The sequence below is a fragment of the Gossypium arboreum genome, chromosome 3 (assembly GCF_025698485.1).
Source record: "Gossypium arboreum isolate Shixiya-1 chromosome 3, ASM2569848v2, whole genome shotgun sequence".
Taxonomy (NCBI): domain Eukaryota; kingdom Viridiplantae; phylum Streptophyta; class Magnoliopsida; order Malvales; family Malvaceae; genus Gossypium; species Gossypium arboreum.
In genome coordinates this window covers 137,833,426-137,977,604 of record NC_069072.1, presented here as the reverse complement: position 1 = coordinate 137,977,604, position 144,179 = coordinate 137,833,426, and the positions used below count along the sequence as shown (strand labels likewise).

Below are 144,179 nucleotides of genomic sequence, written 5' to 3'. Positions count from 1 at the left end.
ATAATACACTTAAGGCGTAGAAATATATAATCACAAATGAACTCATTCATCAATCGGGTTTTATGCTCATGTCTCATCAACTTGTATTTCCTTATGTCACATAATTCCATGTAATACTTACCAAACTTTTTCAAATTAGTGAACATCTTACGGAATTGGTCTGCACCGGTATGCACTGAATTTCACTAACAATCACCGATGCCACAGCATAGCTAATGGTCTTTTCACTAGAATGCCATAGCTCAGCTATGGTCTTACATTTTATATACATATCACACCGATGTCTTATCCAAGATATGGTCTTACACAGAAATCACTTGTCACTTGTAGGCGAAGCTATCACTATTCACTGATCAGGTAGTCGGAGCTACCATTTTTCACTAATCAAGTAGCCGATGATCAGGTAGCCGAAGCTACCACTTTTCATTGATCGTAGCCAAGCTACCACTTTTACTTGCCATTTGTCTTGATCGATAAGTGTAGTGAAGCTATCACTTATCACTTTCATTTGTCCTTGATCGATAAGTGTAGCCAAGCTATCACTTATCACTTTCACTTATCTTGATCAAATAAGTGTAGCCAAGCTATCACTTATCACTTTCATTTGTCTTGATCGATAAGTGTAGCCAAGCTATCACTTATCACTTTGACTTGTCATTGATCGATAAGTGTAGCTGAAGCTATCACTTATCACTTGTTGCCATGGTCCAACCATGGTCTTTTCCTTCAATTCATCTTGTCACTGAATTGTAATGCTCAATTTGATCATTTATTCAATTTTCATGTTTTTACATTATTCGCGATTTTATCATCAATACATATAAAATAACACATCATGAAATTCATAAAATTAACAAATGGTCACTAAAATATAGTTATACAAACTCACAAGTACGATTTTTGTATTATAACGATATTCATAATTTCATAATAAATATTCCAAATAAAACATTATATCATTTCTAATTCAACATTTATCGATTATAATCGGGCATGTGATCAAGTCATTCATATATATATATTTACTTTTCCTCCTCCTCCTCTCCATCCACATCCTTAGTATAAATAACACACTTGTAAGTAACATCATCCATAATTTTCATTATTTACTTATGTGAATATTCAAGCTGTCCATCCGTGTCATAGTCACTAAATCATTTTTATCTTGAGCTACAGAATTCGAAATCAAGATCCATAAATTTTACCAGAAACTAGACTCATATGTTTTCTTGCCATAAAAATTTCATAATTTTTGGTTGGGCCAATTAATACAGTTTATTCATTGAAGTCTCCCCTGTTCTGCTGTCTGACAGTTTCGACCCTTCTTCACTAAAAATTAATTATCTTCTCGTACAGAATTCAAATGATGTTCTCGTTTATTTCTCTTGAAAATAGACTCATTCAGGATTCTAAACATATAAATTTAAGCCCCTAATTGTTTTTATCCAATTTTTGATGATTTTTCAAATTCAGAACAGGGGAACCCGAAATCATTCTGACCTTGTCTCACAAAATTTATCATATCTCATGATTTACAATTCCATTGCTTACATAATTTCTTCTATAAGAAACTAGACTCAATAAGCTTTAATTTCATATTTTATTCATCCTCTAATTCCATTTCTAAAATTTTTGGTGATTTTTAAAAGTTAGACTACTGCTACTGTCCAAAACAGTTTTAGTGCAAAGTGTTGATTTTCATTTTTCCCCAAATTTCACAATTCATACAATTCAGTCCTTACTCAATTAACCCCTCAATTAAGATAATTTTCTCAATTAATACTTTTCCTAGACATTAGAAGTTATTTCATAACTATTGAAATTCAGAATTTCCACATGAAACTTTAACTTCAAACTCTTTTACAATTAGGTCCTAAACATTCACTTTCTATTCAATTCTTTCAATAAAATCAGCATATAAACAATTTAAAGCTATAATTCCATGCCAAATCATCATATAGTTCCAGCACATATTCATAGCAACTTTCAATTTCTTTCATAGAATTAAAAACTAATGAATTCAACAAGTGGACCTAGTTGTAAAAGTCACAAAAACACAAAATTTCAAGAAATAATAAAGAATTGAACTTACTTGAAGTAAAAATATGAAAACCAGCTTGAAGGAACTCTTCCATGGTGTTTTTGCTGATGAGAATGCAGAAAAATAAAGAGAAATCTAGATAATTCCACTTTAGTCCTAGCTTTATTAAGTAAATTTTGCAATTTTCCAATTTTGCCCTTAATTCTCCTTATTTTCTTGCTGATTTCATGCCTTGCCGTCCAGCCCAAAGAGACCTTGGGTCTATTTGCCTTTTAAACCCTCTTTCTTTTATCATTTAAGCTATTTAATCATTTCTCATAATTTTGCATTTGATACAATTTAGTCCTTTTTGTTCAATTAACTATCAGAACTTTAAAATTTCTTGACGACTTATTAACGCTCCATAAATATTTATAAAAATATTTATGGCCCGATTTAAAATTCCCGAGGTTTTAATACCTCATTTTTCGATTCTAATTATTTTAATATTTATTTTTAGTACGCTATTCACTATTTTAATTTTTTTTCCTAACTTCACATTTAACTTATACTCACTAAATTAATAATATTTCCTACTCATTTGTCGGATTTAGTGATCTCAAATCACTGTTCTGACACCATTGAAAATTAGGTCATTACACTTGCTCTTTTTGTACTTATTTTAATCAATTAACTCTTCAATATTACATTAATATATATTATTAGTACAATAATTTAGATGGATTGACAATTTGAGCTACATATTACAGTAATACATTAACATTAATATACTGTGCACATAATACATTAATATATATTATTAGTACAATAGTATAGAAGGATTCACAATTGATATACGGGCATATACATAATCGAGCTACAATATTATGAATATTAAATCGCTAATGCTAAAATTTTAGAATTGTTGTATAAATTTTAAAATTTAATAAGTGTAAAGGATAGGTGCAATAAATTATACATAATACAAGATTTGTGTTTTAAGATATTATTAGAATAAAAAATATATCTTATACAAAAATAATGACGGTACTAAAATATACAAAAATATTGCACATAATTCATTCCTTGTTTCACTGTAATAATCTTACAATGGTATTTCTATATATTCATTTTTTTTTGCACTTCAATTTGTTTTCCTCTATTGTTTCATGTTCACTTGAATGTGTACATTTGTCCACTTCTCAATTGTTTTGTACATGAAAGTTTATCTATTATCTCTTAAATAATTTAAACTATAATCATAAGTTTAATATATTCAAATTAAGATTATCTCTTTTACAATTATATAAGAAATCATTTAATATATAAATTAAAAATACTAATTAATCTAAACCCTAAACCTCTTAACCCATATCCCATAAACACTAAACTCTAAACCCTTAACCCTTAACCCCAAACCCTTACACCTTAAACTCTAACACTAACCCCTAAACCCTAAATCATAATCCCTAAACCCATAATTCATCATAAACCTTCAAATACTAGTTAACACCTAAACCTTAAACCCTAAACCATATATCTTAAACTATAGTTAACTCATAAACCTTAAACCCTAAACCATATACCTTAAACCAAAAACCATAAACTATAATGATAATTAATTCGATATTTTAAATTCAATACTATCTCTTTTACGATTATATAAGAAAATATTTAATATATTGTATAACCATAAATTTTAATAATTATTGTTTTAGGGTTATAATTAGTGTTTATGATTTTTTTGGGTTTAGGGGTTATATGACTTTTAGCGACGTTTTACCAAAAGCGCCGCTAATGTTCTGGTTTTTAGCGGTGTTTTACCAAAAGCGCCGCTAATGCTCTGGTTTTTAGGGGCGTTTTTCCAAAAGCGCCGCTAATGCTCTGGTTTTTAGCGGCGTTTTTGGAAAAACGCCGCTAATGCTATTTTTTTGCGGCTTTTTTTACTAAAACTCCGCTATTGCTCTGTTTTTAGTGGCATTTTTGGTAAAACGCCGCTATTGCTATGTGTTTTACAATTTTTGCGGTGTTTTTTAATAAAACGCCACTAAAAACGCCGCTAAAGCCCTATTTTCCTGTAGTGTACATGTGGTATCGCAACTACTTTTATTTTCAGTGCTTTCACTATACCTTCTTTCATTCCTCTTTCACTCTAAACTTATGTTATTCGAATTTGGACATGAATGATAAATACGAGTACGTGTTTAGCGTAAAAGCAAAGATTTAGGGTCAATGCTTGATTTTTTTAATGTTGCATGTTTTTTTAAATCTAGTGAAGGCTAAAAGCAAAGATTGTTTAGACAATTAAGAGAGCAAAGTTATGTTATTAACAGTCATGAGCATAGCTTCTTTGCCATGAAAGTATTATTGAAGGTACAAACTTTGCAACCCCAAACCTTTCCTTAACCTTGGCCCAAATTTAAAACGAAAAGTTTGGATTTGAAACAGTTGCTTAAGAGGTTTACTCATTGTTGCATATGTTCTCTAGCTTTGTTCACCAATTGGTGAGTTGATGGGCAAATTTGGTTAACATTGCTAAGGAATCTAAGTTACTTTATCTCATTTTCAAAATATGTTCAAATTAAAACTCTTGTCTCACACCTAGACGTGATTTAAACTCCGTCATCCTCTTCTCAATCCTCTAATATTGTATTGGTAAAAGAAATATTTTTGATAAAATACACTCACCCAAACAAAGTATCAAGCCTCATTGAATTATAAAAACATTTATAAGAAATCCACTCACTCAAGCAAAGTATTAAGGTAGTATAAAGAAACTCGTTAAAGGAAATATACTAAAGATAGATTTGGGGGTTTTTCTTTTTTTAGATATTCGTTATACTTTTGTTTTTAACTTTCGAGGGAATCTTAACATATATTTAAAATTCATAATAAATTTTATGAAATTATCAACAATGTATAAAGAGAATTAAATAAAATATTTTAATTTGTTGAATAAAATATTTTATTTATACTTTTATTTTATGAAACACATAAAATTACAAATCAATATTGAACAACCAACACAACTAAATTTGTGACATGTACTTTCTTAGCACAAAACAACAAAATCCATGTAATAAAAATATATAAACATCAAAATACTTGTAATATTATTAAGAAAAGAAAATTTATATAAAAAGTTAAGAAATATAAACAAATAAAAGAAACCAACTAAAGTAAAGTACGAAAGCAAAGACAGAATAAAAACAATATACTATGATAGTTTTGGGGTCTTTTTCTTTCAAATTAGTACTTCACTTGAAACATTGAGTTTCAGTTTTTTTCTTTCTTGCTACGTCGACGAAAAAAACCAAAGAGGAAGGAGAAATGGAGGAGCCACTGAATTATGGTCACCAACATACCTTGCTTCTTTTGAATGAAGATCAGCTGATTGAAGATGACTGCTCAAGGTGTGACGAGAAGGTGTCAACTCCATGTTTTAGCTGTGCCGAGGATTGTGGGTTTTACCTTCACAAGGTATGTGCTGAGGCACCTTTGGAGCTTAATCACCCTTTCCATCCTGATCATCCTCTTCTTCTTATGCATCATAGTCTTCTCATTAAGAATCCAGGTTATTCATCAGGGTACATATGCGATTTTTGCGATAAAGGCGGTAATGAGTTTGTTTATCACTGCTCTTGCGGATTGGACTTTCATATTAAATGTGCTTTGTTTACATTTAATATTGCTGAGAATAATTTGAAAGCGCTTGATCATGTTGCTCTCCATGATTCTTTGATTTCTACTGAAAATGATGATGACAAACTTGAAGATGTTGCTAAGTGCTTTGGATGTTGGGAACCATTAGCAAAGTATACACACTTTTCTCCTGACTGTGGATTTAATTTACACGAGAAATGCGCTAAGCTTCCTTTCAAACTAAATCGTGTGTGGCATCGTAAGCATCCTCTTGTTCTACAATTTAATTGGGAACGGCTCTCTTGCAAGATATGCCAAGTAACAAGGGGAAGAGGATTTGTTTATGGTTGCTGTCCTTGTAAGTTTGTTGTTCACATTGAATGTGTGTCACCATCTTTTGATTTTTTTGTTAAAGAAAAAGGCCATGAACATCCATTCAATTTGTTTCGAAGACCATCATCATTCATTTGTGATGCATGTGGTACCGAAGGAATCTATGCTGCCTACATATGTTGTACATGCAACATTATGGTCCATAAAAAGTGCACTTTATTGCCACGCATCATCAAAAGCAAGTGGCATGATTATCGCCTTTTTCACAAATATCTCCTTCCGGATGAATTTAAAAGGTCAGACTGCATCATTTGTCATGATGAAGTAGATCCAGAGTATGGTAGTTATTGTTGTTCACATTGCAATATTACATTCCATGTGCATTGTGTGACAGAGGACAAAAATTCATATTCAATAATTACACTAGAAAATGAAGATGAGATGCCCAATGAAAGTTCCATCAGTGTTATTGAGTGGAACGATGCTGGTGAAGCTAAAAAAGTAAAGCATTTCAAGCATATGCATAATCTAATGTTAGGTCCCTTTGTTGGAGGATATGAAAATAATTGCGATGGGTGTATGTTGGCACTCTCGGATCCATTTTATTATTGTTCAGAATGTGGTTTTTTTCTTCATAAAGCATGTGCCGAGTTGCTTAAGATGAAGAATGTTTGGCATCATCTTTGCCAAGAGCCTCTCACCCTTATTTCAGACAAGGTTTTTAAGTGTGAAGAATGTAGTGAAGTTTCTAATGCCTTTGCTTATGAATGTTGTGGATGTGAGAATAAAATATGTCTCCGATGTGTGGTTGCTCTTACTCCTGGTGCTCAAACATGTTTGAAACATGAACACCCCCTCTTTTACTACAGAGACCACGACGGGAAATGCAATGCTTGTGGTGTTGCTACACAGGGATATGGGGCATTTTGTTGTAAGGATTGCAATTTTGTGCTACATGCTGGATGTTTTTCACTTCCAATTACAGCTCGTCACAAATGCGATGAGCATCTTCTTTTACTCACTGATCATGATGATAATAGTTATTCAAAAAGTCATCATTGTGATATCTGTGAAAAAAGTCGAGATCCAAATCGTCGGTTTTATTATTGTGCAACATGCGATACTTCGGCTCATGCTAGTTGTGTTCTTGGAAATTATCCATTCCTCAAACTCGGGAGCATAATCTATGAAGAAACATGTCATCCACATCCACTCACCATTGTGAAAAAGAAGTATTACTACCCTGATTGTGATGAATGCAGTAACCCTTGTGAAGATGTGGCTCTTGAATGCTCTAAGTCGGAGTGTAAATATATTGTCCATTGGGATTGTGTAGCACCTGATTCTTTATGGTTTGACTGGTCCATGTAGCAATTTTAGATGTAATCATATTTGAAACCTACCACTTCATTTGCAGGAAAACTCAAGAGTGGAACACAGGGTTTGATCTTTACCTTGTTACTTGTGATGTTAGTTGTTGTTGTAATTATAATTTGGTTTATCCGACTTTTTAAGTTTTAAATAAATATCATGTAATAATCTAGAGTTGAAACTTGTATGGGTTGCATTGGTGTTTGGTTGTTGATTTTAAATTTTCTTGTAATTTGGGAGTGTGATTGTACTTACAATAATAAAGCTGTTGTCGAATGCTTCTTTTTGTTTCTTTATATAAGTTTACTTGAAAATACAACTTTTTTATGAAATTATTTCTCTTTTGCTACACATTCAAATTAGGTTTAACATTTGATAAACTAAAATTACTACAGTTCCAAATAAAATTGAAAGATTAGTTCATTTATGTAATACCCCATTCCCGTAACCCACACCAGGGCAGAGTACAAGGCATTACCAAAGTTGATCTCATGCACAATCGAATAAAAGACAGTAGTTATGCAATACATAATGAAATCCACCCATGAGACAACGAAGTTTGTAGGGACGTAAAAATTTTGCTTTGGTCGCTAGTTGAGGGGATCATTTGAAAATTTGAAAACCGACTTGCGATTTTATTAAAAAGGCGAGTCGCCACCGATCTTTTTCTAGGTGTGATCGGACACCTAATAAATCATCATTTTAGAAAAGAAAATTTATTCTTTAACAAAAATGAAGGACGAATTGAAGTCTACGTCAAAATCCAGAGAAAATAGAGTCCGGGAGTCAGTTACGCACGAGGAAGGTATTAGCACCCTCGTGACGCCCAAAATTTGGTATCTTATTAAACATGCACCGTCTTGCTTTTCAAAAATACGAGTTCAATGTAGCATTTAATAGTGATCCAATTGAAGAAAACGAAAAGTTTCATGTTTTTTTGGTTTTTTTTTTAGAAGGATGTCCCGTTTATTATAAGAGCCTACGTGATTCACCTAACATAGCGATGAAATCACGGACTTGATTTTGAAATCGGGACGTTGCCTTGTTTTTGCAGGGTATGGCCGGTAGAGCAGGTGGTGGCAGAGGCATGGGCGATAGGACATAGGCGGCGGCTAGGGGGGCTAGGGTTTTTTTTTCTGATTTGTTTTTTATTTGGGCTATTTGGGGTTAGTTTGGGCTTAGGTTAATATTGGGTTTAGGGGATGTCAGGTTTAATTGGGTATTGGGTTAGTGTTATGTATTTGGCTGATGGGTTGTTTTGTAAATGGGTCATGGGGCAAAATTGGGCTATAACAGCTGCCCCTCTTTACTTATTGTCGTATAACGAGAACAGAGTTGTTGTCGTGTAACGAGAATAGAGTAAAGACTTTTAGGAAAGACTAATTTTGCCCGGCCTCGTCGAGCTTTGACCTCTTTAGCGCTTCTCTTCTTCAGGTAGTCTCTTTCCAGTCCACCGCATCTTGTAACTTTGGTTCAATCCATTGCATCTTCTGACATATGCCTTGTAGCTTCAATCTACTCCAATGTAACTTCGAGGGTATGAAATTTGTGGCTTCAATCTGCTTCACTGTAACTTCAGAAAGATGAGATCTACAACTTCAATCTGCTCTTCTATCGCTTTAGTGAGATAAGGTTTGTGGTCTTTTCTTCTGCGACTTCAGAAAGGTAAGATCTGATATCTTTGATCAGTTCCACTGCAACTCCAGGAAAATAAGACTTGCAACTTCAATCTGTTCCACTGCAACTTCAGGGAGACAAAATCTAGTGTCTTCAATCAGCTCCAACCTTTATTCTTTACTCGGCATGTGATCCTGAGCTCAACTCATTTCTCGTAATATGAATTGACTCTTTAAAAACAGACATTAAAAATAGAAATTGAAAATAGCTTAGCACGTGAGCCAATGCTCAACTCACCTCTCGCAATATGAGTTGGTTTTTGAAACTTAATTTGGAAAGCAGATTTTGAAAATACCTTGACATGTGACCCAAGGCTCAACTCACCTCTCGCAATATGAGTTGATTTTTGAAAAATATAAATTGAAAAAACAGAAATTAAAAATACCTCAGCGTGTCCTAAGGCTCAACTCACCTCTCGCAATATGAGTTGATTTTTTTGAAAAGCAGAATTTGAAAAGCAGAAATTGAAAATACCTCAGCGTGCCTTGAGGCTCAACTCACCTTTCACAATATGAGTTGATTTTTTTTTTGAAAAGTAAAAATTGAAAAACAGAAATTGAAAATACCTCGGCGTGTGACTTGAGGCTCAACTCACCTCTAGCAATATGAATTGATTTTTGAAAAGCATAAATTGAATAACAGAAATTGAAAATACCTCAGCGTGTCCTGAGGCTCAACTCACCTATCGCAATATGAGTTGATTTTTTTGAAAAGCACAAATTAAAAAACAGAAATTGAAAATACCTCAGCATATCCTGAGGCTCAACTCACCTCTCGCAATATGAGTTGATTTTTTTGAAAAGCAGAAATTGGAAAGCATAAATTAAAAATACCTCAGCGTGCCCTGAGGCTCAACTCACCTCTCGCAACATGAGTTGATTTTTGACAAACAGAAATTGAAATTACCTCAGCGTGTCCTGAGGCTCAACTCACCTCTTGCAATATGAGTTGATTTTTTTGAAAGACAGAAATTGAAAATTACCTCAGCATGTCTTGAGGCTCAACTCACCTCTCGCAATATGAGTTGATTTTTTTGAAAACAGAAATAAAAACATCAAAATACCAAAAGATGTCATCTGGTGGAACTCAGGTGTCTTTTCTGTGACAGCCCTAAAGTGACCCTAGTCGGAAAGCGGTTTCGGGACCGCTAAACCGAGTCACCAAATTATTTGGATGTGATAATTATGGTCTAAAATATGTGAATATGAATGTGCGAAAATCTTAAGCTTCGATTTAGTAAATTGCATGTGAATTTAGTCAAAAGGACTTGTGTGACACTTTTGAAATGTGATAGGCTAATCTACAAGGATCTAATAGTGCATGTAAACAAAAAGGAGGACTTGCATGTCAAATTCCCCCTTTTTTAATTGCTAGTGGCTGGCCATGACAAAGGATGATGGGCAAAACATGTCATAGACATGTTTTGTTGGTGCATCATGGTGGAAAAATAAATTAAAGAGCATGGGCAAAGAAAGAAAAAAATGGTCTCATCCATGCTCCCCCTCCCTTGCCGTGAATGGAAGAAAGAAAACAAAGAAGAAAAAAAAAATGTTCATCCTTTGATTCATCTTTTGGCGAAAATTTGAAGGAAAAAGGAAGAAGGGAGTGAAGCATTGCTATCCTAGGTCACTATTAAGCTCAAGAGCCTAGAGGATCAAAGTCGGATAAGGGAAAAGAGGAAGTAAACAAATACCCGTGGATATCTAGTCGTCGACCACTTTCGAGGTAAGTTTTAAGCGATAAATCGTTGAGTAAATTCAATCATAATAGGGCATAATGAGTTGATTTGATAAGATATGATGTGGCCATGATATGTCTTAAACCCAAATGGTAAGTTCATAAGTGTTTGGACTTGGAAATTTAAGAGCAAATTGTAATAAATTGCTTGGACAGCAGCAGTAAGGTGATTTTAGAAAATCACTATAAATTGTTGGTGTGGAATTATAGGCTGAATAAAATATGTAATCAAAGCTTAGTTGGTCTAGTTTCTTATAAAAGAGACCGTGGAAGCAAAGAAATTTCCTATAAAGAGATATTTAATGTTGTGCGGGACCGTGTCGGAATGACTCCGAAATCCCCTGTTCTGTTTTTGGAAAATCATTATAATTCGTACAAAAATGATTATGAGATAAGATTTATATGCTTAGACTCCTTAATGAGTCTAGTTTCAAATGGAGTCAAATAGAACACATTATGAATTCTGTACAATGAAAAATTTGATTCGTAGTGAAGAGTGGTCAGATTAGTCAAACAGTAAAACAGGGGAAACTTTAAGAAAAATCTGGTATTGATTGGCCAAACCTAAAATTCTGAAAATTTTATGGGTGGAAGATACATGAGTCTACATTCGGGAAAATTAACGGCAATTGATTTTGAGTTTTGTAGCTCCAGTTATAAACAACTTAGTGACTGTTGGTCAGAAAAACTGCTTGTAGCGAATATGTGATTTTGTTGTAAACTTTGATGAAACTATTTGAGTTGCTTATAAGCTATTGCTGAAATTGATGTACAAGAAAATATGAAATATGTATGATATACATATATGTGTGATAAGGCCGAATGGCCAATGCGATGAATGTGAAAGTGGATGTATATGTGATGAGGCCTAATGGCCGATGTGGTGAATGTGAAAGTGTATGTATATGTGATGAGGCCTAATGGCCGATGTGGTGAATGTGAAAGTGTATGTATATGTGATGAGGCCTAATGGCCGATGTGATGAATGTGAAAGTGTATGTATATGTGATGAGGCCTAATGGCCGATGTGGTGAATGTGAAAGTGTATGTATATGTGATAAGGCCTAATGGCCGATGTGGTGAATGTGAAAGTGTATGTATATGTGATAAGGCCTAATGGCTAATGTAAAATATATGTGTGATATGCATATGTGGTAAAGCCGAATGGCTAATGTGAATGTTGTAACATGTAATTAAATGTACATGGAACTTGAATATGTTCCGGTGAGACCCGATGACTACGTGTGGAGATTATGACCGGTAAGACCCGATGACTACGTGTGGAGATTATGACCGGTAAGACCCGATGACTACGTGTGGAGATTATGTCCGGTAAGACTTCTTTTATAAGAATTGCTTATAAAATTACGCAATGCAAAAGGTTAAACAGTATGTACTCCAAGCTTATATGTGAGCTTGATTTAAACTAAACCATAAGGTAGTTATGTGATGTATACGAGAGCAATCTATGAGACTATTCCTATGATTATGATGAGATGTGCATATTTGGATAAAGGGTGGTATGCCCGAAGGAAGAGTGAAATAAAATACGAACAACTATGTTATAACTTGATTGTTATCTGTTGACTTTGCTTGAAACTTACTAAGCATTGTAATGCTTACTCCGTGTACTTTGTTTCCTCTGCTTTATAGATCTCATTTGGAAGCTACAGTGCTCGGGGATCGTCAAGAACTAGTCACACTATCACTATCCACCTGTTTGGTACTGCTATGTTTTGGAATATCTTATGGCATGTATAGAATAGACTAGTAGTGAGAGGATATCTTGGTTAATGTATAGGACTACCCTTTTGGTGTAGGTCATGTACCCTTCGGTTTTGTGTAAATTCGGATAGCCATGCGAAAATGGCTTAGATATACTTTGATCACAGCATTATAATCGTTGTATGTTGGTTGTCAAGAGGTATGGAAATGTTGGTAACGGTTAGCCATGGGAATGGTCATTCATGATCACTTTTGGTATATGTATGACAAACTCTAGTTGATCCATGGAGGATCATGAAATAGGTAAAGTTTACCTTAAAAATAGATGCTGGTAGCAGTAGTGACGTGATTGTGAAAAATCACTAAAAATAGTAGAAAGGGAATTAAATAGTGAATAAATTATGTAGTCGAACCTTGATGAATCTATTTTCGTAGGAAAGTAACAAAATGATCATATGAATAGTATGTTAAGAGATATTTAAGTTTTCGTGAGACAGGGCCAGAACGGTTTCTGGATTCCCTGTTCCGACTTTGGAAATTCATTGTAAATTAACCAGAGATAATTAGGAGTCATTCAATATATGTATAGATTCCTCTTTGAGTCTAGTTTCTATAGAAACAAACGGCATCAGTATTGAAGCCCTGTACAGGGAGATATCCAATTCGTAACGCTCGAAGGTCAGTGTAGTCGATCCCTGCAACAGGGGAGATTTTAACTAATAAACTGTACTAATTGGCCTGACCAATAATTCTAGAAAAAAAATTGTAGATGCATATATGAGTCTAGTTTCAGGGAAAAATTACGAAACTGGTTTTCGAGTTTTGGAACTCAAGATATGATTTTAAAGTGATAGTGACGCAGTTAGCTAACTGCCTGGAAAATTTTAAAATGGACCGTGAAAGTGAATGGTTTAAGCCGTTAACCCCTCGTGTCCGATTCCGCAGCGGACTCGCACGGGTGTTACAATTTTATTGGTATCGAGCTACGGTTTAGTCGATTCTAGGACTAACGAGCACGCGTGAGTCTATTTATACATGCCATGAAGTGATAAAATGATAGTGTGATGATTTTGACTATTAAAATGTGGTTGTTTGTATTGTAATGAATCTTGATCCCGATCGAGCTGTAGCAAGCTTCGACTATGAGAATTTGTGATGTAACTACACTTAGATACGCCTAAATTATTAAGTTGATCGTGCACGTATCCTGTACTCGTATTTGAATTTCGATTTGGATTGAACTAAGGGTATAAGCGATGCAATGTTGAAAGAGTGTTATGACTATAAATGTGATTTTTGTATGTGGCTATGGAACTGGAAGTTGAGTGGTCGATAAGCATGTTGTGTTTGTATTCAAGTAATGTAAATGATATACAAATGTGTATTGCTATATGTGTATATGTACATGAGAATTGAGAGTGATGTATCCGGACTAAGTTCCAAAGAGCATTCGAGCTAGTGATGTATCCGGGCTAGGCCCGAAGAGCAATCATACTAGTGACGTGTATTCGGGCCTTCGTGCCTAGTAGGCTTCGTGCCGGTAATTTGAGCAAAGTTTAAGTGTTCATTTCTATACGAATTCAAACTTAAATGAGATGATATGTTTAAAAGTGTACATATATGATGTTTTATAGACTTGGTTAAGTCCTTTCAATGGGTAATAACGAATGAATATGGGCACTATGTGTGCGAGATCAGTAATCGAGGCACTATGTGTTCGAGATCAGTAATCGAGGCACCACGCAAAGCGAGATCAAGAATCGAGGCACCACGTGCGAGATCAAGAATCGAGGCACCACGCAGCGAGATCAAGAATCGAGGCACTACGCAGCGAGATCGAATCGAGGCACCACGCGTGCGAGATCAAGAATCGAGGCACTACGTGTGCGAGATCAGTAATCGAGGCACTACGTGTGCGAGATCAGTAATCGAGGCACTACGTGTGCGAGATCAGTAATCGAGGCACTACGTGTGCGAGATCAGTAATCGAGGCACTACGTGTGCGAGATCGATGAATCGAGGCACCATGTGCGAGATCGAATCGAGGCACTATGTGTGCGAGATCGAATTGAGGCACTATGTGTGCGAGATCGAATTGAGGCATCGTGTGCGAGTTTTTCAACAGAGCACTAAGTGTGTGGAATGAGACTCATGTAAAACCTCGTCTGGGACGAAGGCATTGATTTGAGATAATGTAAGACCATTCACGGGACATGGCATCGGCTCGAGATGTGAGAATATGTAAGACCATATCTAGGATATGGCATTGTAAGAGCTATATGTGCTTGAATTAGTTGAGCCCTTACAAGTAAGTATTCGCCATTGATAAACGAGCTACCGCCTTTGGCTAAATTGATCTTTTGTGTATGAACATAAGGGTTGGTAATGTGAAGTAAGTTCTTGAGTGAATAGAGCTTAAATTATGATTTGATTAGATCATGTTTTAAGCAAATCGAAATCACGCTCTTGGTGTGTGGCTATTGAGCCGAAATTGTAAATATGATGAGTGTCTTGTGTTTGAGCTTTGGTAATGAGAATGTAATAAGAATGTGTATTGATTTGTTGATATATGTGCTTGGTTATTCGAATGGTATCCGGCTAAGTCCCAAGGCTTTTGTGCTAAGTTACTAAATCCGGCTAATTTCAAGGCAATTGTGCGAATAACTATAACCGGCTATGTCCCGAGGACAATCGAGCGAGTCGCTATATCCGGTTAAACTCAAGGTACGTGATTCGAAATGAGCAATCTTGCTGTAAAAATTTCAGTTAATGCGCTTGCAAAAATTCCAGCAATGAGGTATGTTCAGTATGTGCTGAATGAATTAAATGTTCGGTGTGTGGAAGTTGAATATTGAGATCTGACGGAGTTATAAAGGATAATTATTGGGATGTTTGAGTATATGTGTATTTTCGCCGAGTTACTGACTTATACATGGATGAAAATGTGGGTTACAAATATGTGGGTTGATGATGTGAATTATACACGTTAGTATGTGCTTGATATGTGTTTGAAATGCAATTGTGAATTAAATTAAGTGATTATTGCTTATGAAATCAAGGAAATGAGATATATGTGCATACTTGTAGAAATGTTTATGTATTTGTTTTGAGATAAGAAAATGATTTTATAGATCGATGTGAAATCAATAATGAATTACAATTGCTATCGATGAGCTAATGTTTATATGAATATAATTCAATAAGAGGACGTTATTCTAAACTATGATCGGTAGAAATTTTCGGGGACGAAAATTTCTTAAGTGGGGAGAGTTGTGACACCCTAAAGTGACCCTAGTCGGAAAGCGGTTTCGGGACCGCTAAACCGAAGTCACCAAATTATTTGGATGTGATAATTATGGTCTAAAATATGTGAATATGAATGTGCGAAAATCTTAAGCTTCGATTTAGTAAATTGCATGTGAATTTAGTCAAAAGGACTTGTGTGACATTTTTGAAATGTGATAGGCTAATCTACAAGGATCTAATAGTGCATGTAAACAAAAAGGAGGACTTGCATGTCAAATTCCCCCTTTTTTAATTGCTAGTGGCTGGCCATGACAAAGGATGATGGGCAAAACATGTCATAGACATGTTTTGTTGGTGCATCATGGGTGGAAAAATAAATTAAAGAGCATGGGCAAAGAAAGAAAAAAATGGTCTCATCCATGCCCCCTCCCTTGCCGTGAATGGAAGAAAGAAAACAAAGAAGAAAAAAAAAATGTTCATCCTTTGATTCATCTTTTGGCCGAAAATTTGAAGGAAAAAGGGAAGAAGGGAGTGAAGCATTCGGCTATCCTAGGTTACTATTAAGCTCAAGAGCCTAGAGGATCAAAGTCGGATAAGGGAAAAGAGGAAGTAAACGAATACCCGTGGATATCTAGTCGTCGACCACTTTCGAGGTAAGTTTTAAGCGATAAATCGTTGAGTAAATTCAATCATAATAGGGCATAATGAGTTGATTTGATAAGATATGATGTGGCCATGATATGTCTTAAACCCAAATGGTAAGTTCATAAGTGTTTGGACTTGGAAATTTAAGAGCAAATTGTAATAAATTGCTTGGACAGCAGCAGTAAGGTGATTTTAGAAAATCACTATAAATTGTTGGTGTGGAATTATAGGCTGAATAAAATATGTAATCAAAGCTTAGTTGGTCTAGTTTCTTATAAAAGAGACCGTGGAAGCAAAGAAATTTCCTATAAAGAGATATTTAATGTTGTGCGGGACCGTGTCGGAATGACTCCGAAATCCCCTGTTCTGTTTTTGGAAAATCATTATAATTCGTACAAAAATGGTTATGAGATAATATTTATATGCTTAGACTCCTTAATGAGTCTAGTTTCAAATGGAGTCAAATAGAACACATTATGAATTCTGTACAATGAAAAATTTGATTCGTAGTGAAGAGTGGTCAGATTAGTCAAACAGTAAAACAGGGGAAACTTTAAGAAAAATCTGGTATTGATTGGCCAAACCTAAAATTCTGAAAATTTTATGGGTGGAAGATACATGAGTCTACATTCGGGGAAAATTAACGGCAATTGATTTTGAGTTTTGTAGCTCCAGTTATAAACAACTTAGTGACTGTTGGTCAGAAAAACTGCTTGTAGCGAATATGTGATTTTGTTGTAAACTTTGATGAAACTATTTGAGTTGCTTATAAGCTATTGCTGAAATTGATGTACAAGAAAAATATGAAATATGTATGATATACATATATGTGTGATAAGGCCTAATGGCCGATGCGATGAATGTGAAAGTGTATGTATATGTGATGAGGCCTAATGGCCGATGTGATGAATGTGAAAGTGTATGTATATGTGATGAGGCCTAATGGCCGATGTGGTGAATGTGAAAGTGTATGTATATGTGATGAGGCCTAATGGCCGATGTGGTGAATGTGAAAGTGTATGTATATGTGATGAGGCCTAATGGCCGATGTGGTGAATGTGAAAGTGTATGTATATGTGATGAGGCCTAATGGCCGATGTGGTGAATGTGAAAGTGTATGTATATGTGATAAGGCCTAATGGCTAATGTAAAATATATGTGTGATATGCATATGTGGTAAAGCCGAATGGCTAATGTGAATGTTGTAACATGTAATTAAATGTACATGGAACTTGAATATGTTCCGGTGAGACCCGATGACTACGTGTGGAGATTATGACCGGTAAGACCCGATGACTACGTGTGGAGATTATGACCGGTAAGACCCGATGACTACGTGTGGAGATTATGTCCGGTAAGACTTCTTTTATAAGAATTGCTTATAAAATTACGCAATGCAAAAGGTTAAACAGGTATGTACTCCAAGCTTATATGTGAGCTTGATTTAAACTAAACCATAAGGTAGTTATGTGATGTATACGAGAGCAATCTATGAGACTATTCCTATGATTATGATGAGATGTGCATATTTGGATAAAGGGTGGTATGCCCGAAGGAAGAGTGAAATAAAATACGAACAACTATGTTATAACTTGATTGTTATCTGTTGACACTGCTTGAAACTTACTAAGCATTGTAATGCTTACTCCGTGTACTTTGTTTCCTCTGTTTTATAGATCTCATTTGGAAGCTACAGGCTCGGGGATCGTCAAGAACTAGTCACACTATCACTATCCACTGTTTGGTACTGCTATGTTTTGGAATATCTTATGGCATGTATAGAATAGACTAGTAGTGAGAGGATATCTTGGTTAATGTATAGGACTACCCTTTTGGTGTAGGTCATGTACCCTTCGGTTTTGTGTAAATTCGGATAGCCATGCGAAAATGGCTTAGATATACTTTGATCACAGCATTATAATCGTTGTATGTTGGTTGTCAAGAGGTATGGAAATGTTGGTAACGGTTAGCCATGGAATGGTCATTCATGATCACTTTTGGTATATGTATGACAAACTCTAGTTGATCCATGGAGGATCATGAAATAGGTAAAGTTTACCTTAAAAATAGATGCTGGTAGCAGTAGTGACGTGATTGTGAAAAATCACTAAAAATAGTAGAAAGGGAATTAAATAGTGAATAAATTATGTAGTCGAACCTTGATGAATCTATTTTCGTAGGAAAGTAACAAAATGATCATATGAACAGTATGTTAAGAGATATTTAAGTTTTTGTGAGACAGGGCCAGAACGGTTTCTGGATTCCCTGTTCCGACTTTGGAAATTCACTGTAAATTAACCAGAGATAATTAGGAGCCATTCAATATATGTATAGATTCCTCTTTGAGTCTAGTTTCTATAGAAACAAACGGCATCAGTATTGAAGCCCTGTACAGGGAGATATCCAATTCGTAACGCTCGAAGGTCAGTGTAGTCGATCCCTGCAACAGGGGAGAATTTAACTAATAAACTGTACTAATTGGCCAGACCAATAATTCTAGAAAAAAGTTTGTAGATGAATATATGAGTCTAGTTTCAGGGAAAAATTACGAAACTGGTTTTCGAGTTTTGGAACTCAAGATATGATTTTTAAAGTGATAGTGACGCAGTTAGCTAACTGCTTGGAAAATTTTTAAAATGGACTGTGAAAGTGAATGGTTTAAGCCGTTAACCCCCTCGTGTCCGATTCCGGCAGCGGACTCGGGTACGGGGTGTTACATTTTCCTTTGATTCAGTACAACTATCATCACATCCTCTTGCTCTACTAGAGTACCTGTGTATGTCATGCACGATGTTATCATGATATGCATATGTTTGTCTTAAATGCCTTTATGCCTACATGATTTTGCTATGCGCCTCAGGCATGTTTGTCGTATGTCCTTTTTCGTCACGATTTTTGTGATGATCCGTATTTATTACTTCGGCTCTTAACTTTCTCTTTAGGCCCTGTACCAGTCCTCAAGCTTCACAAGTAATCTATGTTTCTCAAATATCACTCTTTTGCCCCTGGTTGAACTTTTTCCTTGCTTTGAGGCTCTTGTACTTATCAAATTCTTATCCGGGTAATGCTTAACATTTTTTTTGTTTAGAGTATGTCATTTCACTATTTATCATGTAAATGAGCGACATAATGAGATGCATGAAAATGGTCAGGTAGGGACAAAAGGATACCTCACATTTATTCATTTCAAATGTAGCAAACAAAGAAAGTTAACCAATGATAGTGAAAAAGTGTCATAAAGAGAAAAGGGATCGTATTCAATGGATACAAATGCTCTAGATATTCAACGCATGAACTCTTCCACGTTTCTCAATCAAGAATCTTTTCGAGTATGGCTTTTTACGTAGAAGATTTCGAGCTTTCAGAAATGCTTCAAATACTGTAGTCTTGCTGTTTGACCTACCGTTCAAAACACCTTGCTTTTTAAGCCGAGTATTTGCCTCATTAGAACGCCTTTTTCGGGTTTTCACCTTGATTTTTTTTTAAGATGCCATTTTTCGGGTTTTCATCTTGATTTTCTTTTTTCAAGCATAATATTTCTTCACAGCATCTGAATTTACTAGATTCGATAACTCCTTCCCATCCATCTCGGTGAGAATCAAAGCTTCACCCGAAAATGTCTTCTTTACGATGTATTGTCCTTCCCAATTTGGTGTCCATTTTCCTCAGAAGTCCTTTTGTATGGGGAGAATCTTTCTCAGCACGAGTTTTCCTTCGTGGAATTCTCTTGGCCGTACTTTCTTGTCATGGGCTGCTATCATTCTCTTCTGATACATCTGTCCGTGACAAATTGCCTTTAGACGTTTTTCTTTGATGAGGTTTAACTGGTCATATCTAGCTCGAACCCATTCTACTTTCTCTAATTTCGACTCCATTAAGACTCGTAGAGAAGGGATCTCAACTTCGATAGGTAGCACAGCTTCCATTCCATAGACCAAAGAGAAAGGAGTTGCCCCCGTAGATGTTCGTATAGATGTGCGATTTGAATACAAAGCAAATGGTAGCTTCTCGTGCCAGTCTTTATATGTTTTGGTCATTTTCCCAATAATCTTCTTAATATTCTTGTTGGCCGCTTCAACAGCTCCGTTCATTTTCGGACGATAGGGCGATGAGTTATGATGCTTTATTTGAAATTGCTCACATACTTCTTTCATCATCTTGTTGTTCAAATTTAAGGCGTTATCTGAAATAATTCTTTCAGGCAAACCATATCGACAAATGATTTCCTTTTTCAAAAACCTGCAAACTGCAGTCTTCGTCACATTGGCAAACGAAGCGGCTTTTATCCATTTTGTGAAATAATCAATAACCACAAAAATGAATCGGTGTCCATTAAAAGCTTTTGGGGAAATTGGCACTATAACATCCATGCCCCACATCGAAAAAGGCCATCGAGAAGTCATGACATGAAGGGACGAAGGGGCTACATGAATCTTATCGCCATAAATTTGACATTTGTGGCATTTTCTTGCAAAATTAATGCAGTCGCTTTCCATCGTCAACCAATAGTAACCGAGTCTCATAATCTTCCTGGCCATAATGAAACCATTGGCATGTGTCCTACAGATTCCCTCATGGATATCTTCAAGTATTTTTCTAGCTTCAACAGCATCCACGCATCTCAAGAGCACCTGATCTTTTCCTCTTTTGTACAGAATGTCCCCATCAAGAATCCTGCTACCATTCTTCTGATTGTTTTTTTGTCATTCTCATTTGCTTGTTCGGGATACCTTTGATTCTTGATATATTCTAAGACATCATGGAACCATGGCCGTCCATCTGGCTCTTTCTCAATGCTGAAACAATGTGCAGGGACTTCATATATGCTCATTTACAGAGACATTATTTCTGTTTCTCTATTTCCTTTAAACATTGAAGCCAAAGTGGCGAGGGCATCAGCCAATTAGTTTTCTTTTCGTGGGAAGTAATTAAAAGTTATTTCTTTGCATTCTTTAATCAGTCCTGCCACTAGATCGTTGTATTTGACTAATTTTGGATCCCTCACTTCCCAATCTCCACGGATTTGGTAAATCACCAATGTTGAGTCTCCATATATCTCTAAAGTTTTGACGTTTCGTTCAATAGCTGCACGAAGTCCCATGATACAGGCCTCATATTCTACTATGTTATTGGTACAGAAAAAATTCAGCCTAGCAGTGAAGGATAATGGTTTCCCTCTGGCGATACTAAGACTGCTCTAATTCCATTCCCCAATGCGTTCGATGCACCATCAAAGCTTATATTCCATGACTTCTCTTTTGATGACTCGCCCTCTTTTACTGTAATGCATATCAAGTCTTCATTAGGGAAATCAAACCTCAATGGCTCATATTACTTTGTTGTTCGAGTTACTAAGAAGTCAGCTATTGCGCTTTCTTTTATCGACTTTTGGCTCACATAGACAATGTCGTATTCTGATAGTAGGATCTGCCATCGTGCCATTCTTCCTGAGAGTACAGGTGATTCCATCATGTACTTTATTGGATCCAGCTTTGAAATTAACCATGTCGTATGATACAACATATATTGGCTGAGTCTCCGAGCTACCCAAACCAGAGCGCAACAGTATTTTTCAATGGACGAATAATTTGCCTCATATTTAGTGAACTTTTTGATGAGGTAGTAAATCGCCTTTTCTTTCTTTCCTGACTCATCGTGTTGCCCCAGTACGCAACCCATTGAATTTTTGAACACAGTCAAATACAATATCAATGGTCTTCCCGGAGTTGGCGGTACTAGCACTGGAGGACTAGATAAATATTGTTTTATCTTATCAAAAGCCACCTAGCATTCCTCATTCCATTCTCCCGGGTTATGTTTTCGAAGAAGCTGAAAGATTGGGTCGCATTGGTTGGTAAGTTGAGCGATGAATCGGGCGATGTAGTTTAACCTCCCTAAAAATCCTCTGACTTCCTTTTGCGTGTGCGGAGGTGGTAACTCTTGAATGGCTTTTATTTTGTCTGGATCAACCTCGATACCTCTTTCACTGACAATGAAGCCTAACAACTTTTCCGAGGCAGCCCCAAACGTATATTTGGCTGGATTAAGCTTTAGCTGAAACTTTTTCAGCCTTCCGAACAACTTCTTGAGGTTCACTACATGCTCTTCTTCCCCTCAGGATTTAGCCATTATATCGTCGACATAGACCTCTATTTCTTTATGCATCATGTCATGGAATAACGTCACCATAGCCCTCTGATATCTTGCCCCAGCATTCTTTAACCCAAATGGCATCACCTTGTAGTAGAATGTTCCCCACATTGTTACGAAGGTAGTTTTCTCCATATCCTCAGGGGCCATCTTGATCTGATTATACCCCGAGAATCTATCCATTAAAGAAAACAATGAATGTTTTGCTGTGTTATCCACCAACGTATCAATGTGTGGTAAGGGAAAATTATCTTTAGGACTTGCTCGATTCAGGTCATAATAATCCACGCACATTCATACTTTGCTGTCTTTTTTTGGTACCAGAATTATGTTAGCTACCCATTCTAGATATTTAGAGGCTTGTAGGAAGCCAGCATCAAATTGCTTCTTGACTTCCTCTTTTATTTTTAATAACATCTTAGGTCTCATCCGTCTTAGCTTTTTTTGAATGGGTTTGCATTATGGCTTTAATGGGAGCTTATGGACCACTAAATCTTCATCCAATCCTGGCATGTCCTAATATGACCTTGCGAATACATCTTTGTACTCACGGAGCAAAGCAATTAAATTATGCCTGGTGCCCCCTGAAATAGAGGTCCCAATCTTCACTTCTTGCTTCCTTTCTTTAGTTCCCAAATTTATTGTTTCAACAGATTCTTGATGAGGCAAAATCTGTTTATCCTTTTGTTCCACCATTCTTAGCAAGTTAGGAGACGAGACATAGTCTTCAGCATTTTCTTTGACTTCTAATTCTCCTAAACAAACAGCCTTCTCAAAATCGATTTCAGGACTCGTGACGGGTTTGTTCATGCCGTTGATATCTGAACACCTGAAAGTTGAATGGAAAAGGAAACTATAGAGGGACATCAAAATATTAGAACCAACAAAAATGCTATGGCGTGGTATGAGGTAAATGTAAAGATAGGCTATGAAGTGAGAAAACAATTATGAAATTAGTGATAATGCAAAAGATCGTGACAAAATGCATCTTCTTTGATATTCATTTGAATGATAAAGAGCGAATGCAAGCTCTTACAAAAGAATTCTATTATATCTAAGGACACAACAGAGGGTTAACGTTGATCATTACTGTGGAGAAGACTTAGAAACTACAAGGAGATCCACAGCCGTCCAATTATTCAAAACGAATCCAGGAGGACAAGGGCGTATCATAGAAACATCTTTAATTGCATCATCTCCTTTGTCAATGACATTTATAACCGGGCTCACGTTCTTTTTAGTATGGTTAGGGAGCGGATTTCCAACCGTATTGCTAGCACCATCAAATCGTAGAATACCCGCATCAATAAGACCTTGAACTCTCCTTTTAAAAGCAAGACAGTTTTCTGTAGAATGCCCCTGGATTCCAGTGTGGTACATGCAACTAGCATTAGGATCGTACCATTTTAGGTATGCGGGCTTCAGGGGTGCCATATAATGGGGAGATAACAATTGTTTCTCCAAAATTTTTGGGTATAATTCCCCATACGACACAGGGATAGGAGTAAATTGTGGTCTATTGGGATTGGGCCTTGCTGGTCTTGGTTCGTTTCTGGGTTGGCTTTGATCGGGTACAGTGCTTTGTAGAAATCTGGTGATGGGTCTTTGGTTGTTCTTGGTGTATACGGGGTAGGGAGGAGGTGGTGCTTGGTAGTAAGGGTTTTAGGGAGGAAAATAGACGTTTGGGGATGAGTGATATCGCGGTCGTGGTTGGTTTGAGTATGGGTTTGGAGTATAACGGCTTGCAGCTCCCACCATATGGGTTTCTGGCTCTCTTTTCTTTACGGGTGCTGCCCTTCTTGAACTGTCAGAACCTTCCATCCTTCCACTCTTGATGGCATTCTCTATAAGCTCACCGAATATTACAATATCCGTAAAGTCCTTCGTGGCATTTCCTATTAGGTTGTCATAGAATGACGCTTTCAACGTGTTGATGAAAAGGACCGTTATCTCAGTCTTAGTCAGTGGAGGCTTCACTTGGGCTGATATATCTCTCCACCTTTGGGCGTATTGCCTGAAGGTCTCCGTTGGTTTCTTCTCCATCATTTGCAGAGTCATTCGATCAGGCACTATATCGGATACGTGTTTGTACTGTTCACAGAATGCTGACACTAAATCCTTCCATGATCGGATCCTTTCTCTATTAAGCTGATTATACCATCGAAGAGCTGATCCGACTAAGCTATCCTGAAAATAGTGTATGAGCAGTTTATCTTCATTCACATGGCCGGTCATCTTCCGGCAAAACATGATGAGATGCGCTTTTGGACATCTTGTCCCATCGTATTTTTCAAAATCTGGTACCTTAAACTTTGGAGGCAAAACTAAATCGGGTACCAAACTGAGCTCTTTAGCGCTTAGTGCAGAGAAGACTTCAGTGCCTTCTATCGCCTTGAGCCTTTCCTCTAGGCTCCTATATTTCTCCTTTGTATTGTGATCATCCAATTTCAACCTGGCTATCTCTGCTGGACCGTCCAAATTTGGAACGAGTGGATCAGCAAGACTAGCCCCCAGGTTTGATACGAACATTCCTTGCCCCAGATTAGCAGGTGGTATAGGTTGTTACTCCGAGCCTGTAGGTTCCCATTGAGCGTACCCTCTTTGTATTGTGTGGGAGTACGGTGAAATGAATCTTAGAGGATGGGGCGGATCCTGATCGAGGTTAACCTTTGACTGTGGTTCCACAACGTCAGGGTTCATAGGTCCCTTTCCTTTTACCAGAGCCGACATCATTTCCATCATCCTGGCCATTTGGTCCCTTTGTTCGAGTGATTCTTCTCGAGATCTCACCATCAGATCTCTGGTTTCTTGTTGTGACTTTGCCAACTGTTCCTGTAATTCCCTTTGTATTCTTTCCATCCTCTCAATCCTTTCGTTAAATTCATCCTCCATCACTCTAACTTGTCGACGCGTCCTATATGAGTGATGTGATTCCAAGCTTGTAGTGTCATAGCTGCGGATTATACGGTTTTAGCCTCAATGAATGATTAGGGTGATATGTACATGCAATGAATGAATAAATGAATAAATGTCAAGTGAATGTTAGTAATGAATGCATATGCAAGAATTTGGTGTTGATTTCAAGATAGCCCCTATTTAGGCATTTCATTAATCAAAAGAGTCTATTACAAAGCGTTTCGGTCACTTGTGTAATTGACTCCTCCATCAAAAACCCATTTTTGGCAACCAATCTCTAATCAACATCTTCCTAACAAGATGCCTATGATGCATGATGAAACATAAAAAAAATAAACAACCTTGGTTAGTAATCACATCAAATATAAGCAAGAAAAACATGGAAAATCTAACAAATTAAGTTACCCGGTCCAATAGACCCGATTCCTTTACCAAGTATAAATGAAAGGTAAGAGTCGTTTCTCCCGTGTACTTATTTTGGTGACTACTAACGGACGGAGGTTCGACATGGCTCTGTTAGGTGGCTCGTATGGTTTACTATATGCGGTTTCAGTTCTAGACAGGTACTTAAATTATTCGTACTATCGTCTACTAAGACTAGTACGGAACTTCGGTCATTGCCCATTACAGGCTTACGAGTTCAATTCGAGGGATTACATTTACTTATGCCTATGCGAAGGGACAAGTTAACTCACGAAAGCATAAGTCATATGTAACCCGAAAGTATTCACTAGCCTGTGCGGAGGGACGAGTTAACTCACGAAGGCATAGCGTTTACTTTCACATAAACGGACGGACCCCGGGTAGAGAGCTCATGTTATGCAAAAATGCAAGTGCACTGTGTGTGGGAAAAAACTCACAAACCTTTACGTTTTATTTTAAAACTAAACCAAAACTAAAACCATAAAAATTTAAAGCTGATAAACAACCAGATAAAACAAGTTAGAAGAATATATACAACACGATGCAAATGCATGATTTTTTGAAAACAGAATTTAAGGATCACGACTAAATATTAATTTGAACAAGGAATTTTTAAAATTTTGACAACAGCGTTTAATTTGACTCGACTCTCAAAAATAGCTCCCCAGTGGAGTCGCCAGCTGTAACGACATAAAAATTTTACTTTGGTCGCTAGTTAAGGCGATTATTTGAAAATTTGAAAACCGACTTGCGATTTTATTAAAAAGGGGAGTCGCCACTGATCTTTTTTTAGGTGTGATCAGACACCTAATAAATCATCTTTTTAGAAAAGGAAATTTATTCTTGAACAAAAATGAAGGACGAATTTAGGACTATGTCAAAATTTAGAGAAAATAGAGTCCGGGAGTCAGTTACGCACGAGGAAGGTATTAGCACCCTCGTGACGCCCAAAATTGGTATCTTATTAAACATGCGCCGTCTTGCTTTTCAAAAATACGAGTTCAATGTAGCATTTAATCGTGATCTGATTGAAGAAAACGAAAAGTTTCAAGTTTTTTTGGTTTTTTTTATTAGAAGGATGTCCCGTTTATTGTAAGAGCCTACGTGATTCACCCAACATAGCGATGAAATCACGGACTTGATTTTGAAATCGGGACATTGCCTTGTTTTTGCAGGGTATGGCCGGTAGAGCAGGTGGTGGCAGAGGCATGGGCGATGGGACGTAGGCGGCGGCTAAAGGGGCTAGGTTTTTTTTTTTTGATTTTTTTTATTTGGGCTGTTTGGGGTTAGTTTGGGCTTAGGTTAATATTGGGTTTAGGGGATGTTAGGTTTAATTGGGTATTGGGTTAGTGTTATGTATTTGGCTTATGGGTTGTTTTGTAAATGGGTCATGGGGCAAAATTGGGCTATAACAAAGTTCACCTTTAACACCATATTCCATAGAAAATTTAGCCCTGTCATAGGTTTTACTCATATTGAGTTTGAGTGTCAAAAAACGTTTTCTTCTAATTCTTCGTTGCTTGAATACTCGAAACAAAGGCACTCTATATTTCATCTATACAAACATAACTTTTTGTAATAAATTAACAATAGTTTTTGATATAATCTTATAATCTTATAAAATGAGACTCGTTAATTCGATTTAACTCAATACATTTTTATTCTGTTTGATAAAACGTAACCTTAAAATAGATTCAAGGCAATGAAAATGTGGGAGTTTATAATGCCGTAGAAAGTGCCTTGGAGTAAAATTGTTTGGGGGAGCCTCTCAATTCCTAGGCATTCCTTTTGTGCTTGGTTAGATGTGCAGAACACATTGCCTACCGAGACTGGGTTACTTGCATGGGGTGTCAAGTTGATTCATTATGTCTTCTTTGTGGAAATGAGAAAGAAACTAGGGATAATATATATACTGGTTGTGTTCACTCTAGACTACTATGGGTGAGTATTTAGAGTGCTTATAATCTATTGGCGGTGCATCATACTTGGCTGGAAATGATTGACTCGGTCTTTCAATATGGGAAGGGAAAGTCATTGATTTCTGCTATAATGAGATTGGTTTTGTATTAACCCACAATTTTCTTAGATGAGCATTATTTAAAATATCCAATTAGTTTGTGATCTAATAACCCTTTTTTTAAAGTCCAACTTTAATGTTGTTTTATAGTTTTATAAAAGAAAGCTTTAAATTTGTCTCTAGAATACAATAAGGTATAAAATAAAAAAAGTAGAATAGTTTACAAAAATTGTAAAAATATGTATGTATTAATTTCTGTGCTTGAGCTTGGCTCAATAATTAAGCTTAGGGTTATATATAGAGGGTAATAACATCATTTCATAATATAAAAATATAAAAAACTCAATAAGGCTCCTGAGTTGTTCAAATCAAGTATTATTAAGCTTGAATTCAACTCGATCAATTGAGCTTGGCTCAATAATTACCAAATTGAGTTTAAATTTTTTTTGAGTCAAGCTCAAGTAGCTTACGAGTACAAATATCTAAGTTACAACCCCACCTTAAACCAAAATAAAATCTAGACTAAAAATCTACACATGCATAAATATACCTAATCGAACTCAATCCTAGAAACTCAATGATCCAAAATTTTAAAGCATATTCTCTAGTTTTGACTACAATTATTATTGAATTATTCTTCTTTTCTTTCCTCTCATTTTCCCTTTCCTCTCTTTTCCCACCTTTTTCTTCTCTATTCCTTCACCTCACGTCCCAAACCCCCTAAAAACCAATAGAAAATAGGTGTAAGCGTAACAAATCTAAACCTAAACTCTACCGGTATGGAGTTTTTAGGTTTAGAGAGGAGATGAAGGGTTGAGATTTGTAATGACCTTTATTACTAGATTTTAATGGATTTTGGAGACAAAGTACTAGACATGTTCATGGGTCAAGCTACTCACTTAGGCCCAAAGGTTCGCCCGAAATTTGGAAGGATTTGGACAAAAATACTAGGCCTAATAAATAGGATTAAGCAAAAAAATTAGAACTATTTAAAATATGGGTTGGGCTTGGGTTTGAACATTCAAAGCCCGAGCTCGGCCCAATTTAAGTTTATAATACTTTATATTTTATTATTTTTATATAATATATAATTTAAAACACATTAAAAAAGTAAACCTATACTAAATATATAATACTACTCTAATATAAATATTAAAATAATGTTAAGATTACTATATAAAAAATTCAATAAGTAAAAAATGTGTATATAATTATTAAATATTAAAATAAAATAAAATAAAATAATGTCAATAAGTTTTGGTTTTTGTTCCGATCTACTGCTACTGGAGTTACTGAGATATCTTTTACAAAGATTGAGTGTAGGGTATAAAATTATGCTTGGGACGTCTTCTATTACATTTTTTTTAGTTATTTTCTTTTATTGTAATTGTTAGTGATTTTGTTGTATCTATATTTTTATGATTCAATGTTGTTGAGGTAAAATGTAAATGATGAAGGTGAGTGACATTCGATAGTGTTCACTGTAGGCTATCATTGAGGTAGTTTAATTATTTACCTTCTTTGGTTTGGCAATTTAATGAAAAAATTTTAGACTTTTAATGTGTTGTTATATTGAAGATAATATGGTTCATATATGAAAACTAATCTTTGGCATTTGACGATCAGTTTAGATACGAGTGAACCAATTTAGCCCTTAAAATGTGGAGATTCGATTGAGATTGTGTTGTTAATTTTATTAAGCATATATTTGATTGATTGTGCTTTAGATGTTTATGTTGAAATATTTTGTATTCACTTAGATTTTATGTTAATAAGCCAAAATTGATATATGCTTGTCTAGGTTTTAGATGAGAGCTTATTGAGAGCACTTTAATATATTCATTGAGGAATTGTTTTTGTAAGAGAGTGCAAACTATTTTTGTAAATGTTGTTGGGTGTTTACTTCCCAAGTTTTTAGTGAGATTTTGAAGATGAGTGTTCTAGTCTTTTGGTATAAAGGTGAGATCTCAATACTTGGGGAGTGATAGAGTATGAATTATTTGTTGTATTTGTGATTAAATATAGTGAAATTACCCATTGACCTAGACTCCACAGACATAAAGAAAATTGAACTACGTAAATAAACCTTAGTGTTGCTAAATGACTTTGAAAATAAAGAAAATTAAAAATATGGTTCGTAACTACTTTTATTTTCAGTGCTTTCACTATACCTTTTTTCATTCCTCTTTTCACTTTAAACTTATGTTATTCGAATGTAGATATGAACGATAAATATGAGTACGAGTTTAACATAATAACATATTCATACCCCTATATGCCAGATAAATATTTCATGTAAAATGAAAGAGTCGAAGCAATATGGCTCGAAACAGAAGATTTAGGGTCAATGCTTGATTTTCTTAATGTTGCATGTTTTTGAAATCTAGTGAAGGCTAAAAGCAAAGATTGTTTAGACAATTAAGAGAGCAAAGTTATGTTATTAACAGTCATGAGCACAGCTTCATTGCCATGAAAGTATTATTGAACGTACAAACTTTGCAACCCCAAGCCTTTCCTTAACCTTGGCCCAAATTTAAAAAGAAAAGTTTGGATTTAAAACAGTTGCTTAAGAGGTTTACTCATTGTTGCATATGTTCTCTAGCTTTGTTCACCAATTGGTGAGTTGATGGGCAAATTTGGTTAACATTGCTAAGGAATTTAAGTTACTTTATCTCATCTTCAATATATATGTTCAAATTAAAGCTCTTGTCTCACACCTAGACGTGATTTAAACTCCGTCATCCTCTTCTCAATCCTCTAATATTATATTGGTAAAAAAAATATTTTTGATAAAATACACTCACCCAAACAAAGTATCAAGCCTTATTGAATTATAAAAACATTTAAAAGAAATCCACTCACTCAAGCAAAGTATTAAGGTAGTATAAAGAAACTCGTTAAAGGAAATATTCTAAAGATAGATTTGGGGGTTTTTCTTTTTAGATATTCGCTATACTTTTGTTTTTAACTTTCTTAGGGAATCTTAACATATGTTTAAAATTCATAATAAATTTTATGAAATTATCAACAATGTATAAAGAGAATTAAATAAAATATTTTAATTTGTTGAATAAAATATTTTATTTATACTTTTATTTTTATGAAACACATAAAATTACAAATCAATATTGAGCAACCAACACAACTAAATTTGTGACATGTACTTTCTTAGCACAAAACAACAAAATCCATGTAATAAATAATATATAAACATCAAAATACTTGTAATATTATAGAAAATGCCCTCATAATTTTACAATAAAGGTTTGTCTTGTACTTTACTAATCTTTAACTTTATTATTAAGAAAAGAAAATTTATATGAAAAGTTAAGAAATATAAACAAATAAAAGAAACCAACTAAAGTAAGGTACGAAAGCAAAGACAGAATAAAAGCAATATACTAGGATAGTTTTGGAGTCTCTTTCTTTCAAATTAGTACTTCACTTCAAAAATTGAGTTTCAGTTTTTTTTCTTTCTTGCTACGTCGACGGAAAAAAACCAAAGGGGAAGGAGAAATGGAGGAGCCACTGAATTATGGTCACCAACATCCCTTGCTTCTTTTGAATGAAGATCACTGATTGTAGTATCGCTCAAGGTGTGGCGAGAAGGTGTCAACTCCATGTTTTCGCTGTGCCCAGGATTGTGGGTTTTACCTTCACAAAGCATGTGCTGAGGCACCTTTGGAGCTTAATCACCCTTTTCATCACGACCATCCTCTTGTTCTTATGGAAAACCCACCTTATAATTCACTTGGAATATGCTTTTGCGATTTCTGTGGTGAAACATGTGAGAAATTCATTTATCACTGTTCTTGCGGATTGGACTTTCATATTAAATGTGCTTTGTTTACATTTAATATTGTTGAGAATAATTTGAAAGCGCTTGATCATGTTACTCTCCGTGATCCATTGATTTCTACTGAAAATGGTGATGACAAACTTGAAGATGTTGCTAAGTGCTTTGGATGTTGGGAACCATTAGCAAAGTATACACACTTTTCTCCTGACTGTGGATTTAATTTACATGAGAAATGCGCAAAGCTTCCTTTCAAACTAAATCGTGTGTGGCATCGCAAGCATCCTCTTGTTCTACAATTTAATAGCGAACGGCTCTCTTGCAAGATATGCAAAGTAACAGAGCAAAGAGGATTTGTTTATGGTTGCTCTCTTTGTAAGTTTGTTGTTCACACTGAATGTGTGTCGGCATCTTTTGATTTTGCTGTTAAAGAAAAAAGCCATGAACATCCATTCAATTTGTTTCGAAGACCATCATCATTCATTTGTGATGCATGTGGTACTGAAGGAATCTATGTTGCCTACATATGTTGTACATGCAACATTATGGTCCATAAAAAGTGCACTTCATTGCCACGCATCATCAAAAGCAAGTGGCATGATTATCGCCTTTTTCACAAATATCTCCTTCCGGATGAATTTGGAAGTTCAGACTGCATCATTTGTCATGATGAAGTAGATCCAGAGCATGGTAGTTATTGTTGTTCACATTGCAATATTACATTCCATGTGCATTGTGTGACAGAGGACAAAAATTCATATTCAATAGTTACACTAGAAAATGAAGATGAGATGCCCAATGAAAGTTCCATCAGTGTTATTGAGTGGAACGATGCTGGAGAAGCTAAAAAAGTAAAGCATTTCAAGCATATGCATAATCTAATGTTAGGTCCCTTTGTTGGAGGATATGAAAATAATTGCGATGGGTGTATGTTGCCAATCTCGGATCCATTTTACTATTGTTCAGAATGTGGTTTTTTTCTTCACAAAGCATGTGCCGAGTTACTTAAGATGAAGAATGTTTGGCATCATCTTTGCCAAGAGCCTCTCACCCTTATTTCAGACAAGGTTTTTAAGTGTGGAGAATGTAGTGAAGTATCTAATGCCTTTGCTTATGAATGTTGTGGATGTGAGAATAAAATATGTCTCCGATGTGTGGTTGCTTTTACTCCTGGTGCTCAAACATGTTTGAAACATGAACACCCCCTCTTTTTCTACAGAGACCAGGAGCGGAAATGCAATGCTTGTGGTAAGGCTACATGGAATGCATTTTGTTGTAAGGATTGCAATTTTGTGCTACATGCTGGATGTTTTTCACTTCCAATTACAGCTCGTCACAAATGTGATGAGCATCTTCTTTTACTCACTGATCATGATGATAACAATTATTCAAAAAGTCATCATTGTGATATCTGTGAAGAAAGTCGAGATCCAAATCGTCGGTTTTATCATTGTGCAACATGCGATACTTCGGCTCATGCTAGTTGTGTTCTTGGAAACTATCCATTCCTCAAACTCGGGAGCATAATCTATGAAGAAACATGTCATCCACACCCACTCACCATTGTGAAGAAGAAGTATTACTACCCTGATTGTGATGAATGCAGTAACCCTTGTGAAGATGTGGCTCTTGAATGCTCTAAGTCGGAGTGCAAATATATTGTCCATTGGGATTGTGTAGCACCTGATTCTTTATGGTTTGAATGGTCCATATAGTAATTTTAGATGTAATCATATTTGAAACCTACCACTTCATTTGCAAGAAAACTCAAGAGTGGAACATAGGGTTTGATCTTTATCTTGTTACTTGTGATGTTAGTTGTTGTTGTCATTATAATTTGGTTTATCCGACTTTTTAAGTTTTAAATAAATATCATGTAATAATCTAGAGTTGAAACTTGTGTGGGTTGTTTTGGTGTTTGATTGTTGATTTTAAATTTTCTTGTAATTTGGGAGTGTGATTGTACTTACAATAATAAAGCTGTTGTCGAATGCTTCTCTTTGTTTCTTTATATAAGTTTACTTGAAAATACAACTTTTTTATGAAATTATTTCTCTTTTGCTGCACATTCAAATTAGGTTTAGCATTTGATAAACTAAAATTACTACAGTTCCAAATAAAATTGAAAGATTAGTTTATTTATGTAACACCCGATTCCCGTAACCTACACCAGGGCAGAGTACAAGGCATTACCAAACTTAATCTCATGCATACTAACTATCTCGAGTCACCAAGACTTTGTCCCAATTAAAAACTTTTTCAATTTCTATTTTAAACTTCTTATTATGGGCCTACGAGCCCCAAATCGACCATTAAAATTTATTTGGGACCATGCCGGGTCATTAAACCAACTATAAAAATTTTGCCTTTAAAACAGGGAACACGCTCGTGCTAGTAGCCTGTGTGGCTCACACGGCCTAAGTACCTAGGGACATGCCCGTGTCCTTTACCCGTGTGGAATTTATTTCTAATTTACACCTACAGGGGTTTTCACACAGCCTGGCACATTCCCGTGTGCCTGACCCTTGTCCATCACACGGCTATGACATGCCCGTGTCCTAGCCCGTGTGCAAAAACCTGGACATTTTGTTTCTGACGTCAGCAGCTCCAGAATGTCACACGGCCAAGGTACACGCCCGTGTGCTAGGCCGTGTCCTTCACACGGCTGAAACACATGGCCGTGTCTCTACTCGTGTGTTTACTACCATGCATACTGACTTGTAAATTTCACGTGCAGGGGACACACAGCTGAACAACACGCCCATGGGGTTGGTCGTGTGTCACACACGGCCTAGACACACGCCCGTGTGTCTACCCATGTGGACAATATAAGGCTATTTACCAAGCCTCATTGCCACCTTTACATACTTAGTTTCATACAAATACTAAACAATACCAAAATAAACACAATTCATATAGCCCATTCAACCATATTAGTACTTATTCAACCATGGAAATGTATCTTTTATAAACTGAAAATGAATGTTAGCCATTATTCAAAGCTTAGTACAAAATGAAAGATTTCCAACTCGAGTCATTACATTTGGCCAACTCTCAAAGACACAAAATAATAAAGTCTAATCCCTATACATGCCATATTCAAAAATATAAATCCAACTATACTGAATGCTTCGGTTGATAGTGTGATTGATATCTCTGACTTCCGGTGATCCTTGAGCTAGTTAGGCGGCACTGTAAGGAAATGGAAAGGAAAAGGGAGTAAGCATAAAAGCTTAGTAAGTTGCATATAAGTAATATACAACAACAATATATCAACAATCACCATGCTCATAATACCAAAGTAGGCATAAGTATAACTTACTCATTACCGTCCGTACAAATCACAAACCATATATATAGAGCTCATATCTCATACATACCAATTAGGTACCTGTATCGCTCACAACACGGTATTATACTTTCCTTATTAACTCAAAATCATAACTTTTACCGTTGAACCATTCGGAATATTACCGGATATTCCATAAGCCTCAACCATGGGATAAGTTGCCGAAGCCATGTCCCAGACATGGTCTTACTCTAGCTATCATCATCGAGGCTGATGCTATATCCTAGACATGGTTTTACACTAGCTTTCGCATATCCGTGCCGCTGCCATGTCCCAAACATGGTCTTACACTGACACATCTTGTAGCCGATGCATATCCCAGACATGTCTTACACTATCTTACGTCTCGAGGCCGATACATGTCCCAGATATATCTTACACTAGCACTCATCTTGATTCATGTCCCAGACATGTCTTACACTAGCACTCGTCTTAATGCCGATGCCATGTCCTAGACATGGTCTTACATTGGCTCTCATAATGTGGCCGATGAATGTCCCAGACATGTCTTACACTAGCTCACTTACATGATCTAAATGTTACGGCATGAATATCCGGTTTACTTCCTAAGGCCTCAACGGGAATTCTACTATCTCATTGATCATTACACATTCTCAAGTTCACAATCAAACAATTCATATCATATCTAATTCAATGACAATTCAAACATATATAGCAGCTATAACGACCCGAATTTTAATGTTATCAGAAAAATGTATTTTCGGGTCTCCGTTTCTGAAAAATGGATTAGAAAATATTTATTAAAAATAACTACGAATTTAATTGAGTAGTTAACTAGGCTTTAATTAAGTGAATTTAGCTTAATTAAGAGAAAGTACGAAAAATGACTAAATTGAATAAAGGATGAAAGTTGAATTGTAGATTAATAGAAAATAAAAAGGACCAAATAGGCAATTATGCCTATCTCATTAGATGAGGCGGCATAGCATGATAAAATCCTAGATTTTTTTTAGATTATATTATTATTTTACTGTAAATTATGTTAATTATATTATAATATTATTTTGACAATTGCATGGTAAATAAAATAAATAAAAGAAAGACAAGAGTATGAAAATGATTTGATATAAGTGTATAAATAAAAATATACGCATTTGTAATACAAGTATTTGGTAATAAATAGATATTTATTTATATATTAAATTATTGTTATAATTATTAATTATTATTAATATTATATTATATTATGAAATAAATTAAAATAGTGACAAATGTGTAGTAATTAAAAATACATGTGTAATAAATTGAATACATACATTTGTAATATGTATATTTAATTATTAGTAGATATTTATTGTAACAACGTAAAATTTCACGTTGGTCGCTAATTGAGGCGATTATTTGAAAATGAAATTTCGGTTTTAAAAAGAAAAGGAGTCGCCACTGATCTTTTTTCTTTGTGTGATCGGACACCTAATAAATCCTCTTTTTTTTTGAAAAAGAAAATTTATTTTTGAGCAAAAATGAAGGCCGAATTTGGGTCTATGCGAAGATTCAGAGAAAAATAGGTTACACGAGGAAGGTATTAGCACCCTCGCGACGCTCAAAATTGGTATCTTGTTAAACACACGTTGTCTTAATTCTCAAAAATACAAGTTCAATTTAATATTTAATCGCGATCCGATTGGAATCCGAGAATTTGAATTTTTTGGTTTTTTAGAAGGACGTATCGTTTTTAACACGAGCCGATGATATTCACCCAACATAGCGATGAAATCAGCGACTTAGTGTTGAAATCGATATGTTGCCTTATTTATTGAAATTAATTAAAACATGAAAAATAATAATATCATTTGCAATAGGAATTTGTAAATAATGCAAACGATGATACAATTAACTATTAAAATAAAAATAACAATAATATTCACGATAAAAGAAAAAATGTTCTAATATTATAATAAAAGAAATAATATATTTGTAATAATAGTAGAAAATACTAATATGAACATGAAAATACACATGTATATATATATTAATAATGATGATATTGATAATAGTACTAGTAATAATAATGAAATACAAAAAGCAAATATAATATAATAATAATATTAAAATAATGTAATTAAAATAATACTATATATAAATATATATATATACATACATAATAAAAACATACATTAATAATAATAATAATAATAATAATAATAATAGTAATAATATGTATTAAATGGTAAAACAATAATAGTAATAATATGTATTAAATGGTAAAACAATAATAGTAACAATAATAGTAATAGTAAAAGGAATAATAATAGTAACAATAAGAGCGTTAATAATAGTAATAATATAAATAATAATATATATGTATGAAAAATAATAATAATAGAAGTAGTAATAATAATGGTATTAGAATAAAATAAATATAAATACAAGTATAATAATAATAGTAATAATATAATAAAACAACAAAAGTAATGAAAAGGACGAAATTGAATCTAAAAACAAAGTTTTGGGGTAGATTTAAAAAGAAATAAAGGAGAATGTGACTGATTTAAACACGCGAACAACCAGGAGGGCCTAAAGGAGAAAATAACCCGGCCCTCCTAAATGACACCGTTCAAATAGGGCCCAAATTGAACTTCCAATAGATTTCGGGGTCAAAATTAAAAAGAATCAAAACTCAATTGCATAATTATAAAAAAAAAAAAGCGGAAGGGCTAAACGCGCAAATAGCCCTTCCGTAAAAAAACACACGGATCCTTGGCTAGGGCGGGTAGGTCGAATCGGGTCGGCCTCTCCAAAACGATGTCGTTTTGGCGTCTGGGGAGGCCAGTGAAAACGACGCCGTTTTATCACTGTATATAAGCCACTTTTCACCCCAAAAAATCACTTTTCAGGGTTTTTAGAAAAAAAAAAAGGTGGGCTCTCCTTCATGTTCTCTCTGGCCAATGCCAGAATCTGGCGAGGAGACACCGTGACATCGCCGTCGGCCGCCATCGTCGGCCACCGTGGAATTCCAAAAGGTACTTTTTCTTCCTTTTTATTTTTTTATATGTTTTTAATATATATATATATATGTGAGAAAATGGACTCGAATACAAAACGAAAATAAAGTTAAGATCACCTTAGGTTTTGGTACTTTCGGTTCTCCGATTTCGGATATTGGGTTTGATTTGATGCTATTCTCTTACTTTGATATTGTTGGAATTGCTATTTTTGCTCTTAAAAAAAATCGAATGCTTCTTTTTATTTATCCAAAAGTTGTCGAATGTTACAATGGTTTTAGATTTGGCTTTTTATAGCCATTTACAACTTGTTTCATATTTTTATTTACTGTCTCCTTCTTTTTGCAGGTGCAAGTGGTGACAGTGACCTAGGTGGTGGAGCAGGTGGCGGTGGGTGGTGTCAGAAGAGGGCAGCGGCTATGTAACGCCCCAAAAATTGGGCCTAGAAGAGTTGGGCTTTGAGTCTGGGATTCGGATAGAAGAAAACCTGAATATTGAGAAGTTTTAAATATTACTAGTGTTTAAAAATATATATATATATATATATTGATAAAATATTTATGTTATTACTAATATTTTAATTTTTATGAAAATTATTATCATTATAATTATTAGATACAAATATATTTATAAAATTATTATTGTTAGTGTTTAAATTAACATATTATTAGAAAATTTTACAAGATCTATTTTTATTGATTTATGGAAATTATAATTATTATTATTAGGAAAAATATATATATATTATCGTATTTGAAATTTTCATTATTATGGTTATTATTATTATTTTAGTTTTTAAATAAAATATGAATGGCTTATAGTATGGGAAAAAGTCTAGGCTCGGCCCATAGCTTTAGCGAAATTTTCAAATTTTGCCTCTTAAAAGAATCTAGGCAGTAGGCCTTATTAATAACTTGGGCTGAGTTTTAGCATAAAGAAGCACCTGGCCTAGTGGCTAAGCACGCTAGGAGGCCGTGGGAAGTGCCTGGGTTCAAGGCACGGCGTGCGCAATTTGTGTGTTTTTTTTTAATAGAGCTTATGGCACAGTGGCAGCAGCGCGTTAAAGGGACTGAGAAGGCACGAGTTCGAATCCAGTCTTGGCGTTATTTTGGTTTGTTTTAAGCGGACCAAGACTTCAGCAGTAAGGTTTATAATTAACTGTGACCGTATATAAGTAAAAAGAGAAGCATGGTGCAGTGGCCAGCAGCACGGGCGAAGGTACAAGGGCAGACGGAGGTCTGGGGTTTGAGCCTCACCTCGCGCACGGAAGGCTGCTCACGTGGGGGAGAGTGAGTTTGACCGAAACTCTCCTAGCCATGGTTTGAGTCGGTCAAGCGGTGGACTACAAGGATTTAAAATTGGTGGGGGCTGAAATTTAGGAGAAAAGTGTGGAATTTAAATTTGGGAAGGAATTTATGTCGAAATAAGATTTATGGCAAAGTACCAATTCGGCTATAGGCAATTAAATGCCGAAAAAACTCTTAAAATTTTGGTGTTAGTCTTAGGTATTTTTAAGTAACTAATAGATTTAGGTTAGGGCCATTCATATCTACGGTTATTTTTGAGATCGACCTTCATTGTTTCTCCTCTCTTCTCCCCTCTCTTGCATTCATATTTTCTTTTCTCCATAGCCGAACCCATACTCCTTTCTTTCTATCTTTTCCCTTATTTTCCTTTCTTCATTATTTCTCAAAAAGCTGAATCTTGCTATAGCCGAATCTCTATCCTTTTCCCTTTTTCTTTCAAAAGCCGAAAACCTTCATATCTGGGGTGTAGGAAGCCGAATCATTGGCTACTTGAACCTGTCTCTTCTGACTATGGTAGATCGGGATTAGAATCATAGATAAGAGCACTCTCTTGGGTAGAACAACGATTGGTAAGTATTCGAATCACTTGTGTTAGTTATTCATGGTTTAAGATAAAAGTCGAAACCCCTTAAGGGTGGCTAATGTTTGGACTAAGGGTGTTGGTGCTTTTTTTTCTTTTTCATTGTATAAGCATTAGCGTGGACAAGGAGGCGTGCAGTGAAGGGTGTGAAGACTGATTCGGATTGGATCTCTAGATCTAATCCATATTTCGGCAAAAAGGTAAGAACTCTAGGGTAAGGGATGTTGGCTGAATTTGGTAAGGGGGAAATAGTACGTAGTTTGTTTTCGGCATGTAGACTGACGTTTAGTAACTTGATTGTAGGCAACTCGTGAGTGGATCACGCCAGCGTACCGTTACAAATCAGGTGTGTAAACGACACCCACTCATAGACTAGATCGGTAAAAGTAAAAGCGAAAAAGCATTTATGAACTTCTGACGTCGCGTAGCTTGTGAGTGGTTTGGTTGTTAATTTTGATAATCGCAAGCAGTATGATTGCAGAGTGCGTAATTCGTGCACTTCGATATATTTGGGCTTAATGGGTAGAAAATAGGTTAGTGGGCCAACGGGCCCGATTCGTAAAAACTTCGGTAAGTGCTTACATTAATGTGTTAATGGTTAGAATATGTATGTAAACTCTAGAATAGTAAATTTTATTAAACTACCCTAAGTATGAAAATTACCGTTTTACCCTAGGTGCTAAATGACCGTTATACCCCTAGGGTTAATTTTGGTGAAATACATGATATTCGATTACATTTGTTATATGCCATGACATGTATATCATTGCATGGGGTTGGGTTTCATTATGGAGGAAGAACCTGCTCGTAGTGTGCCACATATTACGATATAAGCGACTTTGCTGCGGATTATAGTTAGTGCCGCAATCGGTGCTAACACTGTAAGTGTAGGGATGGCGTGGGTGATTTATTCCCCACAGGAAGTGTAGGGATGGATGGAGGCAAATGCAGGGTTGGATGGGGTTATCATCCATTAATCATATGAGACTATTTTATTATGGGCCAACTGTATTAAAATGGGCCCAACTGTGTTGATATGGGCAAGGCCCAATATATCTCGACTTGTAATAGGGCTACGGCCCAGATTAATACTGATATGGGCTAGGCCCAGTATACTCTGTTACTGTAAGGGGTTATGGCCCAGATTAATACTGATATGGGCTAAGGCCCAGTTAACACTGATTTCTAAATAGGGCTTAGGCCCAGTAAAGCTTGAACTGATTTGGGCTCTGGTTGGGATACTTTACACACTGAGTTTTCCAAACTCACCCCCCTTTTCCCCATCTTTGTAGGTGAGCCTTAGATCGATGGACTTGGAGCTGGGCGGGATTCAGAGTGGCCACGAATATTAAGTTTCTGTTTTCTTTAAAATAAGTTTCGCATTTATTATTTTGATTATTTTCTGGTTTAAGTTGTAATAAGGCCGCTCTTTTTATTATTTTTAATATTTTGGGTTATTAAATTGGTTAGCTCTAGGGCGCGTTTTATAAAAGTTACTTATTTTCAAAATATCACGATTACCGAGCAAAGCTTTCGCAACGTAAATGTTTTCAAAGGAAATAAATATTTTAAATAGACTTAAACTTAATTTGTTGTTTGTGGACAAGCAATATGCTTTAAGTGTGGCAATGGATGTGTGCATGTCTAGGATTGGATCCATGAAGAGCTTGGTACTTAAGCAGTCCAATAGACTCACCACCTCTTTTCTGGTTTCCTACCTGGTGCACAGCTTCCATTCACTTTAAGCCATAACAAAGAAGGTTTGATTTCTCGATACTTAACTGTTTTTAAAATAACATGTTTCTGCCACTACAAAGGTTTATAAGTTTTCAAAGTTTCCCATAAGATTTTACAAGGTTGTTAACAATGCTTTGATTATTACAATGAATCACATTTTGGAAAAAAAATAAGGCTAAGGTTTTATTCAAGTTTAAACGGTAAAAGTTTCTAAACATCAAGAAGGGTTTTCAATGAAAACATGGTTTTTGAAAAATACTTCAATGTGACACGCCGGATTCTGAGCCGGGTTTGGGGTGTTACAGGCTAGCTATGTTAATTTAAGGTTTTTTTTGTTTTGTTTTGTGTGTTAAGGTTTTGGGCTGGTTTAGTGGGCTTAGGGTTTTTAGTGGGTTTGTTGGGTAGGTTTAATTTTTTGTTTTGGGCTTGTTGGGTTTAGCCCGGGTCAAAATGGGCTTATACATTTATTATTTATAAAAGATATTTATTAATTAAATAATTATATTATAATATTTTTATGAAATAAATAAATAAAGGTATGACAAATGTATGGTAAAATTTGTGACATGTGTAATAATAAAATATATATAAATGTAAAATAAATATTGATTATTAAATAGATATTTATTAACTTATTATATTATATATATAAAACAATACAAAGTAAATGAAAGAAATAAAAAGGAAAGAAACAGAATAGGCAAACGTGAAACAGGGGAGAAAGAAGGAGAAAAAGAAAGGAAAGAAAGAAAAGGGAAAATTGAAGGTTTGAAGCTTTAAAGTTTAATTGCTAATGTTGTCTCGGGAAATCTCAGCTAAGCAAGGAAAAATGGCAAAGACAACGGGAGTTAGCTCGAGAAAACATGGTTTGTATTTCTATAATCCGAACTTAGTCATTATTTGTTATATTTATATACATATGGCAATTGTTAGTGTTAGAATTATGATGTTTTACAATTGAAATGGATTGATTATGGTATGCAATGAATTTATTGAATTTATATTGATTGGAAATATGAGGAAATTGATATGAATATATGAGATTTGTGATATTTGAATATTTGATATTGAAAAGTGAATTGAATTGTATTGAATTATAAATTAATATGAATAATTGAAATATATTTGTTGAATTGAATGAAAATGTATGAAATTATGAAAATGTGTAAATATATGTGATTATTAGAATGGTATATTGATGAAAGAATTATTGAATTGAGAAAGTGAATCAAATACCCTATTAACAGTATCGGGCTAGGTCGGTTATAGTTGGCATGCCATAGGATTGGAAGAGTTCAGGGATACTTCGACCTCGAGTCGATGAGACACTGGGTGTCATTATATTTCTTCGGATAGATTCGATGAGGCATTGGGTACCAACTTTCTTCGGCTAGGCCGATGAGACACTGGGTGTCAACTTTGCTTCTAACTATCCGACGAGGCACGAGTGCCAAACTGGTGTGATTGATTGGATCCGTGTATCCGCCAAGGTCTGAATTTTGTTAATAGGGGTAAATAAGTGAAAAAATAAATCGAATAAATTTGATTGATCAAGCTATTGAAATGAAACGAGAAATTGAATTGAGAATTGAAAATTTAGATATGAAATTGAAAACATGAATCAAAGGTTCATGAAATGATTGGAGTCCGAATTGATGATATATGATGCCACTTGATGAATTGAAATGTGATTTGAGATATATGAATCGTATGTATATAGTTAAAGCTATAAGGGATAGTAAGTTGATATGATATAAATGAAATTGACTGTTATTGAAATGGATTAAAATGGAATATGATTGATAAGTGCATAGTTGAATATAGTTTATTGATATTGAATTGTGAATAAATTAAGGAAAGCTATACCAATTAGTAAGTGAAAGAATGGAATAAATAATAATGGATTTATTTAAGAATTGAACAATTATGTTATTGTGTTTATTATAAGATTTGTATAGAATTTATATAGTAAGTAGTTGAAATTTATTTATGAAATAAATAATTAAATAATTGTAATTGTTATTAAATCTACACAAGCATAAATATACCTAACCGAACTCAAACCTAGAAACTCAATGATCCAAAATTTTAAAGCATATTCTCTAGTTTTGACTACAATTATTATTGAATTCTTCTTCTTTTCTTTCCTCTCTTTTCCCACTTTTTTCTTCTCTATTCCTTCACCTCATGTCCCAAACCCCCCAAAAAACCAATAGAAAATAGGTGTAAGTGTAACAAATCTAAACCTAAACTCTACCAATATGGATTTTTTAGGTTTAGAGAGGAGATGAAGGGTTGAGATTTGTAATGACCTTTATTACTAGATTTTAATGGATTTTGGAGACAAAGTACTAGACATGTTCATGGGTCAGGCTACTCACCTAGGCCCAAAGGTTCGCCCGAAATTTGAAAGGGTTTTGACAAAAATACTAGGCCAAAAAAATGGGAATAGGCAAAAAAATTAGGCTCATTTAAAATATGGGTTGGGCTTGGGTTTGAACATTCAAAGCCCGAGCTCGGCCCAATTTAAGTTTATAATACTTTATATTAAGTTATTTTTATATATTATGTAATTTAGAATACATTAAAAAAGTAAACCTATACTAAATATATAATATTACTCTAATGTAAACATTAAAATAATGTTAAGATTATTATATAAAAAATTTCAATAAGTAAAAAATGTGTATATAATTATTAAATATTAAAATAAAATAAAATAAAATAATGTGAATAAGTTTTGGTTTTTGTTCCGATCTACTGCTACTGGAGTTACTGAGAAATCTTTTGCAACAAAGATTGAGTGTAGGGTATAAAATTATGCTTGGGACGTCTTCTATTACATTTTTTTTAGTTATTTTCTTTTATTGTAATTGTTAGTGATTTTGTTGTATCTATATTTTTATGATTCAAGGTTGTTGAGGTAAAATGTAAATAATGAATCTGAGTGACATTTGATAGTGTTCACGGTAGGCTGTCATTGAGGTAGTTTAATAATTTACCTTCTTTGGTTTGGCAATTTAATGAAGAAAAAATTTAGACTTTTAATGTGTTGTTATATTGAAAATAATATGGTCCATATATAGAAACTAATCTTTGGCATTTGAAGATTCAATCTTTAAAAGGTGGAGATTTAATCGAGATTGTGTTGTTAATTTTGTTGAGCATATATTTGATTGATTGTGCTTTAGATGTTTATGTTGTAATAGCTATTTTTAAGGAGTTATTTTGTATTCACTTAAATTTTATGTTAGTAAACCAAAATTGATATATGCTTGTCAAGGTCTTATATGAGAGTTTATTGAGAGCACTTTAATATATTTATTGAGAAATTGTTTTTGTAAGAGAGTGCAAACTGTTATTGTAAATATTGTTGAGTGTTTACTTCCTAAGTTTTTAGGGAGATTTTGGAGATGAGTGTTCTAGTTTTTCGGTATAAAAGTGAGATCTCAATACTTGGGGAGCGATAGAGTATGAATTATTTGTTGTATTTGTGATTAAAGATAGTAAAATTACCCACTAACCTAGACTCCACAGAATAAGAAAATTAAACTACGTAAATAAACCTTAGTGTTGCTAAATAACTTTGAAAATAAAGAAAATTATAAATGTGGTATCGTAACTACTTTTATTTTCAGTGCTTTCACTATACCTTTTTTCATTCCTCTTTTCACTTTAAACTTATTCGAATATGAATATGAACGATAAATATGAGTACGAGTTTAACATAAACATATTCATACCCCTATATGCCGGATAAATATTTCATGTAAAATGAAAGAGTCGAAGCAATATGGCTCGAAACAGAAGATTTAGGGTCAATGCTTGATTTTCTTAATGTTGCATGTTTTTGAAATCTAGTGAAGGCTAAAAGCAAAGATTGTTTAGACAATTAAGAGAGCAAAGTTATGTTATTAACAGTCATGAGCACAGCTTCATTGCCATGAAAGTATTATTGAAGGTACAAACTTTGCAACCCCAAGCCTTTCTTTAACCTTGGCCCAAATTTAAAAAGAAAAGTTTGGATTTGAAACAGTTGCTTAAGAGGTTTACTCATTGTTGCATATGTTCTCTAGCTTTGTTCACCAATTGGTGAGTTGATGGGCAAATTTGGTTAACATTGCTAAGGAATTTAAGTTACTTTATCTCATCTTCAATATATGTTCAAATTAAAGCTCTTGTCTCACACCTAGACGTGATTTAAACTCCGTCATCCTCTTCTCAATCCTCTAATATTGTATTGGTAAAAAAATATTTTTGATAAAATACACTCACCCAAACAAAGTATCAAGCCTCATTGAATTATAAAAACATTTATAAGAAATCCACTCACTCAAGCAAAGTATTAAGGTAGTATAAAGAAACTCGTTAAAGGAAATATACTAAAGATAGATTTGGGGTTTTTCTTTTTAGATATTCGTTATACTTTTATTTTTAACTTTCTTAGGGAATCTTAACATATATTTAAAAATTCATAATAAATTTTATGAAATTATCAACAATGTATAAAGAGAATTAAATAAAATATTTTAATTTGTTGAATAAAATATTTTATTTATACTTTTATTTTATGAAACAAATAAAAGTACAAATCAATATTGAGCAACCAACACAACTAAATTTGTGACATGTACTTCCTTAGCACACAACAACAAAATCCATGTAATAAATAATATATAAACATCAAAATACTTGTAATATTATAGAAAATACCTCATAATTTTACAATAAAGGTTTGTCTTGTACTTTACTAATCTTTTAACTTTATTGTTAAGAAAAGAAAATTTATATAAAAAGTTAAGAAATATAAACAAATAAAAGAAACCAACTAAAGTAAAGTACGAAGGCAAATACAGAATAAAAGCAATATACTAGGATAGTTTTGGGGTCTCTTTCTTTCAAATTAGTACTTCACTTCAAACATTGAGTTTCAGTTTTTTTCTTTCTTGCTACGTCGACGGAAAAAACCAAAGAGGAAGGAGAAATGGAGGAGCCACTGAATTATGGTCACCAACATCCCTTGCTTCTTTTGAATGAAGATCAGCTGATTGTAGCTGACTGCTCAAGGTGTGGCGAGAAGGTGTCAACTCCATGTTTTAGCTGTGCCCAGGATTGTGGGTTTTACCTTCACAAGGCATGTGCTGAGGCACCTTTGGAGCTTAATCACCCTTTTCATCACTACCATCCTCTTGTTCTTATGGAAAACCCACCTTATAATTCACCTGGAGAGTACATTTGCGCTTTATGCCGTCAAAGTGGTGACAAGTTTGTATATCACTGCTCGTGCGAATTGGACTTTCATATTAAATGTGCTCTATTTACATTTAATATTGCTGAAAATCATTTGAAAGAGCTTGAGCATGTTGCCCTTCAACATCCATTGATTTCCACTAAAAGTGGTGATGAAGAACTTGAAGATGTTTCTAAATGCTTTTGGTGCTGGGAACCATTAGCAAATTATACATACTTTTCTCTTGACTGTGGATTTAATTTACATAAGAAATGCGCCGAGCTTTCTTTCAAACTGAACCATGTGGGCCATCGCAAGCATTCTCTTGTTCTACAATTTAATAGCGAACAGTTCTCTTGCAAGATATGCGGAGAAACCAGTGGAAAAGGTTTAGGATTTATTTATGGTTGTTCACCTTGTAAGTTTGCTGCTCACTTTGAATGTGTATCAGCAGCTTTAGATCTTGTTGTTGAAGATAAAAGGCATGAACATCCTTTCAGTTTGTTTCCGAGAGGATCATCATTCATTTGTGATGCATGTGGTATTGAAGGAAGTTATGCTTCCTACATATGTTGTACATGCAACATTATGGTCCATAAAAAGTGCACTTCATTGCCACGCATCATCAAAAGCAAGTGGCATGATCATCGCATTTTTCACAAATATTTCCATCACACAGAAGATTTTAGAGTTTTGGATTGCATAATATGCTATAATGAAGTCAATACAGAGCATGGTAATTACTATTGTTCAAAGTGTGACGATATATTCCATGTGAAGTGTGCAATGAAGGATAAAAATTCATATGAAATAGTAGAAAATGAAGATGAGATGCCCAATGAAAGTTCCATCATTGTTATTGAGAGGAACAATGCTGAAGAAGCTAGAAAAGTAACGCATTTCATGCATATGCATAATCTAATGTTAGGTCCCTTTGTTGGAGGATATGAAAATAGTTGTGAAGGGTGTATGTTGCCAATCACGGATCCATTTTACTATTGTACAGAATGTGTTTTTTTTCTTCATAAAGCGTGTGCCGAGTTACCTAAGATGAAGAATGTTTGGCATTATCGTTGCCAAGAACCTCTTGCCCTTATTTCGTACAAGGTTTTTTGGTGTGAACAATGTTGGCAAATATCTAATTCCTTTGCTTATGAAAGTAGTGAATGTGAGAGTAAGATATGTCTCCGATGTGTGATTGCTCTTACTCCTGGTGCTCGAACATGTTTGAAACATGAACACCCCCTCTTTTTCTGCGGAGACCACAAAGGCCAGTACTGCAATGCTTGCGGTTATACAACAAAGGGAGATGGGGCATTTTGTTGTAAGGATTGCAATTTTGTACTACATCTTGAATGTTTTTCACTTCCAATTACAGCTCGTCACAAATGCGATAAGCATATTCTTTCACTCACTGATTATGATGATAACAACTATTTAGAAAATCATCATTGTGATATCTGTGAAGAAAGTCGAGACCCAAACAGTTGGTTTTATCATTGTGCAAAATGCGATACTTCTTCTCATGTTGGTTGTGTTCTTGGAACATATCCATTACTCAAACTCGGGAGCATCTATGAAGAAAAAAATCATCCCCACCTACTCACCCTTGTGAAGAAGAAGTATGATTACCTTGATTGTGATAAATGTGGTTGGCCTTGTGAAGATATAGCTCTTGAATGTTTAAAGTTGGAATGCAAATATACTGTCCACTGGAATTGTGTAGCACCCGTTTCTCTACTGAGTTGGTGGAAGTGGCCCTTGCGCAAATATATTTGAAACATGTCACTTCATTTGTAAGAAAACTCAATATTGAAAAATAGGGTTTGATCTTTATCTTGTTATCTGTGATATTATAGGGTTTGATCTTTATCTTGTTATTTGTGATATTAGTTGTTGTCATCATTGTAATTAGGTTTTTCTTAATTTTTAAATTTTAAATAAATGTTATGTAATAATCTAAAGCTGAAATATGTGTGGTTTGAAATTTGCCGTGGAAGTAACTTGAGGACATAGATGAATGGTACAAACTTTGGATTTGAAACAGATGTTTAAGAGGTTAACTCATTGTTGCATATGTTCTCTAGCTTTGTTCATCAAGTGGTGAGTTGATGGGCAAATTTGGTTAACATTGCTAAAGAATCTAAGTTACTTTATCTCATCTTCAATGTATGTCCACTAAAAATATTATTGTATTTGTTATTAGCTCAATTAAATCCAGGAATAGTTTATTGTTTTTCTAAAAAATTTTTGTGGGAATTTTAAATTTATTAAATGTTTTTTATTTTTAATTTAAAATATTTAATAGAGTTGGACATGATTGGAATAGTGATTAAAGCTCTTATATGTCATCCCTTCTCAATCCTCTAGTATTGTATTGATATAAAAAAAAAATCATTGGTAGATGCACTCACTCAAGCAAAGCATGAAGGTAGCCCGAAGAAACTTGTTAAAAGAAATGTACTAAAGATAGATTTAGGGTTTTCTTTTCAAATATTCGCTATACTTTAGTTATCGAATTTTGTCAAGGAATTACCAGAAAATTTTAATAGATGTTTGAAAATTTATAATTTATTTTATGAAATTATCAACAATGTATAAAGAGAATTAAATAAAATTTTAGGTAAATTATCAGAATAGTCATTTTTGTTTATCTCAGGTTGCATTTTAGTCACTTATATTTGAAATGTTAAATTTTAGTTGTTCATGTTATCGTGTTGTAACATTTTAGTCACTGAGCATTAATTGTCATTAACGATGTAATGGTAAGCTGACGTGGCACGTTAAATCATCATTTCAAACGGAAATTTTAGGTTAAATTATACAATTAGTCCCTATATTTTTTTCGTTTTAAGTAATTTAATTTAATTTTATGTTCTTTAAACTTTCCTTTTTCTTTTGTGTTTTCATTCTCTTCTTCTTCTCCCCCTATTTTCTCCTATCTCCATTTCTTTTAATATAATTTTTCTATGTTTTCCATTTATTAAAACTAGTCCCTATACTTTTATTTTTTGAACAATTTATTTTTTCTTTTTATTTCTTTATTTCTCTTTTTTCTTCCCCTTTATTTTTCTCTCTTATTATATTTTCACAGCAGAATCATAATCTTTACCTGCCAAATAAACCAAGTCCTTGTTTCTTTCACATGTTTTTAAATTGAATTTCACTGAAAATCGAATATCAATCCTTCTTAATTAAATCTTGATATGAATATAACCTAATTTTGAAACTAAAATTGGGTCTAACTAATCAATATAAAAAACCATATCCTTAATCAAATCTAAACATAAATTGAATTCTTTATATTCAAAACAATTTTTTTCCATTTTCAGACTTTTACAAAAGCGTGTAGATTATTCATTTCCTTTTTCTTTTTCTGATGAATAAAATTAAGCAAATGATAAAATTGATCTAAACATTCTTGGATATTTCCAAACAAGCTTGATTGAAAGCCGAGCATGGATGAACCAAAGAGAGAAAGGTAGCATGGAACCAAATTGGTTTGGGTAAAGTTGATGGTAAGTTTCGTATGGTGGTCATTTTAGTCATTGAGAGTGTAGAGCTCGTTTGAAAAATTCATGAAACAACGTAGTTTCAATAGGGTGAGAATTTTGTAGGTAAGATAGCTAGATAAGGTGGTCATGGGAGTTGGTTAGGAGATTTAGGGAACGGGCTCAGGAAACTTTGTTGAGGGTGGACGACCATAAGTCACGACTGGTGAGGTCTCTGAGTGAGGCGAGTTTGTGGACTAGGTCATTGAGAGATCTAAATTTTGTTTGTTGAACTGATAATGGATGATGAGGGTTTGTAATTGTGGGGTGAGAATATGCGAACTAAGTTTTATTTTGGTTTCAACTTTCGCCTTTTATTTTTTCATTAATAGAAAAAAGTTTAACAAATGGAAAATATAAAAAAAATTATGCTAAAAGAGATGAAAAAGGGAGGAAAACTAAAGGGGAAAAAAGGAAAGTTTAAAGAATATAAAAGAAAAAACTTTAAATTGCTCAAAATGAAAAAATATGGGACCAATTTTATAAAAAACTTTAAATTGCTCAAAATGAAAAAATATGGGACCAATTTTATAATTTAACCTAAAATTTTCTTTTGAAATAATGATTTAACGTGCCACGTCATCTTACTGTTACGCCATTAATGGCAATTAACAACTCAGTGACTAAAATGTTACAATATGTTAATGTAAGTGACTAAAACGTAACATTTCAAACATAAATGATTAAAATGTAACCTGAAATAAACAAAAATGACTATTTTAATAGTTTATTCTAAAATTTTTAATTTATTTCACAGGAAAAACTATTTTTATAGTTTTCTTTCTGTAAAACACATAAAATTAAAATCAATGTGGGACATTTAAATTTATGGGCACACAACAAAACCAAGAAAGATTGGATACCAATATTCATTATCTAATCCACAAAGCAAGGAATAAAGTGAAAATTTTGTATTTTTCTTTAATTTTTTCATTGTTCTCAAATTTAATAGTTAAGGTAGAAACCACCCAAATCCATGACATCCCATTCGTAGTTATTATAAATTAAGATTGAATTATGAAAATGCATGCGTCAATATATGTAATAAATAATATATAAACATCAAAATACTTGTAATATTATTTAAAATACCCTCATAATTTTACAATAATTGTTTGTCTTATACTTCAACTTTATTATTAAGAAAATATTTTTTTTAAAAGTTAGAAATATAAACAAATAAAAGTAAAGCATGAAAGCAAAGACAGATTAAAAGCAACATACTAAGATAGTTTTGTAGTCTCTCTCTTTCAAATTTCTACTCTACTTCCATAATTCACTTTCTGTTTTTTTTCTTTCTTGCTACATCGATGGAAAAAACCAAAGAGGAAGGAGAAATGGAGGAGTCACAGAATTATGGGCACCAGCATCCCCTGATTCTTCTTTTGAATCAAGATCAGCTGCTGATTGTAGCTAACTGCTCAAGGTGTGGCGAGAAGGTGTCAACCCCATGTTTTAGCTGTGCCGAGGATTGTGGGTTTTACCTTCACAAGGTATGTGCTGAGGCACCTTTGGAGCTTAATCATCCTTTTCATCCTCATCATCCTCTTCTTCTTATGCAAAGGTCACAACATTCTTTCGTGCTTTGCGATTTCTGCAATGAAAGATGTGAGAAATTCGCTTATCACTGCTCTTGCAATTTGGACTTTCATATTAAATGTGCTTTATTAACGCTTAATATCGCTGAGAATAATTTGAAAGAGCTTGAGCATGTTGCCCTTCAAGATCCATCTATTTCCACTGAAATCGGTGATTATGTTGCAGTGTGCTTTGTGTGTTGGGAACCATTAGCAAATTATACACATTTTTCTCCTGATTGTGGATTTAATTTACATGAGAAATGTGCTAAGCTTCCTCTCAAATTGAATTCTACGTACCATTGCCAACACTCTCTTGTTTTACAATTTAACAATGAGAGACTTTCTTGCAAGATATGCAAAGCAAGTACCCAAAGAGGATTTGTTTATGGTTGTACATATTGTAAGCTTGTATTTCACACAATATGTTTACCACCACCACTTGATCTTGCTGTTGAAGACAAAAGCCATCAACACACATTCATTCCACTTCTGAGACGAGTGCCGTACTTTTGTGATGCGTGCGGTCTTGAAGGAATTTACGTTGCCTATATATGTTCTACATGCAGCATTATGGTCCATAGAAGGTGCACTACATTGCCACGTATCATCAAAAGCAGTTGGCATGATCATCACCTTTTTCACAAATATTTCCTTCCGGATGAATTTAGAAGTTCAGATTGCACCATTTGTCATGATGAAGCCAATCCAGAGTATGGTAGTTATTGTTGTTCACATTGCAATGTTACATTCCATGTGCATTGTGTGACAGAGGATAAAAGCTCATATTCAATAGTTTCACTAGAGAATGAAGATGAGATGCCCAATGAAAGTTTCATCAGTGTTATTGAGAGGAACGATGCTGGAGAAGCTACAAAAATAAAGCATTTCAAGCATATGCATAATCTAATGTTAAGTCCCTTTGTTGGAGGATATGAAAATAGTTGCGATGGGTGTATGTTGCCAATCTCGGATTGTTGCGCGGAAGCGTGTGAAAGAGTAAAATTATTGTACTGAAAAATCACACCAAGTTCAATTCCCAGGAAAGAGAGGTAGATCACGAAGATCACTTAAATACCAAGTCTTTCCTAGCCAGAATATCCCTCTATCGTAATTTAATAGCACAATAAATCACTACAATCACATTCACAAAATATGTAAAACAAATAATAAAGAACACGAATTTTAACGAGGTTCAAGAAATTTTGCCTACGCCCTCGGGCACTACCAAATATATTTCACTCCAAAATTACAAGTGAAATTTACAAATAGAGAGAGAATAATGCCTTAAGTAGAGAATGGCAATTATGGGATGAAGAAAGTAAGAAATGGTTAGGCCTATTTATAGTTGAGGTTCAAGGATCAACTTGCAATGTCCCTATACAATTAGGGACCAAAATTGCAATTATCCCATGCCAACTTTAACCCAACTTGCCAACCAATATTACTTTCTACTTTCGGTGCTCCACCCATTTGACTTTTCAAAGAATGGTGGGTTCCAATAATCTCCACCTTGAAGATTTGATTAGGATAATCTTATCTTCACACAATTCTTTCGCTTTTGACAACAATACTTGATAGTGCCTTCTTCAACTGTTAAACTTGCAGATATTAATCAAGTTCAAACAATGTTTGAACTTGGTTGTCATTACTACATTGGTCATCATATCTGCGGGATTATCTGCAGTCTTGATCTTCAAGACAAATTTTCCCTCTTCAATAATTTCCGCACAAAATGGAATCAGACGTCGATATGTTTTGTACGTGCATGATAGACTTGATTCTTTGCTAAATGAATAGCAGTTTGACTATCACAATACACGTTAATATGCTCTGAACCAACCCCAAGGTTTTAGCCATACCTTGTAACCAAATAGCCTCCTTTACTGACCTCTGTTATGCCATGTACTCGCTCGTGGTTGACAATGCAATCTGAGATCGTAGTGTAGACTTCCAACTTATTGGTCCTCCAGCAAGTGTAAACACATAACCGGTGGTTGATCTTCGCTTGTCCAAATCACCGCATAGTCGTAATCAACGTACCCAATAACACCTTTACCAAGTGTATTATCCTCGCTGAACAAGAATCCAACATCCACGGTCTTCCGAATATACCATAGAATCCATTTCACGACTTGCCAATGTCCTTTTCGAGATTATGCATATACCGCTCACTATACTAACTCGCTCGTGAAATGTCGGGTCTTGTACACACCATTGCATACATCAAGCTACCCATCGCATTAGAATACGGAACTTGCAACATGTATTCTCGTTCCGTATTCGTCGAAGGAGATAGTTGTGCAGAAAGCTTGAAATGAGAAGCCAACGGGGTACTTACAGGTTTTGTCTGCTCGTTCATGCCAAACTGCTATAGTACCTTTTTCAAATGCTGCTTCTGAGACAAGCTAACTCTATTATGAGCTCTAACTCTCCATATTTCCATGCCGAGAATCTTTTTAGCTTCTCCTAGATCTTTCATCTCAAACTCGAGATTGAGTTGAGTCTTCAATCTTTCAATCTCAACTTTGTTCTTAGATGCTATTAGCATATCATCAACATATAAGAGCAAGTATATGAAAGTTTCTTCTTGTAGCTTCTGAAAATACACGCAATGATCAAATTTACTTCTTGTGTACCTTTGCCCTTTCATGAACTGATCAAATCGCTTGTACCCTCGCCTCGGAGATTGCTTCAATCCATAAAGCGACTTTGTCGGTTTGCAAACCCAATTTTCTTTCCCAAAGAACCTTGAATCCATCCGGGTGAGTCATATAGATTTCCTCTTCCAAATCACCGTAAAACGCGGTCTTCACATCAAGTCGAACTAGTTCAAGATCATATTATGCAACCAAGGCTAGCAAAATCCGAATAGACGAATGCTTCACAACCGGAGAAAACACTTCATTGTAATCTATTCCTTCTTTACGAAGCGTAACCCTTTGCTACCAATCTAGCCTTGTATCGAATTTCAATTTTATCAGGAAATCCTTCCTTCTTTGCATATACCCATTTGCATCCAATTGCCTTCTTTCCCTTGGGTAGTGTCACCAACTCCCAGGTCTTATTTTTATGAAGAGACTGCATTTCTTCATTCATTGCTTGCTTCCACTTTACACCATCAGGGTTACTTACTGCTTCTATGTAAGTAGAAGGAACATCATCATCTACAATTGGAAGTGCATAGGCCACTATATCATCAAAGCGAGCAGGCTTACGAATCTCTCTTCTTGGCCTTCTATATGCAATTGAATCTTGTTGCTGTAGAGGTTCTTGGGTAGGAACCTCTTCATCATTTGTCCCTCCAATATTAGCTGGATCATCGTTAACCTTTTCAAGCTCCACCACGCAAAGTACTCTGGTTTTGTCATCCTTTTGTGAATCCTTGTACTTCAACATGGTTGATTCATCAAAAGTCACATCTCTATGAAAACAATTTTCCTTGTATTAGGACACCGAGACGGTATCCTTTTACTCCATCGCTTATACCCAAGAATAATGCTTTCTTTGCTCTTGGGTCTAACTTAGATTCTTTACATGATAATATGCGGTGGAACCAAATACATGTAAAGAATCATAATCGAGAGTGATTTACAGTCCACATCTCCATAGGAGTTTTTCCATTTATTGCGGTGATGGCAAACGGTTAATTAGATGGCACGCATATGTAACTGCCTCAGCCCAAAATTATTTGTCCAATCCAAGATTGGACAACATACATCGAACTTTCTCCAAGATAGTTCGATTCATGCGTTCTGCCACCCCATTCTCATTGTGGTGTATCCCGAACAGTGAAGTGTCGCACAATGCCCTCATCTTGGCATACTTGTAGAAATGAATCGCTTTTGTACTCAAGTACCATTATCCGATCGAAGTCGTTTGACCTTTCGACCGATCGAGTCTCTACCATCTTCTTCCATTTCGAAATGCATCCAAAACTTCACTTTTTCTTTTCATTAGATACACCCATACTTTTCTTGAATAATCATCAACAAAAGTAACAAAATAGTGCATACCTCCCAAAGAAGCTACTTTGGTAGGTCCCCACACATCATCGTGAACGTAGTCCGAATTCCTTTCGATTGTGAATTCTTGGACCAAATTTTACCCTCTTCGCTTGCCCGAACACAATGTTCACGAATTCCATTTTGCAAGAATTTGCACCTTTCAACAAGCCTTGCTTCGCCAATGTCGCAAAGCTTTTTCACCAAAGATGTCCCAATCGCATATGCCATAATCTGGTAGCCTCTGAATCTACATTTTTGTAGAAATTGTTGATGTTGATCCAATAACTGTACTTCCATTTAAAAAGTACAAGTTATTTTTTCTTGTGCCTTTCATCACCGTCAATTGCCCAGCTACTACTTTTAGTAATCCATCTCTCAAAGTGATTGTGAGCCCTTTAGATTCTAGGGCCCCTAATGAGATGAGATTTTCTTGAGCTAGGTACGTAGCGAACATCTGTCAAGACTTGGATTGAGCCGTCGTGATTCTTCAATTGACTGTACCACTCCCATTGTCTTACAAGCACTATCATTGCCCATAAGAACAATTCCACCTTCTAGCTCTTTAAGACTAGAAAACCAGTCCTTATTAGGACACATATGGTAAGTACATCCTGAATCCAAAATCCACTCATCCGCTTGACATGCCATTGCCATGCCAACCAAGCTAAAGTCGACTCTCATCATGCTCGCTACACATGCATTAGAAATAGCCTTGCCCTTTTGTAGCTTAGGACAATTCTTTTTCCAATGCCCTTTTCACAAGAAAAGGCACATTCATCTTTGGCGGGTCTCCCTTTGGACTTTCTCCTTCTACCAGATTTGTCTGCTGTGTGAACGACCTCTTACTGTTAAGACTTCTGCGGTTGTATCTCTGTGATCTCTTTTATCTTTCTTTCGAGTCTCAGATCTATACAACGACTACTGATCGCATCAAATGTGATCGTGTCCTTCCCATGAAGTAATGTGGTGGTAAGATGATCATATTCATCAGGAAGGGAATTCAACAACAATAATGCCTTGTCTTCATCTTCAAATTTCTCATCCAAATTTAGCAAGTCTGCTAAAATTTTATTGAATGAGTTCACATGGTCATTCATCGACATACCGGGTGCATACGTGAATCAATAAAGTTTCTTTTTCATATAAAGCCTATTTTCAAGACTTTTCGTTAGAAACTTTTCTTCCAGTGTATCCCATAACTTCTTCGCTGATGTCTCCCTCATGATGTAGTACTTCGCTCTTTGGCCAAACATAGGCGGATTGTACCACACGCTGTCTATTGATCTTGGCCCACTCTTTGTCATCCATCTTGTCGTTTTTCTTCAAGGGCTATATCTAGCTCTTGCGACATAAGACATCCAGATCTCACATTGCCACATACCAAAATTATTGGTACCGTCAAATTTCTCTACTTCAAATTTTGCATTTGTCACATGAGTCCTTGTCGATGACGATCTTTGCCGCCATTTTCTCCTCAATCCCAACTCATCAGATACGTGAACAGATCAGTATTCAGTAAATAGTACCGTATACGTGAATAGTATCAGATATCGTAAATAGTCAGATATCGTGAATAGTACCGTAAACGGTCGTATTCCCCAAGTACGAATCTGCTCGATACCAATTGTTGCGCTGAAGCGTGTGAAAGAGTAAAATTATTGTCTTGAAAAATCACACCAAGTTCAATTCCGGAAAGAGAGGTAGATCACGAAGATCACTTAAATACCAAGTCTTTCCTAGCCGAATATCCCTCTATCGTAATTTAATAGCACAATAAATCACTACAATCACATTCACAAAATATGCAAAACAAATAATAAAGAACACCAGAATTTTAACGAGGTTCAGCAAATTTTGCCTACGTCCTTGGGCACTACCAAATATATTTCACTCCAAAATTACAAGTGAAATTTACAAATAGAGAGAGAATAATGCCTTAAGTAGAGAATGGCAATTATGGGATGAAGAAAGTAAGAAATGGTTAGGCCTATTTATAGTTGAGGTTCAAGGATCAACTTGCAATGTCCCTATACAATTAGGGACCAAAATTGCAATTATCCCATGCCAACTTTTAACCCAACTTGCCAACCAATATTACTTTCTACTTTCGGTGCCCACCCCATTTGACTTTTCAAAGAATGGTGGGTTCCAATACGGATCCATTTTACTACTGTTCAGAATGTGGTTTTTTTCTTCATAAAGCGTGTGCCGAGTTACCAAAGATGATGAATGTTTGGCATCATAATTGCCAAGAGCCTCTCGCCCTTATTTCTGACAAAGCTTTTGAGTGTCAATACTGTAATAACATATCTACTGCCTTTGCTTATGAATGTTGTGGATGTGAGGGAAAAATATGTCTCCGATGTGTGATTGCTCTTACTCCTGGTGCTCGAACATGTTTGAGACATGAACACCCCCTCTTTTTATACAGAGACTACAAAGGCCAGTGCAATGCTTGTGGTTATACAACAAGTGGATATGGGGCATTTTGTTGTAAGGATTGCAATTTTGTACTACATCTTGAATGTTTTTCACTTCCAATTACAGCTCGTCACAAATGCGATGAGCATCTTCTTTCACTCACTGATCATGATGATAACAGTTATTCAAAAAGTTATCATTGTGATATCTGTGAAAAAAGTCGAGATCCAAATCGTTGGTTTTATCATTGTGCAACATGTGATACTTCTGGTCATGTTGGTTGTGTTCTTGGAAGTTATCCATACCTCAAACTTGGGAGCATCTATGAAGAAACAGATCATCCACACCTACTTACCATTGTGAAGAAGAAGTATTACTACCCTGGTTGTGATAAATGTGGTGAGCCTTGTAAAGATGTGGCTCTTGAATGCTCAAAGTCGGAGTGTAAATATATTGTCCACTGGAATTGTGTAGCACCCGATTCTCTACAGTCTTGGTCGGAATGGCCCATGTAGTAATTCAGATGTAATCATATTTGAAACTTACCACTTCATTTGCAGAAAAACTCAAGAGTGGAACACAAGGTTTGATCTTTACCTTATTACTTGTGATGTTAGTTTTCATTATAATTTGGTTTATCTGACTTTTTAAATTTTAAATAAATATTATGTAATAATCTGGAGTTGAAACTTGTGTGGTTTGCATTGGTGTTTGATTGTTGATTTTAGCTTTTCTTGTAATTTGGGAGTGTGATTGTACTTACAATAATAAAGCTATTGTTGAATGCTTCTCTTTGTTTCTTTATATAAGCTTACTTGAAAATAGAACTTTTTTTCTAAAATTATTTCTCTCTTTTGTTGCACATTCAAATTAGGTTTAGCATTTGATAAACTAAAATTATTACAGTTCCAAATAAAGTTGAAGGATTAGTTCATTTATCTCTCTTATATCACAACCTTGTATGTAGTTTCCTTACTCATCTTCTTCGGGATGGGAACTCATTCTCATCGATAACTACCATCGTATAGCTATTAAGAATAGCTGCCGGAACTCATTCTCATGAATAGAAAACATTTAAATATAAATACATTTAGATATTATGTTTTTATATTAAAATATTTAAAAGAAAATTATCCTGTAAATTTTTTAAATTCAACAAATAGAGTAGAGTAAAGATTTGGAAATATAAAAATTAGATATATAAGCAAATGAGAAACTTGTCAAATTTCAAACATAATTATTATGAAATCTAAAAGTTTCAGTATCAAATAATTATTCATTATTAAACCAATCTCGAATTTAATCTGAATAACAAAGATTTTAAAACTAAACCGATAGATCAAAGAATAAGTTCCCGATTGAATTGATTTGTCCAGTTTAATTGAATAAATTATCAAAAACTAAAAAAAAATATTGGCCCACAAAAGTATAATTATAAAGTACATAATTACTTGAAAGAGAAAATGAACATAAACATGCCAAAATAGTGGGCATTAAAATTGACAATAATTATTCTCAAAGGTGCCCATGCAATGAACTATATTTCCCAAAATACTAATACTATTGATTGCGTCGGTAGTAACTAAAAATAACACAAATACATGCAAACAATCAAAATCCGAATATATTCTTTTTCATTAATCCCATAACATAAAAGAATCATATTCTTACAAATTGGCAACCAAAGTAGCCCTCTAAAGGGCAAAAAAACAAAACATAAATCTTAATCCCAAACAAAAATAAAATTCCCTGGTATTGATACACTATACCTGGCAGGGAAATGAGGTAAAAGGCAAAATTTTCTTCACCAAAATCGTCAATGCAAAACACAAAAATTTTGCCATTTGATTAAACATGGCATACTATAGACTGTATGCATGGCCCCAGACCAGTCATCCCCGGGAGAAGATCCGACCCGGAAACAACTAATTGGGAATAACTTTGACGGATAGTGTGAAAAGATGCAAAACAGAAACTGATGGATGAGTTGGGACGGACTCACCAGACTAGCCAAAACTGGCAAACTCGGAGTTCCCTAACCCTGTGTTTTGCGGATGAAGAGTACTTTATACACAAAAAATCTCCATGGATTTGGAACTTGACCTTTTTGGGGTTTTGATCACCTTCAAAACCGTATGAACCAATGAATGACTTGAATGGACTGCAAACAATATCGACATCAATTGGTGACTGTATTTCTTCATCGTCACTAAAGTCATCATCAGAGTCATCCTCGTCATCATCGTTATTTGTGCGGAAAGCTTTCGCCTATAGAAAACAAAGATGGAGTGAAATAAAGGATTGGAAAGTCCAAGGACCAATTACAAAAAGGAAATATATTATAATAGGCTCGTTAAAAAGGTCCCATCGAAGCATTACTATTAATTTCCAAAGTTCATCATTCCAGCCCTCCTTGCCATGCTAGTCATCGGTACCAACATTCGAGAATCTTCCATCTTTATCCATATAGTAGCTAGACATTCCCATCTTATTTACCAGTTTGTGATATTTATGACGAGCCAAGTATCAAATAACCTTCAAAGACCAAAATAATGCATGCCTGGGCAGCTAATTTTTGAAGCCTCATGCTATCAGCTGCACCTTCGTCCTCCGCATCGACTCCCATCAGAACCATCATCATGTTGGATTTTTGACACATTTTGTCCGGATGAAGTATAAACTTCAGTCTGGATTTAAACAACAAAGTACTGTATCAGGATGAAGAACGACAAAACTTTGACAATAAGTATGAAGGTTTTTAAGCAATGGAGCAGAATCTGGTTAGAATTATGAAAGAAAAAATTGAGAAAGTATTTTTTCTGAATGATTTCTATTGAAATTCATTGATTAAAAAGATGGTATACTGCCAATACATAAACCAGTCATAAGCTGGTCAGCTTTAACATATTTACTATTTTTAGACTTATTGCACTCTTTACACATTGCAACTTGCAGATCAACTTGCACAATTAACTAAGTTACAGAATATTACTTAAAGTAACAAAATGAAACTGAAACTGAACAATAGCATCAACTTCAATAACTGCATGTACTTCATCCGGAAATACTACAGCAGCTTGTTCTTCATACTTCATCCGCATAACTTATGTTGCATTGTCTGCTCCCTAGTTGCTTTATCTGCTGCATGCATGCCAACTTCAATACATCATCGTCATCATCAGTCTGGAAACCATCCATATCATCATCATCTTCAACCTTTTACTCCTTTGCAGCTTCTGCTCACTCAAATGAAGTAAAAAATAAATAACACGGAAGGATTTAAGGATTCAATCTAAAAAAGATTCAAAATTCAGACACACAGCATGCTAGTATAAGCGCATTGACACACACACTATATATATAGAGAGAGAGAGAGACCTGCAACTTGATCCTTGTAAGCAACTAGGAGATGAAGGGCAGCCCTAAATACACGCTCAAGAGCCTCCCCGCCAATCTGGTCACCGAGAAGTGCAAGAAGTGATGTAAGGCACAAGCAGCACTGTTAAGAAGTGGCTTTCATGCAGTGTTTTGAACGAGCCATGCAAGTTGCAGCTGAACAATACACTGCTGTTTTGTATTTCTCTAATGTTTTTCTACTTAGTTACATTTGAACTAATGTATTTGGTGCTGACGGATTTGATAAATCAGCTTAACCATGTGTGCAAGTAATGTTTTATGAGTTTCAAGACATGTTAGTGGAGTTAGGTGTGTTTAGGTGACAACCTTTTGATTTTTCAGACGAGTTAATTACTTGTTTATATGTAATGAAATGTTTCAGCAATCAAGAGATGAATCTTTCAGCATTCTTTCTTGTTTTGGTTCTTGTTAAGAAATTTGTTCTTGATTTCTCAAGCCCGATTTTCTTGGTTGCATATCAAGTCATTGAAGCTTCTAGCTCAAGACTCTGCTGTGATATCCTAATCTGTTTCTTAACTCGTACAAGCACACTTTCTTATAATGTTCCCTGTAGAAGCCAGATAACTTATTGAGTCATAGCAAGACAATAGCCGAAGTATGAAAATTCATTGTAAAAGTAACAATATTATACCCAAGGCTTAAACAGAGTGACATGGAAAATGATCAAAGCAAATACAAAACCACCCACCGCTTAAAATTCGCTCGTAAACCACTCTTTCTAACATGTTGCAACAACTGGAGCCAAAGGTTGAACACTTCAGTTGTAACAGAGAACTTGTTTAATATGCTGAGTGTCAAGGCTGCATTGTAATAGACTGCATTAGCAATCTGGGTAAGGAAGAACAGTGTCGTGTTATTAAATCACTTTCCAGGAATAAAAGAGTATTTCTGATAGAAGAAAAGCAACAGGCAAAATATCAAATGTGTAACATTTACAAGACATGAGATGAGCATATAAAAATATGACATCATCTTGCAAAAGAATAAAGCTATGCCTCGACACTGTTGAAACAAAGGCAGCAACAAATCACAAAACGAACTAAGTTTGCTAAAAATGACAGTAAGAAAACGAAGCAAAATTTTGAAAAGAGAAAGAAAATTGAACAACAAGAAGATTGAGCTGAAAAACATACATTTTCATTGATAATATCAAATTATATGTAAGTTACAAAGTGAATTTGACAGTTACCTAACAATGTAACTGCTCCCACCTATACTTAACTAATACAAGATTGAAATTCAAATCAAAGCTAGCTGATACATCAGCCATTACATCAAGTACAAATAAAAAACTAATCCTACAAGCTTTAGTTTCAAGTTACAAACTAACTAGGCAAATTACATTTGAACAAAAGAGAAAACAAAATGCACCAAGCTGTTGCTGCTCTCGGTTCTGCTACATTGCTGGTCTGCTTGAAGTAGCTGCTGGTCACATGTTGCATTGCAGGCCAATGCTCAACAGACACCATACCCCTTGTACAAGATGACATTTCAACCGTGGTTTCTCCGTTCGATTCAATCGATCAAGTGTGATTCTCAAATACGGCTCAACCCAGTGATCCACCTGTCCTCTACAGTTTTGAAACACTACTTCAATCAGCTTTGGGGCTGGTTCAATATCATTGTCCTCTAAATTTTTATCTGCCATAATCTGCCAAAGACAAAGCAAATAACAGAGCTTTATAAACCAAAGGCACTGACATAAATGTATTATAAACATGCATAAAACATAAGTTTCTGATCAGTTATATTTGACACAGATTTTCAAAGAGTGAATAGTATCACTATGAATTGTTTACAGTGTGGTACTAGCATAGTTGATTGTAAGGCTTTACCCAAGTTTTGCATTGTAGCAGACATCTACTTCTTAAAATAGTGTCACTACGTAGCTTATGTTGATAATAACAAATTTGAGTAAATAACTTACTAAGCAGAAAATGCTTAAACTACTAAGATTAAAAGTCTACTTAACAAATCCCAAAACATTCAGATATGAGCAAAAGAAATATCAAATTCAAATCAAATCATACTCGGAAGGAAGTGAATTGCCCAATCAGCTAATGCTTCAATCATCAAAGGCCAAAGGCTCCACATTTCCAAGGATATAGTCGGAGAAAAGACACCTAATTTAAATTCTGTAATCCCCTTCTCCATCTTCTAATATTGTATTGATAGAAAAAAAGTCTTTGAAAAATGCACTCTCTCAAGCAAAGTATCAAGCCTCCTTGAATTATAAAAACATTTATAAGAAACTCATTCACTTGAACAAAGTTTCAAAATAGTCTAAAGAAACTTGTTAAAAGAAATATACTAAAGATAGATTTAGGGTTTTCTTTTTCAAATATTTGTTTTACTTTAATTATCAAATTTCGTCAAAGAATTATCAGAAAATCTTACCCAGATGTTTGAATATCTTTTAATTTGTTTCATACAAGATAAAATATGTTTTATACTTTTCTTTTGTGAAACACATAAAATTAAAAATAAATATTAAGCAACCACACTATTTAATATGAGAGATTTAAATTTGTGAGATGTAGTTTCTTGGCACACAACAATATCAAAAAGATTGGATAGCAATATTCATTGTCAAATCCACCAAGCAAAGAATAAAGTGAAAATTTTATATTATTCCTTTAGTTTGTCATGCTTTGGTTGTGGGTGTGATATTTTATTTTAAAATGTTCCAATCATGCTTTAAAATTACTGAGATATCTTTTATAAAGATTGAGTGTAAGGTATAAAATTATGTGATTTTGTGTTACATTTTTAGTTGTTTTCTTTTACTATAATTCCTCTTTCACTCTAAACCTATGCTATTTACAGTCATGATCAAATATATATATATATATATATGAAGAAGGGAAGCCAAATAACCGCAATGCATGCATCAATATATGTGACAAAAGCGATGTAATAAATAATGTATATTTTATATATAAACAGAAAAATACTTGTAATATTATTTAAAATACCCTCGTAATTTCAGAATAAAGGTTTGTCATATACTTAACTTTAACTTTATTATTAAGAAAATATTTTTTAGAAAACAAAAGTTCAGAATTATAAAGAAATAAAAGAAACCAACTCAAGTAAAGTATGAAAGCAAAGACAGATTAAAAGCAATATACTAAGATAGTTTTGGAGTCTCTCTCTCTTTCAAATTTCTACTTTACTTCCAACATTCAGTTTCTGTTTTTTTGTTCTTCCTACGTCGACGGAAAAAGCCAAAGAGGAAGGAGAGATGGAGTCACAGAACTATGGTCACCGACATCCCTTGCTTCTTCTTTTGAATGAAGATCAGCGGATAGTAGCTAACTGCTCAAGGTGTGGGGAGAAGGTGTCAACTCCATGTTTTAGCTGTGCCCAGGATTGTGGTTTTTACCTTCACAAGGTATGTGCTGAGGCTCCTTTGGAACTTAATCACCCTTTTCATCTCGACCATCCTCTTCTTCTTATGCAAAATGCACCTTATTCATCTGGAGAGTACATTTGTGATTTTTGTGATAAAGAGGATGATAAGTTTGTTTATCATTGCTCTTGCGGATTGGACTTTCATATTAAATGTGCTTTGTTTACATTTAATATTGCTGAGAATAATTTGAAAGAGCTTGAGCATGTTGCCCTTCTACTTCCTTCGATTTCCACTGAATATGGTGATTATCTTGGTAAGTGCTTTGGGTGTTGGGATTCATTAACAAATTATACACACTTTTCTCCTGACTGTGGTTTTAATTTACATGAAAAATGCGCTGAGCTTCCTTTCAAACTGAATCATGCGTGCCATCGCAAGCATCCTCTTGTTCTACAATTTAATAGCCAACGGCTCTCTTGCAAGATATGCCAAGTAACAAGGACAAGAAGGGGAAGTGGATTTGTTTATGGTTGTTCTCCTTGTAACTTTGTTGTTCACATTGATTGTGGATCACAATCACTATTACAAGTTATTGAGAGTACAAATCATAAACATCCATTCACTTTATTTTTGAGACAAGTTCCATTCACTTGTGATGCGTGTGGCACTGAAGGAAATCATGTTGCCTATACATGTGGTACATGCAACATTATAATCCATAAAAATTGCAGTTCATTGCCTCGCATTATCAAAAGTAAGTGGCATGACCATCGCCTTCTTCATACATATTTCCATGACATAGAAGATTTTAGGGTTTTGGATTGCATGATATGCCATGATGAAGTCAATACAGAGCATGGTAGTTACGATTGTTCAAAGTGCAATGTTATATTCCATGTGAAGTGTGCATTGAAGGATAAATATTCATATTCAATAGTTTCACTAGAAAATGAAGATGAGATGCCCAATGAAAGTTCCATCAGTGTTATTGAGAGGAACGATGCTGGAGAAGCTACAAAAATAAAGCATTTCAAGCATAAGCATAATCTAATGTTAGGTCCCTTTGTTGGAGGATATGAAAATAGTTGCGATGGGTGTATGTTGCCAATCTCGGATCCATTTTACTACTGTTCAGAATGTGATTTTTTTCTTCATAAAGCATGTGCCGAGTTACCTAGGATGAAGAATGTTTGGCATCATTATTGCCAAAAGCCTCTCACCCTTATTTCAGACAAGGTTTTTAAGTGTGCAGAATGTTGGGACATATCTAATGCCTTTGCTTATGAATGTTGTGGATGTAAGCGAAAAATATGTCTCCGATGTGTGATTGCTCTTACTCCTGGTTCTCGAACATGTTTGAAACATGAACACCCCCTCTTTTACTACATAAAGCGCAATGGGAAATGCAATGCTTGTGGTTATACAAGTGGAGATGAGGCATTTCGTTGTAAGGATTGCAACTTTGTGCTACATCGTGGATGTTTTTCACTTCCAATTACAGCTCGTCACATTTGTGACGAGCATCTTCTTTCACTCACTGATCATGATGATAACAGTTATTCAAAAAGTCATTATTGTGATATCTGTGAAGAAAGTCAAGATCCAAATCGTTGGTTTTATCATTGTGCAATATGCGATACTTCTGCTCATGTTGATTGTGTTCTTGGAAAATATCCATTCCTCAAACTCGGGAGCATCTATGAAGAAACAGGTCATCCACACCCACTCACCATTGTGAAGAAGAAGTATTACTACCCTGATTGTGATAAATGCAGTAAGCCTTGTGAAGGTGTGGCTCTTGAATGCTCAAAGTCGGAGTGCAAATATATTGTCCATTGGAATTGTGTAGCACCCTATTCTCTACAGTGTTCCTTGTGGTGGGGCATGTAGCAATTTAGATCTAATCATCTTTGAAACCAGCCATTTCATTTGCCAGAAAACTTGAGAGTGGAAAACAGGGTTTGATCTTTACCTTGTCACTTGTGATGTTAGTAGTTGTTGTCATTGTAATTTGATTTTTCTGACTTTTTAAGTTTTAAATAAATGTAATTGTAATAATTTGAAACTATTGTGATGTTTGCATTGGTGTTTGATTGTTAATTTTAAAATTTATTGTAATTTGGGAGTGTGATTGTACTTACAATAATAAAGGTGTTGTTGGATGCTTCTCTTTGTTTTTGTATAAAAGTTTACATGAAACTACAACTTTTTCTGAAATTATTTCTCTCTTTTACTGCACATTGAAATTGGGTTTAGCATTTGATAAACTGAAATTAGTATCGTTTCAAATAAAATTGGAGGATTAGTTTATTTATCTCTCTTATATCACAACCTTGTATGTAATTTCCTTACTCGTCTTCTCTAGGATTGGAACAGAACTCATTCTGATCGATAACTACCACCGTATGGCTGTTGAGAATAGCCGTCAAAACTCATTCTCATGAATAGAAAACATGTAAATATAAATACATTTAGTTATTTATGTTTTGATATTAAAATATTTTAAAGAAAATTATCCCGTAAATTTTTAAAATTCTACAAATAGATTAAAGGTGTGAAAATATAAAATTAAATATATAATCAATGAGAAACTTGTCAAATTTCAAACATAATTACGAAGTCTAAAAATTTTGTATTAAATAATTGTTCATAATTAAACCAATCTCAATTTAATATGAATAACAAAGATTTTAAAACCAAATTAATAGTTCAAATCAATCAAAAATCAATTCCCAGTTTGATCAATTTGTCCGGTTTAATTAAATAAATTATTAAAAAATAAAAAATATATTTCTTTGAAAATAAAATAAAAATCGATGCAAGAGGTTCAACTGCTCCAGTCGCCCAATTTAAATTATTCAACTCCTTATTTGAAACCAGTGCCTTAATTGATTCTGATCCAACCAATTTAATTCTGAAAACAATTTTAATTGACACAATTGCAATAAATTTTAAAGGCATTTAAAGTCACGATATTCTTTGATTTAAAGATTTGAAACTTTGGTGTAATTTAAAATTATATAAATATACATATGTCAATTTAAAAGTTAAAAACTCGGAAATTAATTAATATTTCAATTATAATTTATTTTAATGTTAGAATTCATACTAGAAATAAAAAATTAAACTTTTGTATATTAAAAATTATAATTTATTTTAATGTTAGAATTCATACTAGAAATAAAAAATTAAACTTTTATATATTAAAATGTAAAGAACTATTTTAGCAAGATGAGAATACGTTACAATTTAACAAACTGAGATATCACAAAGAGATGACAATAAAAAAAAAAAAATCAAAACAGACTTTGAAAAACAAGATAGACATATGAAACTGAGAAAGGTAAGAGCAATGGTAGTGGTTATAATTGTAGAAAGAAAACTATAAAGAGAATTTGATCGTTAAATTTGTCAAAAAAAAAATACAAATAAAATATTTAAACCTCGATTTATGAACTTCAAAATATGTTTTATACTCTTTTTTTTTTTTGTGAAACACATAAAATTAAAAATCAATAATAAGCAAGAGAGATTTAAATTTGTGAGATGTAGTTTCTTGGCACACAACAATAACAAAAAGACTGGATATCAACATTCATTACTAATCCACAAAGCAAGGGATAAAGTGAAATTTTTATATTCTTCCTTTAGTTTTTCCATTCTTCTCAAATTTAATAATTAACCTACAATACGTCCCATTCTTAGCTATTATAAATTAAGATTGAATTATAAATATATATAAATATATATATATATATATATATATATATGAAAATGGGAAGTCAAATAATCACAATGCATGTATCTAAATAATGTATTTTTTTTGGGGTATAAAGGACAGTCAATCAATGACAATTACAAACCAATGAAATTCTTGATTAACAGTAAGAGATGATGTATTCAAATCTTCATGCAGCAACATTAGAGTTGAGTTTTAGGGTTTTTAAAACCTCTACAAACTATTAAGATTATAACTAGCTAATTTAACTATGTGGTCAGTAATTTTATTGTGGTGTCTAGGAATATGTCGAATTTGTACACTGTAATTATGTTTTAAGAGATGAATAATCAATTGCAACTCTATCATCTTACTAACAGCAACCTCTCCCGCCAAAATTGGTTTAACTATTATTACTTTGTTACATTCTAGTTCTAAATGTCTATAACAAGCTTCTCATGCAATTTGGAGTCGTTCCAAAATAGTTCTATTATTTAAAATACTTTGTAATATTTTTTATATATAAACAGAACTATTCTTTGTAATATTATTTAAAATACCCTTATAATTTTAGAATAAAGGTTTGTCTTCTTGTTTACTAATCTTTAACTTTATTATTAAGAAAATATTTTTAAAAACAAGAGTTAAGAAATATAAGGAAACCAACTAATGAAGTAAAGTATGAAAGCAAAGACAGATTAAAAGCAATATACTAAGATAGTTTTGGAGTCTCTCTCTTTCAAATCTCTACTTTACTTCCAACGTTCACTTTCTGTTTTTTTGTTCTTCCTACGTCGACGGAAAAAGCCAAAGAGGAAGGAGAAATGGAGTCACAGAACTATGGTCACCGACATCCCTTGCTTCTTCTTTTGAATGAAGATCAGCGGATTGTAGCTAACTGCTCAAGTTGTGGAGAGAAGGTGTCAACTCCATGTTTTAGCTGTGCCCAGGATTGTGGGTTTTACCTTCACAAGGTATGTGCTGAGGCACCTTTGGAGCTTAATCACCCTTTTCATCTCGACCATACTCTTCTTCTTATGCAAGCGCCACCATATCCCGTTATTTGCAATTTCTGCTATGAAATATGTAAGAAATTCGTTTATCACTGCTCTTGCGATTTTGACTTGCATATTAAATGTGCTTTATTTACACTTAATATGGCTGAGAATAATTTGAAAGAGCTTGAGCATGTTGCCCTTCAAGATCCATTGATTTCCACTGAAAATGGTGATTATGTTGCTATATGTGCTTTGGGTGTTGGGAACCATTTGTAAATTATACACATTTTTCTCTTGATTGTGGATTTAATTTACATGAGAAATGTGCTAAGCTTCCTCTCAAATTGAATTTTATGTACCATCCTCAACATCCTCTTGTTTTACAATTTAACAATGCGAGACTTTCTTGCAAGATATGCAAAGCAACTAGCCGAAGAGGATTTGCTTATGGTTGTGCATATTGTAAGCTTGTATTTCACATAGAATGTTTACCACCACCACTTGATCTTGCTGTTGAAGACAAACGCCATCAACACACATTCACTCTATTTTCAAGACGAGTGTCGTACATTTGTGATGCGTGTGGTCTGGAAGGAATTTACGTTGCCTATATATGTTCTACATGCAGCATTATGGTCCATAATAGGTGCACTACATTGCCACGTATCATCAAAAGCAGGTGGCATGATCATCTCCTTTTTCACAAATATTTCCTTCCGGATGAATTTAGAAGTTCAGACTGCACCATTTGTCATGATGAAGCCAATCCAGAGTATGGTAGTTATTGTTGTTCACATTGCAATGTTACATTCCATGTACATTGTTTGACAGAGGATAAACACTCATATTCAATAGTTTCACTAGAAAATGAAGATGAGATGCCCAATGAAAGTTCCATCAGTGATATTGAGAGGAACGATGCTGGAGAAGCTACAAAAATAAAGCATTTCAAGCATATGCATAATCTAATGTTAAGTCCCTTTGTTGGGGGAGATGAAAATAATTGCAAGGGATGCATGTTGCCAATCTCGGATCCATTTTACTACTGTTCAGAATGTGGTTTTTTTCTTCACAAAGCGTGTGCCGACTTACCTAAGATGATGAATGTTTAGCATCATAATTGCCAAGAGCCTCTCGCCCTTATTTCTGACAAAGCTTTTAAGTGTCAACACTGTTATAACATATCTAATGCCTTTGCTTATGAATGTTGTGGATGTGAGGAAAAAATATGTCTCGGATGTGTGATTGCTCTTACTCCTGGTGCTCAAACATGTTTGAAACATGAACACCCCCTCTTTTTCTACAGAGGCCACAAGGGGAAATGCAATGCTTGTGGTCAACCAGAGGCAGTACTTTGTTGTAAGGATTGCAATTTTGGGCTACATGTTGATTGTTTTTCACTTCCAATTACAGCTGAGCGTCTTTTTTCGCTCACTAATCATGATGATAACAATTATTCAAAAAGTCATCATTGTGATATCTGTGAAAAAAGTCGAGATCCAAATTGTTGATTTTATCATTGTGCAACATGTGATACTTCTATTCATGCTAATTGTGTTCTTGGAAAATATCCATTCCTCAAACTCGAGAGCTTCAATGATGAAACAGATCATCCACACCCACTCACCGTTGTGAAGAAAAAGTATTACTACCCTGATTGTGATGAATGTGGTAAGCCTTGTAAAAATGTGGCTCTTGAATGCTCAAAGTCGGAATGCAAATATATTGTCCACTGGGATTGTGTAGCACCCGATTCTCTACAGTCTTGGTCGGAATGGCCCATGTAGCAATACAGATGTAATCATACTTGAAACCTACCACTTCATTTGTTGGAAAACTCAAGAGTGGAACACAAGGTTTGATCTTTACCTTGTTACTTGTGATGTTAGTTGTTGTCATTGGAATTTAGTTTATCCGACTTTTAAAATTTTAAATAAATATCATGTAATAATCTGAAGTTGAAACTTGTGTGGTTTGCATTGGTGTTTGATTGTTGATTTTAAATTTTCTTGTAATTTGGGAGTATGATTGGTACTTACAATAATAAAGCTGTTGTTGAATGCTTCTCTTTGTTTCTTTATATAAGTTCACTTGAAAATACAACTTTTTTCTGAAATTATTTCTCTTTTGCTGCACGTTCAAATTAGGTATAGCGTTTGATAAACTAAAATTATTACAGTTCCAAATAAAATTGAAAGATTAATTCATTTATCTTTCTTATATCACAACCTTGTATATAATTTCATACAATTTCCTTATCTGTCTTCTTCAGGATGGGAACTCATTCCCGTCAATAATCACCATCGTATAGCTATTAACAATAGCCCCGAAACTCATTTCTCATAAATAGAAAACATTTAAATATAAATACATTTAGTTATTTATGTTTTATATTAAAATATTTAAAAGAAAATTATTCAATACTTTTTTAAATTCTACAAAAGAGTAAAATGTGAAAATATAAAATTAGATATATAAGCAAATGAGAAACTTGTCAAATTTCATATATACATAATTATTATGAAATCTAAAAGCTTTGTATCAAATAATTATTCATTATTAAACCAATCTCAAATTTAATCTGAATGACAATGATTTTAAAACCAAACTAATAGATCAAAAATAAGTTCCCAGTTGAATTGATATGTGCAGTTTAATTGAATAAATTATTAAAAACTAAAGAAATATATCTACAAAATTATAATTATAAAGTATATAATCACTTGAAAGAGAAAATGAACATTAACATGCCAAAATAGTGGGTAGCAAAATGACAATAATTATTCTCTGGTGCCCATGCAAGGAACTAAATTTCCCAAAATACTAATACTATTTGATTGCGTCGTTAGTAACTAAAAATAACACAAATACAACATGCAAACAATCAAAATCCGAATATATTCTTTTTCATTAATCCCATAACATCAAAGAATCATATTCTTACAAATTGGCAACCAAAGTAGCCCTCTAAAGGGCAAAAAACAAAACAAAAATCTTAATCCCAAACAAAAATAAAATTCCCTGGTATTGATACACTGACAGGGAAATGAGGTAAAAGGCAAAATTTTCTTCACCAAAATCATCAATGCAAAACACAAAAACTTTGCCATTTGATTAAACATGGCATATTATAGAGAGACTATATGCATGGTCCTCGACCAGTCATACCCGGGAGAAGATCCGACTCCGGAAACAACTAACTGGGGATAACTTTGACGGATAGCGTGAAAAGATGCAAAACAGAAACTGATGGATGAGTTGTGCCGGACTCACCAGACTAGCCAAAACTGGCAAACTCGGAGTTCCCTAACCCCGTGTTTTGCGGATGAAGAGTACTTTATACACAAAAAATCTCGATGAATTTGAACCTTGACCTTTTTGGGGTTTTGATCACCTTCAAGACCGTATGAACCAATGAATGACTTGAATGGACTGCAAGTGGAAACAAATCTTGGTTTCATAAAATAACCATTTCTGAATGAATGAAAATTATGGATGAACATCGAGTTCGAAACTGAACTCATGATGGTGGAGCGGCAGCGGCTGATGCCTTCTCCATTTGTTCCTTTTCGATCTCCGCTCTCCTCTGTTCAGCATGTTGAGCTACACCATTTGCAAGAGCTTGATAATGGAAATCCAGAGTCTGTGTAAGGTTCTGCAACCTCATAGGATCCGCTGCTTGCATAGCTAGATTCAAAATCAGGGAAGGGAAGAAAAAAGTCCTCGTTTCAGCTAATGACATGGAAACATCGAACAAAACCAGAAGACAGAAACAATATTAAAGGGAGAATCGACATTTACCCTTGACAATATCGACAAAGAAAATAAACGGGTCAACTTCATCGATTGGTGACTGTAGTTCTTCATCGTCACTAAAGTCATCATCAGAGTCATCCTCGTCATCATCATCATTTGTGCAGAAAGCTTTAGCCTATAGAAAACAAAGATGGAGTGAAATAAAGGATTGGAAAGTCCAAGGACCAATTACAAAAAGGAAATATATTATAATAGGCTCGTTAAAAAGGTCCCATCGAAGCATTACTATTAATTTCCAAAGTTCATCATTCCAGCCCTCCTTGCCATGCTAGTCATCGGTACCAACATTCGAGAATCTTCCATCTTTATCCATACAGTAGCTAGACATTCCCATCTTATTTACCAATTTGTGATATTTATGACAAGCCAAGTATCAAAAAACCTTCAAAGACCAAAATAATGCATACCTGGGCAGCTAATTTTTGAAGCCTCATGCTATCAGCTTCATCTTCGTCCTCCGCATCGACTCCCATTTCCTTGTCAGAACCATCATCCTCGTCATCATCAGTCTGGAAACCATCCATATCATCATCATCTTCAGCCTCTTCCTCCTTTGCAGCTTCTGCTCACTCAAATGAAGTAAATAAATAAATAACACAGAAGGATTTAAGGATACAATCTCAAAAAGAATGCAAATTCAGACACACAACATGCTAGTATAAGCGCATTGACACACACCCCAATATACATATATATACATAGAGAGAGAGAGAGAAAGAGAGAGAGAGAGACCTGCAACTTGATCCTTGTAAGCAACGAGGAGATCAAGGGCAGCCCTGAATACACGCCCAAGAGCCTCCCCGCCAATCTGGTCACGGGGAAGTGCAAGAAGTGATGTAAGGCCCAAGCAGCACACTTTCTTATCATGTTCCCTACAGAAGCAAGATAACTTATTGAGTCATAGCAAGACAATACCCGAAGTGTGAATGTTCATTGTGAAAGTAACAATATTATTCTCAAGTCTTAAACATAGTGACATGGAAAATGATCAAAGCAAATACAAAACTAACTACCGCTTAAAATTAGCCCGTAAACCACTCTTTCTAACTTGTTGCAACAACTGGAACCAAAGGTTGAACACTTCTGTTGTAACAGAAAACTTGTTTAATATGCTGAGTGTCAAGGCTGCGTTGTAATAGACTGCATTGGCAATCTGGGTAAGGAAGAACAGTGTCGTGTTATTAAATCACAGGCCAAAAATGTTTCCAGGAATAAAAGAGTATTTCTGATAGAAGAAAAGCAACAGGCAAAATATCAAATGTGTAACATTTACAAGACATGAGATGAGCATATAAAAATATGACATCATCTTGCAAAAGAATAAAGCTATGCCTTGACGCCATACCACTTGTACAAGAAGACATTTCAACCGTGGTTTCTCCGTTCGATTCAATCGATCAAGTGTAATTCTCAAATATGGCTCAACCCAGTGATCCACCTGTCCTCTACAGTTTTGAAACACTACTTCAATCAGCTTTGGGGCTGGTTCAATATCATTGTCCTCTAAATTTTTATCTGCCATAATCTGCCAAAGACAAAGCAAATAACAGAGCTTTATAAACTAAAGGGACTGAAATAAAGGTATTATAAAAATTTGCAAGATAAAAAGACTGAAGAATGTATGGTTTATTTTCATCTTCCTAGAAAGTTTCCCATCAAAAGGCAATTTTTATAACTAAAATGCGACTCACAGAAGAAATCATATTCCAAAGACTCTGCTGGTAGTCAGGTTCCTTGCAAGTAAGAAAATGTGCAGTTCCCCTGGATATGTAGTTGTCCAAAGGAACCAAAATATCTGCATGAAAACAGCTATTACTTAGAAACACACAAAAAAATAGATGAAATAAGAACAAATAATGATAAATTGAAATTAAATAACAAAAAATGGGTATAAACTTCTCACCTTGTGTAATCATATGGACCTACTAGAACCGACATAAATGAACTATCGAAATTCTATCATAAAAAATTCTGGATGTCTATATTGCAGTGGCAACCTGATCCCAAAGTTCAGTGGTTGATTTATGAACTAAAACTCTCTAGGATTTGTAAGACATATGCTTTAACATACAAGTTAATAAACACAGTTAGTTCTATTAACAAATTTGACACAAATTCACAATTTATTTGGCAATGTGGATCTTAGGCAAACATGCATGAAAAACAAGTTTCTGATCAGTTATATTTGACGCAGATTTTCAAAGAGTAAATAGTATCATAACTAATTGTTTACAGTGTGGTACTAGCATAGTTGTGTAAGGCTTTACCCAAGTTTTGCATTGTAGCAGACATCTACTTCTTTTTGAATAAATGGAAAATTTTCAAATATCCTAAAAAGAAAAATAGTGTCATGTTGATCATGACAAATTTCAGCGAACAACTAAATAAGCAGAAAATGCTTAAACTGCTAAGATAAAAAGTCTACTTAACAATCATAAAACATTCAGATATGAGGCAAAAGAAATATCAATTCAAATCAAATCATACTTGGAAAGAAGTCAATTGCCCAATCAGCTAATGCTTCAATCATCAAAGGCCAAAGGCTCCACATTTCCAAGGATATAGCCGGAGAAAAGAATGTCATATATGAAACAATCTCCAAGACTTCTTCAAAAACCTCTGCAAAAGTGTACAAAAAGAAAAGGTTCAATAAAATGACCCTATAAAATGATATAGACCAAATACCATCTTATAAAAGTCAAATTTGGCATGTATGAAATGCAGTAGCCATCCCATAAACTATTTGATAATGTATTTTATCAACTCACTTTTAAGTTCTCTCAGCACAAAATTTAAAATTCAAGTGGCTTTAACCAAAAATATTAATGACATAAACCTTTTAAGGTATCTTTACAAAGCTAAGTTTACTTAAACCATGCAGCTATAACTTATCAAAGAGCACGCCAGCTATTAACTCATCAAAAAAGTTGACTTTTTATAGTTGGGGTTTTTTTAACCATTTTAGCTGATGTTTAATGTGTTTATGGGTATATCCTATTCTACATGAACACATTCTAGATCTAAGTCTAACTACATTTGCCACTATTACTGATAGTCTGACAAAATTCTAAAGCCAACTTGCACTGGTGTCATAAGTTGCTCTTTGATCCAAGATTATAAAATTTAAATAAATTTTAAACATAACTAAAGAGTAGGTGATATCTAAAGATAAAGTTAGGTTTACATGCCACTAAGGATAGAGCAAAAATTTTCCTTCCTCTTCAACTTGCCCACGCCCAAAATAATCTAATAAACACTTGAAATTTCTAGGGAAAAACAGTATCTTTACTATAGCAGCTTGAAATTTCACACCTAAACATTAGATTCTTTAATAAACTAATATAATGCATATTCAATCCAGTCTCATTTCTGGTGGCAACAGTACATTTCACTATTGAGAAAATAAAACAAATAAAAATAATCATTGGGACAGTTGAGAGAGAGAGACTGTACAGACCTTGTCCATCAGTTGTCAGCATTCTTTGCATGATTGGAAGCAAAGTTGGCTCAACCTGAACAAACAAGTGAGGAAGCCTGCTAACTGATTCAAGTATTGTGCTTATGGCACGCAAACAGCCGACTGCAGCAAGGGCACCGGGATCATCAGCTTCATCATCAGCTTCTGTGGTGTTCATACACCTCCAAAATGCAGCTGCCTGAAAGCAGAGACATGACGATAGTTTCGGGTCCAGAAAATTAGAAACTTGGTAATTTAAAAAATGATCAAAACATGCATTACCAGATTCTGACACAATCCAAGAGCATATGGCGCCATCTCCTCCCCAAACTTGTCAACTATGGTCTCCAGAGTAAAAACAAGGTCCTCGTTCTCAACCTCATTCATAAGTTTAAAAATCTCTGTAGGAAATAAAATTGCAAATTATTGACTACATCACTTGAATGAGAAAAAGTAACTCGGTACTGTGTGAATTGACGGAATTCTCAACATAATCATATAAATTATTCGAGAGTTTAGAAAAAAAGAAAAGTAAATAGCAGTGTCCCAAGTGCCAAGTTAAAGTTGAAACATCAGATCATCAGAAGCTGCTAATACGATACTACAAGCACTAAATGTCACTTACCATCAAGTAGTTGAGGAAGAATAGGACGGATATCATTTAAATCTGCATTTAAACAACTTCATATCAGTAAGGCAGTCAACACTACAATTAATGACAAAAAAAGAGGTGTATATGGGCATAACATAGGTAGTAATTAGAAACCAGATTACTACAAATGCAGACTTAACTGCTAGCTTGCTTAATCCAAAATCACCTCATACAAATTATAAAATAATACTCAAAGCAAAAGTATCAAATATCTACCTTTGCAAGCTTCAACAAATGATCTCAATGCAAAAACTGAATCGACACGAACAGGAAGTTCCGGATCACGCAACCCAGAAACAACGCTATGCAGTGCTTGGAGGAAATTATTCTTGTCAGAGAAGTTTACATGGGCATATTGTCCTGCTACCCATGCAGCCTAAAATCCATATAAAAAGGTATAAAACTAAGAGAACTCTCTCAGATGCAAATGTATCTATATATATATCTCTATGAAACCTCAGAAAAGAGCATCGAAAGAAGAAGATTAAGATGTCCCTATGAGAAAAAATTGAAACAAACCTTGGCTCTAAGATGACCAACAGGACTGCGGAACTCTGGGAAAACATGCTGCATCAACATATGTTCCAATTCAGATTTATAGGGCTCGGTCTGTTTCAGTTTATCACAAAGTGCTCCAACAGCCAGGAGGGCACCATCCTTCTGTCGGTAGGGCTTATATTCTAACGGTGCTTCATCATATCTGGAATAAGAAAAAGATGGCATGAATATACCAACAAGTCAAAATTAAAGAATCCCAATATTCCTGTCTCTATTAAGCTTCAAAAGTAAAAGAATACCTCTTGAAAATTTCCACAATGAATTGAATAAACTTTTGAAGATTCTCTTTTCCACGTTTTCTGACTAACTCACTCACAAAGTCCATGGAAGCAGTCCTTGGACTATATAAATCTTCAATTATATCTGGAGTGCAAGAATAAAATGTATGACCAATGTGGCTCATTCAAGGTTTTGCAACAGACATACCAGGTTTTTGGAGCTTACCATAGCCCTTCCTTACATACTCATGTGGATCTTCCTCCCAAAGCTTTTGATCATTGTCATTGAAGCACATGAGAGGGAAGACTATCTCAAAAAGAAGAACATCAAGCTGTGGCTGCAATAAAGTATACATGCTATTTTTCGAGATGCTGCATATAAATAAATGTTATTTCTGTCAAAATCCATGTGGAACATTTGTAAACTAAATACAATTTGCAGAATGAAAACATGGTATATGCAGAAACCTTAGAAGATAATTGTTCATGGTTTATTTAGTATTTTATTTGTTACTTGAGGTATTATTTTGTTACACTTGTTGAGTTTAATTGTTCATATATCATTTAGTACTTTACATTTAATCAGGGCTTAGCATCTTAGTGTCGTTTTCCTTACCCTATTAATTTTGATTTCAAGTGAAGTTTGTTTTTCCATTTTCTTGAGTTTCAAGTCAAGTAAAGCTTGTTAACTTACACTGCAAGTTTAAGGGTCCATATATAAATTAGCGTACTCCTCTATTGAAGGTATATGCATACATTTCAATCTTAGCTTATAGCTTTTGTGGTTGTGAGATACAATCATCCTTGGAAATGATCCATTCTTCTTGTTTGTGTGATGCAATCAAGGAACCCTACCATCATAAATATAGGGCAGAAAAGTAGGAACTGGCATGGGGGTTTCGTTTGTTTACAAAAATAAAATGAAGTTATACAATACAAAGAGAAATTACTCTTATTAGCACTGCAACAGAAAAAAATCGTGGCTTTTATGTTAACACAATATGAACATCAAATCCTAGGTAGTCATAAATCCTCCATTAAGCTCAGCATATTTCTCACTTGGCAACAGAGAGAAAGTAACAGGCACCAATGGAAAGAAGATATTCAAAAAAAAACCTATTCTTCCAGTTAAATACAGGCAACTTTAGCCTTGAAAAAGTGGTGGTCCAATTATCCCAAAATAATTGCCAGCTCTCACAGAACATCTTAAACTGACTAAACAAAATCAAAGCACCAACTATTAACCCAATTTAAGCATTAACACACTGCAAACCTGTTGCTTAGATATTGAAGAATAAGGTTGGTAACTCTGTCAGGGAGATAGCCACCAACACGAATAACACCCAACAAGTTTAAGTGACATTCCAAAATTTTTCCTGCATAGTTCTTCTGAAACATTTGGGCAAAAGCCCTGTTTTCTGGATTCCTAAGCTTTAAATCTCCAAACCTGTAATATAGCCACCAAAATCACAAACAAGATTGATAATTTGAGGACTACCAAAAATAACTCCAAACCATGTTCCAATTTCTCAGCTTACCTAGTATATAGCCTATTTAAGATATGAACAGTCCATTTTTTCACCTTCCACCAGCCCCATGATTTCCGGAGCTCAGGATCTAGAGGTTGGCCTTCCAAAGGGACAGACCTCTCCAGAACATTTAAGAAGAGCATCATCCAAGCATTGAATGCATTAGGATCAAGTAACTGCTTTGGAATCTCCAACTGAAAAGTAGAAAAAATATCCCAAAGATGGCATATGAATCAAAAAAACCTCATAAAACAAATTAAAGAAAACTGGTAACCGTAGACATAAAAATACTGTACTATAAATAGTTCTGCTCAAAATATTTGGCACATGCTGTTCCTTGAGATAAAAATAAATACAAAGGAAAGCACTAAAATGGACTATTATTTAGCATTCTAGTAAATGATGAACAATAAAGTAGCAATTTGGACTTACATAGATTGATGACCAGAAAATTTTACAAATAAGCTTTATCAGATCTGCTACTTCAACTGCTGGTTTTTCAATCTGGACAAGTCTGCTGAATATATTGAGAAGATGAGGAAATGTCTCCTGAACAATGTGTTGAACTGGAGTTCTCTCCTCCTCTGACTTGAACCTAGAATATTAAAGAAAATTATAAATTAGTATTAAAGAATCACAGAATAACAACATAAGGATGCACTAAACTAAGACAACTAGGACCGGTTATTTGAATCAAAACATCGTAAACTTTCCTCCAAGCAAATACCATAATCAATCATTAAAGCCGTCAAATGATGTTAATTGCATTAAAACAAATAAGTTTGCATCACCTTCAGCAGGCACTTTACGTTAAAAGAATTACAATACAAATGCAACAATACAAGATAATAACTGGAAACTGAAATAAAGAAAACATGCTGACAAAAAGAGAATGTGATATATATATATATATGTTCTTACTCATATTTTCTAGCAAGAATCTGCAACACGAACAAAGCCCCATAAACCTGCTGACCTTGTAGGTTATGCTTCACCCAATCCAGTAGCCGTGGCCACTGCTCCGGATAATCAGCATGGATAATGGTCTTGAGACACTCACCCAATTGCACCCTGCAATAAAATACAACATGAATCAAAAAGCAACTTAAGAATGCAATCTGCGAGACAACCAATGAACTAGTAAACAATTCTGAAAGAAAAAAAAACCAAAAAAAGAGGGACACTACACAATGGTACCTTAACAAAGGAGGAACTTGAGCAATAAATACAAGAATATGATCACGAACCATATCTTTATCGCTTTGCAATATTTTCTGTGGCTCATCTACATTCATTAAAGACAAAACAAATATATATCCGTTATCATATTCATAAACATAAATATAGAGAGAAAAATATATTAAAAAAGTAAAATTGACTGATTAAAATTTTTATACTAGGATCAAGAGGAGCCCAATTCTTGGCAATGAAGTTCTTGAACTGAATAGAAGCAACTTGACGAACAGCCATAGGGCAATTGTCATCAATGACGATCTGTAACAATCTCACCAGATGCTGTGGCGTATACTGAAACTGAAACCAAAAATCCAAAAAAGAAAACTAAAGAAAATCAATCTTCTGATCTAAAAACAGATAATCAAAGCCAATTACATAACAATTAAACTAAAAAAAAGAACCTTAGTAAGACTTTCTTCAGCAGCTTTGCGTTCAGCAGGATTGGGACTAAGAGCAGCTTGAAGAACAACAACAAGACTTGGAACATCCATTTTTTTTATGAAAAAAATTGTGAAATTAAAACTTTAAACCCAAAAAAAAAACCTAAACCCTAGATGCTCAAATTCAGTTCAATGAGATGAGATTCTAGGGTTTAGAAAAAAGAGAGGAAATTTATGAAAAAAAAATTAAAATAAAAATAAGAGAAATGTTTGCTTGCTGAGGAACACTGCTAGAAACTTAGAGAGGAAAAGAGGTATTTAAATGATTAGGGTTTTAGCTATAAAATTAATATATAAATAATAAAACAAATAAACTTTTACACGCACAGTAAATAAAATTTTAATGGGTTAAAATATTATATAAGTCCTTGTAATTTTGTCCATTTAAAATTTAGGGTTTTTTTTATTTCAAAAATTTTAATTTTTCGAGTTTAAAATTACAAGTTTAATTATTAAAATCGTTATAATCCTTTTGTTAACTCAATTTTAATAGGTTTTTTTTTGGTTATTGGACTAACAAGTTAAGTATTTTTTAGGTTTAAATGTAAAACTAGCTCTCAAACTATATTATTTTTTTCACTTAAGTACTTAATTTTTTTGTCAAAAGTGGTACACAAACTATCAATTTTATCTCGTTTTACCCAAAAACAAGATATCAACCAATAAGAACATGGCACATTTGTTATTGGATATCCTAGACTTTTTCAGATAAAATGAGATGAAATTGATAGTTTGAATATCACTTTTGACCAAAAAAAAAAACTTTTAAGTATCTAAGTCGAAAAGTGTATAATTTGGAGTCCAACGTTGTAATTAAAACCTTTTTTTATTTCAAAATGCCACGTAAACAATTCAACCTAAATTACTATGAAATTTGAAAATAAAAAATTAATTCCAAAAAATAAAATTAGATGAATTAAATTTTAAATGTACAAAGAGTTGACTTGACTGAATGAAATAATTTTAACTTTTTTTATTTTACACCTTTAAAATGATGTCGTTGTTTATGTATTGACAAGGTGAAAGTACTTAAAAGTCCTCTATTATAAGGACTAGATTAAATTAATCCATCTATTATTAAATAGAAGAATTTAATCAATGTACCGTTAAAATATCAAATAATGTCAAATTATAATATAATTAATATGTATTATTTAAAATATTATATAATTTTTTTGTAAAACTAGACAAAAGATTTTATTGAATCCTAAATTTTTCCAATTTTGATTTTTTTTAATAGCATGACTAAAGTTTTCATTTCAATAATAAATGAATTAATTTAATCTAGTCCATATGATAGAGGAACCTGCTAAGTATTTTTACCGTTTAAGAGTAACATAATATCAACCGCACGTGCTGTCTTCGAGCATGTGTTTCACGTAGAAGCAAATTATTTATTTTTACTCCTCAACCAACAAAAAGTAATGATTTTTTTTAATCCGACCCCAAACCAATAAATAAGATGATAATATATTTTAACATACTCAAATTGACATCTTCTTATATTAGTAATAATACTCATATCAATCGAATTAAAACTCTATCGATAATATTTCTTATTCAATAACAGATCCGATTTGATTGAATTTAATTTTGGATTTGGATCGAACTACCATTTAAATATAAATCAATATTTATTAAAATTAATTATAAATATTTAATATTTAATAAAACAATAATATATTGAACTCGATTTTTAAACATATCTAATTTTTAAAAATTCATCAAAACCCAAACGATTATACCCCAACCTCAACTACGACCTCATTTGAACCCAACAAAAAAAAAAAAAAATTCACCACAAGCTAAGCTCTACCATAAATAGGAATAGAACAAGTGAACCTGGTTAATTTCCTGTATTTCCACATATTCACCAGGCAAAGCAAAAAATATAGAACAATAGTGGTTGTCTTACAATTTTTTTTATCCCAGTTTATTGCTATGCCATGTATGGATGGATACATATAGAGATGTACAAGTTATCTATTCTATTCTATCATTTCAACAAACTATATCAAGATGAATATCTTGATTTCTATTTTATATTTGATTTCTTTTATCTTTAAATTGATTGTTAGCTTTTTTTCGTATTGTCTACAGATTTACTAGCAGCCCAAAAAGTGCGGTAACGTAGCTAACAAGATCAAAACCGTAATAAACCAGGCATTCAAATGGCAAGCAGAAGAAATGTTTTGGGAACCTACTAAATGCACAGTTCCGGTCCTTTCGTCCAGCACTTGTATGCTTGAAGAACCTATAAATAACCATAGAAAAATGTCATGAGACAGGAACACAAAGAACCTTAGATCTCTACAACAGATCATGTGCTTCTTTCTAGCTATAATAGATACTTCGCTGCTGAAAACCATCAAACACACTAGATAAAAGAATTGTATTCACTCGAAAGTCAAAAACAGAAGTAATTTTGGAAAACATGACTTTTCTTAACATGAACGAGTTAATAATTGGAGTCTAGGTTGCTCCAATCCTTAGTTTTGCTTGAAATACCATATGGGTGTACGGATATGACTTTCTAAGAACCCTCCAAATACATGGAAAAACTTTTAATAAAAATTGAACATACTGATGTCGGACATATACTCGTAAACCGCACTTACATCCTACTCCAAGTAAAATAGGTCGGAGTATAGATGGAAAATTTGAATATCTTTAAAAGATTGGCATATCTTTATAGAAAGGGCAATGTAACTATCAAAAACATTCTATTATAGTAATACTTATTGAGACACAATCAAGTAAGATAAGTAAAGCAGAAACATCTCTTATAAAACAAAAGAAACAATAATAATTCACTGAGATTTATACCAATTAGTACAAAATTTATAAAGCAATCGTGAAAGGGAAAGTAACACGATACTCACAATTGTACTCAGTCCATCCAATGGTCTGATTTTCCAAATCATACAAAACCAGCTTGTTGGAAAGCACTAAATCTGTAAGCAACAAAACAAAGTCCCATGGAAAATTCAAATTACTTTAATTTCAGCAAATACTATTGCATCTTACGGTCTAATAAAATCAATGCTACACGGTACACACTCAAGAATTCCATTTAGTATTCACTTGGATTTGATGAGTAAAACCTTTTTAATCCAAGTTATAAAAATAACCAATCATTCAGGACAACCTAAAAAAAAATTTCTGAAAAGGGTATGGTAAAAAGGTATTTTTAATGATAATTTAAAAGAATAAGCAACAAAATATTTTCGCACCGTAATATAAAGGACATCTAATGTCAAGGGGTATATGTTTCTCTAGGAATTATGATGAGTTTTGGATTCACTGGATTTCGCACATTTTGGCCATAGAATCTTATTTTAGGTTTTACTTATGTCAGACATTTATATAGTTTTAAGATTTGGCTTAAAGCAATCTTGAAAGTTTTCTATCTGAGCTGTTCTGAAAGTCTGTATACGACATTTTTCAATAAATGGAGCATGCTTAAGAGATTTTTATACAATCATTATTCTCACAGGGACTGAGTGAGGCAAACCTAGTAGTGTGAAGCCGATAGTTTCATTAATTCAATGCAAGCCCTCCTAGCTGAGAGTAATATTAAGGCAGATAAAGTTACAAAATTCATGTTATTTACTTAAGCAACAGGGACTAAATCTACATTAAGTCATGTTATTCTCAGTTGGAAGATAGGTCTTTAATTCTGACATAATAAAAAGTAGGTTTGGAAGGCATACCTCCCAAAAGGGTCATATTCTTTCGATCCCTGGATTGCATTCCACTGTTTTGCCATCCAATGCACCACAACCCATTCTGCACAAATCCATTCTTGTAAATATCAATTTATGCAAACTCTACATGTTTTATACTTTAGATTTAACCATGCAACATAAATAATCCTAATATGCAGTAATTGTTAAAATTATACATATTCTGAAGAACCTGTAAGACACTATAGATTTAATCACATGGCATAAACAATCCTAATATGTAGTAATTGTTAAAATTATACTACTGGTTTGCATTCAAAAACATTGTAGTTCCCAAATAAAACCTATTTAAAATTCATTGAACCTAATCTAATAGTTACATGTTGAGCCAAAGACCAGGTAAATGTTACACAAGGGGCCTTTAAATAGTAGCAAAACTAAAGACTTTCCTAAACTAAAATTAGACCAAGGAAGAGAAATGGCAAGTGTTTTGAAAGACTTCTTCACACAAGCATAAAGCATAGTCCAAATTGAATGGGGATACAAATGTTTATTTCATCAGAACATACAGATACGGCCACCATTAATAATAAAGATTCTAAATTTCTGCAGTGAAACATACTTACATAGGGGAATAGGTACTCATGTGGATTAACCTTCAGAGTCACTGAATTTTCAAAATGGAAAGTGACATTTGGAAATGCCTCATCAAGACTGCAAGAAAATAAATACATGTAAATAAAATTGTTCCTTGACAAACTAGGAATTAAAATAGATATAGAACTCAGTATATGAATCATTTACTCCAGTTAATCTGGCCAATGGGAGCAAAAGATTGTATTCAGAACATTTGGAGGGGGGAAAAGAGAGTCAAGCACTAACACTAGCGTCATCAAGAAATATATAGCTAGAAATAAAATTTGAATCAATAATCATAAAGAAATGTACTAATGGCATACAATTTCCTTGATCAGAAAAATTGATTAGAAGCACCTAAAAGGCAGGTTCAAGCTAGCACAAAGGAAGCAAGCACAAACTATTACTAAGGAAAAATTAATTAAAAATTGAAACACAAACCAAAAGAAAATGTGAAGTGCAAAAATCTGATAAAAATATTCCCACAATAAGATTAGGATGCCACATAAAATTTAGTTACTTAAAGAAATTTAAGATAAGAAATAAATGAAAATAAAAATTCAAATTTAAGCATGATAAACATTTTCAAAGAAGCAACAAGAGGGGAATGTACATAGGTGCTCAAAGGTCACAATTGCTATATCCATGTTTCATACCTCTTAGAGTACTGAAAACATGTATATTCATCATGAATAGTTTGAAGCTTCAAATCAGGCTGCCGAGAAAGTATCTAACCAGAAATTAAAAAGGAAAAAAATGTAACACTTTAGCAGACTGAAGTGAAACTATCTGAAATATATAAACCAAATATATATCACATACCTTACTAACTAATGGTTCATAAACCATTTCTGGGAGATAAGCTAAGGTTGTTCCACTGTCTATTATTACCCCTTGTCGATCTCCGGAATCGAAAATATCAGGCGTAAAACTTAGGAAATCATGACCAACTTGAACTGCTGTCATATTGACATTGTAATGTGGCCTGAAATTTCACATAACAAAATTGAGTTCAATGTACAGAATCACATGCATAAGTGAATAAGCTGATTAAATATTGTATGCTGGAGAAGCTAGTCTACGATCCAGACAATAACAATGTGTTGCTGACCTAAACAATGGTTTTAAGCCATACAGAAATTTCAGATGTAGTAAGTGAACAATTTCATGCAGCATTTCACAAGAGAGCCTTTCCAGAATTTGACCACTTCAATTATGTTGGAAAAATTTGTTGACCAAAACAGAAAAAAGTTTAACAACACACTATCTCATTCAATCCACTCAGGCAAATGATTCTCCATGAACAGTGATACTTTCCTTGAAAAACTAATGTAGTTTTATAACACAATGCTAAACTAATCCAAATCAATGAAAAATAAAATATCAGCAAGTGAAAACATTGATGCTAAAGTACAAGCAATGATATTCACCAAAGATGTCACATACTGATTTGGTACCAATGGGGTCATATTAACTTTTGGTCGCACAACATGCCCAATAGCAAAGATACCGCCTCCATTAACCCCATCTAAGCAGTGAGCAAACATATTTTTCACTTTTCCAGATGAAGCAAGCTGGGAAATCATTGATGAATTAGCTTTTCCAAAACCAAGTATTCCATCAAGTGATTCTTCATTAGATGAACCTAGATTCCCTGATTGTGTAGCTCCACACCTATGAAAAAAGAAAGGTAGAGTAACCATAAAATACCTTTAAAAAAAGGAGAATAAAACAGCAAACATACACATACTTTACAAACACAATCTGTAAGTTACATATGCAAAAGCATTCATTAACCCAGGCATGTTTGAAACTAAAGTGATCTCATGACATGATTCTGAAGAACCCTGAAAGGGGTATACAGTTCAAACAAAATCTCACAAAACAAACTAATCAGGAAACTACGTGGAGCACTAAAGAACTTAGATTCAATCTTCAAAAACTTTTTCTACTTTTCAGGAATAATTTGTAAATGGTTCTTAAAATCTAGATGACTATAATGTTATGCTACGTAGAAAGGAAACATAAGAACTTTGAATTTTAAAATTAAAGAGATTAACTTGTAATGATATCAGCAGTAGTTACACATGCAAGTTAGAATATTTAGCAATGAAGTGCACAGAATGTTACAAGTTCAGAATTTAAAAGCTAACACAGTACCACATGTAGCACAAGTATGAATTAGAGAAGAGTATGAGAAGGATTGACGACTCACCCAAATATAACACTTCCATTTGCAGATGAGGTCTTCAAATCACCAGACACTCGATCATATAGCACAATGTCATTTACAAAGTATCCAGCAGTGGAACTCCCATCTCCATATATCTCAAGATACGGACAAGACATATTAGCCGTACAACCAGCCAGTGGACCTCCATTTATGGCATAACAAAAATCTTGATCACATGAAACCAACTTGCCAGTGGCAGAATCCTCAATATTGTACAAAGTAAGATCTATCTGTAACCATAGCATATAAAGTAAAACAAAAAACAATCAAATGTGATAGGTATACCAAGAATTTAGGACAATCTTTAGCAGTTAGTTGTTACCCTAATAACATATTTGGCAATGAATATTTTTGACAAATTGAACTTCAAAAGCAACTCATTGTTACTTTCAACTTTTACTGTTTAGGTTTGAATACAAAAACAAATAACTATTTTCCCAGAATTTTATCAATCTTTATATATAAATATTCAATCATTTAGCGTAATTTTACTTCCAGCCAGGTGTTACTTTAAGAACCAAAGATTAAAAGTAAGCAAAATATAATAAGTAAAAGCCATAACCAAATAAAGCTTAATGAAAACACAAAAAGAATGATAAAAAAAAAAGGGGGGAAAGACTTACACCAAGAGAGCTTCTTCTGGGGCATTCTTTACATTGAATACAATTAACCCACATTATATCACTTCCTGTATCTACTTGCACATAGTAATCCTTTGAAGGTGTTCCTATCCCTATTCTAGCATAATAAAGCCTACAAAAAAATAATAACCATTTAAACACACGCACACACAAACACAAACTTCGTTTAAAAAAAATCAAATCTAGTACGAACTTAGCAAGCTGAATAATTAAAAGAAGAATTAATGAAACACGGACCCAAGCTAATTCGAATTCCATACAAACATAGCGAATTCAATGATTGAAAGAAGGGGAAAAAAAACGGAACACTTACCCAAGACCGTCGGGTCGACCGGAACCACCCAAGGGAAGATCAACACCAGCGAGGATCCGGAGTTGACGAACGCTGTCGTGGACTTTTAAGTCAACGATCGAACGTTGACTGCCAGCGAATTTGTATTTAACATGAATAACACCCCCACTGAGAACTCTGGTTATTGAAGAAGAAACTACTAGAAAGCCAATTAGAAGAAGACGAAGCGAATAGTGAGAGCTAATAACTCCTCGAAGAATCATAGCTTAAGCTTTAATGGAAAATTGAAATTGAAATTAACAAAAAAAAATTCCTTATGTTTTTATTCAGAGCTATTTTCATATTGAAAAAAAAAGGGGAAATTACTTTTTAAAGTGGGAAAAAAAGAAGGTCCATTTTCAAGTCTATGAAAAGCTTTGAGACATTGCTCAAAAAAAAAAAAAAAGAAAAGCTTTGAGACGATTTCGTGTTTGTGAGGGGGAAAAGAGAAAGTGGGACCCAATAAATTGGTTCCTTAAACTCGAATCTTATTATATAATGGGTAAATTTTTATTTAAGTCTCTGTATTTTGATAAAGTTTAACATTTCATCCCTATACAAAAAGTAAAAGGATAGTTTTTTAATTTTCTTGTGGTAAAAATATGCCATAGGTCCTTAATCTTCATATATTTTAATTTAATCCCTATATTTTTATTTCTAGAAATTAAATACTTTTACTATTCGGATTACATTGCTAATTTTTTAAAATTTATTAGTGTGAAAATTTGAAAATAAAAAAAATTTACTTGATAACTATATAACTAAAAATGATATTGTAATGATATGATATATTTTAATTTTTAATTATTTAAAAGTTTTAATCCAAGTTACCGTAATTATTATTTTTGTCGATTTTATTTATTATTAAATACGTTCATTAAGTTCATAGTAAAGGTATTCATCGATTAAAACAAGTCGAGATTAGGTTTATATTTTGGTTAAATTCTGTTATTAGTTTATTATTTTATGAAAGTGGTTGATTTAATATTTGTACTTTAATTTAATCAATTTTAATATTTATATTTTTAAAATTTAAAATTTCAACCTCGCCAATTTATTACTATTCATCATTCATTAAGTTAGGATATTTCCAAAATTTGATACGGCTTTACTATATATCTAATATCATGTTAGCTTATTATTTCTACATATTATTTAATAAAATCCATTTAATGGATTAAATATTGTTAGCGTTAAGACTGGAATTTTAAATTTTCAAAAGTATAGTGACTTAGAATGATCCATTTGGAAAAACAGACTAAATTAGGAAATGTATACAAAATACATAACTAGTAATTGAATTAATCACACGCATTTTAACTGCTACTATTTGGTTCAGAACTAAAATATCAAATTTCAAAACTTATAAGGACTAAAATTGACAAATAAATAAACTAAAATTAACCAACTTAAAGTACTGAGATTATATTCACAACTTTCTTAGAGTTTAAGAACTAATAGCAAAACTAGTGACAATATCACAATAGAGCCCATGTTGCATTTGGGCCATCTAACTGATCCGATGATATTTATAATCAATGTTTTCTAAATCGAACCGGTTAGAATACCAATTCGTCGGTCCAATCGGTCAAATTAAAAAATTATTAAAAATTTTAAAAAAAATTAAAAATCTCAATTCATACAGATTTCCAATCTAACCAATTCAAAATCACTTTTCAGACTAATACCTTGATCGATCCAATCTGGTTTAAACAACACTTTTATTATCCACCCGTCCCAGAAAATAACTAGTGACGGTATTCACCCGACTATGTTTATAACAGAGTTCAAATATCATAGTCTCCAAGTCACGTATGGGCTATTGAACCAACCCGGTAAGAAAACCCGACTCGGTAGGAAATTAGTGATGATATTTATAACCGAGTCCGAATATCATATGGGTTGTCCACTCCTCTAGAAACATAACTAGTGACGATATCACAATAGAGTCCGAGTCACATATGAGCTATCAACCCGACCCGGTAAGAAACTAGTGACGATGTTTATAACCGGGTCCGAATATCATACGGGTTATCCACTTGATCCAGTAGGAAACTAGTGAAACGATAGTAGTAGAATCCGAGTCACATATGGGCTATCAACCCGACCCAGTAACATCCGAGAAACATAGTAATTAATCAAATATCAAATGCCATAGAAAAATAATGAATATGATACCAAGATATCAAGTTCTCAACATACAATAATACAATGTGTAAAAAAAAACATGGCTGCCTCCGAGTTTCTTTGACCCGAAGACAATAATTTAACTATGTAACACGATATTGTTTGGTAATAGAGAATCCCGAAACACGTATCCTTCGAGAAAACACAAAAACAAACAATCGAAATGAATTGAATAACCAAGGGAAGGTCTCGACGACATTGTACACTTTTCAGAATAAACGATACCTCACCTAGAGCAGCAAGAGAAATTTTGAGTTTTCTTCGAAGCATCGGTTTCGGTTTTAGAAAGGCTTACCCGATTGACGGTTAATTCGGCTTTATAAGTATCCGAGTTTAGTACTTTCCGGCTGACGTTGTTGTAAATCTCTCGTATAACAAGCTCGAACGCTTTCTTGACGTTCGTCGAGTCTAAAGCAGATGTCTCCATGAAGAACAAATCATGTTGTTCGGCTAGGGCTTTGCCTTCTTCAACACTCACGTCTCGAATAGTTCCAAGGTCGCATTTGTTGCCTACCAACATCCTTGCTACCGTTGTATCGGAATGCACTGCAGAAGGTTTTAAGTGAGCAGAATCCTCATCATAAAACCAGACAAAATAGAAGCAATCGACTCTAAACTACTGAACACAAGAATTTACAGAAATTGGAAATTCAAGTTTAATAAATCTATATCCGAAAAGGTGCATTATCTATCAAAAGGCAATACAATTTAAGAAACTTGCAACAAGTTTAAAAAAATCGAGAAAACCGAAAACAGACTGCAACCATAATGTCAGGTTGGGTTGTTATTGAATGTTGCTCGATTTCGATCTGAGTAATACGTGAATGTATTCTATTAGGGTTGTGTACTCAATGTGGTTTGTTTTCAATTTGGTTAATAATGGAATGCATTTTACAATGTTTTTAGAACCGGACCAGTGGTCAAACCAGTCAAGCCACCATTCACTAGTTCAACAGGTTTAATTAAAAATTATATATTTAAAAATAAAAATCCAGTTCAATCAGTTCAGCCAGTTCAAATGTTCCATACCGGTTCCCGATCCAACCAACTCAATACCATTCTCCGGACAGGGAAGCTAGCCAGTCCTATCTGGTTCAAACATCATTGGCATTTTGTTTGACTCAAGTTTTTATTGAATTCAATTCAGTTTTGACCCTAGAAATAATTGAAAGTATTCAATTCAGTCCAATTCGATTATCGATAGTGTTTGGTTTGGTATCTATTATGTTTTTACCGACCACATTCCATTCAATTTGATAAAAACACACAATACTATGTCGTGTTAACTGTAATCTTTTTCCAAACCTATATTCTACTAGTCCCTAGCCAACTTTTCTCTATTTTCTTTTAGGTAACATTTTGTTATGGCTCTTTTCAGCTTTATACTAACCCTTTTTTCTTTGAGAATTCATCTCAAAGTTTCCGATCAAGTCCGAATTACTACAAGTAGACTTAAACATCACGAAATTTACGCAATGTGAGACTCGAACCGGGCAGATCAGAGGCCTCAACTTGGCCTCATTGTCAGCTTTCTACTAACTTAAAGCCTTACATTACAATCATTTTTCAGCATCAGATCCAATACTATTTAAACCACGAATCAACGAATCAAAGATAGAATCTTTAAAAACAACCCTAAAATTTTCAATGAATCTTCTCATAAAGCTTCATTTTTTTGACCTAAAACCACCAAATCAAATACTAAAATCCAATAATACCCTTAAAATTCTATATATATATATATATAGTCAATCTATATTCAACATTAAGAAAAACCCAAATTGAAAATCAAAAACTAAGGAAAAGGGTATCTAGAAAAAAGCAGCAAAGACTTACTTTTGAGTTCATCAAGCCAACGGCCGACACTATCGAAGGTAGTTCTACGGCTAATATCATAAACAATAAGAGCACCGACAGCACCTCTGTAATAAGCTGAAGTGACGGCACGGAACCTTTCTTGGCCGGCGGTGTCCCAAATCTGAGCTTTGACTTCTTTACCGTCAATTCCCATGCTTTGCGTCTGGAACTCCACGCCGATGGTGGCTTTTGAATGTGGGTTGAACTCGTTACGAGCGTAGCGGGATAAGAGGTTGGATTTGCCGACTGCAGAGTCTCCGATTATGACAATTTTGAAAAGGTATTCTTCTCCGCCGGAATCGTCGTCGGAGTCCGACATGGTTTCGCAGTTGCGGTGAGGGGCTTTTCTTGGTGTTTAAGACAAGCACGAAGGAAATTAAAAAAAAAAAAAAAAGGGGGAAATAAGGACAAGTTGGATGGTATGGAAACTTCTAACATAAGCTCAAAATAATAATAAAATATAAACTTAGGAAAAGCTGCCAAAATGCGAGTCGTTAGATTATGTGTAAGCGAATTCCGACCGTTGAATTTTAAATTTAGGAACAATAAACTTTCTTTTTTTTATAAGATTTACATTCGTGATTGATTCTTAGTTAAATTGGGTAATATAGTTGGAGAAGAACTATGATTTAGTGGAGGAGCAAAGAGGACAATATACTATTTAACTTCACCCCAATCATGGGTAGTTCTAGACTATATTATGTCAAAAACTTAAATACGATCAAACCTATAATAGGAATTAGGAAGTAGTTGAAACACTTTCAATATTTTTTATTTTTAATAAATTTTAAAATTTTATGGTATTGTGTATTTATTGAAATATGTTATATTTATTTATTAATTTTTTATAATTTTTCAACATTTCATAAATAAAATAATTTTGGAAAGTAAAAAAATTCTAATGAGAAATTTACAGATTTTATATATATATCGACAAAAAGTAATTTATTATGTAAACATTTAATAAGTAGACTTATTTATTGACCGAGTCAAAACTCGAATTTTAAAAGAAATTTAGGCTCGACCTGGCCTATCCAAATAAACAATATCACTATCCAAAGTAAAATAATATTGCCAAAAGGTTAAATTACATAATGTGTAAATATCAAATGTTGAATCTTTAAGAATCAAGATTAAATTGATACAACTTATAAATGTTGAAAGTTAAAAATATTATTATGCGAATTTTTTAAAAAAAAAAATTACTATTGTAATTTACCTTTTCTTGATCGCGATATGTCCTTGCCCTTTAGAAAATATGTCAAAAGCCTGTCCTTAGGAAGATAACCATTGACAGTGAGTGGGCTTGGGCGAGGCCCATTAATTGTCCCAGATAATTCGACAAAATCCAGATCTCTCGGCCCAAAATGAGACCAAAGCTAAATGAATGAAGGTTTTTACAATTATTATTTTTCCTCTTTATATATTTTTTAATATAAAATATTTTTAAAAAGGTACCCAATTTGGAATTTTTTTCACATTGGTTTTTGAATTTTTACATTAGTTCTATAAATTGACAGTTTTTTCAATTTAGTCCATCAACTTTGATTTTATGAAAATCCTTTAAAAAAACTATCCCTTAAAATTATATAATTTTAATCATTTTTCAATTGCTTTGATGTTCGATCAACTCGTGAGAATAACTACACAGCAAATCACTCTAAAATGGTGTTGGTTCCTATATAGGTCACTCTAAATTTTTTTTTGTCATTTTAGTCACTCTAATTAAGATAAATGCTCAAATTGGTCACTTGTTAAAAATTTTGTTAATCCGCTAAAGGAATGCAGATGTGGCATTTTTTTTACTTTTGGCTAAAGCTATGGATCTCTTTGTAATTAATCCAGAATACTTTTTTTGGTTTATTTACAACATAAGAATAATGTGTGTAAGATATCTCTTTTTCCTCCTCCTTATTTGTTTTCTGTGAAAAGTAACAGAGGAAAATGAAGATAGTTTTGATACTTTTAAAACAACCTAATCCCACTTTCATCCTCAACTTGACATCCTGGTCACCGTTCCTCTTGTCTTGGTTCCAGCCTTGTTGCTTGCCGTGAGGTTCTTCTTAGCCCTCAGTAATCAATTTCATATTGTGAAATCAAGACCTAACAATCCAGTAATATTTATACAATCAAATTCATTTCAGCAACAAGCTATACCAAAATCAACAATTTTTCTATATTTTACTTATAAAGATGTTGAATTTGTCAAAAACAAAAAAACCAATTGGTGAATGAGAAAATAGCATTGAAATAAGAAGTTTTGGCATTTAAAACGCCGTTGCTGTCATAAAAAAAGTGTCAAACAATTGGTAAATGATAATTTCACAAATGATCTCCAACCATATTCTTAACTCTCTTTTTTTATAATTTGAAAATTAAAAGTAAACTCACAGAGTTGAAGATAAATCAGGAGAGTTTCTCTTTATTTTTATTGTTAAAATATTAATTAAAGAAAATTTTAAAGTTTTACTATTTTAATTTTTGTTTCCTACGAGTGTAATATTAATAGGAGTAGTACAGGTATCGTTTACTAGTTGTTGTTCATAAGAGTGAGGTTCGATTGTTTTAAAAGAGTCTAAATTATCCTCATTGTACTCTTTTACTTTTCTGTTACTTTTCTCAAGAAACAAACAAGAAGAAGAAAAAAGAGAAAACTTACAAACTTTAATCTTATGTTGCCAATAAAAAAAATGTTTTGGATTAATTACAATGAGCTCCCTAACTTTAGTCACAATTCATTAGCAAATTGACGAAAATTTTAACGACAATAACTAATTTGAGCAATTATCTTAATTTAAATAATTATAAATCCTACTATTTTAAACATGCCACAAAGAAAATTTAAATACAAAAATTAACTTATAGATTTTTAGTCATATTTTAATTTAATTATTGTCTAATTAAATCATGATATCAATTAATTAGAAAATTTTAAGTATAATATAAATTAATTTCTACAAAATCATAATTATAACAAAAATAAAAATAAAACCCCACAACCCAAATCATACGCCACTTACTCATAAATAAAACATTAACTTTAAAAAATTCAACCTTTCATCATAGAAAATAGACCCTAATCAAGCTCATAATTATAATAAAGAAAGATACTAACCCTAAAAAGATTATATTAAACAAATATAAATATTAACTATAGTTACATATAAATTATTTTGATTGTCCGAAGTATTTATGAGTTGAACAGGGATATATTAAAGACTTGATTCTTTTGAAAAAAAATTCAAGTTTGAGCTTAATGTACTGTTTCATTGTTTAAAAAATAATCAAAATTACTTTTGGTGATGTAGTGGCATTCAATCCCAGAGCTTGTCAACTTTTCCCATCTTATTCTTTGAATTTTTTTTTAATTTATTCGCTAAATTTGGATTCTATTAAAGTTTAAAAATATATAATTTTCGTTCTTTTTAACATAATGCCTAGAACTATTCATAATCCCTCCCCAACTTATAAATAGAATGATAATGCGCTTTAGTGCACTCAAACTCACATCTTCCTACATTGACGACAATATTCATGTTAATCGAGTTAAGACTCAATCGACAATTATTTACAATTTTTTTAAACACCACTAACTGTGTGAAACTATTTTCTTAATATATAAACACTATAAACTAATTCAATCGATAATATTTTTCGTACAATTATATTAAAATATAACATTAAATTCAGATTTAGATTCACGGAGTCATTGAATCTGCAAAAGCAATGATCAAAATGTCATAATTTTAGTCATATTTAGCTGCGTGTTTGGAAACTAAGAAAATTTTTTATTATTCTTTTACCTTACTCATCATAGTGAATTAGAATAAAAAGTAACTTAAAATCCACTTCTTATGTGGTAAATAATTTTAATCATCACAGCATTATTTAAAAATAAAAAATAAAAACACATGTTTTTCTTGGCCTACTTTTCTAGCTCTAGGGACTAGCAACATTCTTTCTAGATAATTAATTTATTAATTGATATTAAAGACTAAATTTCAATTAAAATTTAAAAAAAAATATTTGGGTTAAAAATTTTCCAATATTTTTACCCACATCTCTTTGTTTGTGCTTTAGCAGGCAAAAGTGGCCCCTCTTAACTGAAAAGATTAGCTAAATTAATCACAAAATACTTTTCATGTCCCACTAAACATTATTTTCATGCAATTAATTACTTCACTTAAAACATTATTCTAAAGTTTATGGCTACGTTACCTCTCCACCATGCAATAATAGTCTACACTTTACTACCTGGTCAATTCTGCGTTGCTTTTCAAAAGTATTTTTGGCTCCAAAAACACTTTTGGAAGAAAAACTGTACAGAATAAATTATTTTTGGCTAAAATTTTTAGCTTTTCAGAAGTGCTTTTGAAAAGCACTTCTGAAACGGAAAAATTAAAATTTTTAGCTTTTCCTCTCTCAAAAGTACTTTTAGTGTTTAATTACTTTTTCACCCCTTCAATAATAGAGTAGTTTTTTTTTTTGTACTTAATTATAAATGTGTTAAAATCATTAATTAAAAATAAAAAATATTTTTAAAATTCTAATTAAAAATATTTAATAGTTATATTTAAATATTTAAAATATAGTTTATATACTCTAATTAAATTTTATAAATAATTAATATTTATTGCTTAAAAATATTTAAAATTTATATTTTATATATTAAAATATTAACAAGAAATTATAATATATTTTTTATATTCTTATTAAAATATAATAATTTTAACTAATTTAAATATTATTTAAATGTATATTTGTTACTTGATAATAACATGTCTAAAATGGACATTTTATTTCTCAAAAGCACTTTTTAACAGCAATTCCAAACACTCAAATTTTAAACTAAAATTTTAAAAGCACTTCTCAAAAGCACTTTTCAAAAGCATTGCCAAACTAGCCCTTAGACTTTATTTCATCTTTTTGTTGGTTTAAACCAATTATAGTCGAGAAACAAAACATTTACTGTAAATAATGTTGTACATGTTGAAGATTCAACTTAGGGTTGAATTTTTAATATTTATATTATTTGTATTGTTCAATTAGTTGATAATCTCTTGTTCAAAGCATTGCTTGTTGGTCGGTCTTGTCAGGTTAGGCAAATAATTCATCGTTGCATTTTATTTTTAAGATTTTAAGGGTAAACTATTAAAATAGTCATTTTAAGTTACATTTTAGTCACTTATGTTTGAAGTGTTATGTTTTAGTCACTTACATTATCACCTTGTAACATTTTAGTCACTGAGCCGTTAATTGTTGTTAACAGTGTAATGGTAAGTTGACGCGGTACGTTAAATCATCATTTCAAACAAAAATTTTAGGTTAATTTATACAATCCATCCCTATATTTTTAATGAATTAAGTCTGGTTTTTTTCATCTTCTTGCACAGATTCACTCTAAACCAATCGACAAACGTAATTTATTGTTTTAAAAATTTTGATATAATATTTTATTTTATACTTAATCAATCATTTGACTCTAATCCCCATATCATTACATTTTTACATTTGAATCCGATGTTAAATTTAAACAATAATTATAAAACCCGACTAATCAAAAACCATTATTTACATTATTAAACAATATACACTTTCATATTTAATATAATATTAAAAATAATTAGATTATATCAATCAAATTAAAAATTAATCGATTTAATTACTAATTCGATTAAAACCTCAATAATTAAACAATATAATCTAAAATGTAGAACCGTATGAACATTCACAATTAATTGAAAGTCAATGAATAAAATATAAAGCAGAAAAAATGTCAAACACAATTAAAGGATGTCATATTCAAAAGATATGAAAAATTAATTAAAAAAAACAGTGTCCCACAAATCGGCATTGAAAGTTTCAAAACTAAATTAAATTTGGGTTAATTAAAAAAATTATAATGATGGTCGGAATCTTACAAAAGGTAAAAAATTATTTAATTATGGTTTTTTTATTGGATTTAATGATTACACTTAATCAAGCAGCCACCACTTAAACCGTGTTAAAATTTTAATTAATTTTTATTCAATATTTTAAGAAATCATGAGAAAATCTCAACAGTTCCCACCAAATTCTGTAATAATTTAATGAATAAATAATATTATTATTACTTGGTCAACTCATAAAATAAAAGCAAAAACTGGGGGGAATTAATGGAAGTAAATCTGAAATGGAACCCAGACGCAAAATTTTGATAATTAATTTGGAAACTTCCTAGATTTAATTAATTAATTAATTTTGTGAAAGTCATTGGTAAATTTGTATATGAATTTATGATAATTCATTAATTATAAAATTTTTGTACATAATAAATTTAAATTGAATTATATAAAAAAATTGTGTTGGGGATTGGTGATCACTTTAGAATGTGGATTTTTACAATTGGGTTGTTGAAAAGCAATCTAAAATGATTTGCTAAGTCAAATTAGGAAATGAAAATTTACTACATTTTTATTATATAAATTTTTTCGTTTAGTATTAAAATTTTTGATTATTGAATAATTCAGGGCAAAGTTCGAAAAATTTTAGGGTTGAAATTAACTTATAATTTTTACGACAATAAAAATACAATTTCACCATTTTAATAGCTTATATCTTTATAATTTTTAAAGGATTGAATCAATTCTTTGTCATTTTAAGAGAACAAAGTAAAATTTTACCTTTATTAATTTAAAATCTTAAAATTTTTAAAGGGTTTAAATATAAAAATTCCATTATTTGGGGGTTGTGTAGTCAAACCATTTATCAAACTATTGGGATGAAGCTGAGATGACCTGTAACCCTACAATTCCCATACTAGTAGGTCATTGGCTTGTTGTAAAGAGGAATTTCCAGGCATCTTTCGAACCTCAGTGAGTCTGAATCTTGTTGATTCTGGTACCCTAAGTGTGGTATATTCATTTGTAAACTTGTAATTTTTTTAAATAGATTGATATTGATTACAGTGATATATTTTATATGATTGTCCTCATATGATTTTTGCACGCAAAGCAAAATGGAAGCAAATGTTGCTTGTTGATTGTCTAATGTTTAAACTAATACTAAGTGGTATTACATGGTCAAATTGTGATACGGAAAGACAACTTATATTAGTAGACGAGCATAAACATGTTATTATTCTAATCGAAAATGAGCAAACCGGTTGACTCCTAGAAGGTAGAGACATGGATATAACTGACTGGACTAATAGTACATCAGACTAGATGTAAGAAGAATAGATATTGAATCCGTTTATAGATTTATTCACTTGTGATGTTCATAGTGTGGCATACCTAAATCTTAAGGGGATGACGGGTTATGTATGCATGACTCATACACTTTGATGTAAGTAAAAGCCTGAGTTTGAATGGATAATGAACCAAAAACTGGTGCATTATTAACACCCCTAACCCGTATCCGACGCCGGAACAAGGTTACGAAGCATTATTGGACTTATAATCGAACAAACAGACATTTCATGTTCATCTCACATTCAAATCAAGAACCATTCATAATCAATCATAAAGTCTCTTATATGGGTCCTCGAGGCCCAAAATAAATATTAGAATCAAGTCAAGACTAAACCAGAAGCTTGGAGAATTTTTCGCAAAATCACAAAATTTCTCCTAAGTGCAGGGGACACACGCCCGTGTGGCGAGGCCTTGTGGCTCACAGAGCCAAGTGACACGCCCGTGTCTCATACCGTGTGGGCATTTGATGTGAGGCACACGGTCGTGTCCCAGCTCGTGCCCCATACCCGTGTAACTCTCTGACTTGGGTCACACGACCAAGCAACATACCCGTGTACTAGGCCGTGTGAACAATTGAATTTGCATTAATTAGGTGTAGAGGTCACACGACCAAGACATACGCCAGTGTGTTAGGCCGTGTGTCACACACGACTGAGACACATGCCCATGTCTCTGCCTGTGTGGACGGAAATAGGCCATTTTTCAAACCATATTTCTCACCCAACTTGGGACCAACCAAGACACCTCAATGTGCTTATAAACATGGCATATTTAGACATTCAAAACCAATCAATAACAAGCTTATAACATCTTATAAGATCACACACAACCATGATACTTTCAAAAATCTATCTAAATAGTCAAACACATAAAGGAGACTTTGTGCCTAAAATTTAACATGTAACACCCCTCGCCCGCATCCGACGCGGGGACGGGGTTCGAGGTACTACCTGACTTTTACTAACACTTCCATACTAAACAGGGCCATGAAATCTCAAATAATTAAAAAATTTTATTTTCACATACAATCTGTCCCATATACGGGCTTACGAGGCCCAAAACATATATCCGGAGTGGTTCGGGACCCAACCGAGAACTCATGAAAAACTTAGAAAATCTCTTGCATCAAGGCTTCATACGCCAGTCTGGGTATAGAGCACACGCCCGTGTGCTAGGACACGCCCGTGTCCCAAACCCGTGTCCAAAAACCTGGACAAATACAAGGCTATTTTCCAAGCCATTTTGTCACACTCACAATAGATACACGCATACTTATACAATAACATATAACATGGCAAAATTAGGTACTTAAACATTCCTAACATGTCATGATTATGGCAGTTTCACATGCAATAGATATCATAGATTTTACTCACATCTTTACCGCATTCATACTATAATCATTATAAACTCATCACATAATACCATAGCACATGCATGCATAATTAAAATAGATTTACAACCCCATAATCAAAATAGGCCAACGCATATGGTTAAAGCCATATCACATACTCTAATATTTAAACTCCTATACATGCCATAGGCTCAAAGTACTTGAAATCACTACACCAATAGCGTTAGCTTGACAGTGTGATAATATCTTTGACGGCCTCCAACCCGAGCTAAACTGGAAACTCTAGAAAACATGAGAAAGAAGAGGGGGGTAAGCTTTCACTTAGTAAGTTCATATGAAAACAATAAGCACTCATTAACTTGTTTTATCAATGTTTACAACATATTCTCAAGTTCACTACAAGATGTCTTTCTGAGCAATGGTCACTAAATTATTTATATCTGGAGCTACGAAACTCCGAATTAAGTTCTGTTAATTTTTCCTGAAACTAGACTTATTTTCCTTTCTTCAATAAAATTTTCATAATTTTTAGTTAAGCCAAATAGTACAGTTTATTCCTCAAAGTTACCCCTGATTCACTGTCTGACAGTTCCAACCCTTCTGTACTAAAGTTCAATTATCTCATAGTACAAGACTCGAATAATGTTCTCGTCTATTTCTCTTGAAACTATACTCATATGTCTACTTACTAATTTTTTTCTAGAATTTTTAGTTGGGCCAATTAGTACAGTTTATTAGTTAAAATCTCCCCTGTTTCAGGGTATGACCACTCTGACCCCTGTGTACTTTGAACCGAATTTCTCCCTGTACAGAATTCCAACGACCATATCGTTTATTTCTCTTAAAAATAAACTCAATAAGGAATCCATGCATGTAAGGTATGACTCTTAATAATTTTTGTACAATTTATGGTGAATTTATAAAGTCAGAACAATGGATCTCGAATTTATTCAGACCCTGTTTCACAAGAATTTAAATATCACATAATATAGAATTATTTTTCTTCCTCTGTTTCTTTCATGTGAAAATAGACTCATTAAGCTTTAATCCCATATTTTATTCTGCCTCTAACTCATTTTCCACTATTTTTAGTGTATTTTCAAAGTTACACTACTGCAGTAACTCAAATCTGTCAAGGCTAAATTACTCATTTATGATCATTGTTCACAAAATTAATACAACATCGTTTGTATAATCTTCACCAAGACATTCATATCACATTTTCATTTACCATCTTACCATTTTGTTGTTATGTCGAGTTTTCAACTCGAGGGTTAAGTACATACCTGTTCAAAGTATCCATTTCACAACATTTATCAATACGTCCCTTTCATCTCGAGTATTCCTCCATTTGAGTAGAATTTTACCCGTTGAACACATCGGAATATAATTCGGATACATGGAAAGTTTGCACATAAGTGCCACAGATGTAGCCAAGCTACCATGTAACCCGCCCATAAGTGAACTCGGACTCAACTCAACGAGCTCGGGCGTTCGCATCCATAAGTGAACATGCCTAGTTACATCTCACGAACTCGGACTCAACTCAACGAGTTCGAACATTCGCATCCATAAGTGAACTCGGACTCAACTCAACGAGTTCGGATGCTCAACCATCCTAGTGACATGTCACTTGTATCCTAATCTATTCCTAAGGTTCAAACGGGATTTTCCTCGAACACATATCCTTGCCATCTTCCGTAAAATACTAAAACCAATACTCGTTAGCACTTTATATTTAACAGATAATACACATAACTTGCATTTTATTCGAAAATAACCACAAAGCATATATTTCATGATAAAAATCAGCATATCATATATTTAACATTAATAACTAAAAATAAAAATTATGCTACATTATTTACACATGAACTTACCTCGATACCACAAAGGTGAAAAAAAAGACGTAATTATCCCTTAATCGATTTCTTTCCGTTCTGGGTCCAAATCTCGATTTTCATCATCTAAAATATCACATTCAACTTATTAAAACAATGTACTGATCAAATTAGTCAATTGACACACTTGGGCAATTTTTACAATTTTGCCCCTATATTTTGCCAAAATTACCAAATTACCCCTAGGCTCGTAAAATAATTTTTATCACATTTCTTTACTCCTTGAGTCTATATGAACCATTTTCATAACTATAGCAACTCATAATTTCAACTATTTCACACATTTACAACTCATTTTACAACTTAGCAATCTAGCCCTTTTTAAGGTGTTTTCATGCAATTTCTTTCACAAAAGTTGTTTATTAGACAACTAGGACTCATAATCTTCCATAAAACACAGAAAACAACACATTTACTCTCATGGCAAAACCCTAGACTCTTCATCATTTTGCAAAATAGACCCTCATATGAAAGCTCATCTTTGTAGGGTTCTAAAAATATAAAAATCATCAAGCAAAGACATTAAAATCACTTAGAAGCAAGGAAATATGTTGCTGAAATTTTCCAGCTTCAAAACCCTTTCTTTGCTGCATATTTCGTGAAGGGAAGAGAAAATGATAGCTTTTTTTTTTTTTTATTTGTTAATAATAAAACTATTTTGTCTAATTTTGACTTTTCAACTATTTTGTCTCCCATGGCCGGCCATCACACTTTCAATGGCCTAATTTCACTTTAAAGACCCCCAATTTAAGATACAAGGCAATTTAACACCTTTAGGTATTAAAACACAACTTTTACTTTTTACGCGATTTAGTCCTTTTTCGAAATTGGACTAGAAATCGCTAAAATTAATATACCAAAATTAACATGCATTTATAAAATCATATTATAACACATAAAATAATACTAAAATAATTTTCTCTGGCCTCGAAATAGTGTCCCAAAACCACTGTTCCGACTAGGCCCAAAATCGGGCTGTTACATAACATGCATATCATATCTCAATTTCAACCATTTAGTACACAAAATGCCAATTCACAAACAAGACATTCACTTGGCAACCATACACCACATATCATAAAGTCATTTACACATATTTACATAACAAAACATATAACATTTTCAAGCCAAATTGAATGGCTAAAAACACAAAAAACATATAGACTACCATTGGCCAAAATGACCTATACATGCCATTATAACCAAGATTATAAAACCACAATACCAAAATAACTGATAAATAATGTGATGAAATCTCTGCCAACTTCCAACCCGAACGAGCTTCCGATTTCTAAATACATAAAGAAATTAACACAAAGTAAGCATGTATTGCTTAGTAAGTTCGTAATTCAAAAATAAAGCTTATCACTTCAATTTATAATCATAAGCCACTTTAATCAATCTAACATATCTTGGCCTTAGCCTAAACAACATTGGCCTCTCAAATTTTAATTATCACATAAACTAACAAACCATCTCAAAACATCATAGCATAAGTACACACTACTTAAATGCATTCACCTTTTCAAGCATGTGTCTAAGCTTATTTCGATCATCTAATAATTCATACCTTACCGTGCTTTCATAGCAATTCTAATTGAAGCATTTGACAATCTTTCCCTTTTTTTTCATACCCGTTTAACCATAATTTAAATAAGTAAAACAAGGCACATCATAACTCAATTTGGTCCAAAAGCCTAACACATAATCATCAATCAAGTTCGCCATGCCATGAATTCATATGTCATAAATGTATATCATTTCCACGTATTTCGCGTACATATTTGTACTAGTTTATACTGAACTTATAAAACCTTGTAACAGCACTGTGCCCGTTGACCCACTTAGAATAATACCAGATAAGCGATTGTCTCGTACACTATGTGCTAACATGTAAATCAATTTACCATTAATAGGCTTCATTTATTAGCTAAACACAAAAATAATCAATATTAGTATGAAATTATAACTTAACCAAATAAGATTTCAGTTCTTTCGATAATTCAAGTAACCTTACTGCAGATGAGTTTGCGCCCAGCGCTAGTCGGATTAATCGACGATAGTGAATGTGAGCCCAGCTCTAGTTGGATAAACCATCTATATTTGAGCCCAACACTAGTTGGATATACTGACGATAATAATTGTGAGCCCAACTCTAGTTGGATAAACCAAAGATATTTGCACCTACTGCTAGTCGGATATACCAACGATAATAATTTTGAGCCCAGCTCTAGTCGGATATACCAACAATAATAATTTTGAGCCCAGCTCTAGTTGGATAAACCAACGATATTTGCACCCAGTGCTAGTCGGATATACCGAAGATAATAATTGTGAGCCCAACTCTAGTTGGATAAACCAATGGTATTTGCACCCAGTGCTAGTCGGATATATCAGCAATAATAACTGTGAACCCAGCTCTAGTTGGATAAACCAACAATAATTGCGCCCAACTCTAGTTGGATAAACTAACAATAATTGCGTCCAGCGCTAGTCGGATAAACCAACGATATTGATTATTCATTTCCATAAATTCCTCATTTATTTTCCTTAACATTAATTCCATAATATGCTTACATTTTATATCAAGAGCTAATTTATCATTAATTAATTTAAATCATAATTAAAAATAAAATTAAGTTTGAGTCTACGAACTTACCTCAAATTTGCATGGAGATAACGGTTATTTAATCCATAACTTTATCTTTTCTCCGATTTTGTTCCGAAAGTTGCTTTTCTTGATCTATATAATCAAATTTTACTCATTTAAACATATTTCTAATTAATTCGATCCAAATTTCATGCTATGGCAAAATTACCATTTTGCCTCTATATTTTTGACCTTTTTTACAAATTAGTCCCTGGGCTCGTAAAATGAAATTCATGTAAATTTATCTACACCTAAGCCTAGCTGAATTTTATAGGTGCTCATAGCAGCCCATATAATTCACAAATTCACACATTTATCACATAAATTTCACATTTTTCAATTTAGCCCTCAAATGACAATTTCACTAAAAATCACTTAACAAAAGTTGTTTAATCAACAACAATGATTTATTTCCTTCCATTAAACTTCAAAAACAACCAATATGCTCTAATTAAAAAACCCTTAACTTTCAATCATATTGCAAATTAGTCCCATATTTAGCTAGCTTAAGCTACAATGGTCCTGAAAACATAAAAATCAACAAAAACGGGACAAAGAATCACTTACATGCAAGGGTTTTATGTTGCTGAAATTTTCAAGCTTCCATGGCTATTTTCTTCTACTAGAAACGTTCGGGGAAGGAGAAAGTGAGAAAGATGATAGCTTTCTTTTTGTTTGTCCTTATTATTTTATCTTTTACCACACCTAATACCAACCTAATATGTCAAATTTCATGATTGAAATCCATGTACATCCACTACCTCAATTAATGGTTTAATTACTCAATAAAGACCTCTAATTTAAATTTCTATAGCTATTTGACATTTTTAGCTAATAGAACACAACTTTTGTATTTTATGCGATTTAGTCGTATTTCACAAATTGAGTATACAAACGATAAAATTTCTTAACGATATTTTTATACCATAATTCTAACATGCTATAGACCATAAAATAATATTAAAATAAATTTTATGACCTCGGATTTATGGTCCCGAAACCACTGTTCTGATTTCACCGAAAACGGGTCGTTACACGTTAGGTGTATGACTTTTGTAGTATGTAGCGTCATTCACAACAGTAGAATTTACAGCCCAAGACATGGGTAAATGATATTTAATTGGCATTATATGGTTAATGAAAAATAAATGTGGCCACGAGCCGTTCGTCTTTGTAATGGATGATTGGATTACTATTTGATAGTAATTAACTTTTCATATAGGAAAATATAATGATTACCGTGAGATAAAATAGGATCATATTAGGAGAACGAATATTACCCTAAATGGATTAAGGATACTTATGAGGGTAACAAACTTATTGTAATACCCCATACCAGTACCTGAGACCGGGATAGGATACGAGGCATTACCGAAATTTTCAGAATAATTTCAATTAATTTATATTATTTAGTATTCATTTTCATGTTTCATGTAACATCCTTTTCATATATTCAATTCAAAATATCATATAAAATACGATACAATACTTAAATTTTCATATTTACATGCTCATTCAGGGTATCCGAACCTACCTAACTAAATTGCAGAAATACCAAGATTTAGGGGCATATTGGTAATTTACCATTTTCCCAAATTTCACCCAATCTTAAATTGATAATTTCATTCAATTTATTAATTTAGATAATAAAACAATTTATTCCCTTCAATTTAGTCATTTTTGACATTTTTACAAAATTGCCCCCTAAAGTTTTACTTTTATTCAATTTAGTCCATGAGCTTAAAACATGCAAATTAGCCATGCTAACTGAATATTCATATATATTTTTCCTCCTCCTCCTCTCCATTCCACATCCTTAATGTATAAAACATTCTTGTAAGTACGATTTCACAATTTTCTTATTAATGCTCACATCAATCTGTTCACACGAGTCATAGTCACTCAATTATTTATAATTCGAGATACAGAGCTCAAAATTAAGATCGGTAAATTTTCCCTAAAACTAGACGCACATATAATTCCACTATAAAATTTTAATAATTTTTGGTTTAGCCAATTAGTACAGTTTATTCATTTAATCTTCCCCTGTTTCACTATCCAACAGTTTTGACCTCTCTTCACTAAAAATTAATTATATCACTGTACAAAACTCGGATAATGTTCCCATTGATTTCTATTGAAAATAGACTCATTAAGGATTCTAAGCATATAAATTTGAGACTCTAATTAAGTTTCTCCAATTTTTGGTGATTTTCCAAATTCAAAACAGGGGAACCCGAATTCATTCTAACATTATCTCACAAAATTCATTATATCTCATAATTTATAAATCCATTCCTTACACCGTTTCTTCTATGAAAAACTAGACTCAATAAGCTTTAATTTCATATTTTATTCATCTTTTAATTCTATTTATACAATTTATGGTGATTTTTTAAAGTTAGTCTACTTCTGCTGTCCAATATTGTTTTAGTTCAAGATGTTTATTACCATTTTTCCTCTAAATTTCAAAGGTCATACAATTCAGTCCTTGCTCAATTAGCCCATCTATTAAGCTAGTTTTTCTCAATTAACATTTTATACCATCATTCTAAAATATTACACAATCTTTGAAAATCAGAATTTTAACACAACCTTAATTCACAACTTTTTCACAATTAGGTCCTAAAATTAATTTCTATTGAAATTACTTGATAAAATCATCAAACAACAAAATCAAAGCTTAAAATTCATTTTATTTCATAATAAACAACTAACACTTATCAATGATAGCTTTTAATTTTGTTCATAAAATCAAAAACTAATGAATTAAACACTTGGACCTAATTGTAAAAGTCACAAAAACTTAAAAATCTCAAAGAAAAGGGTAAGAATTGAATTCACATATGTCAAAGTATGAAAAACTAGCAGCTTTCAGACCTCCCATGGCGTTTTTTCTGAAGAAAAATGATGATATCTCTAGATTTTTCAAATTTGTCTTGTTTTATATGTTTAATTTGCAAAATTTCCCATTTTGCCCTTGTTCCTCCTTGTCTTTTTTGCTGATTTTCTTGCCCAACCGTCCAGCCCATACAATTTGGGTCCAATTCCCTTTTAAATCCCTCCTTTTTAATCACTTAAACTATTTAATCACAATTTAATAAATTTTGCACTATTTTCAATTTAGTCCTTTTTAATTAATTGACTAACCAAACGTTAAAATTTTCTAACGAAACTTTAATACTAACTTAATAACACTCCATAAATATTTATAAAAATATTTATGGCTTGATTTATAAATTCGAGGTCTCGATACCTCGTTTTCAACCAAATTTACCTGATTAATTCTTTTAAAATCGCAAAATTTACTAATTAAAAATAATTCTTTTAAGTTTGCGCTTGGCCTATAATTATTATTTGTTAAAATTTCTAAACTTACTCGTCGGATTTAGTGATCTCGAATCACTGTTTCCGACACCACTGAAAAATTTAGCTGTTACACTTATGACAATGTCATTGGACGAACACTGATCGAGTTACTTTCGTAATGGTATGCTATTAGGGAGAGCTCAGTTATGATACTATAGTGGAATGACTTCGTGACTAATTGAGTTTATAATTAATAGAAGAAAATTGAATCTTATTATAAATTATTTGAGCCTTAATTATATATGTCCAATCAGTTCATTCACTAGCTTGTTGAAACCATAAATGAATAGAAATGAAGAAATATGAAACATTTGGAAATGATTATGGTTTCTCTAAAATGAAAATGAAAATGGAGAAATAAAATCATTTGGAAATGAATGTGGCTTTCTCCAAAATGAAAATGAAAATGACTTGAAAAATGATTTCATGTTTCTTGAATTAAATGAACTTCAAAAATAAAAAAAAAATCATTTGGTCATAGCTAACAGTTGAATGCGAAAATATTAAATATATTTTCTCATATACTTTTTTACAGTAAAGTCATGATTTTAACGGAATTAGAATTGGGTTGAGAAAATTATTTAATTGGAAATATATTGAAGTTTATTTTTAGGAAATAGAAAAACAAATATTAGGTTTGACCAAATTATAAAGTATTGGGTTAAAAACCCGAAAAGTACTTGTAATTGGACCCGATATGAAAGAGGCCCAAATGCCCCTTATGTTATAAGGTGAGACAACAAACCCTAGTATTATTAACTAGGGTTTCTGCCCCTTACATCCTAGTTAGACTAGGAGTTCATTTTGGTTTCTACCTTCTTTCCCTATAAATATATGACACTGGTAGGGCTATTAATACAACTTTCAGATATCGTTATTCTGCCAAAAAATAGAGAGATTTTTATTCTCTAAAATAAATATATTTTCCAGAATAATGATTCTGCCAGTTTCTATTTGAGAAAAGAATTTACGTTTTCACATTAAAGAAAAGAAAACTATTTCTAATTCTGTGTTTGATTCGAATAGTTCAAGCCCACATTTGAAGCAGTTTGTGGTTTGAGAATAGCAGTGAAGATCGTTTAGTTGAAAGCCGAGAATGACAAGGATTCGTCTATTCAAAAACACAGGTGCAAGTTCGATCTAGGGTTTATTGTTATAAATATCACAAACCGGGTCTACTTTCAAAATTTTTATTTTTTGTTGTGCAAGAAAATAATTTTCAAATCAGATTTTTTCCAACAAATCTAACTATAGTAATGAGAATGAATATAATTCCATATCGTGTAGCAAGTTCTCCCTGTCTTGAACTTTGTCATTGCTAAATCCACCATCAATAACATGGCCATTTACAAGTTGCTCCATCTCCGTCCTCCCATTTCGAAAGAAGGATGTTGGTGTTCTTTTCACCCATAACAACACATTTTGATCATTCCTTTCTATGCTTTGAAGCCCTCTAAATTGTTAGAAGTTTGACATTAGACAAAACATAATTAGATTAAAAATCAGAATATATATAGACAAAGCTTACATGTAGTGGGATATAAATCAAAATAAAATTCGAAGAGAACCCACACATAATTTACACAGTGGGAGACTCAAACTTGGGATGTCAAAATTCTTACTGCTTCAACTTTGTTATTAGAAGTGTTCATGGGCTAAGCTCAAGCTAGACTATTATATGGTATTAACACAATCTATGCTTACCTAAACCCGATTCAACTTGAAATATGAAAGTCAAATTTTGACCAAGTACACTCGTGTTTGAAAATGATTAGTATAGATAATTTATTTAAATTTTAAATATAGATAATGTAACATATTTTTAATGTTTTACATTAAAGTATTGTATATTATCATATATTTATTTTATTAAATATAAATTAAAAATATATAAAAATAAAGTAATATAATATATTACAATATAAAAAAAGTCGATTCAGACTCGAACCTTAAGTGTTGAAGCTCAAACTCAAATCATACTTTAATTGAGTCTAATTTTTTTTATCCAAATTCATTTTTTAAAATATCATTTTTACCAAATCTTCATAAATTTCAAAGCTGTACTATGAACTTAAATCCTTAAACAAGAAAGCTCTATATTGACTCGATAATCTCTTTAAACATTAAGCACTTGATACACGCCAAGCTTCCACTTTTTTTCTTGCTGTCTGAAGCAAAGTTGAGATGCCACATGACAAGACATATAAAGATTTTTTTTTTCTAAATTGATGTTATTTTTTATTTCTCAAATATATATTTCTATATAAAATTGGGATTTAAAATAAAATAAAATTTATTTTCTTATTAATAAATTTGATCTTTTAAGGTTTTATATTTTATAAGTTTTATTTTACAAAAGTTAAATATATTTTAGAAATTTTAGATGAATAGTTAAATGATTTAAATAGATTTGAATTGATTCGGATGGAGCTATTTTCAATTCAAATTATTTAGGCTTGGATTTTCAGGTTTAGATAATTTTAAATTTAAATGTTCTTTTGATTCTGAATAATTTTGGATTCAATTTCATTTTCAAGTTTAGATTCGAAAAGTATTCGAGATTGAATCTAAAATTATTTAAATCCATGTGTGATTAATCAAACAGTAAACAATTGAAACAAAATTGAATATAAACTCAAAATAACTCAAATTCAAAGATACCTAACTTTTCAACCATCTTTTGACTTCGCTCGAACACATATTCAAATTTGAAAAAATATTTTATAAATAGCATGTTTAACTTTATAAAAATCTTTTTTTTTCAAAATTTAAACTTGTAAAATTCGAAGTCTTAAAATATCAAATTTATTGAATTTTTTAATTGATTGGATTTTAAATTTATAAAAACAAAATTTATAATTACTTTTCAAAAAATCAATTTAAAAAATAAAATTAATTCCATTTCAACACATTCTCTCCTTCCTCTCTCTCTAGAGATTGAAGGTGAACTTACCATCATTCAAGTTTGTTATGTGAAAGCAAAGTCTTTTTATTCATAAATAATTTTACATACATAATATTTTAAGAAAAATCAATATTAGTATAAATAAAAAAGTAGGGTGATGTCATAAATTTATTTTAGGTGAGATCTAATTGAACTCATTAATTTTTATGGGAGTTAAAGTACAAATTTATTATTTTAGAATTGTAAAAGATTAAACAAAAATTTTATCATTTAGAGGGAGTCAAATTGCAGTTTACCATTGTATTAACTTATAAATTTTAGAATTTTTAAAGAAGCAGAAATAAAATTTTATCACTTTAGGGAGTCAGTCATTTTTGACGTTGCCATTGCCAATATATAAATATTCAATCTGTTAAGAGGAAATCGATTCTTTTTTGAGAATCATTCAAAATGTCGTCTGTCCGAAGCCGACAGACCTCTCAACAAGCCGAGATTTTGTCTCCCAACCTGATTAGATCATATCATGCGTGGCGCACAACCTAATCTAACAAGGTGCTCCTACTCTGTGAACCCTACCTCTAGCACTCAGGCTCTCTATAAAGTCGGAAAGAGGAAACCTCAACTCAACCCAGAGATAATACCAGCCGTTGAGGGATTTATCGACTCAAACTAACGACACTTCGAAAGGAATTAACTTCCTCTCAACACAATCCAATGCTCTTCTACACAATTTATTAATTATTTTAGAAAAATTATCTCAAACATTGCTTGTGGAGTGTTTTAAACTCTACAAACGGGTTTAAGGTACAACAAGTGTCTTGTAAGATACAATAATTTTTTTTAAATGTATAAAAAATACGATATTTACCATACTCTCAATCTACTTATAAAATCTAAAATTTTCCTGTATCAAATTAATGGTGATTATGCCATTATTAATTCCACTATTGTTTGAGCCAAATATTCTAATTCAAATATTTGATATTAATATTAAAAAAATATGTTTTGTTTTTTCAAACAAATCCAAGACTTTTGGACAACAAGCGAACATGGAAATTGCGACCCACTTGGATTTGATTGAGACAAAATGCAATTTTTAGTGACAGAAATGAGTTTTCACGTGTTTCACTCTTCCACAGTTTTTTTGTGTGTGTCGGTTTTCATAATTTGCATGCACGATTGCAGACATTCTTATCTACATAAAAAAAAATTATTTTGTTCCCAAATTGTGTAATATTAAAATTATATATATATAATCATGGAATTAAGTAAGATGTAAGAATTTCTCTTATTTTAACCAGTGATTGAAGATTTGATTCTTATCTCGGGTAAAAGAGTTTATAAAATATGGATGATTAATTATCAAGTTCGTTCCGGTAAATACCTTGAGAAAAGAAATTATAAGATAAAATGTGAAAAAAATATAATTAACGTAATAATTAGATTAGTATTCAATTATTTTCACACTTGCTCCATGCATAGACGAATGATGTGCTTAAAAAACGTTGGTCCAAGTTTTAGAAGAAGAAGAAGAAAAATTATCAATATATTTATGTATTTTATATGATTAAAGTATAATACTAATTCTAAGTGAAGTATTTTATATAAAAAATATTGAATTATTAGAATATCAAAAATTTTATGGTGTGGGTTTTTTTATTGCTTTTTATAAAAATATATAAAAATAAAAATATTCTTATAATAATATAATTTTATTTTGTAAAACAAAAAAGGATGTATTAGCTATTTTTCAATTGAGTTGGCGTTCGATTGACTAATGAGACTAACTCAATCATGGGTTTTAAATATAAGATAAATATGAAACATTGAACATGATTGGGATATAAAATATACAAATAAAGCATAATAATAATATTTTTTTATATAATACTTCTACTTATAACCCTTAAATCTTTAAATAAGAAAAAAACGCGCTTAGATACATCCAACCTACCCACGTCCTCTACGATAATGCAAAGATAATGGTGCCAAATGATCTAAGGGACAATAAGTTAATATTCATATTTTTTATTTATATTTTATGTTATATAAATACAAGGATATTATAAAAAACATTTTTTAAATATAAATACATATTCATATCTAACATCACTAGAGAATACCGATAATGAATGCAAACGGGGCAGGCAGGAGTTTTAGTCTTGTCAAAAATGAAAAAAAAAGGTATTTCAGCTCTCTTAAAATAATAGAATTATACTTTAATCATTCTAAAATTATATTTTGACTGATTAAAAATCAATTCCAATTTCTTTTTATAATTTTCTAAACTCATCCCTGGTGAACACGAATATCATATCTCGACATCTTGAGGATATAAAATTTTCAAAATTTTTTAATTTATCGAGTAAAGTCAATGAAAGCAACATTCTAGGGTTGATTTATCATTCTTTCGATCATATATTGTATGGTATCATAATTGTAGTTAAATTATCTTTTTTTGAGCAATCTCATCATAGGTTCTGTTTATATATGTTTTTTTTTACACAAATACCTAGAACTACCCATAACCCCTCCTAACTCATAAATAGGATGTTAATGCGCTTTCAGAGCACTAAAACTTATGTCTTTCCTCATTGACAGTAATAACCATACCAATCGAGTTAATACTCAATCGACGTGGTTAAAATATTTTATATTTATATATTATGTAAGTTATAAATATATTCATTACAAATACATCTAATATTAAACAACATAAAACCACACCATCCTATTGATTTCACGTCGAAAACGTTCATGAAATCCATGAAGTCAAATAGTCGGTCCATAAATACACGTAAAATTTACCCTTTATAACAATCTATATCTTTTCCTTTACAAATTTATAACAATTATATATCTATAGAAAGATGAAAGGATTTTCCTTCCAATGACACATGGGTATACTTTTTTTCCTTTTCATTGTAAAAAAATAATTAAATTTTAATTTTGGTTCTTTAATATGCTTAAATTTGATATATATTATATATATATATATATATATTAATTTTTAACATGATTTGATCACTTTATAATATTATTAATTAGTTCGAAATAGTTAATATTTTTAATTTTTATATTAAAATATTATATGCTTATATATAATTTGAATGTTTTAAGAGTCTTAGCGATTGACGTGTAGTTTTTATAATATACTTCATTTTTTAGATAATTCGGTTCCTTTACTTTTATAATGTCATTAGTTAATCTAAATAGTTAATATTGTTAACTACTTTAATCAAATGTTGACCTTTGAGCAAGTGTTTTTAAGAAAATTCTAATCAATATTTTGAACATTATTTTTAATGTTACATGACTTCCAATTGAATATATATTAATTTAGAATGATACAACAAGAAATTTAATAGAAGAATTTTAACGAAGATAACAACTGGACATAAATTTTAAATCTGAAAATACAAAAAATAAACTTTTGAAAATAAAAGTAGAGATTAAATTCTAAATATGTGAACGAGAACGATGCTAATAATGAATAAAAGGAAGGTAATTTTTCATAATCAGAAAGATAACTATTACCATAAATAAGGTTAGGGTTAAATCAAAAATAAAAAAGTTGCTTATAATCAAGCATTCATGTGAGCTATTGATTGAACCCCAAATGCATACATCAATGCAGAGTCCGATCATCTAATCATCTTTATACCTTTATCTTTATTCAATTAACCCTCATCTCGAGTTTGATCATCGGATAATTCTATTATATATATTAAGTGTAAACAAAAATGCAAAAGAATAGCCTTTAAATAATAATCTATACACTAAGTTGTTATTGTTTCAAGATAATCTCTTTATTTTTCTTAGAGATTACAAAAATATTTACCCTAAATGTAAAAGTTAGCTAATTTTTCACCTTTTTAAGTCTAGCCCTAGGGTTAATAATATACAAAACTAACAACAGATAACAAAATATACATTTTTTTTATGTTCTTTGAGATTGAACCATGTTTACCATGTTGATTGCAACATCTTTCCATAGCATCAAATTGATGTTAAGGCTTTGAGCACTTGTAAGCAAATCCCTAGCTTTGTTCATCCAATCAAAACCCTCTTTTTGAATCCCTAATCTTTGAGGCCATTTGAGTAAGTTGATGTAGGTTTCAAGATCATGAACACATGAAGGGTTTTGAACATTGAAAAAGTCGAGGACTAATTCGACCCCGACGTGGACGTAACAGGAGCAAGCGAACCAGGGGAATTCATATCTGCTGCCGCCGATGAAACCCCTAAAATTCTCATTGAATAACACACCTGGTAGCTTGGTGATGGGGTCATTGACATTCACAATTCTTAATACTTTAACCCCTAATTGTTCACATCTTTGCTTGAAGCTCAAGTTACCAACTCTTGGTCCCCCGAAAGAGAACACTGTGACTGGTATTTTACGATGATCATCAGCTTTGTTTAACCCAAGCTCTGATATGTCATAGGCTAATAGTAGGGCTAAAGCACTTCCCATGCTATGACCAGCTAAAGTGATACTTAATTCTTCGCCTTTGTATTTGTTTATTAGCCTCGAAACCTCGGATAATAGCTGTTGCCGGCAACTCTCAAGGCCAAACTTGGTCTCGGCTTCTTCCGATGTGTATAAGCTTAAAAACCCGGATTCTACTTTCACGTCTGGGCGATCATGGAGTGGATCGAGGCGTGCTGGGGTTAGTGAGCTCATAAAGTTGGCTACCCATTCGTGGTTCGTCACCGTCCCTCTGAACGTAACCAACATGTCTCTTCTTCCTAACTGTTTCGTCACTTCGTCCGATGAAACGGCTACGTACCCAATCCAACGACCAGGTGCGGCGTCGTTCTGGATTGGGATGTTGACGTCTGGGGTGGCGTAAATGTACTTGGTCACTTCGTACCCAGAATCATCCATTCCCACTTCTTTCAACATGTTCTTTTTGCCATACTTACAATTCAAGTAACGTTTCGAGTTCGAGTCGAGATCAAAAGCCTTATAACAAGCGGCAACGAACTCGCCATATCGGATTATCTCGTTTCGAAGGAGAGGATGCAAAGGTTCCACCAAGCTTTCCCAGTTGTTTAACCCCTGGATTTCTCTCCATTTCTGGGATAACAAAACCGTCGAACCAGTTTTCACAGGCACTGCCACCACCGTCGCTGGCGATGCTGTCTTCGTTGTTACTACTGAGACGACAGCAGATTTTCTCGACGAAGAAAACCCATTCTTTCCCGGGAAACAAACTTGACCAAAAGAATGTAACTGAACTTGAGCTTCATTGTTCTTTAGGGTACCATGTTTAAAGTTCAAGGTTGGCTTCATTAAAGCTTTGGACGCCATTTGAAGACACTGTCAGAAGGAGAGAAAAGAGATGAAATTTGGGGGATGAAAATGGAAGAGATGAAATGGGATTTATATAAAAAGGAAGGAAAGTTGAAAAAAATTAAACGCCATGAAAACGGTGTTTCTTTTATGGTGAAATTGAGGGAAGAAGGAAAAGAAAAAAGAAAAAAGAAAACAAAACAGCACGTTGGGCGTGTATTTGACATTTGACTGGAAATTTTATAAAATTTAAAAACTTTATTTTATAAAAAGAAAAATGGAATTTTATTTATTTTTATATATTTTAAGTGGTCGGTAGGGTTTTTCGAAGGCTGAAATTGTTTCGGCTGGTCATATCATTACTTTTATAAATAAATAAAAGGGATACTGTTATATTTAGTCATTAAAATTTGTAATTTTTTTCAACTTGGTCCTTGGTTTTTTCTTGTCTATGAACTTAGCAATTTTTCTAGTTTTGGTATGTGAGATGGTGTGACGTTATGAGGTTGTGACATATCATTATGTAAAATATATATATATTTTTTTCATTTTAAGACATGACATAGTTTTAGAGTGTTGCATCGTCACATGCACTAAACCTGGGAAAAATATAAGTTTATGAATTAATGTGGACCAAAAAAAGGTTCAAGGGTTAAGTTGAGAAAAATTGTTAAGTTCAAGGACTAAATGTTACTTTATCTTCAAATAAAATAAATCGATTTAATCATAGATATAACGATAAATGTGTAGATAACTTTGATTTTTTTCTATAAGAGAAAGATACATGCGGAAGTTTTTTAAAATTGCTTGTGGAATAAAAAAATACACCATACGTCGAGTATCAAATATTAACCCTAACAGAAATAGTAGTAGTAATTAATACTATACATTTTTCAGTAAATAATTATATTTACTTTTTATGTAAAAAGAATAGATATCTACCTTTTATATAAAATATAAAAATGGTATGATCTGAAAAGTTAAGCTATGTTGATGAATAAAGTCGAATTTATGTTTTTTTTTTTGGATTACAATAATAGTGCAAAGTTCAAACAACTAACGTAATTAAGCGATTTCGAACTCAGACCACACTTGATAAATTTATGTATTTATTCATTCAGTCATAACTATATTGATAAAAGGTTTGTATCTTCAGTTGATAGCAATTATGAGTTTAAGGCTTAGATAACTTTTTATCTCTTACATCTAGGAGAAATAGTAGTAAGCTCGCACATATTTATAAGTGATTAACTCATATTCGTTTTAAGCTCTTTTATATTATTTTTAAAATTAAAATATTTTGATAAATCACATAAATTATAAAGATAAAAATAGATTAAATTAGGTTTGGATTTAGATTTGAATTTTAGATATATACTAAAACCCATGTATACTTGTATTTTAATGGACTTAATTTTTTGTCAAATATATTTTTGGACATAAAATGTAATTTTTAATCTTAATTTTAAATAAATAATGTAATCATCCATAAAATTATATTATTATATCTTTTAACTTTAAAAACATTTTTTGAAAAGTTTTATGTAGTTGACCGATTCCTGAAATTTAATATTGATAGTAAATATCTAGCAATTAAATACTTTATTATAAAAATAATTTTTAAGCACATATTGGGTGGGTCGAAATTTAATTGATAGTAAATTTTTATGTTGCATACATGAGATTAATAATATGACACGAGATAGGCTTCCAACTTATGAAATTATAGATTATTATCATCATTTAAAAAAAATTAGAGATGGGGATTAAATTACAAATTATTTGAGAATTTTAAAGAGATTAAATATATATTATTTTTCGAAGTTAAAGTGTAATTTTATTATTTTATGATAAAATTGAGTTATAATTTTTTTCATTTTTGGAGGACCTAAGCCCTTGTTTATCCTTCGTCAGATTCGCCTTTGCCTTATATATATCAAACCCAAACTCATTATATATATATATATATATATATATATTAAAGTAGAGGAGTTTATGGGTTAAATCGTGTCAAGCTTCGAGTTAGGTTAATGTACAATATTATAATAGTATATATAGTTGCCAAAATTATGTCCATGCTTGCTTGTAAATAACTAATCCGAGCCTCTTTAAGCTCACTTACATAATTTTTTATTTAATATTTAGTAATTTTATATACTGAACATTTCTTTCATTACCATTATAAATATAAACAAGTCTAACATTTTTAATCTTTATATTATAGTATAACATATTATAATTTTATATCAATTAAATAAAATGTAAAATAAATGAAAAACAGCATATATAAACTTGAAAAGCGAATCAAGCTAGATTGAGTTCAATTTAAGCTTTAAATATTAAAATTTAAATATAGAAAATATTTTAAACAGACTTAATTATTTTATTCATATTTATTGTCAGAGTTTAATATTTTATTCAAATATTTACTAAGTCTTTGAACCTGGACATACAACCCAAAATATATTATTGTGTGTTAAGTGAAAAAACGAGCATAAGCTTTTTAAGGTGTTACTTTGTGGGGTTGACCTTAAAAAGCTTTCTAAGTGAGTTGAACTAACTAGGAACAAACAATAATAAAAATAAAAATAAAACCCACTCTTTTTATATGTGTATATTGCTTTTGGATTCATTGTAATAAAATAATTTTTTGATAAAGTATATAAATTAATTAATTTATATGGTTTTATCAAATTAATTATCAAATTTATTGATATAATCGTAAATATGATATTTATTTCATATCATTTGGTTATATTCATTACCGCTCCACACTGTTTTATCTCACTTTTATTATTATTTATTTTTCAGTTTAATATTATAAAATTTGTTATATAACTATTAAAAATATATAAGAATTTGACCCGAAATACCCATAGTTTAAGTAACTTCAGGCACTTCATTTAAGGGGGCCTTCTTCTCTATTTTTTGGATTAGAACACCATCCTCCATCTTAACCTTTGATTTTAATCTCTGTTGATACCGTGTATCAACAAAATTATATATTTATAATTTATTCATGAACATAATTTTGATTGTTAAAGCTTACTATCGAAATGTTCATTTTAATGTATTTATTATTAAAACAATCATTTTAGTTTATGTATGTTTGAAAATCTAACAATTTAATCATTGTGCCTTAAATTGACTTCAATCAAATATTAAACCCATGTCTTTTAACTAATAAAAAAATTAATATTCAAATGCAAGTAAGCTTTTCAATTCAACTTAGTAATTAATTTAAAATCACATCAGCTACCATTTAGTCACGCCATCCCATTAACGATAAAGTTAATGTGCGAACACTAAAATGTTTGATTTTGAAACATATAAAAACTAAAATGCTTATTTTAATGGTAGAGTTAAAATGAACTTTTCGGTATGGTACAAGAACTTGTAGTAAGTTTTAACCTAATTTCAATATATATAATCCATAACGTTTATACTTTTTGTTAATTTTATCTTTGTTCTCTTTATTTTGAGCTAAATTTAGCCATTAACTTTTAAAAAAGAGTCAAATTACTTTTCTTTAATAGAAATGTTGACTAAAATATTATTTTTTAACAATGTTGACATGGCAACCTGCATTGCACTATTTGTCTTATATGCCACGTCAACAAATAATTTAAAATTCATAAAAAATATTAAAAAAATGAAAGAAGAACATAAAATAAATGTGGATTGCCTTGTGAGTGACCATGTTTTAAAAATTTAACATTTCAGCTAATATTTTTGTCACTCTTTTTGAAAGATTGATGGTTAAATTCTACTATTTTTAAAACGTTGATGTTCAAATTTAGCTAAAAAATAAAGACAAAATTGACAAAATATAAACGTTAAGTGTTAACGCCTTTTAAATATCGAGACAAGACTGGATAGAGGAAGCATTTATTGTAAGTGCCCTATTCTATCGTCGTGCATTCATTTCCTTTTAAAACTCCCTCTATTTCAAACACATTAATATAAACTCGATAAATTAATTCGAGTTTTACCATCCTAAACTCTGTTTCTTTTGGATAAGGTATGAAAATCAAATATAAAATTATTTAATAAATATAACTAAAAAATATGGTCGGAAAATATGGATAACTAGGGACGAAATTTTGTTAAAATAGTTTTAAAAAATTGAAAAAAAAAATACAAAGCAAAAGGTTTGGAATTTAGCCGACAATTAAGGTATTGGTGTAAGAAAAAAAAGGGGTAATTAAAATTTTTGTAGTAAAATAAGTACACACACAGACCACCAATTATTGTTGGCTTACTTGATTTGACTGGACACTTTTGCTTTGAGTTTTAATATTAATGAATTAAGTTGTTGAAATTCAACGCGGTGTTTGACGTTTTGCCTAAATTTGGCCATTCTCAAAGTTTCCCTTTTCTATTAATTATTTTTTTTTCACATGCTTATAATCCTAGATTTCATTATCATTAACAAAGATTACATCATGTTTCATGTCTCTCATATTCATTAACCATATCTAACATATCATTATATAAATCTCTATAGTAATACAAATATTATCAGGTGAAAAAAATAGAATTGTCCAATATCGATTGAAAAATTTGAATATTTGAGTAAAAATGTAAGTTCGGAATATAGATTCAAGTAAAAAAATAAGGCATGTTTAGAAAATGTGTTCGGCCTCATGTAAGTTTTTTGATCTGTTGTTATTTTTTAGATATTGTATAACTTTTATTTTATTGTTAATTTTGCTACTATTTTAGAGGCATTTACCTGTTAAGTTGCACTTATCTTTGTGTTATTTAAATATAATTTTTTTTAAAAAATTTGTTTTCAATTTATTGGAAAACATTTATTTTAATATTTTCAGTGTTTTTGATGTATTAATTTTTTCAAAAATTTTTATATAAAAAATTTTAATAGGGCAAGTCGAGCTGTACTCGAGTTTTAACATTTTTTATCTGAGTCAGACTTGGGTAAAATTTTAGGCCCATTTTTCGAATTGTGCCCAAGCATATCAAACGGATTTAAAATTTTATTAGGGCCCATAGACACCTCTAGTGAAAAATAAAATTATTTAATAAATATATTCATAAAAATTTGAATATAAATTTTGAACACTAAAAAGGTATGGGTTTAAATCTTTTTATATGTATATGTTTAATATAAATGATGTAACTGACAAAAATATTTTTAAAATAATATAATTTTATTTTGTAAAATGGGAGTGTTTTCTTCCTTTTTCAATTAAATTGTTATTCAATTAATTCGTAATATCAATTTGATAAGAGGATTTATACTAAGTATAGATAAAAATTAAAAATCTATATAATAATAGTTTACTTGTATTAGGTAAATTTTGATTTTTTTATATTGTATTTATAGCGTGTTTAACATTATGGGATGTTGTAACCTCGAGTTTAGTGAGTGGATAAACATCAGTTTACTTTCGGGAGGTTTCACAGTTGGTTCCTCTCCTGTATGGTGCCCAGGATTTGACTCTTCTTTGGATTCTCTTGCTAGCCCACAGCCTTCCATAGAAATATGTAGGTTAGAAATTTGTGTATACAACCAGTATTTTTGAAAATTAGAAATTTAGTTTTTTTTAGATTTTAAAATTCAGCTTCAACTGTTAATATTATTTTTTTGTTAGATTTATTGTTGATATTTTAAAATAAAAAAATATTTATTTAGTAGTTATATAATTAAAATAATATGTTGTAATTAACTTAAATTTAACAAAAAATTTAATAGTGTTAATAATAGGACCTCAATTTTAAAATTTAAAAATAAATTGACTAAAATATTATAAAACGAAATACACCTTTCACTATACTATCTTTACCTTTATTATCAATTGTTCTCAAAATTATCTTTCTTTTTTCCCTTCAAGTTCTTACCAAAATTGCTAATGAACATGGGATGGGCATGTGATTTTGATTAAAACTTCACTTATTAAAAATTATTTAAAAATAATAATTGAATCGATTTTCAAACTTAAATTTTACTTTTTATTTTATTATAAATATTTATTCATTGTAATGTTAAAATTAATTTTATTCAAATTGAAATAATATTTAAATAAAACTCTTTCTTTCAGAGCAAATAATTTTTTTCTATTTTGAGAACGAATATTTATTTATTTTTTGTTATGGACTTCATTTATTTATTTATTCTGGGTTTCTTCTATTTTGAAAATATTACTTAAATTAACATATATTTTCAAATATAAATCAATAAATTGTGCCCAAATATACCCCCAAACTATTTTAAAGATTAGCCCATAGATTCTATAGTTTAAAAGTGGCTACATTTTGGCTCTAATTAATTGTTAGTGTTACAATGCAAAATGTAGATGTAGTTTGTAGTGATGGTTTGTATTGTGGGATGTAATGGTGTAGAGAATCGTTATATTGGAGACATCATGAAGAAGAGTTTTTATAAAGTTAGCTTGCTCTTCCCTTACCTTGATGAGGGTATTTATTGGGGAATGGGGGTTTGATATAGATCTCAATTATTGAGTTGTTTTTACCCTGAATGCATGCAGTGATAGGGTGACATGTGTTAGCTTAAAATATTGTTGGAGTCGACTTGGATGAGACCAAATAAAATGTTTGAAATGTGATAGATTGACATATGTTGTCATAAGTTCTTTGCTCTGTATATATATTTTCTATGGATTGCATAGATCCCTTGATGATGTTGTTTGAGCCATGTTAAGAAGTTGTGGTAAATTTTTTTGAAGTTTGGAATTACAAGCAATGCATATCTAATTGAACTATAACTAGAACGAAACACTACAAAGTGCAATCAGTTTAATATACAAAATCAAACTAGAATAGTTTAGAAAGGATCAACAAGTAGCGAGCTTTAAAACCATAATGAATTTGAGACGCTCAAACATGATCAAAATTTGAACTTAAGACATCATGATCCTAAAGCCTTAGCATTTGCAAATATTTCCTTAACTGAATTTAGTAAAAAAAATCCTTAAGTGTCTTTTTGGCTCAACCCATCATCACCCGTAACTCAAATAATTTGAATTAATTTAAAAATCAAATCCCAACATTTGTAATATTTTCTTGGGTAATTATATTGGTAGTCACCCAACTATTAGTAAATTTTATGTAACGACTCGAAATTTACGGTTATCGAAAAGTGTATTTTTGGGTCTCCATTTTTGTAAATCGGATTCGTAAATAATTATTAAAAATATTTACGAAGTTAGTTGTGTGGTTAATTAGGTTTTGGCTAGGTGAATTAGCTTGAATTAAGAGTAATTAGGTATAAGGACTAGATTGAATATAGGGTAAAAATTGAATTATAGAATGGAGAAAAGTCAATGGACTAAATAAGCAATTAAACCATAAATTAACATGTGTGTGGTAAAAATAATTTCCATGTGTATAAATAATATACATATATTTAAAAATAAATTAAACTTACTTATAATTTAAGTAAATATTATAATATTATTATAATTAAAATGAAACATGAAATAAATAAATAAATAAACAAAAGAAAAAGAAGAACAAGAACAGAGGAAGGCAAGAAAAAGAAAGAAAGAAAATAGAAAAAAGAAGAAAAAGGGAAATTAGGGATTTCAAGGTTCAAACTTAAATTGGTAAGTTAATTTAGCTCATTTTCTTGACATTTTTATGTTTTCAGAATCCTAAAACAAAATACTATTTAATTTATGTTGAAAATTTGAAAATTAGTGAGTTTTTAGATGTTGTTCATGTTGAATAAATTGAAGAATTAGGGGTTAAATTGATAGAATTTCAAGTTAGAATTGAGAAAACGATTGAATTGTAAAATAAATCATAAGTTTTAAGTAATTGAGACTAAATTGAGAGAATTTCAAAATTAGGGTTTTATGGTGAAATTAGGGAGTTGAAATTAGATTAAAGTGGAAATTGAATTGAGATATGAAATTAGTTTTGTAAGAGAAAGAGTTAGTTTGATTTAAGGACTAAATTGGAATTTAGGCAAAAGTTATGTATAAATTAAAATATTCAATGATAAATTGTGTTGTATTCATGATTTTCAATTATTTTAATTCTGTAGCAAACGTTGAGTCGGAGACCTCAGCTAGGAAAGGAAATTAAAGACAAAGTCAACGAAGATTAGCTCGAAAATTACGGTTTGTATTCCTATAATTCGAATTTAATAATTAATTGTTGAATTTATTACTTAATGAGTATGGTAAGTAGATTCAGGTAAGTAATTGATATTGTGATATTGAATTGAACGAGATTGAATTTTATAAGCATATGTAAATAGTTGAATTGAAATTATGAGAATTTGTGATTGGTGTGCATTTTGATTAAAATTGAATTTAGAATTGAGAAATTGAAATTGAAATTGAAATTGAAAATCCTATTAATTGTATCGGGCTGAGTTGGATATAGTTAGCATGCTATAGGATTGGAAGAGTTTAGAGATACTTTGACCACGAGTCGATGAGACACTAGGTGTCATATTATTACTTCGGATAAATTCGATGAGGTACTGGGTACCAATTTACTTCGGCATAGCCGATGAGACGTTGGGTGCCATACTGGTGTGTTTTGGTTAGATCCGTGTATCCGCCAAAGTCTGAGTCGTATTAATAGGGATAAATAAATGAATTGACAATAAAATTGATATTGAATGATATTGAATATGAATTTGAAATTGGACATTAAATTGAATTGTATAAATGAAATGCATGAACCAAGGGTTCATGAAATTAGTATTGTTATTGCCAAATCATATGTAAATTCAAAGTGAGAAAAGCTATTTAAAATAGCTATTGATGAGAATTAAATGTGTGATAAATGATTTATATGTGAATTGATTAATTGAATGGATTTGGAAATTATATGAATTAAATGTGCATGTTTAATTATTTTGTTTTAAAAGTATTCGGATTATAGAAATACCGCTGAGTATTTATATGTGAATTGATTAATTGAATAGATTTGGAAATTATATGAATTAAATTTGCATGTTTAATTATTTTGTTTTAAAAGTATTCAGATTATAGAAATACCGCTGAGTTTATACTTAGCGTACGGTTTATTTCCGTGCGCAGGTTAGGTTAAAGTCAGATCATTGACTTAGCATCCAAAGCCGATCACAAAGTGGTGAAGTATATTTCTTTGGTAATGACATGTAACTAGGTTGTCATATGTATGTCTTTTGAGAAATGGTTGTAAGTGATGATATAAGATGATTTTAGTTGATTATATGTATAAGTTTATGAGTTATGTTGAGATTATAAAATGACATGTTTTGGTTGAAGTATGAATGAATTTAACATATGCAAAATTTTAGGTTGAATTTTGTTATAAAGTTTGAATTGGTTTAAATGAAGTTAAATGAATTAAATTAGTAAGTATTTCTAAAATACCTATGTTGGTACATTAGTTAAGTCATTAGGTTGATTATTTGACATGTTTTAGATGTGTTTGAATGTGTTTTGAATTGATTAAACAATTAGATTTTGAGTTGCTTGTTGTTCAAGATTTGTAGGGTTGGTAAACTTGATAAATAAGGCTCATTTTGAGTCCAAACGGCCTGGCACATGGGCGTGTGACCACCGTGTAAGACACACAGCTTATACATGGGCGTGTGGATAGGCCGTGTGTTCCCTGCAACTTTTAATTTTCAAAATAGAATGCTCATGTATTACCACACGGGCAGAGACACGGGCGTGTGTCTTAGTTGTGTGAGGAACACGGTCTAGCACACAGGTGTGTAACTTGGCCGTGTGAATAAGTCAGAGTTATAGGGGGTAGAACACGACTTGAAGCACACGCGAGTTAGCGTCACACGGGCGTGTCCTTAGACCACACGGACGTGTGAGCCTTGTACTTAGGAAAAAAATTGAAATTTTATAAAAAATATTCTAGACTTTCGATTAAGTTCCTATTTATTTCTAGCACGTGATTTGGGCCTTAAAGGCTCCATAAAGGGACATTATGATTAAATTATGATGTTTATGTTATATTATTATATGATTGTTCATATTTGTTCTGAAATGTCCGGTAATGCTCCGTAACCCTATTTCTACGACGGATAAGGGTTAAAGGGTGTTACATTTAGTGGTATCAAAGCTATTCAAGTTCACCCGATTCTCAAACTAAATTAAGCTCAGAATTTAGTCCAGAGGTAAATGTCATAATTGAGTCAAATTGAGTCTGTAACACCCAAAATCTGGCCTAGACGTTATGGCCGAATCTGGTGATGTCACATGAAATGGAATTTAAAAACGAGTTTGTCGAGTTAAAACCGTTTCAGTTAATTAGTCTTTATTTTAATTCGAAATAAAGCACATGTTTTTCATTATGTCTAACACCATATCTTTTAGCGGAAGCTTTGAAAAAAATATTTATTCTAGAAAAACCGTTTGATCTTAGTGAAAAAATGAGTTTTATCATGCCTAGCAGTAATAATCATAAAACCAACTAAGAAACCAAAAATTTAAAGTGAGGCAGTCCAAAGTCCATAAGTTACATCAAACTCCCAAATAAGTAATAAAATCTGAAATTAACAGAAATAGCATAAAATTTACGTGTGGCCACCGTCGAGTCCTCCGCTGCACTGATCCGTCAAGTCTGAGGATTACCTGTACAGATTGAACAGAAAGGGTGAGTTTTTGCTACTCAGCGTGTAATCCCCACAGAAAACATGCAATCAGAAACACATCAGAACATAGTCAAATACAGACTAGGCTTAAGCCCATTACAGATTCAATTTGGGCTTTAGCCCATTCGGATATAGTCTCAAATATAATTTAGGATCGTGGCCCATTTTAGATACAATATGCAATAGCAGAAATCAGAATCCTACCCACAAGCCTCTACACACCATCTCCGTCTATCCCTACACACAATGTGAGGATTAAATCGACTCACCCATCCCTACACACCATACTGTATCGAAATGCGGCACAATAATCAGAAATTTGCAGTAGAGCTGCTAGATAACAGGCTTAATAGCCTTTCAGACACTTCCTCCAAATATCATCAATAACCCACCCCCGATACAACGCAACATACCAAAAAAAAGTCATATTATTATACAATTACGGTACATACATTTGTATATCATAATTCATACTCGATACAAAAATCAGATAGACAGGTCACTCATATAAGGGTCTAAGTAGCGCTTACCGACCCTTCAGTAGGTCCACAGTAGACTTAGGCGACCCGTGTAACCTTAAACAACTTTTCAGAAACATGGGCTCACACGTTCATGTGGCCTGCCCGTGTGGCTCATACGACCCAAATTGGTTTAGACCGTGTGTAGCACACAGCCTACGATCACATGCCTATGTTCTACACACGGTGTACCACACGGCCGTGTGACGTCGATAGAATTATTTTCAGCTTTTATTGAAACCTCATTTTTTACGTTTTCGGGTACACACCTGGTTTCTATCTATGCAAAAATAGTTCCTGAGCACTCCAAAACCTATAGTTGAACAAATAACACTAATTTAATCCATTATAATGCGATCTAGAATCAAACTCGAATCGAGGTTTTTACTAAAAAAGTGGCCAATCCTCACTTTAAGTCGAAGATCAGCAGTTCCCACACAAACTAACACTCCAATGGGTGATTACGAGCCCTTGAATCCTCTCTTAAATGGCATAAACAATACACTTCAGAGGAAAGTTAACAAAAGAAACAAACCTCTTAACCAATACTTATCGAACCGCGTGAGTTCAATCGTCAAACACAATGAGGGAATAAAAGAAATCAAAAGAAAAGAGGGAGGAAACAGTGAAATTCGGCAGAAAATGGATGAATAAATGTCAGAACGATGAAAGAAATTTTGGGGAAGAGAGAATGGAATTTTGAATGAACCGAAATTAGCAAAAAAAAAATTGATAGAATCCCCAAATCCCCTAATTATCTCACCACTACTCCCACTAACCTCCAACTACTCAGAAACCCAGTTTTACACATCCCCAGCAGAAAATTGGAGCAAAAATATCTTCCATGCTCACGCAGGGATTCAAACATAGGACCCCAAACACACCAACACTCCACTTTACCACCAGACTAGCAAGCCCATTCTGTCAATTACTTACCATCTTTATTTAAAAGCCTAACAACCAAAGATTGGGTTTTATTCATAAAAATACCAAAATTTACAAGTCATGACTTGAACTTAGGACCTCAAACACACCCCCAAAATACTTAACCACTGAAGCAGATACACACTTGTGTGTCACAATTTTATAAAACCAAAAATAATATTTTTGGGGTGTTACAGAGTCGAGATTGGATGCTGATATATTTGTGTATTTATGTTTTGAAGTTAAAGATGTCAAATGAATATATTGTTGATACTGATCAAGAAATGTATACTGGAGATGATGAATCATATGAAAGAGATAAAACCAAGTCAGTAATACCGAGTGTAAATTCAGTAAGAAATTAACCACCTAATATTGAACAGGGTAATACTAGAGAGAGATATGATTCGCACTTACTTAGGGTTATAGCTGATGCCCTTCAACGATTAGCAGGAACTGTACCTATTGTGACGTCTGCCCCTATTACTCGACGAGCCTCAATTAAAGAACTGCGTAAGTATGGTGCCACTGAATTTCTGGGGTTAAAGGGAGTTGATCAATCTACTACTGAAAGTTGGATGGAGTTTACAAAAAGAATTCTACAACAACTTGAATGCACTCCCAGGGAAAGTTTATTGTGTGCTGTTTCTTTATTACAAGGGGAAGCTTATGTATGGTAGGAGTCAGTAACTCGAAATGTACTAACAGAACAGATAAACTGGGATTTCTTTCAAAGAGAATTTAAGAAGAAGTATGTGGGTGAATTATACATTGAAGATAGAAAACATGAGTTTTTGATGCTAAAATAAGGTAATATGTCTGTAGTTGATTATGAACGAGAATTTTTACGAATCAGTAAATATGCAGTTGAATTTATACCAACCAAAACTAACAATTGTAAGAGGTTTCTACGGGGTTTACATGATGAATTAAGGGTGCAATTGGTATATCACAGAATCATTAAATTTGTGGATTTGGTTAAGAGAGCAAAAATGGTTGAACAAGTACTGGGTCTTGAAAAAAAGTTTGAAAATATTCATCCATTTGGGAAACGTTTCGGAGCTACTAGTTCGAATTTGCAACCTAAAAGATAAAAAAAATCTCGAGGTAGTTGGAGATCGAGTTTCAAATCAGATAGAGATGATAGAAATCATGAAAGATAGATGACAGTTTCTACTGGTAGTGTACGAAGTCCATCATGGGATATTGAAATTTCGAATTGTGAACATTGTGGGAAAAAACATAGAGGTGAATGCTGAAAATTGACTAGAGGGTGTTTCCTTTGTGGATCGACAGAGCATTTTATTATGGATTGGCCAAAAAATGAGAATGCTACACCTGTTATATCTCAGAGATTAGTGGCTACTTTTAGATGTTGAGGATCAAGTAGAAGTGGTTCATTTTCCAGATGTGGTGCTAGAAGAGGAAGTGATGTTGCTTCTCAACAATCAGAAGCCAGAGTACCAGCTTGAGTATATGTTATACGGATCCATGAAAAGGGTGATGCACATGATGTGGTGACAGGTATATTTTTATTGCATTCAGAACCTGTTTATGCTTTAATAGATCTGGGATCTTCACATTCATATGTTAATACAAAATTGGTTGAGACGGGAAATTTAAAATTTGAAACATCTAGAGTATCAATAGTAGTGTCTAGTCCATTGGAGCAAACTGTGTGAGTGGATCAGGTGTGTAAGAAGTATCATCTAATGATACAAAACATAATTTTTCTTGTTGAGTTGTTAATAATACAATATGGCGATTTTGATATAATTCTAGGAATGGATTGGCTTACTGAGCATGGGGTAAATTTGGACTGTTGTAAAAAGAAGTTCATTGTTCAGAGTAAAAGTGGTGACAAAATTGAGGTAAATGTTATTCGAAGCAATGGGTCAACTCATATTATTTCAACAATTCAGGCTAATAAACTTCTTCATCAGGGTTGTATAGCTTTTTTGGCATATGTTATTAATTAAGATTCTGTTGAAAGTCAATGCAGTAAAATCAGAACTGTTTGTGAATTTCCTGATGTTTTTTCCTAAAGAATTGTCAGGATTACCACCAGATCAGGAAGTCGAATTTGCAATAGAAGTTTATCTTGGTACAGCTCCAATATCAATACCCCTATATCGTATGTCGCCTACAAAGCTAAAAGAATTAAAAGTGTAGTTTTAGGATTTACTGGATTGAGGATTTATACGACCTAGTATTTCACCTTAGGGAGCTCCAGTGTTGTTTGTTAAAAAGAAAGACAGTTCAATGCGGTTGTGTATAAATTATCGGTAATTGAATAAGGTGAAAATTAAGAATCAATACCCTTTACCTCGTATTGATAATCTATTTGACCAGTTGAAAGGAGCTTCTGTGTTTTCGAGGATTAATTTGAGATCGAGTTACTACCAGTTGAAAGTAAAAGAAAGTGATGTACCGAAGATAGCATTTCGTACACAGTATGACCATTATGAATTTTTAGTAATGCCTTTTGGATTAACAAATGATCCAGTTGCTTTTATGAATCTTATGAACTGTATTTTTCAACTATACCTGGATTAGTTTGTGGCAGTTTACATTGATGATATTCTGGTCTATTCAAAGTCTAAATCTGTATATGAGCAGCACCTCAGAATTGTTTTGCAAATATTATGGGAGAAACAGTATGGAAAGCTTAGCAAATGTGAATTCTGGCTATTAGAAGTTGTGTTTTGAGACATGTGGTATCGGCATATGGAATTAGAGTTGATCCAAAGAAAATTGAAGCAATAGTTCAGTGGAAAGCGCCGTGAAGTGTATCAGAGGTACATAATTTTTTGGGATTGGCTAGTTACTACCAAAAATTGGTAAATGGATTTTCAAAGATAGCTTTTCCAATGACAAAGTTGTTGTAAAAGAATACTTCATTTTCCTGGGATGATCAGTGCTAGAAAAGTTTTGAGAAATTAAAACAAATGTTAGCTGAAGCACCAGTTTTGACATTACCAAAATCGGGAAAGGATTTTGTTATTTATAGTGATGCTTCTTTGAATGGTCTCGGGTGTGTTTTGATGTATGATGGAAATGTGATAGCTTATGCATCTCGTCAATTGAAACCACCTAAACGTAATTACTCGATGTACGATCTGGAACTAGCTGCCGTTATTTTTACACTAAAGATATGGAGACATTACTTGTACGGTGAGAAATGCTATATTTATACCTATTGTAAAAGTCTTAAGTGTCTTTTTATCTCTAAAATAGTTAAATCTGAGACAACGTCAGTAGATAGAGCTTTTAAAATATTATGATTGTGTTATTGATTATCACCCGGGAAAGACAAATGTTGTAGTTGATGCATTAAGTAGAAAGGTAGCGATTGAATTACGAGTAATGTTTGCTCAACTTAGTATCAATGATGATGGAAACTTATTGGCTGAATTAAAAGTTAAAACGATGATGTTTGATTAGATCAGGTCAGCACAGTTAGAAGATGACAAGTTGATGAAAAAAAGAGAAATGGTTCAGAATGGTATGTTAGAGAATTTCAGCATTGATGAACATGATTGTCTGAGATTTCATAATCGGATTTGTGTTCCAGTTGTTTTTTAATTGAAAGAGTTGATACTTTGTGAAGCACATGACAATCCTTTTGCAATGTATCCCGAAGGAATGAAAATGTACCGTAAGCTACGAGAATCTTATTGATGGTCAGGTATGAAAAAAGATATAGTTGAGTACGTGGCTAAATGCTTGACATGTCAACGAGTTAAGGCAGAACATCAGGTTCCTACTAGATTACTTCATCCTATTAATATTCCTGAATGGAAATGAGATTGTATTATGATGGATTTTGTAACGGGGTTACCATTGTCAGCAAATAAAAAAAAATGCTATTTGGGTGATTGTTGATTAGCTTACAAAATCGGCTCACTTCATAGCTGTCATAACTGATTGGTCACTCCAGAAACTTACTGAAGTTTATATTCGAGAAATTGTAAGATTTCTTGGTTTTCCTATATCAGTAATCTTTGATCGGGATCCACGATTCATATCAAGATTTTGGAGACAGTTGCATGAATTACTTGGTACTCGACTCAACTTTAGTACAACTTTCCATCTGCAGACTGATGGGCAATCTGAGAGAGTTATTCAGATTTTGGAAGATATGCTTCGTGCTTGTGTCATTGATTTTGAATCAGGTTGAGAATATTATTTATCGTTAGCTGAATTTGTATATAATTATAGTTTCCAATCAAGTATTAAAATGGCTCTGTATGAAGCTCTATATGGTCGTAGATGTTGATCACCTGTTTGTTGGATGGAATTGAATGAAAGAAAAATGATTGGGCCAGAGTTAATTCAAGAAATGGAGCACATTGTTAAGAAGATTCGAGATAGATTGAAGGTAGCTTTATACAGACAAAAGTTGTATGCAGATTTGAAATGTCTATACATTGAGTATTCTGTTAGTGATAAGGTATTTCTTAAAGTTTCACCTTGGAAGAAAATCTTGAGATTTGGTCGAAAGGAAGGGAAATTGAGTCCTCGTTTTATTGAGCCATATGAGATTGTGGAAAGAGTTGAATTTGTTGCCTATTGTTTAGCTTTGCCTCTAAAATTACAGAAGATTCATGATGTTTTTCATGTATCCATGCTCAGAAGATACAGATCAGATCCCTCTTATGTTATTTTGACAGAAGATATTGAAATCCGACTTGAGTTATCATATGAAGAGGAACCAGTTGAGATATTAGCTTGAGAGATGAAAGAGTTATGAAATAAACGAGTTCCCTTAGTGAAGGTGTTGTGGCGAAGTCATAGTATTGAAGAAGCAACTTGAGAACTGGAAGAAACTATGAGATCTCAGTACCCCTACCTATTTTCAGGTAAATTTCAAGGACAAAATTTATTAAGGGGGGGAGAAATGTAACGACCCAAAATTTATGGTTATCAGAAAGTATATTCTCGGGTCTCCGTTTTTGTAAACTAGATTCGTAAATATTTATTAAAAATATTTACGAAGTTAGTTGTATGGTTAATTAGGTTTTGGCTAGGTGAATTAGCTTGAATTAAGAAAAATTAGGTAGACTAGATTGAATATAGGATAAAAGTTGAATTATAGAATGGAGAAAAGTCAAGAGACTAAATAAGAATTAAACCATAAATTGACATGGTAAAAATAATTTCCATGTGTATAAATAATATACATATATTTAAATATAAATTAAACTTATAATTTAAGTAAATATTATAATATTATTATAATTAAAATGAAACATGAAATAAATAAATAAAGAAACAAAAGGAAAAGAAGAACAAGAATAGAGGAAGGCACGAAAAAGAAAGAAAGAAAATAGAAAGAAAAAGAAAAAGGGAAATTCGGGATTTCAAGGTTCAAACTCAAATTGGTAAGTTAATTTAGCTCATTTTCTTGAAATTTTTATGTTTTTGGAATCTTAGAACAAAATATTATCTGATTTATGTTGAAAATTTGAAAATTAGTGAATTTTTAGATGTTGTTCATGTTGAATAAATTGAAGAATTAGGGTTTAAATTGATAGAAATTCAAGTTAGAATTGAGAAAATGATTGAATTGTAAAATAAATCATAAGTTTTAAGTAATTGAGACTAAATTGAGAGAATTTCGAAATTATGGTTTTATGGTGAAATTAGGGAGTTGAAATTAGATTAAAGTGGAAATTGAATTGAGATATGGAATTAGTTTTGTAAGAAAAAGAGTTAGTTTGATTTAAGGACTAAATTGAAATTTAGGCAAAATTTGTGTATAAATTGAAATGTTCAATGTTAAATTTTGTTGTATTGATGATTTTCATTTATTTTAATTCCGTACAAAACATTGAGCCGGAGACCTCAGTTAGGAAAGGAAAAGACAAAGTCAACGAAAATTTGCTCGGAAATTACGGTTTTTATTTCTATAATCTGAATTTAATAATTAATTGTTAAATTCATTACTTAATTTGTATGGTAAGTAGATTCAGGTAAGTAATTGATATTGTGATATTGAATTGAATGGAATTGAATTTTATAAGCATATGTAAATAGTTGAATTGAAATTATGAGAATTTGTGATTGGTGTGGATTTTGATTGAAATTGAATTGAGAAATTGAAATTGAAAACCCTATCAACTGTATCGGGCTGAGTCGGATATAGTGGCATGCCATAGGGTTGGAAGAGTTCAGGGATACTTCAACCACGAGTCGATGAGACACTGGGTGTCATATTATTACTTTGGATAAATTTGATGAGGTATTGGGTACTAATTTACTTCAACATGGCCGATGAGACACGGGGTGCCATATTGGTTTGTTTTGGTTGGATCTATGTATCCTCCAAAATCTGAATCGTGTTAATAGGGATAAATAAATGAATTGACAATAAAATTGATTAATTGAATGGATTTGGAAATTGTATGAATTAAATGTGCATGTTTAATTATTTTGTTTTAAAAGTAATCGAACTATAGAAATACCACTGAGTTTATACTCAGCATACGATTTGTTTCCGTGCGCAGGTTAGGTTAAAGTTAGATCGTTGACTCAGCATCCAAAGCCGATCACGAACTCAAAGTGGTGAAGTATATTTCTTTGGGAATGACATGTACATAGGTTGTCATATGTATGCCATTTTGAGAAATGGTTGTAAGTGATGATATAAGATGATTTTAGTTGATTATATATATAAGTTTATGAGTTAAGTTGAGATTATAAAATGACATGTTTTGGTTGAAGTATGAATGAATTTAACATATGCAAAATTTTAGGTAGAAATTTCGTATAAAGTTTGAATTGGTTTAAATGAAGTTAAATGAATTAAATTAGTAAGTATTTCTAAAATACCTATGTTAGTACATTGGTTAAGTCATTAGGTTGATTATTTCACATGTTTTAGATGTGTTTGAATGTGTTTTGAATTGATTGAACAATTGGATTTTGAATTGCTCGTTGTTCAAGATTTGCAGGGTTGGTAAACTTAATAAATAAGGCTCATTTTGAGTCCACACGGCCGGGCATACGGGCTTGTGACCAGACCGTGTGAGACATACGGTTATACATGGCGTGTGGATAGGCCATGTGTCCCCTGCAACTTTTAATTTTCAAAACAAAATGCTCATGTATTACCACACGGGCAGAGACAAGGGCGTGTGGGCCCTGTACTTAAGAAAAATTTTAAAATTTTACGAAAAATTTTCTAGACTTCCGATTAAGTCCCTATTTGTTTCTAACTCGTGATTTGGGTCTCAAAGTCTCAATAAAGGGACTTTATGTTATATTATTATATGATTGTTCATATTTGTTCTGAAATGTCTGGTAATGCTCCGTAACCCTGTTTCGGCGACGGATAAGGGTTAAGGGGCATTAGATTTCTGGTTACCAACTGTTAAATTATTAACAGAAAGATATCTTGACAGCTTTTAAAATTGGCAAATAACAACTTTAACCCTATACACTTATACATTGTGTCAATTTAGTCTTGATTCGGAAAAATTAACCCTCAACATTTACACATTGTGTAATTTGGTCTCTCTCTCTCTCTCTCTCTCTCTCTCTCTCTCGTAACATCGAGAAAAGAATGAGAAAAAAATAAAGATTATTATCTTGGATTTTTGGTATATTTTCGATCAAATTTAGTCGATAAATTTATTTTTTTAGCTTTTTAAGTGAAAGAGTCACAAAGAAAAGTAAAAATTGAAAAAAAATAATTTACACAATGTGTAAACGTTGAGGGTTAATTTTTTTTAAAATCGAGACTAAATTGACATAATATATAAATGCTAAGGGTTGAAGTTGCTATTATGCCAATTTTAAAAGCTTACACGTCATCTTTTCGTCAGCTACTCAACGGTTGGTGAGAAGAAAGAAAAAAATCAAATACTTGGGTGAACATTTTATTACTTTTCATAATTAGATGACCAAAAAAGAAACCTACCAATAGTTAAATGACTACAAGTGTAATTTACCCTACTTTCTTTTATCTTCTTTTTGTTAGAAAATTATAGAAAGGACATAAAGTACATTCAATAAGCAAAAGTAGCAAGGAATAGTATGACATTTTCAAGATTTTAAAACAATAAATTTTAGGGACTAAATTTCAAAAAAAAAAGTAAAGATATTTTGCATGAAAATAAAATGAGGCAATGCTTTGGTATAATAATAAATATTAAAATGGCTGCATTAAATATTCAAGATTCTCAAGCCCTAATTCTTAATAGAATTTTAAAGAAATATTTATTGGCTGCCATTAATCTCTTTTTCTATAACGGATTTGAATTGAATCCTTTATATGAAATATCACTTTTATTATTCTAAAAATAAAAATAATCTCAACTTTGTTACTAAAAAGTATTTCTGTGGCATTTTCCTCGAATCACTAATGTGTAGGTTGAGTTTGGTTTGGATCGAGTTTAAATAAATTTTTTATTTTAATTAATTTTGTTAGACTTGAATTTTATTTAAAATAGATAAATATTAATATATAAAATATTTAATTAATATGTAACAATTGAACTTATCATTGGATCGAATCAGGTCAAATACGAGCTTAAGTTTAGAATTTTTTTTTTTGAAATTGGGTCTACTAGGTTTAAATTGAGATTATGCTTGAAATTTTTTTAAAAACTAGGTTTGGCTTGACCATGGGTAGGTTTACTCGAATGTAGTTGGATTATTTACTAATTGAGGGACAAACTAGAAATATTTTGATAATAATATAAATAGACGAATTATTATTCAATTAAAATAATATAAAAATATAATTTAATATATTAATATATTTAAAAAAGGTAAAATAATTAGAAGGTTGGATTTGAATAATTTTCTTCGAAAATTCGAACTAGACTCGATCCGACCCATAGATATTTTTGGTCCAAAAACCATTAGCTAAGAAATTTGAGAAAAATTTTCCCCCAAAATTTAATTCTTCCATTTTCTTTGAAGTTAGGGAGAATTACAATGCCGCCATTAAAGTAGTTATCATTTTTCTTTTAGAGTATTTGAATTGAAAAAAGGAAGACCATACAATGGACTTGTTGAAGGGGGGTTTTCCTATAAAGTGGTCATCTTTTTAAAAGGATCTCAAATTGGACCAACTAAAATTAGATAAAAATATTAGGGTAAAAAAGACTTCTCTAGCCCCTCTTAATTTTGAAATTGAGTAAATTAGTTTCTTTAAAAAAATCGGTGCGATTTAATCCATTTCGAGTTTGAAAGTGAGCAATTAAAGACAATTAATCATGTTGGTAATGTCTTTCGTCAATTTGCACAATTCTGATTGATATAATAACAAATTTAGCCCTTGTTGTTTTCATATTTTGTTAATTTGGTATTGATCCCAAAAAATTCAACAAATTTAACCTCTACATCTACACATTTACAAAAATGTTAGGGGTTAAATTTGTTAAATTATAATCAGATTCATAAATTATGAGAGCTAAATTTGTGATTATGCAAGTCTAATTTATGTAAAATTGTTGAAAAATATTAATGTTGTGATCAATTGTCCTTAGTTGTTCACTTTTGAAACTGATAAGGATTAAATTGCTTTAATTTTTTTTGAAAGGGGCTAATTTACTTAATATCGAAATTAAGCTGGATTGGAGAAATTTTTTTACGAAAATATTTGAAAGTATGGCTCAATCCAACTCATGAATTACTGCCTTTATAACAACAATTCATATATCTTCGCAAGTATCAAAGTAAATAAAATAAATGTAAATTGTCACACCTAGTGTTATATCAATGCTGTTAAAAGTATAATAATTTTGTCAATATTTTTATTAAAAATATAGCAATTTGATTTTAAAAAGTCGAGTCGAATTTAGAGAAAATAAAAATCAGATTTAAATTGATAAAAATATAAATATAAAGAGTGCTTTTTTGGTTTGTATTTTTTTTAAATTCATTTAGAAATATGGTTTGGTTGTTTAGTTTAGTGTTGAAGATTAATTAAACTGGACGAAAGTAAGGGTATAAATGAGAAAAGGTGTCTGCAAGTTCCTCGAACTCGAGTAGCTTGAGCTATCAGTTGCGTCGAATTCGAGCTTAATAATATTTAATTCAAACGGCTTGTAAGTCTTATTGAGCTTTTCATATTTTTATATTATTAACCTTAACATATATTATTAACTCTAAATTTTTATTGAATAGAGTTCATATTTGAGTTGAAATATAAAAATTAATAAATGAACTGAATCGAGCTTAAATTTAAAAAACTCTTTAAAAAACAAATATTTAACTAAATTGAACTAAATATAATATTCTAAATTTCGAATCTAACTCAAACTCTTCTCGTCTAAATTACACCCTAATTACAAGAGAGTTACCATGAAAATGTCTGAAATAATTGGAACAACAGCCCAACATATTAAATGCCGACAAAGCTCTTAACTGGCTTTTATTTAGTAGTCTCTTGGTTTTTGTCCCTTTATATTTATGTTGGAAAAAAAAACATTTTGTTAAAGTAAAAATATATTCCAAAATTTTGTCCTTTTCATATATTTTATAATTTAGTATTTATACATTTAATTTTTAAAATTTTATCTTTCACATTTTAAAATTTAGTTTCAATATTTTTAAAATTTTAAATTCTAAAATTAAAATAATTTTAATGATATTAATACTTGAACTTAATTAAATTATGATCTAAATTTCTATGTTCTTTTATACATTTGTAATTTAGTCATATTAATTTTAATTTGAGGAATTTAATTCCTTATTTTTTTAAATTTTAAAATTTGAATTTAATTATTAATATTTTTGTAAGCACTAAATTTTTGTCCACTAGAATTAGTGTTTAAGTTCCAAAATTTCAAAAATAAAATAAAAATAAAAAATTTCAAAAAAATTACATCTTAGACCCATAAACTTTTTTAAATTACATTTTAACCATAAATTTTCTAAAAATTACATTTAGCCCCAAAAGTTTTGCTGCATTTGTGATTTGATCCTTCAGACAGATTACGTGATTTGGGGCACCCACTTCCCAGATTTTCAGGCCAAAAACATGGGTGGTTGTTCCTTCTTCACCCACTACCTGCAAATGACATAAAAAAACAAGCAAAATGGTAGAAATGAAAAAGGAACACAAAAAAAAAAAGAGGATTCTCCCATTTGAAAAAAAAAAGAGCAAAAAATTCCAGCAAAAAAAAAATTCCAGCAAAAAAAATCCAAAAAAAAAAAACATTAGCAATCAAGAGAAAAAACGCAGAAAGGTGGATCTTCGATTTCATTTTATTTGTTTTCATTTCGTTTTAACTTCTTCTTAGTTTCCTTTCAAATTTACTGCAAATCAATAAACAAAAAGGGAGTTTTGTTTTCAAATACAAAAAAGGGGTTGTATTACACAGATTATTAATAAAAAAGAGAACAAGAAAGGTTGTTTTCATATTTTCTTTCCTTGGTTTTTTTTTTCTTTCTTTAGATTTTTTTTATTTTCTGTGTTAAATATTTTAAAAAAAATAAAAATAAAAGACAAAAGAGGGGCTGAAAACTTACCTATTCTTCACGTCCCGCCCCCATCGGAGATTCCCCGATCCAAGAGGGCCACGAAACCCCTAAGGTTTCTCGTTTAGGCCATGGAAAAGAAGAGGGGGACGAGTACTCGGAGGGCGAAATAGGAGCTTTCTCACTTGAACTTGGTGAGAGAGAGGTTTGTTTCAGAGAAATAAAAATGAAAAGGGGGAAGGAAAGAGTTTTTGGTTTTTTTTTCTCTTGAAAAAGGGACCAGCAGAATAGAAAAGTAGGAAACTTTTTTAAAATCATTTGAAAAAGTACCGTGAGTGTAGTGGGGGTTGTGAATTCTCCCTAAAAGGGATATTTGTGCGTTTAGTCCTTTCCATTTGCAACTCCATTCAATCGGCCCCCATTTCCAATTTTCTTTTGTTTTTTTTTAATTCTAACCCTCAAATTTCGTTTGGTTTTTGATTAGGTCCCTGATTAACTTTCCAGTATTTATAATTTTGTACCCCAAATTTTAACTCGTTTTCAACCATGTCCTAAATCTATTTAATCCATTTATTAACTTTTAAAAAAATAATATTTCACCTATGTGTTATTTAAAATATTTTATATGTTATTTACTTTACATCTATTCCAACTTATTTTAATGTATTGTTTGTTTAAATTCTTATTATTTATTTTAACTTGCTTTATGCATATCTTTTATATTGGTCTATTATATATATATTATTTATTCCTTACCTACCATATATATGTGTACATATATTCTATTTTTAAATTGTTTTGTACATTGTTGATTAAATTTCTTTTCTCATTATTTATTTTAAATTCATTTATTAATTATTTTGAAATTTATTTTACGTTTTAATCATTTTAGTTTATGTTATAATATTTTTAATTCACTTGTCTTTGATTATTAATGATTAGTATTCAAGTTACATATGTTATGTGATTATTGCCATTGTGTATGATATAATTAGTTTATTCAGTATTTTCGTTATTGCCATTTGCTTGTATAATATTGTATTTGTGTTGTTATTACGTACTCTATGTTATATTTTTGTTTTATCTAGTTTAAATCATATCATACATTAACCCAACATACTTGCCCGACTTGGATCGCTTGATTTTTTTATTCCAAACAAATAATGTATGTCGTTCAAATTCCATATTCGCTACTACTCAAAAACGAAATTTTCCATATAAGGCAATGTTATGCATTTTGAGATATCAAGGAATTGTGCCCTAACTTACGGGGTTTCGATTTTCTCGTTATTTCTAAATAGCTAAATATCCTTTTCGAGTTTTAAAACACACGAAACTCAATTTAAATTAAAAGACAACCTTGTGCTCGGGAATTCATGGTATTGTGTCCTAACTTACGGGATGTGATACTCCGATATCTCGAGATAAGGAAATCTTTAAAAAAATCAATTTAAGTTAATTCAAGAATTTTAAAATCGGTATTAATAGAAAAGATCGTATTTCAAGTCCCTTCCCGATTTTTAATTTTCGACATTAAGACACTAACTAATCAATTAGGTACCAATTTTTTGGGCGTGTCAAGGGTGCTAATCCTTCCTCGCACGTAACCGACTCTCGAACTTATTCTCTCAAGTTTCATAGACCAAAGGCCCTGTTTTAGTAAACTAAAATTGATTTATTAAAACAAAGGTGATCCGATCACACCTAATAAAAGATTAGTGGCGACTCCCGTTTTAATTTTCACTTTCAAACAAAGTCGATCCCCGTTTTCAAAAGAATGGTTTCGACACTTTTAATTTTAATTTTAATTTTTATTTTTAAAATCCACACATGCAAAAATAATCAAATCATTGTATCATTCAAAGAAAGAAAATAAAGAGTTAAGCAAACAAGCAAATAACCAATAAACCAAATTAGCAATATATATCCAACCTGACTATGTAAAACATTTAAGAATAAACACTCAAATCCATTAATTATCTATCGATTGAGTCTTAGCTTGGTTAGTATCAGTATTGATATTATTGTCAGAATAGGAAAATGTGGGATCGAGCATGTTGAAATGTATTTATCTTTCTATTTAAGAGTGAAAAAGGGTTTTGAGTAGTTCTAAATAGAGGTGTTCATTTCCCCAAGCCAGACTCGAAATATGTGTATAAAATTTTGCTCCATATTTGCAAAAAACTAATTCAAGCTCATTTTAGACCTGTTCATATTATTTTAAAAATATTTATATTATATTATATTAATATTTAATAAATTTATCTATTTTTATTTATTGAAATTTTTTATATAGTCATCTTAATATTATTTTAATGTTTACATTAGAGAAATATTATATATTTAGTATAAGTTTATTTTTTGATGTGTTCTAAAATATTACATAATATAAAAGTATTATAAACTTAAAAACGAGCCAAGTCAAGCTGGGCTTATTAGGCTTTGAATGAGGTCTAATATTTTTATCTAAACCTAACTCAAATTTCGGACGGGTAATCCAACGCATAAACAAATTTAATTTTAAGCATCCACCGTACCCTTACTTACCACCACATTTATAGCAAGTTTTCACGACCGACGCAAACTCCCCCGTTCCGATACTTCTCACT

The 144,179-nt window shown here is 32.4% G+C and overlaps 10 protein-coding genes and 4 long non-coding RNA genes across 15 annotated transcripts; 6 read left to right on the top strand and 8 right to left on the bottom strand.

Moving 5' to 3' along the window:
• Positions 1-5,350: 5,350 nt before the first annotated feature.
• On the top strand, positions 5,351-8,471 carry LOC108475081 (uncharacterized). Its single transcript, XM_017777083.2, has 3 exons — positions 5,351-7,347; positions 7,413-7,464; positions 8,421-8,471. The coding sequence occupies exons 1-3, from the start codon at positions 5,351-5,353 to the stop codon at positions 8,469-8,471; spliced, it is 2,100 nt and encodes a 699-aa protein (XP_017632572.2).
• A 17,498-nt stretch (positions 8,472-25,969) lies between these two features.
• LOC128290625 (uncharacterized) lies at positions 25,970-33,413 on the top strand. The gene is made up of 4 exons (XM_053026357.1): positions 25,970-26,025; positions 27,061-27,131; positions 27,696-27,826; positions 31,488-33,413. Exons 1-4 carry the CDS (start codon positions 25,970-25,972, stop codon positions 33,411-33,413), a joined length of 2,184 nt encoding a protein of 727 aa, XP_052882317.1.
• A 13,208-nt stretch (positions 33,414-46,621) lies between these two features.
• On the top strand, positions 46,622-48,646 carry LOC108475365 (uncharacterized). Its single transcript, XM_017777326.1, has one exon. It carries the CDS (start codon positions 46,622-46,624, stop codon positions 48,644-48,646), a length of 2,025 nt encoding a protein of 674 aa, XP_017632815.1.
• Positions 48,647-51,728: 3,082 nt separating this feature from the next.
• LOC108475367 (uncharacterized) lies at positions 51,729-58,938 on the top strand. The gene is made up of 2 exons (XM_017777328.2): positions 51,729-52,950; positions 58,205-58,938. Exons 1-2 carry the CDS (start codon positions 51,729-51,731, stop codon positions 58,936-58,938), a joined length of 1,956 nt encoding a protein of 651 aa, XP_017632817.2.
• Positions 58,939-62,955: 4,017 nt separating this feature from the next.
• Positions 62,956-64,101, bottom strand: LOC128290462 (uncharacterized). The gene is made up of 2 exons (XR_008280317.1): positions 63,871-64,101; positions 62,956-63,491 (listed from the first exon to the last, which is right to left on the bottom strand). It is a non-coding gene; the product is annotated as an uncharacterized LOC128290462 (long non-coding RNA).
• An 839-nt stretch (positions 64,102-64,940) lies between these two features.
• Positions 64,941-67,085, top strand: LOC108475368 (uncharacterized). The gene has a single exon (XM_017777329.2). It carries the CDS (start codon positions 65,085-65,087, stop codon positions 67,083-67,085), a length of 2,001 nt encoding a protein of 666 aa, XP_017632818.1. The 5' UTR covers positions 64,941-65,084.
• Positions 67,086-69,600: 2,515 nt separating this feature from the next.
• On the top strand, positions 69,601-70,340 carry LOC108475369 (uncharacterized). Its single transcript, XM_017777330.2, has one exon. It carries the CDS (start codon positions 69,738-69,740, stop codon positions 70,185-70,187), a length of 450 nt encoding a protein of 149 aa, XP_017632819.1. The 5' UTR covers positions 69,601-69,737; the 3' UTR covers positions 70,188-70,340.
• Positions 70,341-72,811: 2,471 nt separating this feature from the next.
• On the bottom strand, positions 72,812-82,081 carry LOC108476060 (importin beta-like SAD2). Its single transcript, XM_017778127.2, has 23 exons — positions 81,779-82,081; positions 81,539-81,674; positions 81,339-81,426; positions 81,063-81,212; positions 80,574-80,736; positions 80,151-80,335; positions 79,886-80,059; positions 78,839-78,984; positions 78,634-78,757; positions 78,356-78,536; positions 78,053-78,212; positions 77,810-77,851; positions 77,467-77,585; positions 77,185-77,383; positions 76,215-76,346; positions 75,419-75,522; positions 75,073-75,252; positions 74,741-74,880; positions 74,460-74,599; positions 74,135-74,289; positions 73,713-73,842; positions 73,432-73,598; positions 72,812-73,343 (listed from the first exon to the last, which is right to left on the bottom strand). The coding sequence occupies exons 1-22, from the start codon at positions 81,866-81,868 to the stop codon at positions 73,432-73,434; spliced, it is 3,105 nt and encodes a 1,034-aa protein (XP_017633616.1). The 5' UTR covers positions 81,869-82,081; the 3' UTR covers positions 72,812-73,343.
• Positions 82,082-83,611: 1,530 nt separating this feature from the next.
• Positions 83,612-89,799, bottom strand: LOC108474679 (aspartic proteinase 36). The gene is made up of 10 exons (XM_017776673.2): positions 89,327-89,799; positions 88,996-89,125; positions 88,355-88,602; positions 87,586-87,813; positions 86,962-87,124; positions 86,796-86,869; positions 86,130-86,217; positions 85,531-85,606; positions 84,700-84,771; positions 83,612-84,071 (listed from the first exon to the last, which is right to left on the bottom strand). Exons 1-10 carry the CDS (start codon positions 89,566-89,568, stop codon positions 83,923-83,925), a joined length of 1,470 nt encoding a protein of 489 aa, XP_017632162.1. The 5' UTR covers positions 89,569-89,799; the 3' UTR covers positions 83,612-83,922.
• Positions 89,800-91,478: 1,679 nt separating this feature from the next.
• Positions 91,479-93,840, bottom strand: LOC108474671 (ras-related protein RABA5e). The gene is made up of 2 exons (XM_017776663.2): positions 93,368-93,840; positions 91,479-92,077 (listed from the first exon to the last, which is right to left on the bottom strand). Exons 1-2 carry the CDS (start codon positions 93,705-93,707, stop codon positions 91,758-91,760), a joined length of 660 nt encoding a protein of 219 aa, XP_017632152.1. The 5' UTR covers positions 93,708-93,840; the 3' UTR covers positions 91,479-91,757.
• An 8,172-nt stretch (positions 93,841-102,012) lies between these two features.
• LOC128290319 (uncharacterized) lies at positions 102,013-103,380 on the bottom strand. Its single transcript, XR_008280057.1, has 2 exons — positions 103,261-103,380; positions 102,013-102,256 (listed from the first exon to the last, which is right to left on the bottom strand). It is a non-coding gene; the product is annotated as an uncharacterized LOC128290319 (long non-coding RNA).
• A 1,509-nt stretch (positions 103,381-104,889) lies between these two features.
• LOC128290280 (uncharacterized) lies at positions 104,890-107,216 on the bottom strand. 2 transcript variants are annotated; one of them, XR_008279970.1, is made up of 3 exons: positions 107,093-107,214; positions 106,535-106,618; positions 104,890-105,166 (listed from the first exon to the last, which is right to left on the bottom strand). It is a non-coding gene; the product is annotated as an uncharacterized LOC128290280 (long non-coding RNA). The 2 variants fall into 2 exon arrangements; XR_008279969.1 differs by lacking the exon at positions 106,535-106,618 and having other exon boundaries at positions 107,093-107,216.
• Positions 107,217-116,739: 9,523 nt separating this feature from the next.
• On the bottom strand, positions 116,740-118,116 carry LOC108475370 (galactolipase DONGLE, chloroplastic-like). The gene has a single exon (XM_017777331.1). It carries the CDS (start codon positions 118,114-118,116, stop codon positions 116,740-116,742), a length of 1,377 nt encoding a protein of 458 aa, XP_017632820.1.
• A 22,844-nt stretch (positions 118,117-140,960) lies between these two features.
• Positions 140,961-141,853, bottom strand: LOC128290686 (uncharacterized). Its single transcript, XR_008280474.1, has 2 exons — positions 141,622-141,853; positions 140,961-141,160 (listed from the first exon to the last, which is right to left on the bottom strand). It is a non-coding gene; the product is annotated as an uncharacterized LOC128290686 (long non-coding RNA).
• Between the last annotated feature and the right edge of the window lie 2,326 nt (positions 141,854-144,179).

Coding starts and splice junctions, on each gene's coding strand:
- LOC108475081 (XM_017777083.2), top strand. CDS start 5,351: ATGGAGGAGCCACTGAATTATGGTCACCAACATACCTTGCTTCTTTTG. Junction 7,348..7,412: donor GTAGCACCTGATTCTTTATG/GTTTGACTGGTC, acceptor CTTCATTTGCAG/GAAAACTCAAGAGTGGAACA. Junction 7,465..8,420: donor TTTACCTTGTTACTTGTGAT/GTTAGTTGTTGT, acceptor TTGTTTTTGCAG/GGTATGGCCGGTAGAGCAGG.
- LOC108476060 (XM_017778127.2), bottom strand. CDS start 81,868: ATGGATGTTCCAAGTCTTGTTGTTGTTCTTCAAGCTGCTCTTAGTCCC. Junction 81,427..81,538: donor TTGGGCTCCTCTTGATCCTA/GTATAAAAATTT, acceptor TAATGAATGTAG/ATGAGCCACAGAAAATATTG. Junction 73,599..73,712: donor CTTTGTCGATATTGTCAAGG/GTAAATGTCGAT, acceptor TTTTGAATCTAG/CTATGCAAGCAGCGGATCCT.
- LOC108475370 (XM_017777331.1), bottom strand. CDS start 118,116: ATGGCGTCCAAAGCTTTAATGAAGCCAACCTTGAACTTTAAACATGGT.
- LOC128290625 (XM_053026357.1), top strand. CDS start 25,970: ATGGCTCTGTTAGGTGGCTCGTATGGTTTACTATATGCGGTTTCAGTT. Junction 26,026..27,060: donor GCGGTTTCAGTTCTAGACAG/GTACTTAAATTA, acceptor TTGTTTTTGCAG/GGTATGGCCGGTAGAGCAGG. Junction 27,827..31,487: donor TTCACTCTAGACTACTATGG/GTGAGTATTTAG, acceptor CACTGATTGTAG/TATCGCTCAAGGTGTGGCGA.
- LOC108475368 (XM_017777329.2), top strand. CDS start 65,085: ATGGAGTCACAGAACTATGGTCACCGACATCCCTTGCTTCTTCTTTTG.
- LOC108475365 (XM_017777326.1), top strand. CDS start 46,622: ATGGAGGAGCCACTGAATTATGGTCACCAACATCCCTTGCTTCTTTTG.
- LOC108474671 (XM_017776663.2), bottom strand. CDS start 93,707: ATGTCGGACTCCGACGACGATTCCGGCGGAGAAGAATACCTTTTCAAA. Junction 92,078..93,367: donor TTGGCTTGATGAACTCAAAA/GTAAGTCTTTGC, acceptor AACCTTCTGCAG/TGCATTCCGATACAACGGTA.
- LOC108474679 (XM_017776673.2), bottom strand. CDS start 89,568: ATGATTCTTCGAGGAGTTATTAGCTCTCACTATTCGCTTCGTCTTCTT. Junction 87,125..87,585: donor ACCCCATTGGTACCAAATCA/GTATGTGACATC, acceptor GTGAAATTTCAG/GCCACATTACAATGTCAATA. Junction 85,607..86,129: donor ATGAGTACCTATTCCCCTAT/GTAAGTATGTTT, acceptor GGATTTGTGCAG/AATGGGTTGTGGTGCATTGG.
- LOC108475367 (XM_017777328.2), top strand. CDS start 51,729: ATGGAAAAAACCAAAGAGGAAGGAGAAATGGAGGAGTCACAGAATTAT. Junction 52,951..58,204: donor TGAAAATAGTTGCGATGGGT/GTATGTTGCCAA, acceptor TTCTTCATAAAG/CGTGTGCCGAGTTACCAAAG.
- LOC108475369 (XM_017777330.2), top strand. CDS start 69,738: ATGGAGTCACAGAACTATGGTCACCGACATCCCTTGCTTCTTCTTTTG.